Raw genomic sequence first — 144,179 nt, forward strand, 5'->3', positions numbered from 1 at the left:
CACAGCAGCAAGAGTGGTAGGAATATCCCAGACATCTTTTTCTGCTTTCTTGCCCACTGTCATCGACGCCATCATTGGCCTCACACCCCAGTACCTCCGCATCCCCAAGACCCGCCAACAACAGCTGGAGATTAAGCAAGGCTTCTATGCCATTGCAGGGTTTCCACATGTCTTGGGTGCTATGGATTGCACACATATGCAATTGGTTCCCCCAGCAGAAACAGCACACCCGTTCCGGAATAGAAAACATACATACTCTATTATCGTCCAGGCCATCGTGGACCATGTGGGGATGTTCACCAATGTGCTGGCCAAGTACCCTGGAAGTGCTCATGATGCCTACATCTTCTGGCACAGTATTATTAGTAATATTAACAAGCACTTCCAGAACAGTCCATATGGAAAGGCATACTTGTTGATAAGTAAATCTGAAGTACGCAACATACCAACAAAAATTATGATTGTTTTTTCTTCATTATATGATTAACTTGTACTAAATTAATAACACAATAATTTTCTTTTAATGTTCTATTGTTTGTGGCGTATTTTTTTTGTGTGTGCTAATGTTTCTAGTACTCAGGCCTTCTCCCCACAGCTTTGTGTTATAGTGTAATATTTAGTCAGGGGGATTGTGACGGGCTGAGCAGTGCCAGCCCGTCCGTAGAGACAGCATGTGCTGACTCTGCCGTAGAGGACCCGGAAATACAGGACGGAGGAGCCAATCCGTGTTACCTTCCGGGATTAAAGGGGGCACGGCCTGGAGTTCTGATGTTGAAAAACGCCAACCAAGGACGGCGTGGAGAAGAAGTGGAGAACGGGGAGGAAGTGGAGAGCGCGGATGACGAGGAGAACATGGAAGACTCCAAATTTTCAGAAGGAGACGACAAACCGAGGAAAAGAGATCTGACGCAGCCCCAAGAGAGAGGTGAAGGCGAGGATGTGACCGGAGCCCTGATAGCGGCGCAGGAGGCACACAGCAAAGACTCCAGCCACGCTTCAGGAGAAGCGTGGCAACGCCAGGGGCGTTCTGGAACGGGTTAAGGGAAAGAGTAGAGATAAAAAGGGGGGGGCTGGGAGGACGAGGGAAACGAATACCAGAAGGGGAGCGGGGAGGACAACTAGGAGGAGTGGGACAAAACAAGAAGGGGAGCAGGAAGAACAGAGAGTGAGAGAGATGGAAGGAGAGCAAATACGAAAGAAACCCATACAAGAGACCAGAGATAACGGGAGAAGGGAAAAGAGAAGCCAAGTAATAGGAAACAGACAGGGAAAAAAGAACGCTACAAGAAAAGGGGCAGAGAGAGAAAGACAGAGAGGGAGAGAGAGAGAGAGAGCAAGAGCGTGAGAGAAGGGCAAGAAACGAAAAGAAGAAAGAGGAAGGAAAACCTCAAAAGAAGGCTGCGAGAAGGAAATAGACCAACAGGAAAAAGAAAACAGGAGGAAAGATAAAACAGGAGGCAAGGACGAATGAGCCTTAAAGAGTGGGTAGTTGATAGAGAAAAGGACAGGAATTGAGAAAACCACAGAGAGGAAAATCATCAGACAACCAAGACAGAACATAGGAAGAAGTAGTAAAACAAAGGATAAGAAAAAAAAAAAGAAAAGGAACTTACTAGTGCTTTATCTTGTTCTTTCCCACATGCGCCTCCTGGGAGCCCTGGAAGAAGGAGACAAAGAAAAGTAGACTTAAAATCCCACGAAGGACAGACAAAGACTGAACAGCATAACTTATGCAAAGGTCATGTCACGTCAGCAAGAACTATATCAATAAAATTCACCTGAACCCATATCTCACTGCATTCGTGTCGTCACTGACCAACTCAGTCACAGGGATATACTGACTTCTGTGGGTGAGATCGCAGGGCCAATTCTCAGTTATCCTATGTCAATACTTAATGCCTACAAACATGTTGAAACATATGACATAATAGCCATCTATGTGTCTGTTGATGGAGCTTCGGGCATATGTAAGAGTGGTGTGCCTCATACTTGCACCATGCATTGTGGTACATGTGTAATGCAAGCTCATAAGTCAGATATTTTAGCACATGCCAAACCACTTTGTGTGGCTTGGAACTATATGCTAAATCTGGAGTCATGCAATATAACGACAAATGCCGTGTTGCATTACTGCACATAAGGGAGGTGTTCCATGGGCATTGTGTGGGAGTATTCATGCAACTCCCATGGTTGATGATGCATGTTATGTATCCCAAAATAGGTAAACCTGGGAATGCGTAAAATAAATATGCCTTCTCAGGTGATGGGTAACAAGGATAAATTACAGAAGTTGTCCAAGTCACTTCCGCTCCCTACATGTGCCTCTAAAGATTGTAAATGTGCCAGAAGGTGCCTCTTCCTGCATTAAACAATCAAGTATGCAACACAGGCACACTTGCCCCATGGTTCAAGAGTGCCTGTGTTTCTGCTAGGCAGACCAGTCTGTGTCACTGCACCGTGAAAGTACAGGAATGTACCACATGGTTAACGTACTGTGCATTCCTCCCCTTTCCCGGTGACAAAGTGCAGCGCAGCAAGGTCACTTGCTGTGCTGCACTGTGCTACTTGTCAAATCTCTGGCCCCTAGTGTCATGTACACTTAGTGGGAACCACGTACAGCAATGTGCAGCCAATGATTTACCATTCTGTCATACCCTCCCTAATCCTGTAATGGCAGTAGCAACAGAACAACTACTTGTAGTATTGTCTCATCTCACTGTCTGAATTGACTGAATCACATCATCTACACTGATGAAGAAATCAAGGTATTATTCATGGGCACACAAGACAACTAACAATAAGTACAAACTGTACACGATGTCTAAGTGCGGGATGAGAGTTACTTCAATAGTGTACCTTGTCTCTGAATCAGTCAAACTTCTAAAAAAATGAATGAGGTTTCAACTAATCCTATATCCATACGTAACTGTGTCACACATAGCTGAAGACTTGTATGTTGACCATAGTTCCTGGAACAACTCTGAAAGAACTAATATTTACCATATTTTCCAGGAACTATGTTGACCATAGTTCCTGGAACAACTCTGAATGAACTAGCTGTAAATTCCATATGTGTCATGCAGTGAATGTGTAGGCAATAGTCATGTGTAAAAGTCAATTTAGTATACCAATGTGAGAGTCAACATGACAAAACACACAAATGTCTCTGCCATGCTGACAGTCTCGGCCCACACACATACATATGTATTAGGTCACACTGACATATGTAACCATTGTGATACATCACCAGTGTATTTTGTAAATAGGCCAAATTCACAGTACATCAAGCCTTCTATGTTCAACATTTCAACTCTAACACAATGCTGTCAAACGTAATACACCAGTAACTAACCCAGAAAGGAACACAACCAGGGCAAGGTATATCAATGTACCCAGGATCCCAATCTCTACCTAAGCCAAATCAATGATGACAGAATTAAGGTATAGAAGTACAGATTCAAATAAATGGTAAAAAATAAAGTAGTGTGCCCTGCTGTGTAGTAGAAACCTACGTGTATCTACATCAGTGTGTCCTACATAATAATGGCCCACACTGTCAGACTTATGAGTCCAACCAAGTTCAGCATTACTTGTCTGACAACAAGCCAAGCATTAGCTAAAAGCTGACAACAAAATGTATAACTAAGCATGTCACATGTTGCAAAATGAAAACATATCTGCAGCTAGTTGCAATGTTCAAGTAAGTGAACAAATCAAAGGTGTGGTGAAAGTCATGTAGGCAAGTGGTGAAAGTCATGTAGCCAAGCAACAGCATTCAGAAATGACAAGAGGACATATGTATGTATGAGTGTTAAACAGGTTGCCACTGTCCAAACCCACATAGTGCTGAATATATGATACAAAATTGGACAACTACTTTGTCTCTGTGCACAGGTAGTGAGTGCACAGACCATAAAGTTGTCCACAACATTCGAAATAGCAATCACAGTAATCTACTGCCTTCACATGAAAGTCAGTGTGTGTAAGACTCCGAAGTAACAGGATATGGACAACATTAGCATTGACAGAACTGGTAGAGATGTGACAAACCATGGGCAACTATATTTATAATCTATGAAGTTATATACTGTAAAAAAAATCTATGAGTTTGTCAGTAAACATAACTCACATGTACAGGTATGGCTCTGTAACGATGTGCATAATAACTAAAATATTTTTTTCTTGTTACAGCTGACCAAGGTTATGGTCTGCAGCTGTAGGTTATGACCCCATTCTCCCATCCCCAGATGGAGGTGGGAAGAAGCTACAACCTGGCGCTGACCAGGATTTGCAGTGTTGTGGAATCTATGTTCGGCATGTGGAAGTGCTTCGAGATTTCGTTTACAAGTTTTGATTAAGACTTTGGTTTTTTCTGTTGCGAATTTTTATTTTGATTTTGAATTTTGGACAAAGAAAGAGGAGTGGCTTGGTGTGATTCAACACTTTATAGGCTTCCTCCTCTATGGTTGATCACGTGTTATTACTAATATTGGGTGATGTAGTTTTTTACTTTCCATGATGTTCATTGGCTGCTGTTAAAAATAAAGCATGGAAAGAGAAGCATAATCATCGCCTCCGTGTCCTTAATAGAATTGAAAAATTCTTAGCGCGAATGCTAGAATTTTTTTTATTCTCATGTGTCCTTTTGCCATTGTTATATCACCTTTTTTCTTACTGGTCTTTCCTCTTTGGTCACTCATTCAAATATGGCTGCCACACTTTTGATATCCTACCAGGCACATGTGAGTCCTTCATCACTTTCTCTTTACACATGCACGCTTTTCAAACACTCAGCAGCAAGTTGGCTGGTGCAGTCGGGATTCACCGCACAACTGTCTCTGTAAGCTTCAGGCCTGCGCACCTTGGTTTTTACTTGTAATATGGTACGTGGGGGGGTGGGTTCATGTTTCCATGTATATATTTCCACTGTAGGTGGGTTGTGGTTCCCACGCCGTATTCGGGAAGTTCCGATGCTGGTAGTCTGTGACACCAGCAGTTCCAGTGATTTCTCGGTCTTTCACTCGTGTTGAGTAATAACTAGATATGACTATTACCATTTCCTACATTTTGTGAGCCTCTTTGGCAGACTTGACCAGTGCCATTTAATTTACAAATCCTTTTTTCTTTCACAGTTCCCCCATGGTATCTAAATAAGGCTTATCATTTTCCTTGAAGGCCCTCATTCGTCATATCTATTTACCTACGGAGAATTTGCTCCATGTTGAGTGGCATGTAGGTGGGATACTTTGGTTGCTTGCTTTATATTGTATTTCAGACTACCGTGTATACATGCACTGTATTTGATGAATGAGCATTGTTTGGCCTGGACACAGAGATCATAGCATGGAGATCTCTCTGCACGTTTCACTAGTTGGAAGCATTTATCACTTTTTCTTTATTTTCCTCATCTGTCAAAAGCCCAAACACAGTGGAAGCAAACCAGCAACAGGCACCCCAGCCCCCAATACCACCGGCTACACCTGCAGCAACCCAGCCAGCAACCACATGGGCCAGGAGGCTCAGAAGACATCAAGATTCTATCTTCAAGCACTTTATATTCAAAGAAATGAGGAAGATTAATGTGAAACTGGACGGCATTAAGAGGGAGCAGGCCAGCCTGTGGCAGCGAGTAGACAATAAGGAGGAGGCCCTGGTGCAGGTCTCCCAACTCATATGAACATTTCAATGGACAATGTTTTAGACTTACATTTATAGTTTGATATTTTAATAGTAGATATAGAAGGGGCAGATTTACAAAGCCCTAGCGCCTCATTGCGCCACATTAGCGTCATTTTTTTTTTAATGCTAACGTGGCTTAAGGAGGCATTTTTTACCGCGCCATATTTACAAAGTGGTGCAATGCATGCATTACACAACTTTTCGACCCCTTGCGCCACATTATGCCTACGTCAGGCATAATGTATGCAAGGGAGGTGGTCTGCTGTTAGGAGGCCCGCAAAAAATGGCACAGTGAAATCTACAAGATTTCACTTCCCTATTTTTGGTGTCAGTTTTAACACCTGATCAGAGCAGGAATTAAAATGATGCACCCATTGAAATCAATGGGCCTCCTTGCACTTTGCTACACTAGCGTCTCAATTTTTGACAGTAGTGTAGCAAAGCGCCACAATAGCGTAAAAAATGTTGATGCTATTGTTCCAACAACCGACATGATGCACCGTATTATAAATATGGCACACACATGGTCTCATTAGGTGGGGCAAGGGTGACGCAATAAAAGTGGTGCATCAGTTTTCTTGTAAATCTGGTCCACAGTTAGTTAGTGATTAGGATAGGTTTGGTTTTAGCTTTTCATAGTTTTTATAGGCAAATATTTTATAACCTTTTCTGTGGGTGGGGGTTGATGTTTAGGATTTGTATAAAAAAAAATATAAAAAATAAATACCAAAAAAGATATATTTGTTTAGGTTTACATATGTAATTAGTATATGTTTAGGTGTAGTTGATGTTTATATTGTGCCAATCTATGTGTGTTCAGGAGGGTGAGGGCGTTGATGTTTAACGTGTTTTTTGCATTTAGTGTTTAATATAGGGTAGGATAAGTTAGTGTAAGATAGTGTTAAGGTTAGTTAGTTTAGAATAGGTAGACGTACATAGTTTAGGTTAGGTTTAGATAGAATAAGGTAGTGTTTAGGTTAGTTAGTGTAGAATAGGTAGTTGTAGTTTTCTTAAATAGATTTGCTATTAGTAAGACTTTTGATATTTTCACAACATCAAAATCATTGTGAGTTTCTAACATTGAGCATGTTGTGTTGAGTACATGATGCAGCTATTGCCCTGCAGTCTTTAAAGGTATATGTTATTTTGAGAGGCCTATGGTTAACAGTTGCCACATTTGAGTCACTTTATTTATGTACGAATGTGGGTTGGTCTGCATGAGCATTTTTACATTATTTGAGGCAACAGCACCAAAATTGATAGTGAGCAAAGAGTGTCTACACAGAGTACACTTGGGAAACATGTCATGTGACATGTAGCGGTGTTGAGAATTTCAGTGAGGAGATAAAAATTGCCAATAGGGAAGGTAGACCACTTCATAAGTCCACGGGTGGATAAGATCAACAGATGCACAAACAAAAAGTGGCAGTTCTGGGTAACAAAAGAGGTGGCATTATGATAGACACAGGACCACTGGGGAACTGTCCAGGGGGCACAGACAAAAGTAACTGGCAGTTACCAATGGGAATTGGAAAAGTCTACCTCTTCCTCCTCAGATGGGTGATGTGCCTCACCTGCAACTGGTGGTGTTTGTGTGTGAGGATCTGAGGCAAACACACATCAGGGATAGAAGGTATAGATAACCTGTCCCTTGCTGCGTTTGTCTGCACCAGCAAGGAAGGCAGCACAGCACTGACAAGGGTCTGATGGCTTCTCAGCAATGCAACAACGTTTTTATATAGGTCACCCGTTGATGATATGTAGAAGTCCAGCTTGCGCTCCATAGATGCCATGATCTAAATTATGGTTTCCAGCTTGGTTACAACCTCATTGGTGTCAGATATTGACGCCTGTTGTTCTTGACTCTTCCTCAGTACACCAGCAATGACAGCTCTGGCACTCATCCATACTATGGAGGCAATTGTAGGTGTCTTTTATTACCTCAGATGTATCCTTTTTGGGGCTGAGGCACCTATGGGCTTCTTCTAGGGTGCCCGCTATGGTCTCCATCCCCTCCCACACCTCATCAACCGTTTGCTGCTGGACTCCTTCCACTCACCATTGGAAGACCACTTGGGGTCCTTGAAGTGCACAGCTGGACTTGGACTGGCAGAGGGGGCATTTTCAGTGGGTGGCAGTTCATCTAGAGACCCTGTCATCCTTTACCATGTCCAGAGAAGGAGATTCTATGGCAGTAGTCTTCAAACTAGGGGGCGGACACCCTCTAGGGTAGCCTCAAGTGATCCCAGGGGGGGGCGCCAGGCTCTGGCCAAAATAAGGATTATGCAGATAATAGTGTTTGTTTTAAAAAAAATGTTTATTGCATTTTTTTAAAGGTTACAGACCTTAACTGCAATGTTTAAATAAGTCTAGACATATTTCAACATTGCCAACTTAATAGAATAATTATGATTTATTTTTCCCACGGGGGGAACGGTATAAAAAAGTTTGAAAACCACTGTTCTATGGAATCCAGTGGTTGCTGGTAGGTGTCATTGTCTATGGGGGGCAGGAGGTCCTCACCAATGAGTTGGTCATCCGGGACAAGCTGCTGGACATGAAGTGTTGTTTATCCATCTGCAATGAAAAAATATTTTATTTTTATTATGATTTATGATAGATATTGCCAAAAGTGCTTTCCAAATGAGAATTGCTCTACGTTATTCACACAACCACTCTGTGGCAAGGGGGCATTTTTGTGTCATTGCATACATTGCAAGGCAGTTACACAGCTTGCATCCCTGACATGGCTAAAAGGGTGAGTGCATGTAATGACCCCATTTAGCATGTCACTGTAATTATTTTCATATCATGGCTATATTGATGTAAGATTTGCCTATTGACACCCCTTTTGAGCATTGCACCATGTCAGCAGGGTGCCTGCATTCCCTCTAGCCATTACTTTGCCCACAGCTCCTGACAAAGTGATGTTAGTTTGGTCATCTATTAGTTTTGGTCTGTCACTGCCTTTCACACAGGACATCACGCCAAACTGCTTTGCAGTGCTGTATTGCATGCAATTTGTGGATTCATGTGGACACGGGCTCATACGTGACTCACAACTCCACGCAGCTAAGGGCATGTCCATGGTTTACTTGTGTGTACTCCTGTGATTTCCTAGTATGCACAGTATTCTGCAGAATCCAGACCAATAAGAACTGTGAACTGTCTCTGAAGGGGATAAGCACGGTCACACTTGTAAAACTACAACAGCTAAAGATCATCACATTTGGTCATTACCCAAGTTGGCCCTCTATAGAGCATCCAGATCTCTTCAGTCAGCCCTGCTCACTTGTACCTGTACATGACTCTGTCAATCATCAATTGGGCGGAGGGCCAGGGCTTACTCTCAGGCATTGATGACACCCAGATTATACATTGACTCTCAGGAGACACAGACATAACCTAAATTAGTTACAATATGCAATTGCCCAAAATGCATAGCTGTATGTCAGAACTATTGCTCATGTTGAACCTCATAAGAGAGTAGTGATGATAATTTATAACGTGTACCTACACTCATGGACCTCTGGTGTGCATCTCTTTCATTCACCCCCAGTATTCATTTGTACAAGACAGGAGGTATTGTTACCTCTAAAATGGCAGACAACACTAGTGAGATCTGACCAGCACATCAGGACAGCTGCATGTATTATGGTTTCATGCTAGTGACTGTACACATGGCTCTTCACATGATTTACCTTGGAGATACGCAACATACTGAAGCCCTGGCCCCCTCTCAGGTGTATTGGTTGACATGTTACACATGTCTGCCCTTTCCATTGCACAGAGCGCTGCGCAGCACAGAAAAGTGTGCTGCTGCATTGCACCACATGAAATGTTTAACCACATTGTTCACTAATGAGACTTTCCCTGTAGATCATCCTGGTCCTCAACCACAGCACTGCCCTGTTTAGCAACTCCTGCCACCAACTCAGTTGGGATAAGTGACACCACCTGCTCCTCCCATGGGTCCAACTCCTACTGGTCATCCTCCGGTCTGCATGTCTGACCTTAGGTTCTTGGCCAGTATCTCCTTGGTCCTGCGCTTAATATCATGGCACACTTTTTCCAGCTTAGACTCTGTCCTTTTAGCTTGGCCAACACTGTTGATCGTATCCACTATGGAATGTCAATTGCCTTCCTTCTTCCCTAATGGCAACTGGGAGATGAGAAAGAGAAGGTGTTCAATTTTTCACCTCAGCTATTAATATTTGGTTCTCCTCCTCAATGAAATTGCTCTTTTTCTTCCTCCTTCCAAGGCCTGCTGTCTGGGTCCTGGGTTAATTCTGCACTGGATTCAAGCTTGCCTGGCTGATATGGGGTTATAACTCAAAACCTGTCCCAGGATGCTTGTTTGGGTTCCAGGGGAGACCTAGCCTGGCAGTTTGGGTTGGACTGGTCCCATGGGGAAGCAGGGTCAAGACCTATTTGCATATGGCTGGGTCCAAAGTGGACAAAGTGGACAAAAACACAATGGATTGGGATGCTGGGATGCAGCCCTGAGTGGTTGAGATTAATTCAAGCATTCCATCTTGTTTTTGTAACAATTACTAGCAGCACATCAACAAGTATTACATTCTCAACACTCTCATATTGTTACTTAGTAAATGAGGTTCCCCACCTTTCATCCAGCACCATGTAAAGAAGCCTAATTTTATTTTAAAAAAAGTTTTGAAGTAAATAAACTGTTTTGTCTGCTTCTTCAAGTAAGCCTGACTGATTCAGGCTTAGAGATTCAGTATTTGGAAGCTCGTAGGAATGTCATGTAAGGGTTGCCCGGCACCTTGAATAAAGTCCAGGTTTTTCTCCCTGTCTCCCTGGTAGGTAGGGCTACAGTACAGGCTGTGCTTAGAGCTGGTGGTCTGGTTGAGGGGAATTTATAAACTTCTATTTGCCAAAACCAGTACTTAGGGGAGGCTGGACCTCTTCTCCTTTGTTTTAGGCCTTACCTGAGATAGTGCATCCACTGCTTCTTGCAAGATATTTTGTTAACTTAGGAGGCTTAAAGCCCACCCATTGCTTACGATTTGCTGGCTTCATCATCACTTTAATTTCCTTGCTTCTCTTTGGTCATCACGTGACGGCTTCACTTCCTCTAAGTGTGTTTGTACCTCCCCTGAAGTACGGACCAAGTACTACTTCATTGCCCAGTGTCCTTTCACTGCTCCCATTTTTGGATTTACTTTATTAATTTAGTTGTAGCACACAATAAGAGTGCATGTGCTTACTGCATTGTTTCTTCCTTTCATCCTCCCTGCCTTGTTTTGTTTTGCCCCCACCTTCCCTTCCTGCCATCTGTGTTGCTTTGCCCCACATTCTCTGCCAGCTGTCCTTGTTGTTTTCTTACCACTCGTCCACGTTGCGCCCAGCACCCACCATAAAGCAAGAGCTACGACAGACACCACTGGTGATGTCATAGTGCTTTTATCTCCCCTACCCACCCTCTGTGTTGCTTCCCTGCCCACCCTCTCAGTTACCTGCCACCCAAATCATCAGTCGTATGAGGTTTGCTTAAAAAATGTAAACATGCATGTAATAGAAAACAAGAAGGCTGGAGATTATGATGGAGACATTCAAATTCTGAAATATAACAAACGCAGCACAAGCAACAAATATTTTTCAGCAGAAAGATACTTCTTGGAGAAAAAAATCACAATCTTACAGCGAAGAATGCAAAAAGGAAGATCCAAAATGTAGTAACAATAAAAAAGAAGTAGAGGGTAGCGAGTGTAAAAACAACCTGTCTCATCTAAGCAAGACCTATTGTCTTTGTCAATGTTTTGTAGCAAGGTTGTATGGCAGGGTCCTGGTGCTGGCTGAGTCACAGCAATTTGTTTTACATAGGCTTGACCCATTGGCTTTGCCAATGCTTGTTTTCTTGGGCAGAGTTTCAAAGTAACCCAGGTTTACTTTGGAAAGCTGAAGGTTGTGCCTTTGGTTTTCTTCTACAATATATAGTACTTATCTAATTCTTTGCATTGTAAACCTGCAACTCCACAGCTGAAGAGTTAAGTATGACACGTAAGCCTGTGTTCAGCTGAGCTAGAGACCATTGTTTTTAAAAGGACGGTGAGAAAGAAAGTTGTTCCCCTCTTCAAAGTGAAGCACGTCTCTGGGCTTTGAGGTGGTAGAGCGAAGGCCGTGGTAAAAACAGAGGAAATGCTTTTATTGGTCTGGCTGTCGCTAGACAATTATTTGAGAATCACCGAGAGAGGAGCTTTGGCTCTGCTTATTTGTTGGGAGCCAGGAATACAGGTTTTCATTGGACAGAAGTTGTGCACTTCCACAGAAAAGTGCTTGACCTCCCTACAGCTATGATCATGTTTATTTATCCAGCTGTCTGAGCCTGAACTTTCAGGGCACACACACATGACAATGTAAGGCTACTAAATGCTAGTGTAGAGAGCTACATAATTTATGGTGTCGTCTCTGACAGCAGCCCAGATGTTAGGAGGGCAGTCATTAACCTACATGGATGTCTCAGTGTAGGTTGACAGCGTAACTGTCACTTGCCCTTTTAACCTACACTCACATTCTACAGTTCTTTGCTTCCATTCAAATACATATCCATTCCCATGCTATTAACTTTAAATGCGTCACAATACCATACAACATTCCTTTACAGCCAGACCTATTGGCAGTGACCGTGCTTGTTTAAAGCTTTCTCAGTCTTTGCCTTGCATTAGTCCTGAAGGCCAGAGGGAAATGTATCTGTGACTCAGGCTATTTTTAGTAAGTTTGCTCTCCATCAAAAAGTAAACAGAGACCATTTGATTATTTTAGTAAATGAAACATTGTTGCAACTCACATTCATGTGTACTTAAATGATAATAAAATGCACTGAACAGTCCTGGGTTTAGAGCAGGAGTGCTTAACCTTCTGCCTTTCATGAAACCCTAGTAAATCTCTACTGGAAGCTAGAAACCACCAACTAAGCAATTTCTATGATTTGAACCTCAAGCAAATGCACTAAAATACAGATGCAAGAATAGATCAAACAAATACACAAACTGTGGTATATTTTACTTTTTTTAAATTAATTAAATTCTCTTTATCCGGTTTATATTGCAAAATCATAAAAGAAAACACACAAGAGTCATTAAACAATAAATGATATGAGACATTGCAAATACTAAAAATAAAATATAGTAGTTATAAAACATGATTAATTATTCTGAGAGCTCTGTTTTCCAACTATGACTTTTAAAAAGCAAACAACATTAATTTAAATGAACTCATCTTTCAGCATCTGTAAATATAAAAGAGCAGGGTGAACTTGTGAGAAGCCTCTCCCTTTCAGTAAAGAAGTAATAAAAAGTACTTCTAGGTACATTGTAAAATTCACAAAACATTATAAAATACAGGGTATTCTGTGGAGACCGTTTGTTGCAGCTCCAGGGTCACGGAGAATTAAAATTGTAACACCCTCAGGGGGTAGGGGCTAAAATCAGGTGCAAATGGTTAAATCTGAACCTCACAAGCAAAAATCTGTCCCTGTTGTTTTTCACAAGGGTTAAATATGGTCCCATTTCCAGTGTGGTAGTTACCATGACATATTTCCTAACTGAGGGTATCAACAACTCTGTCTCTTCCTTCTGATGTAGGAAGAATAGGAATACATCACATACAAACAAACATAAGTTCCCAAATCCCAATACAAACATTTTAGGCTAGATAGTTGTATACCAATGTAAGTAGTGAAAGGCTTAATACATGACATGTTAAAAAAAGACAGACTGTGGGTTCAATAGAAAAGGCAGGTCATATTTAGGACAAACAAACACTTATTACTTAGGAAACTTATACACATGCTGCATTGTTAAGTTAGCTGTGCTGAAACACACAAGAGGCCCAAGCCACATTAGAATGAGAGTTTTTCTTTCAAGCTGCACCAACTGTTGCTTTCAAAATGTTCACTTAGCACGAACTGGGTGGAACAAAAGGGTGTATCCTTCCTTAGCACAGGGGTCCTAAAAACCACTAGTCATTCATATCGTGGTAAGGGGAACTGTGTAAGGGTCAGATAAGTATTTGCAAGGCAGGGCTACCATGAGCAGCACGCAACATATAATCTCTTGTTGTGCAGAAAGATAGATATGGTGAATGACGTCAGTGTAACTTACCCACCCATGAGGCCAACAAGTACATGTGCTTCTTTCCAGAGGCACCTCATTATCTTATCTGTACTGCTTGTAGTTGCTTGCCTCAATGGTGAACTCTTGACCACAGTTTTTTGTGGTTTTTACAGTATAAATGCTACTGGTGTTTGAACCAGAACTTTGAACTTCAGGCATGGCCTCTATGTTAAGACTGCCTGTTGTTCCCAGCTGAAAATCCATTAAACCTATATTATTGTGTCAAATTGATCTGTCTTATTTTATTAACATATTTCCCTCTAACATATTGGCCAGCTAAGCCAGGAGCTCTACTTTGATCTCACCAACTGCCGGACTGGGGGCCCTGCCTGAGGTGATTTACGCACCACGAGGTGATTTACGTACTTTTTAATGAGGCAAAGGAGATTCCAAAATGTATGTAAAAATCTCTGATTTTGTGGGGGACAGATGGGTCTCAATGGAAGGTAGTTGAGTGGACAAAGTACGAGGTCTGTTCTTTTTATTTTATAAAGACATTTATAATTTTGACACTGTAATGTATGTAATTTTTGTGTTTGCATGCAAGATTGTGTATGAAATGAGATAATATTAAGGGATCCCGGTGGTAAGTCCGGTAGATACAGGGAGCTTGACTAAGTAAGTCAAAAGTGGTCAGGAGTAGTGGTGGACGTGGGGCTGAGCAATCAGTGTATGTTCTAAAGAACACTCATGTCCAACTAATCCAGACCTTAAGTCCGGAAGTCACAATTTACAGTTGCAAATAGTGAAAAGTTGCCCCCTCTATGAATCCAGAGGGAAGTGACCAGTAGTATTTTGTTTGACCTAGTATGAAATTGAGAATTACTGTGTATGTATATGCATGTATAGATAGAAATGTGGCCATATAATAATGTCAATATATAAGTTTATGTTATTTAGTGTATAATTTAGGAATAAGTATCAGACCTCCTATTCTTATGAAGTTTAAGTTATAACAGTATACTCAAAAGTGAAGTAATGTCCCAAAAAAGTCAACTAATTAATTCCACATCCCTGAATTAATTATTCATTTTTATAACGGTCAGGCTGTCACCCTCTGCAACAGAACTGACCTTAGTAGATCAGCAATATCAATGCCATAGAATCATTTTTTAAGTCAGAAGTTTATGAATGCCTATGTATTTATAGTATATCACCCCTAGGCCTAAAAACAACCTACATTCACATAAGATAAATGCCTGTTAGACAATTATAAAAAAATATTCAAATAACTAATACAAGGACATTATCCTCCAAGTTAAAAGTAGTGTAGTAGCCCCATGAACCCCATAACAAATATTGACACTACTATTATCCCCATTATGAAACTATAGAGCCTCAAGATTGGAGGCTAGATTAATTATCAAATAGTATAGACTGGGACATACACACATATATTGAAGGTATACAATTAGAAGGAGAATTATCAGCTACTATACATACAAATATATTTAACTACCTTTCAGATAGATGTGAGCAGGATCTTCGCATAATTAGAATAAAAGAGTTTATTTTGAAATCTACAAAACCTGTTGCAGTTGTCTTTCCAACAGTAAAGTATCCCTTTGAAGGCCAATACATTTTTTTTTTTTAATGAAAATTCTCATGTGTGACATTGGTGCCACCTTGTGGCAGGAAAGTGAATATATTGAAGTCACTGCAATTTTTCAGTGGAACCATGGGAAACAGTTACGTGAATTCCCTGCAATAATAACAGACTCATATTTAGTATTAGACCTCCTACTGTATGCATTTATTAGGGACCTCCCAGTGTGGAATTTAGGATATGAGTAATTTATAAACATGTATATATCACAATAACATTATTGTTTGTTGTGTCAGGCAAACAAACCACTTAGGCCACACATAAATGCACCTACCCAATATATATATAAATGAACAAAGTCTTTCAGACATTAGGGATATATATATATATATATATATATATATATATATATATATATATATATATATATATATATATATCTGATGTTCACTTTCACAGCCTATTAATAGTTTATGTGAAGTCTGGAAATACCCTAGGAAGTAAATAGAAGTCCACTTAGAGTGTAAAACATATAGTACAAAAGATTAAGTTCACTAAACAGACATGGGGTCTCCTTTAGAACACATGGTTAAAGTTTTTCTAAGGAGACAAGGACAGGATAGGAAAATACTGTAAGGAATGGCACGAAGCAACATTAAAACTTGCACATGCATGGCCCAAAGAGGGCACATTTGATAATATAATAATAGAACACATGGCCACCTTCGTACAGAGTAAATACAAGGGAAATAAACTAGAGAAAAGGAAGATCACACTAGACCAATGGAGAGTCTTTTGCGAAACAAATATGAATGAGTCAGATACAAAGCCTCAAATCCTCCCTTCGGTTCCTCCACCCCCCCTATCAAGATGTGCAATTAAGGTTAGGCAGTGCAAAGGTACAGGGCATGTATACATTGCAACCTGGTGCCCCACACTCATTACCCACCTCTTCACATCCCCCTGCTTTGGTATATACAGACCCAGAATATACCCCACCATTAGAATCTTTTTCTAAACATAGAGAATATGTTCACCCATCTCCATGTCCTCAAATGGCCAGTACACCACGGGAAATGTCAGGTGGGGACAGTACTAAAAACATAGGGACAGTAGATGACACATTTACACTTCATTTAGAGGACGAGATGTCCTCCACTAGGAAGAACGAAGGTATACCTAATGAGGGATCAAGAGAGGTACAGAGAATGGAGGGGGCTAGAAAAAAGGAAGGTGTTTTGAAAAAACCAAGTACCAATATTAAAAATGAGACAAGAAGGTTAGCTTTCACACCAGAAAGTCCTCCCACAGAGTGCTGGAGGTTCATGCACTCAGGAGCAGAAGAACATAGGGTAGGCAAGTGGGTCACAGAGCAGGAAGATGGACGGGTAGACCAAAGAGCAACTTGGGAAAAGGAGGAAGGGCCCCTGAGGCAGTCAATAGCCCTCACTAGACCACAAATAATTGAACAAGAAGGACTAGATGACACAGTCTCCACATATAGTAGCTTAGGTGAAGAAGATATGGGTTTAGAAAAATCCTACAAAGGATCAGATAGGGCATTAGAGGACATCACTGAACATGTTAAAAAAAATTCCCTTTTTGAGGACCATAACAATGAACAGTCACAATATGCCTGTGACGAAGAAGAAAACAGTAAGACAGGACAGACTTTACAAAAGAAGCCAAGAGAATTACAGAGATTAGTATTTGATTGGGCGCATGCACGCCAATATGAGAGAAAGGGAACATTTGATATGGGAGGAAAAATGACACTGAGGAAATACATGGCACATGCATTCCCTGTATGTCCTGGCAATAATTTGACGCCCAATGAAATAGTAGCTCAGTATGAAAATAGTTGGTATAATGTTATCCCGTTTACTGACAACCCAGCAGGTTGGACAGAAGGATTGGCATCACAGATGACACCATGGCCGCAAGAGGGTCCTTTGAACCCTGAGACATGGCTAATGCAGAAATGTGCATTTTCCAGGGTGCAGGGGATCCTTACTGGGATCATCCCTATATGCAGAAAAGTTTAAGGGTGTGGCAGAGATATGCTTGTAAGTATGACTCACGTCACCCTACTGGCAATCGGACTACAGTCCTGTCACAACTGCCCTTGATATTCAAGGGCCCAGGGGCGCCTCAATATATACCATGGCCCCAGATGGACAATGAAAATCTTAAAAAACAATTGCCACAACTTGCTGAGGGTGCTGGGAAATGGATAGCAGCTCTGGAAAAACATACTGCAGGGATTACTCTTGCAATAGGGGACATTAAGAGTTTACTATGTTCCCTTATGGGAAATGAGACAGACACACTATTCACAAAGGCAGGAGTAAAGGATGTGACATTGACTAACCCAAAATGTGATGGGGCACCCTTTAATAGAGTAAGGGGAATTGTTTGGAAACAACTGAGGAAAATGTAGCCAGACAGGGCAGACATTGGGTCCCTTATGGCACAAACAATGCAGCCATATGAGGACCCAGACCAATTCCTTAGCAGAATGAAGGAAAAATGGACACAGGAAGTGGGGGAGAGTTGGGATGTAACTGGACAGAATGCAATTCTATTTTTCAATATAGTGAAAAAGGGTCTGCCAGTTGAAGTGCAGGATTAATTATATAATATAGTGGCCTTGGAGGCCAAACCATGGACAGAGATACAATCACACATAATACATTTTTGTAAGAAGAGATAAGAAAAGGAAAAGAGTGAGAAAGATAAAATAGAGAAAGCAGCAGCTAAATTGGTCCAGCAGAAACTAGCCAAGAAAACAGAGGAAGGAATTGCCACTGCCACCACCCAGTTAGCTGCAGTGTCCCTGGGAATGCCTCCTTCAGGCACCCCAATGCAACCCTACCAGTATGTCCAGAGAAGCAATAACAGGAATAATGGAAGAGGAGGGCGAGGAAGGTTTGGGGGAAATAGAGTAAACACATTCCAGAGTGGACAGACATGCCACTATTGCAAAATGACAGGACATTTCATTAGAGACTGTAGGTTTAAAATGGAAGATGAACTTAGCAACCAGACAAGGGCAAATTATGGCCAACAAATGGTACCGCCTGGTGGCATTGTAGCACAACCTGCCACGAGTCCCCAAGTGATATATCTCCCACATCCCCAAATACAACTGCAGCCTCAACAGTTACAGCAATCAGTGCCCCAAATACAGTATGGGCCACAGCAGACAGTGCAGCCCACCTTGCAGCACCAGAACTTACAAGGAGGGGTAACTGTCAGGGGAGGGAACCCATTCCAGCAAAACTACATGGGAGGATATGCCCAATGAAGGTGCCCAAGGAGAAGTCACATGTGTCCAGTCTTATCGGTAACCCACAGGCCAGATGAGGAACCCACTGTGATGGTAGCCGTAAATGACGAGGAGTACACCTTTCTCATCAACACTGTGGCCACTAGGTCCTGTATCCGTGAGAAGGGACTGCCATTGTCAAATTTATCAATGGACACACAGAGGTTCTCCGGGGCTGTAATGAGGGTTCCATTCACTAAACCTGTGGAGATGGAAATAGGTGGGAGGTATGTTGATGGATGTTTCTTATTCTCCCCAAATGCACCAGCTAATCTGCTAGGATGTGATCTCATGGCAAAATTAAATATGACTATTCACTTTGAAGAGGATGGGACTATGATCTGTTCAACACCTGGAGTATCTAGTACACGCATCATGACAATGCTTACACACTCCCCAGATGGTAACCAAGTTAGAGTCAGACATGTAGACATTTTAGCCTTTACTAGAGCAGTGTACACCATCATAGCAGAAACACCAGAACTGACAGGGAAACTAGTTGAATTACCCCAAACCTTTCTCTTTAGACGACAGGGCCCCTATTTTGAAACATTAGACAAAAACCTCATTCTGGAAATAGAGGCTCTAGAAGTGTCCCCCACCTATGGGACACTGATGGCAAGTGACCACACTGGTACGATGTGGGCATGTGTCATCTTTTATGATCCCAACATACAGGTGGGCGACATATCAGATGACCAGTTGTTTGCTGATGACTTTAGAAGGACAGAGATTGTTTTTCAAAACAGTGTACCTTTACGCACCACACTGGAGACAAGGCCAGTGATACCAATAAATGTCTCCAGTCCTATCAAAGATAATGACCTTGCGCAGGTACCCGCTAACTTATGGACAAAAGGCCCTTATGATGTAAGCCTCATCCGCACAGCAGTACCATTCAGAATAACTTTGAAGGAAGGAGCAATACTGCCAAGAGTGAGACAATATCCTCTATCCAAAGAAGCAGAGGAGGGCATTGCACCTGTTATACAGGCATTGGTGGAGCAGGGAGTCATATACCCAGGTGTATCCCCCTGCAACACCCCAATTTACCCTATAAAGAAGGCCAAGGGAAATTTGTGGCGCATGATTCAAGACCTGCGCCCCCTTAATGACATAGTGATACCAGAATTCCCTGTAGTACCTGATCCTTCCATCATCCTAACCAACATACCCCAAGATGCTAGATACTTTACAGTCATAGACTTGAAGAATGCATTTTTCAGCATTCCCTGCACCAAGACAGTCATTATTTGACTGCATTTTCCTATCGTGGTTCACAGTACCTGTATTCCAGATTACCTCAAGGGTACTGTGAGTCCCCTAGTGTCTTTAACAGGACGGTCAAGGATGACCTCACCATTTTTCAATGTGACAGCACAGTGTTGCAGTATGTTGATGACCTACTGGTCTGTAGTCCAACAGAAGAGCAGTGTAGAAAGGACACTGTGTCCCTGTTGTGAACCCTTGCTCAAAGAGGTTACAAGGTAGACAGGGACAAATTGCAGTACTGCCAGGAAGAAGTTCAATACTTGGGGCAACTACTGTCAGCATCAGGCCGCCGAGTTATGCCCAAGAGAACAGAATCCATTCAGCAGATGACAGAACCTGAGACTGTGAAAGGAATGCAGAAGTTCCTAGGCTTATGTAATTATGTCAGACAATGGGTTTTTGACTACAGTACTTTAATATCCCCACTGCTTGCATCTATCAAACAGGCGAAAACACAGAAAGACAGGATAACATGGACTACGGAGATGAAACAAACCTTCAGTAAGATAAAAACAGAGATAATAAATGCACCAGTGTTAGGAACACCAGACTATAACAAAGAGTTTTTTTCTTTTTTTGCCACTGTAATGGCCAGGTGATGACGGCTGTCCTCACCCAAAAGTATCCTTTAGGCCACAAACCAATTGCATATTTTAGAGGCCTACTTGATTCTGTCATGAAAAGTCATTACCCTTGAGAACTAGCACTAGCCACATCAGCCTTTGCAGTAGAGAAAAGTGTTCCTTTTGTCATGGGTGCACCCTTGACACTGTATACTGAATATGTTTGCTGAATGTGTTTGCAATAATTCAGAAAGCTAAAACAACACTAACAACACAGAGAGTATCAGGCTACGAGATAATATTATCATTACCATCCTTAAAGGTGGTTAAATGCCACACAGTCTATCCTGCTACCTTCTTTGCACACCCCATTTCAGACACTGACAATGATGCCCATGATTGTGCCACATATACTCCAGATGAGTGTAGCCAAGCAACAGAAGACCCCATTCCAGGTAGTGTTGTATATTTTGTGGATGGATCTTCCACAATCGATCAGGACACAGGGGTAAGACATACAGGTACTGCAGTGGTCAGAGCGATGCAGCACAACTCTTCAGACACACTGCAGATAACTGAACAGATAACTTTGCCATCTCAATATTCAGCCCAGGCTGCTGAATTGGTAGCTTTAATGGCAGCCCTCAAACAAGGGGAAGGAGAAATAATAACAGTATACTCTCATTCAGCCTATGTCACTACAACAGTGCATTCCAGCATTATGCGGTGGAATAGACAGGGATTTCTCAAGTCTGATGGAAGCCCTGTCATGCACCGCCCCCTTTTAGAGGACTTGATACAAGCTTTAACACTGCCACATGCAGTTGCAGTAGTGAAATGCGCAGCCCACACTAATGCTCAGGATTTTGTGTCCCGTGGAAATGCCGTGGCTGATTGGGCTGCCAAAGATGCAGCAACACGCCCTCTTAGTGATACACATACCACAGTTTTGTTAGCTAGTGAAACATTGACATCTTCAGACCCTTTGAATGCATCCAGACATTACACAGAGACAGCTCACCTGCATATGAGAGAGATACAAGAAAATGCACCAGAGCATGAGAAACAGTTGTGGGAAGCCAGAGGGTAAACACAGACAGGAACAGATTTAATATGCATACAAATATCAACAGGGAAGCCTGTCATGCCCCAAGCATTGCTACTGATAGCTCTAAACCAGCTACATCTTCCTTCACATACTGCTAGAGACAATATGTCCCTCCAAGTACATCAGGATTGGTTTGTCCCTAACTTACATGAGATGATTACAATGTACATACACAGCTGCACAGTGTGCCAGCAGTATTCACCAAATCCCACCTTTAAGGTAATAGCTTCCACAAAACCTCGCCCACAAGGCCCCTTTAAGGAACTGCACATTGACTACATTGATATGATTGACAGATACAATCATTATCGCTATCTTATAGTTGTAGTCTGCCCATTCTCAAGGTGGATTGAAGCAGGAACCTTGTGTTCACTGTGATGCCAAATCTGCTGCTAATTTTTTGATCCGTGAGGTAATACCGCGGTGGGGTGTCCCTGAGGGGATCAGATCTGACAGTGGCACCCATTTTGTCAATAATATCTTTCCTCACCTCACCACCTTGTTAGGAACAACACACAAATTGTCCTCAGCTTATCTTCCGCAAAGCAATGGAATTGTAGAGCGCCTTAATGGCCTCCTCAAGAACAGAATAAGTAAACTATGTGTGACATTGAAAAAAAAGGGTTCTACTGTCTCCCACTAGCCCTCTTTGCTTTGAGAAATACCCCAGGATCAGATCATCATTTAACTCCCCATCAAATAGTGACAGGTAGAACAATGAGCATATTTGTGCCATCAACTAGACATACATTGTAGACTGAGAGTGCACCTGAAGTTGTACAAACTGAAATGAATGAATACATGTCTGAGCTAACCAAAGTTGCAAAATTCTTCTCTAAACAGGTTACACGTGCAGCCAAGAAGCGCGCCAACGCATCTCCTGTAAAGGATCAACAAACACCTTTACCTTTGGGAACTTTAGTATATATTCGCAATTTTGTCAGAAAGTGGAAGGACTGCAAATTCAATGGACCCTTCCCAGTGACAGAAAGCACGACTACAGCAGTGAAAGTCCAAGGCCACAAACCATGGTACCATCTCCAGGACATCCGCCTGGCCCCAACCATGCCATCCATCCCTTTGGACACTGAGCAGGAAAAAGAGGAGGGAGAACAGGAGAAGCAACCAGAGTAAAGCCTCCCTCTAAAGCTTCGATCTTAGACAATTCTTCTTTTAAGTTATGTATTTTATGTTTGTTTTTCCTCCTCGTTGCACTGATAATGCGGCTTTTAGCTCTTGGATATTTTAATTTTTTTGATTCTATATCAATTATTACACACATGCGTAGAACTGTTGATAATGATACTGACCATCACCCTCTCCATATTGCTTTATTTGACGTTTGGTATCAGCACATGCACAGTATAGGCACATCCACATCCAACACCAGTTGTTATGTATGCTCTCTCATCCCCCATGCTGCTGGAGTAGATAAATTGCATCTCCCTAAAGAGGTATCCCCAAACATTACACATTGTCCCCTGCACCTATTTCTATGCAGAATGAGAGCACAGCTACAGCCAACTCACGTTAGTCCTGCTACTGCATGAGTTAACACAACTAGATTTGACACCACCCCAGAAGTCCTACAAGTCCTGACAGAAAAACAAGAGATAATGGAAGAGATATCAAGAATGAAGGAAGCAGGGCAAACAATTTTTCGCCCAGATTGGGAAAAATTGATTTACGTCGAGGTATTTTTGGAAGGTCTTAGCCATCATCTGAATGTAGTAACTATTTAGCTAAACCCCTGCCCGCTGATTGCGCAGGCAGGCCAGTTCTTAGTATCACAGGATCAGTATTTGCCCATGATAAATTGCATACCGAGGCCAAGTTCTCATGTAGAGCAATATCATTATGGAATGGTACCAAGACACAAGGTCCACTAAGCTTTAATAAGATAATAGGCCAGTGTCAGGAAATATGGGATGCGAACATACAGAGATATACATGGACAGGGACTACCATACACCCTAGAATAGCAATGAAATTAACACAGTTTTCTCTTTGTTTCAGAGGGAAAGGGACAGTGAAGGTGGGGAGTAACCTCAACTGCAACATCACCACCTACAACTCAGATATGCAGGGCGGCACCTCCAGCCTGATGGATCACTACTGGATGTGTGGGGCCCGGCTCCACATGCAACTACCCCGACCTGGATTGGCCTCTGCTCCCTAGTGACTTTGCACACCCCCTCCCTGGTAATACCAGGTGTGGACATCTCTCAGTTACATGACCATCCCATGAGCCGTCCAACAACCTTGCTTCACCATTACCGGACAAAACGAGCTGCTGAGTTTCTTGGTACTGAAGTTTGGAAAGACGTTCCACAGGAACATAGACTATTTAATGATGCCCAAATATTTTTTGGAAGCATCCTACCATTCATTTAGGCGAAGGCAATTGCACGCTGGCTGCAGATCACGCGCTTTGAATTGATGAAGACCATAAATGCAACTGAAGATGGGTTCAATGCTATCAAGGAAGAACTTCGAGCCCTTACGCTGATGGTAATGCAACACAGATATGTACTTGATTTAATGACGACCATGGAAGGAGGGGTGTGTAAGAAGATTGGATCGGCCTATTGTACTTATGTGCCGGCCAATGATGCGGACAATGGGACATTAACTCAGGCCATTCAGACATTGCATGATCTACAAAAGAAAATGATCAATGAGGGGGGTGCCCCTGATGGGTGGTTTGAGGGCTGGTTCGAATGGGTGCCGTCTTGGATGTCCGCATTGTTCAAGGCCTTGTTGCCTTTGATTGCGTTGTTGCTTTTGATGTGTCTTATTTTTCAGGTAATAATAGCATGTTGCAAAAGGATGACAGCTAAATTGGGAGGGACAGAGTAGTGGGTATGTGGTGATTCCCCTAGTTTCATTAGTAGATGGGAAGGTAGGAAAAGTAGTTGAATAATCAACTAGAGGGGGGAATGATGTACGAAGAATAGGAATACATCACATACAAACAAACATAAGTTCCCAAATCCCAATACAAACATTTTAGGCTAGATAGTTGTAAACCAATGTAAGTAGTGAAAGGCTTAATACATGACAAGTTAAAAAAAGACAGACTGTGGGTTCAATAGAAAAAGCAGGTCATATTTAGGACAAACAAACACTTATTACTTAGGAAACTTATACACATGCTGCATTGTTAAGTTAGCTGTGCTGAAACACACAAGAGGTCCAAGCCTCATTAGAATGAGAGTTTTTCTTTAAAGCTGCACCAAATGTTGCTTTCAAAATGTTCACTTAGCACGAACAGGGTGGAACAAAAGGGTGTATCCTTCCTTAGCACAGGGGTCCTAAAAACCACAAGTCATTCATATCGTGGTAATTGGAACTGTGTAAGGGTCAGATAAGTATTTGCAAGGCAGGGCTACCATGAGCAGCATGCAACATATAGGTGGTCATTACAACCTCGGTGGTCTTGCAAGAAGACCGCCGAGGCTGCGGGAGACAGAATACCGCCATTGACGGCGGTATTCCTGGCTCCCTATTATGACATTCCCGCTGGGCCAGCAGACGGTAACAGTGTTACCGTCCGCTGGCCCAGCGGAAATGTCACATCAACATTGCTGCCGGCTCGTAATAGAGCCGGCGGCAATGCTGATGTGCAGCGGGTGCAGTAGCACCCATCGCGCATTTCACTGCCCGAAATTCGGGCAGTGAAATACGCGACGGGGCTATGCCTGGGGGCCCCTGCACTGCCCATGCCAAGTGCATGGGCAGTGCAGGGGCCCCCTGGGGCACCCCAAGTCCCCTTACCGCCAGCCTTTCCATGGCGGTGTGTACCGCCATGGACAGGCTGGCGGTCGGGGACCCATAATCCCCAGGGCAGCGGTGCTTGCACTGCTGCCCTGAGGATTATGACCGCCAGGCGGAAACCTGGCAGTAATTTGGAGGGGCCGGCGGTATGGCTGTGGCTTTTGCGCCACGGTCATAATTGCTGGCGGAACACCGCCAGCCTGTTGGCGGTTTTACCGCCACCTTACCGCCGGCCGCCAGGGTCGTAATGACCCCCATAATCTCTTGTTGTGCAGAAAGATAGATATGGTGAATGACGTCAGTGTAACTAACCCACCCATGAGGCCAACAAGTGCATGTGCTTCTTTCCAGAGGCACCTCATTATCTTATCTGTACTGCTTGTAGTTGCTTATGTCAATGGTGAACTCTTGACCACAGTTTTTTGTGTTTTTTACAGTATAAATGTTACTGGTGTTTGAACCAGAACTTTGAACTTCAGTCATGGCCTCTATGTTGAGACTGCTTGTTGTTCCCAGTTGAAAATCAATTAAACCTATATTATTGTGTCAAATTGATCTGTCTTATATTATTAACAGATTTCCCTCTAACACTTCAACAGCATCGCCCTATCAGACAAACACTGCTTGACCCATTTGTGGTCCCCTCTGCAGATGCTTTCTGGGTTGAAAAATAACTCAGCCCTCCCAAGTTTAAAAACAACATCCCATATGTATCTGAGCCAGGATATTTTACAAGCACCATCAAGTGACAAACAATCCCTCACTATTAAACAGTTAAAAGGCGAAGCTCCTTCCAGGACCAAATCCTGATCCAACTCAATATTGGGTGGAGAACTACCTGGTCACTGAGGTACTTGATTTATGACCACAAAATGTTGTACTTTGGGGAACACAGGGAATAGGTCTGAGAAAATGGTTTTCTTTGGTCTGTAACTCATTAGTAGCCTGAAAACCCTAGATGTTGCTTCCATACAATACTTTTGAGACACACTGGCCTTGGTAAACCTTCACTAGGGGCTGAAGTGGTCTTCTGCCCAACCTACAAGCAAATTTAAAAATGGCACCTTCCTAAGCTCCTACCTCTTTACCACTACCAATGGGATCCAACTCAGTTTGGTATCACACAGCACCCCCAGGTATGGAAAACTCCTGACTTTTGCCAAGGAATGGGCTTGCATGGTAAAGGTCTTAGTTCTAGTTGACTTGGGCCCCACAACCATAACATATGAGTTTGTAAAATTGACGGATAAGTCTACTTTCCCCTTGAAGGAGTAAAAAGAATTCAGAAGGCTTTGCAGACCATGAGCAGTCCTTAGGACCGCGTCGTCCGCATAAAGGAGAACGGGTAGGGAGCATAAACCTATAAGGGGACAATCAGCATTGATGGCAATTAAAGCTTGTTCTAACCCCTTAATATAAAGAGGGTCCAAAAATGGGGTGAGGATGCACCCTTGACGGACCCCTAGACTCATGCTAAAGCTTTTGAATATGCATAGTCATTTGAATACCTTTCCAACGCAGTGGTGTTTATGTGGAGGTCTTGTAAAAAAATAAACTATATTGGGGTCCAGCCCCAAAATGATCTTCCACAGCTCATCACAATTAATGGGATCAAATGTAGCCTTAAGGTCCATGAAGGCCAGTGAACTGATTCAGAATGGGCAAAGGTGTATTTGTTAAGCACCATAAACAGATTCATACATTGATCAATGGTGGATTTGCCCGACTGGAAACCATATTGGGAGTGCGAACTGATGATAATCTGTTCCGCTCAATCTGTCTAGTGTCAATCACCCTAGGACCTTAACAACTGAGATTATCAGCAATATGGGCCTATAGCACTGTGGATTATATGTATTACCCTTTTTAAAAATGGGCACAATAACTGCTGATCACCAAGAAGGAGGGGGTCCCTCCCTCACTGTCACATTCAGAGTCAAAGTCAGCAGCGGACCCAGAACTAAATGTTACTTGCATATAAGTCAGGCGGGATGCCATCAGGTCCCAAAGCCTTATGCTTTGTGAGACTCCTAATGCCCTCTGTTGTCTCTTCCAAAGTGAAAACAAGGTCATTTCTCCCCACAACAGTGCCTCCCTGCGCCCTCCCCAACTGTGGGAACCATGGTATCATAAATGCCCTTAAAATGGGTAACCCAATCATGTGCCACTATATGGAGACACAAAGTAGAGGCATTTTCTAGGCAAAACAGGACTGATTAATAATGCTCCAGAAGGCTGAGCTATTTCTCTTGGAGCAGGCTTGTACCAGATGATGTAACCAAATGCCAATAGAGGCAAGTGATTTGGGGAAGCAAGGTCAAGGCAGGTTGTTATTTCAGCTGCACAGCTGCGAAATAAAGTATACATAAAATGCTTAGATTCAACCATAACCCATCTTAAACGTCTCCCCTGACAATGTGGCTTAGGTGCAGCATGGGTCCTGAAGGTTCTCCCCGGGTGCTTACATGACCCTTTCAGCACTAAGGTCAGAGGACTGTGGTCACTAAATGCTTTTATTGACATGCTAAAATTAGAAATCTAGCCGGGCCAAGTCAAAGACAAAATCGGTGATAGAAACACTACCCCTACACGTATATGTTGGTGTCACACCAACCGCTGATGGTATTACCAATTTATCCATGGTGAAGACAAGATTAAAATTGTTTAATAAGGTAGTCAATGTGGTCCCACCTTTTCTGTGATCCACGTGTAAACCTTAGGACAGCAGACACCTGTGAGTATTATTCAATACTACAATAGCACTTTCACAAAGATGGATATTGAAGTCCCCTGCTATGATGAGGTTCACCTGCCCTTTCCTACACCTAACCAGCTGTTGAATGTAAGAGCCCAGATGTAACGCGAGGCCATGTTTTCACATTATATAAGTTCAGCAAATAGAAAGAGAGCGACAGGGTGTGGCCTGGCTACCGACCAAGACGCCAGCGCGGCACTGAAGCGCCAAGAGATCTTACCATCCAAACACTGCTTCTCACCCCCACCCTGCCCCTCCGGTCACTCTGATGCTGCCTTGAATCCTGCAGTGACGGGGGGCAATGGCTCAACCCTACTAACGATCCTCAACCATCTCGCCTCCAGCTGTGGCCTGATGTGGCCCTCGGAGGCCCCGCGATGACAAGGGCCACAGGCAAGGCTGAGGATGGGGCCACGGCAAGCGTGGCCTAGACGGGAGTACTTAGACCGGTGAAGACTGTCGGATACTGCCAGCACTCACCCTCACCACCTCCTCACTACTTGCAGCTCTGGAGTGATGAGCCATGTCTCTCACTGCCTGGGGCCTATTTCATCCTCAGAAGAGTGACGAGCCACCTTTGCATCGCTGAGCAATTGGCGATTTTACATGCGCAGCACCATACACACGGACTGTAGCATGGTTGTAGGAACTGGCCAGGGGCACGTGCGCCAGGCCTTTTTTATTGGCAGGATCACCTGGCCGGTGACACCTGTGTTGGATGGGTGTGGGGTGTGTGTGTGTGAAGCCAGCCCTCAGCCAAGTGGCTGGTAGAACACTAGAACGTGTCCAGGAGGACACTACATCACCCACAGTGTGATCTTCTACAGACTGCTCTGCGTACCTGCCTTAACAGCTGTTACATTAGCTGGCCCCGTAGGCTCTCTCCACATACAGTAAGCTGTTCAAAATCCTAGCCCATGAACATAGGTACAGCGCAGCCACTGGCAACAGTGATTTCACCCAGTGCCTCATCCGCCTATCCGGTTACTACACGCCTTTGTCACCCTGCATGACTACATGATCTCCTAATCCCCACACTATCAATGTTTCCTGTGTCACGTGGAACATAAAAGGACTTAACAATACCAGGAAAAGGAAACACGTATTTTCTTACCTGCACAGACACAATATTAAGCTAGCCTTTATACAAGAAACACATTTAGCGCCCTGTGCAAACGGCACTTTTGCGACGTAATGGGGCACAAATAGTTTTTTCTCACACTACAGTACATACTCCCGTGAGGTCAGGGTCTCTACACTCATTCATAAAAGCATTTCTTTTGTCTGGTACAACACGCTCTCTGACACCGATGGCCGCTATTTACTAGTACAAGGTCGCCTGACAAGTGTAACCCTCCTCTTGGTCAATATCTATGCATCAAACGTAGATATGCCAGAATTGTTCCATAATCTTTTAACCCATAAAGACAAGTTCCAGACCGAATACATCCTTTTTGGGGGAGACCTCAACCTCACACACTGCCCGCAACTATACACTACTGGCACCACTGGAATTACCAAACAACAATCACTATGGGCCTTCTCAACCCTTCTGGATGCTCTTCACCTTTTGGACATGTGCCGCCCCTTCATTCCAGGCTACACCTTCTACTCCAGCCCACACAACGTCTGGTCCCACATTGATCACTGGTACATGTCCCCTATTCTACCTCTTGGGCTCTCAGACATAACATATCACCCACGCACTCTATCAGACCACTTCCCCGTGGTGATCTCACTTCAAATCCCATGTCAGGCCCCCCCACTAAGCATATGGCGATTTCTCGCTAATGCATTACATGACACTGTTTTCTGCACTGAAGTCCGAGATGCCATTGCGGAATATTTCACTCTGAACATGGCAGAACACCACACAATGCTGTGGGAAGCCTTCAAGGCATGCATCAGGGGAATATGCATTGCTAAACATTCTGTTGTCCTAAGCTCCATAAGAGGTGAGCTTGTACTAATAGAAAAAAGCTTTCTGACATAGAATGTCGATCCATATTACTAACAAGCCACCTTCTCCTTCCAGCACACACTGCCATATTGCAAGAACTTTGAGAAACGGCTGCCTGTGAAGTAGCCTTTCTCTGTAAATAAGCACACCTGCGGTGCTATGATGAAGAGGAAAGACCTGGCTGTACCCTGGCTGGGCTGCTCTGATCTTCATATATCACTACACTAAAACAAGATGATAGTAAGATGGCCATGGACACTAACGCCGTACTGGAAACCTTTGTTGCATACTATAAGTCCCTTTACACTTTGCGTGCCAGTGATGCCACTGATGCCATCACTGAATATCTGGCAGAGATTTCAATGGTACAGCTGGACAACAGTTGTTTTCGCCCATCACCTGCAATGAAATCTCTCCAGCCACAGATGCCTTGAGTGGTTCTAAAGCTCCCGGACCTGACAGTTTTAACAGTGATTTCTATAAAGCTTATAAAGAACTCCTAGTTCCTCATCTCTCAGACGTCTATGCTGAATCCCTAGAGAGCGGAATCCTCCCCACTACACTACACAAAGCCATAATCTAGCTACTCCTTAAACCCGGCAAGCCACCACATCTACGCACCTCATATCAACCTCTTTCACTCTTGAACCACGATAATAAGATAATGGCGAAAGTGCTTGTCACACGACTATCTTTACTGACAGACAGTATAATTGCTCCCATGCAATCTGGGTTTGTCCCACATTGCTCTACATCAATTAGTCTCTGTGCAATATTTGCAGTCTTCAAACACATCTCTTCCTCCTGCTGCGGAGTTACTTGGTGTTGAGAAGGCGTTTGATTCCTTAGAATGGTCTTTTTTGCATGTTGTATTGACAAAACTCAGTATCCCTACCAGTTCCAGGGACTTAATTAAGCTATTGTACACCAACCCCCTAGAGCAGGTATGAGTCAATGGGACCCTATCCGAACCACTCACCCTTTCCCCCTTATTATTCATTATTTGCATGGACCCACTGGTACGTCACCTTCAGGAACGCCACATGCACTGAGCTATCCGTTTCTCCCAGGGACCACTACTAGTCTCACTTTACGCAGATGATATCTTACTCTTTGTTCGGGACCCGGGGGCTAACCTTGAGGTTATCTGCTGTGGCTTATTATCAGGCCTGTCCATCAACTGAAACAAATTTGAGATTTTTCCACTCACCGCAGCCACTGCACCCTGTGCCCTCGACTATCCTGTGATTTGGTGTGAAGAATCCACCAAATATCTCGGCATACATTTATACAGGGACAGTGCTGAAGTGATGCAACGCAATTATGGACAGACAATGGATAAATTATCAACCAAAATTGAACAATGGATCTGTCTGCTTTTATCCTTCGCCGGCCAATTGGCAATCGTTGAGATGGTGGGCCGTCCGAATTTCATATATTTATTCTTGAACATTCCAATCGCACTAACTAAAAACTTTTTAACACACTAAGGCGGTCATTCCGACCCTGGCGGTGACCGCGGGAGCACCGCCAACAGGCTGGCGGTGCTCCCAAGGGCATTCTGACCGCGGCGGTACAGCTGCGGTCAGAAACGGAAAACCGGCGGTGTACCGCCGGTTTTCCGCTGCCCTGGGGAATCCTCCGCCGCCATGGGGATTCCGACCCCCATACCGCCATCCTGTTCCTGGCGGTTTTGGCCGCCAGGAACAGGATGGCGGTATGGGGTGTCGTGGGGCCCCTGGGGGCCCCTGCAGTGCCCATGCCAATGGCATGGGCACTGCAGGGGCCCCCGTAACAGGGCCCCACCAAGAATTTCAGTGTCTGCCATGCAGACACTGAAAATCGTGACGGGTGCAACTGCACCCGTCGCACCCCTTCCACTCCGCCGGCTCCATTCGGAGGCGGCATCCTTGTGGAAGGGTGTTTCCCGCTGGGCTGGCGGGCGGCCTTCTGGCGGTCGCCCGCCAGCCCAGCGGGAAACCCAGAATACCCGCGGCGGTCTTATGACCGCGCAGCGGTATTCTGGCAGCTCCCGCCGGCCCTGCGGTTACCGCGGCCGGCGGGAGTCAGAATGACCCCCTAAGTAGCCTGCTCACACTCTTGATATGGGCGGGATGCCGACCTGCCATAAGCTGAAACCCATTGACACTCCCATTCGAACGAGGCAGTTTTGGGGTTCCAGATCTTTACCTCTTCTATCTAGTCACCCAGGTCCACTACACGTACTTCTGGTACCACCTAGATGCCAGAATTCAATACCGCAAATCGGAACGCTTGCTAATGTCTCCCACCCCACTCCATGCCGTGCTGCCACAGGGACTCCCTAGGAACCCAAGAGAGGTCCAGATTCTTCCCACTACATGTTGGGCCTGGACCAAGTTGCTATGTCACTTGGGCTACAACACACTTTACTCCCCGTATATTCCTCTCCCCAACAATCCATGGCTACCCCTGACCTGTGAACGTTTAACTCAGCGAACCCTTGCGACCCGTATGCTTCACACCATTGGAGACATGTTCTCCAATTCCACGGTACGAACAGTGACTGATCTGATGACTGAGTGATCTATGTTTCACATGGGCCAGTTTCTGTTACACCGTCTCCATAGCACTCTATGTGCCACCTTGTCCACCTATCCTACCGAGCCTAAAGATCCCCCCATGGGCCCCTCATTTGCTAACAACTGCCTAGGATAATCCCCATCTCATCTCCCAACTGTACCGCTGTTCACATCAAATAGGCCCCAGCAGAGTGGAACACTCAAGGGCTGCCTGTGAAAAAGACCAGGGCTACCCCCTCTCTGATCAGACGAGGTATTACTGCTGTGCACAAACTAAGCGGATTTCCAATAACTATTGCCATAAACTCCTCCATTACAAATATTTGCACTGCCCCTACACTACCCCTCATGCCCTCGCTAAACTTGACCCAACAAGATCACATTGCTGCCCATAGTGCGCATCAGAGCAAGCATATCTCACACACCTATCCTGGAATTGCACAGACATAACCCCCTTTTGAACAAATATTTTCTCTATATTATCCCGTATGGTAGAGCAGGAACTCACCCCGGTTCCTCTTACAGTCTTGCTAGGGTATGTTAAGCTCCTAGCGCCCAGCATATGCTGCATTGCCACTATGGCGCTGTTATTGGCCAATCAACAGATCACTGTACTCTGGGGCAGCAGCACTCGCCCCACAGCAGCTTCCTGGTTGTGAGACCTCACATACTGCGACACTACCAGTGAGCTTTACGCTTCTCCACAACCCCCATCCTCTAGACCCAGAGACATATGGCAACCACTTTGCACCTATCTCCTCTCCCAATCTCCTGCACCTCCCTCAAGCGCACAACATTCTTTCCTTCCACATGGATACAGGAGACCCAGTCACGTGATATACATGCAGGTTTCTTCAGGGTATCATTTAGTCCTTATATCAACCTCCTCTACTTCCCCTTCCGTGAATTTTTTTAAATGCTTCTCTTTCCTTGTACCTGATGCACACTATTGTTCCTGTTTTTTGGATTATATTGATGGCTGCACTATGTACCTCTATTGAGGGCAAACTCATGTCATCCACTGTTACTTTGTTTATGTTGTTGTTCTTCTTATGAGTGTTACCCTGTTTTTTTTAAAAGCTCTCAAATAAATTAATTAAAAAAAAAGAAAGAGAGCGAACCGTGAAGTATTATCTTAAGAACTTGTAATGTTGGGTCCCCTGAATGTAATTCAGAAACTCACCCAAAACCCTCCAATGATAGAAAGATTATCATGTCACCTTTTGCCCTACCTGAAGATGAACAAATAGCTGGAATAAAATAAATGTTTTGTATCCCTCTAAAAAAAGTGTTAGTGGTCTCCCAAGTTTCTTGTAAGCAAATCAGCTGGAAACCCTTAAAAATCTCTAACCAGAGTGGGTCAGTAAACTTCGAGGAAAAGCCTGACACGTTCCAGCTCATCACCTGCAGATTGCCACAAAAAAGAGTTAATAGGTCACTGTGCAGCTGAGCTACGTGGGCAACAGGACTACAAGGAGCTGAGGCTAGGGCACGTGAAGACACTATTACTTCCTGTCAGTCACATGAGTCCAATTGACTCAAGGGAGCAAATCTGGTAGAGGTCACCAAAAGCAGGGGGAGGGGTAATTTGCTTGGTCGAACAGCCGGGCCTTTGGGTGCTCACCAAAGTCCAAGGTCTGAGACAAACTCTTTCTGGTTTGTTTAAAAAGCCCAAAGGGAGTACCTGGATGGAGGATGGAGGAGCTGGTCTTTAGGAGCATCCTACTGCTAGTGCGTACTCTGCTGCTTTGGGTCATTTTAAATTATTTGTGACACAATCCCCCCTATAGACTTTGTATCCATTCCTAGCCAGCTCACTCTCCTAACCATATTGATATGATCATATATATCTTGTCCCAACTTCAAATTTGTACCCATCCAATGAGTCCCTTTATTTTTCAACTGCATAAATTACTCCTAAGTGTGGTCTCTTAGGGGCGGTACATTACAGAGAACCACCACATAAGGAGTTGCTTTAGGATGGAAGAATGACGGTAGAACCGGGAGATAATCTATGGTGCCCTCCCCTTGCATCCATCTTGGGAATAGCACTAGGGACCGAATGTCCTGCCATCATTAACTCTCCCATAGACTCACTGTTGCTAGAGGGCACCCTCACTAACCAATGCAGACTCTTTCCTGGCGAGTGGGCCGGCCATAACATCAAAACAAATTTTAGGGTCATTATCAGCTGTATAAGGCGCATCCCTTCTAATCGCCTCTACTGGGGTACCATCACCAACTAAATCCAGTGGTAAAGGGGTAGTTACCTGCACCAAACCCTTCCTAAGTCCCACAATAGCTTGTTCAATGTTCTCACAATGCTTCTCCAAAACCTTAGTTAAGTGCTCTACTTTTGTGTATGATGTATCTATACAATTTTGAAATTTGATATTAATAAAAACCACAGGGCTCAGGGTAGAACTCTCGGCTTGTATTGTTTGTCCACAAAGTCATTTTGGAGCTATACCATCCCCCTTCTTATGTTTGCAAGACAGTGGGAAGGAGTCTCCTACATGTTTTGAACCACTACTCTGTGGTGAATGATCCTAAGCGAATTGGAGTGGCCGGACACTGAACGGGTGCCTGTGAGAGAGCGTAGCTTTATAATATATATATTAACATGAAATGTTTATGAATCAATGTTTGATAATACTGCATAGAAACTATAATAATAGTAATTTTGCTTAGACGTGCACCTGAAATGTGACCACGGGGAGTGGCCGCCTATGTATACGTAGGCTAATAATACTGACTAAAATGTTTATATTATGTTTAAATATGTTTGTACTAATGATTGTGTTATTGAATCTGTGCTGAAATCCTCATAGGCCTTAAGTTAGCATCAGCCGAGGCTTAGCTGCTTGGATCTCATATTAAATGCATTTTTCTATTTTTCAATATGCTGACTCACAAAGGGACACGACACTGCATGTTCTTTTTCTTCAAATTAGAAGATGAATGTAACCATGTTAGATCCGTTCTCAAGCATTCTCCACTCTGTACGGAGTAAATGTTAAAAGCAAATTGAAACAGTGTAGATTAATGTAATGTACAAGGTCATTCAAACCAGTGAAGACAATGAAACTGCTGACCAGAAGATGTGCAAAGAATTACAGAAAGATGAAATCATACCGGGCGTGCCACCTCGGAAGACGTCAATTATGAAGACGAATCAAAGACTTGTAAAATAATATGGGGTGAAGAGTTGGGTTACCTAATGTACTCTCTGATAGGTTAAAGATAGTGGGGTATAACAAGTGTCCAATAACATTTTGGGGGAATGTACAACAGAAAAGGGATAAAAACCCATGTCACTGGGAGTCACTTAGAATTAGGTAGCGAATGCCATTGATTTTATCCAGAAGCTCTGTCACTCTGTTTGGTGACTTGTTGGTTTACTTAAACCATCCTCGCCTTAGAATTGTTCATTTTACACTTTACCTCCTTATGAGGGAAGTGCCCTTTTTGCCCCGGAGCTGAGTTTTGACTGATGGCGAATTGACTGATGTCCTGAAGACGAGTCTGAACCTGTGCGCTGACCTAAACTTTGGAGGGTAATTATGACAATGCAATTGTGATTTGTCTGTTTTGCTTTTCCTTTCTAGGTACCAACTGCTTATTTTTGACAGAGACCTTTGATAGATGTTTTCCAAATTAGTGTTCTAAATTGTTTTGCATGAAGCCCAACATGCGAATGCTAATCGGATGTTAGGACAGGTGTTCACCAAAATTGACGCAAATAGACAAACAACCGAGATTATGCTTTGTTGAACTGACGCGTTATTGACACTCTGCTAAACTTGATCTATGTTCACGCCGTTTTATGTTCTAATGTTTGTGATTCTCGCTTTAATGAAATCTTATCAAAGTTGCCATATCGTGACTATGCTATTATGTTTCTTGGTGTTGAGATTAACGTATCTGCTTATAGACTAATTAATAGGGAATAAAACTCATAAAATTCTACTAATCAAGGTGTGGTTATTCATGGCTGAAAGGTCATGGTAGTGTCTTTGAATTGATTAATGACTTTGACTAAAGTAAAATGCATTGTCGTGTTAAATATTGATGACATGATTGATGTATTGATTGATATATTGATTAGCTATCTCGTCCTAAGGTGTCTCACAACTGGGTCAAAAGATTCATTGGCCTAAAACGAGTCCTGATGTGTAATAAAATATCATAAAGGGACGCGTTAACAGTTCTGGTAGCAGAGCGAGGGTTTGGCCCTTTGGAGCCCTAGGACGGAGAATCATTGTTTAGACTGTTTTTCTGAGAGAATGCAAATTGGAGGTATGATGTGTTTCTAAATTCACCATGACTTTCCCGGGATCTCAGAGCCTGCCTAAGTGAGTTGGGAATGTTTTCGGCGTCATAGTATGTGTGGTATAGGGTTTGCGCTTGCTTAACTTATGCATTTTTTGCATGTGATTTGTGAAGTTTGTGTGTATTTAGGTCAGGTAAACATTGTTTTAGTAGGAGTGGGCGTACTCCGCAGTATACTACTCTCATACTGCAGAGAACGCCCACTCCTACTAAAACAACATTTTTTTTGGCGTGCTTCATATGAGTGTGGCGCTTTGTGCTCAAAATTATCCACGTGGTTGGTTGTTCATGTACGGACCGGTCGTGGTCTAAGACTCCGGAGTATATTGACAAGTGTAGGAGACACTTGGGTTTATGTTGTAATTTGTGCGGTTTAATTAGGTCAATCAGGCGTGGTTGACAAGTCGAGATTGGGTAAAAATTGTATGTGTGAAACCTTCAATGGAGATTTGGCAAGTTCTAAAGTGCACTAGAACGAACCATTGACAAGTCGAGAGTAGGATTTGCGGGTCGAATTCTGCTTGCGGGTGCGGGAAATGAGAAGGAGAGAGTAGCGGCCGAGGCTTCAAGTGAAATCTCTGTAAAGTTCTGAAGCAAATGTGTACCCTTCCTGCAGTAAACCGGCAAATTTGTGTTGTTGTTGTTAAAGGTGCTCGCAGTAATTTTGCATTAGTTTGGTGTGAATCCAGTGAGGGACGGATGAGCCGCAAGACTTTGTCAGCCGCAGTGTGTGAGTGTGACGTCAGTGGTGCTGCGCTGAGATAGGCCAGTTGTCGAGAGGGGTCGCGCACAGATTGGCTGCCGTCCCTGAGACGCAATAGGTTGAGAAAGGTGGGTGAAGAGTGTCCTGGGAATTAAAGCCACTTTCTGATTAAATACAACAAAAGAAAAGACGTAAAGATGAACTTTGTCAAAGCTTTTAAGAGTGCTCTGAAAGGAGACACATACATTATGGCGAGTGAAGGGGAGCCTACACCGCCTGAGGGAACTCCAGCTTACTTAGTCATGGAAAAAGGTGTCACGCCTTGTTTATGGATGAAACCGTGGCGCAAATTGACAGAAAAGGAGGGATGTTTGGCGTTCCCAGAACACAGGACATTCAACACGAGAGTTCTAGAGAATTTAAAGTGGATGTTAAGTGTACAGAAACCACCTCCGAGGCCAGCTCAGTATGAGGCTTTAGCGATTTGGGATTTAATGGCTCTTGAACAGAGACAAGAAAAATTCCAAAGAAGAATAAAAAGGGCAGAAAAGACTTATGCGGAAGCTAGGTGGGATAATGAAAGCAAAATGTGGAGACGGGGAATAGTTGATGGATTAAAACTGTTCCCAGCAATAACACAGGGAGACGAGACACAGGGAAAGAAAGCTGCATGTAAAACAGACAAGGACTCTAGTAAGCCTAAAGAGACTAAAAGAGCTTGGGAAGAAGAAGAAGATTCAGATAACAAAGAATTTCTGGATCGGATATTACATGATTGCCCGCCACCTTATGCAGTAAGCGACAATGTTCCGAGCACTAGCGCAGGTCCTGGGAACCAGACGCAGGAGAAGGGCGTTACTGATACAGTACAGACTAGTGATACGGGTTTGATACAGAATAGTGTCAGTGTACCCACTGCGCCAGACATGCAGATACAGTTGCAACCTCCGCCGCAGATACAGAGAATCTATCCAGACGTCCCAGTACTAGAGACTACTACAAATCTGATAGTGCCGCCAGACCCGATATATACAAAATCGAGGTTAGTGCAGATTGAGTCAACTCCGCAATTGCTGCCCCAGCCGCAGCCGCAACTGATACTAGGGTATCATCCAGCAGCAGGTCCTCCATTAATACCTGCCCCAGCTTAAAAAAATCAGACCTTTGGAGTTGCTGCTCCACGAGGTTTGGGACCAGGTCAGACACCAGCTGCAATATCATTGCCAATTACTGTTGGTCCACCAGTGGCATTGTATGCACAGGGTAAACCTGGTGTATGTGATCAGGGAGTAATGACCCAAGATGTAATAAGAGGAGGGTTCATAGGAACCCCTCAGTTAATGGCCCCAGGAGAGCAAGCGGTTGAAAAACCAAGGTCTCTGATAGACCTTAGCCCAGTTGAAGCACCGTTGGAAGCAATGAGACAGGCAGGGCTAGGGGTGTTAACCCCACAAACAATAAGTACGAATGCTTCACAGTCGCCGATGATGCATGCAGGGAACATTTCCTTACAAGGTTTTATGGTACAACAGTTGAATGAGTGGTTAGAGAAGACCTTTACTACACAAAAGACTACAGTAACTGCAGTGGAACCGGAAAGGTTGGGGAAAGATGAGTACCTGAACTTTGTGAGACTGGGCGTGGAAGCTGCTGATTTAGTGGACGGAACAATGGGGGTAAAAAGATTAGAGTCATACACAGAAGCAGAATTGAGATATCTGTGCCCCAAGATTACTAAAGAAGTAGGCAAGGTACATCAGAAATTAGCGAACCTGGCAGACAAATACAATATTGACATTGAGAATACTAAACACTTGAAAAGAAGTTACAGATTAGACTTTGATTCAAAAGACTTTGACCACATGAGGTCTGCCGGAATGAAAGCGCATTTAAAAGAAATATTACAAAGTGCGCAAATCTGGGGAGCATTAGAAAAGTGGGATGGCAGATCGGCTAAGAAAAGAGACAAGGAGAAAGGTTACAGCCCAGGATCAAGTAAAGCTAAAACTACACCAGATACGGAATCGGTAAAAATGCTACCAATGAGAGAGACAGCTGGTGGGGTTTTAATTCATGTACCGTGGTCCAGAGGAGACATTCTATCTTTTACAAATGATTATCCCAGAAACCGATCGAGTGGTACCAACAAACAGATAGGTTTGTGAAGCTTGTGAAGTGTCTCTGGGAAGACTTGAATACCTTGTTTGAAATCATTGTTCCGCCCGATTTATGGCTTGAGTGCAAGAGAGGGGTAGACTGGCCGACACAGGAGCTGGCAAGGGATAAGGTGACCGGAGCACCCTCTGAGGAGGTGATGAAGCACTATCATAAAGTGATTGAGTTTTTGAAGCAGAAAGTGTCGCCGAAAGTGACTGATTGGCAGAAAATCGACCGGACCTCGCAGGAGGTTAAGGAATCAATACATGCTTACTATGAGAGGTGGTTGAAGGCATTCAAACATTACAGTGGTACTGAGACCATTGAACCGAAAGACATGAACCATCTCGTGTTCAGATTTGTTGAAGGGTTGAGACCAGAGGTTAGCCAGATGATTAAGAATCATTTGATCTGTTGGCAAGCAAAGCCGATTGACGAGGTGTTACAGTATGCAAAATACTGTAGTGATGAGATTGAGCTGAAGCAGAAAAAGTTGAAGGAGAAAGTGATGGTGATGCAGATAAGGGCTGCACAGGCAGGAATGCAGGGAAATGGGATTCAGCAGATGATACAGCAACAACTGCAAGGGAATGGTGTGTTTCAGGCACAACCAAGAGGTCGAGGTCGAGGTTTTGTGAATCGCGGTCCAGACTTGAATACTGTTGTGGTTCAAAATTATGTACAAGGGATGAAAAAGATGTCACCATGTCACCCGTGCGGGTGCGGGGGTGTGGGGCATTGGAAGCGGGAATGCCCAAATGTGGTGCAGGATGGTGTCGTTCAACAAAGCACTAATGTCGGTACATTGCAAAATATAAGAGGTCCAAAATTGAGAAATCAAAACCCGAATTTTCAAAATAACATTGTACAGATGCAGGGGTTACAGCCCATGCAGCAAATGCAAATGCCGCGTGTTCAACCAGCGCAAATACACCAAGTACAACAGCGGGTTCCCATGGTACCTAGACAGCAAATGCAAAAGCCAATGGCTCCAATGGGACAACAACAGGTGATGCTTCCTCAGCAGGTCACAGGTCAGGTGATGAGCCAAAAAAAAATACAGTTCAGCAATTCCCATTGCGTGGTGAAGATGGAATGAATGAGGAATGGTCAGATGATAGTTCAGATAGTGAAGAGTGCAGGCTTTCAGCGTCCCTAGAAGTAGATCAGAGGGGACCCTATGTAGAGGGAAAGGTAATGGGTCACAAAGTTTCATTCTTGGTTGATACCGGAGCTACATGCTCCACAGTCAGGAGTGCAGAGGTTCTGAAATTGCCACTTTCGGGGCGTACCATAAGACTGGTCGGAGTAGCTAACCAGTACTTGACGAATCCAATTACAGATCCAGTGCAAGTTGAGATTGGCAATTTCCAGGGACTACATAAGTTTGTAGTCTGCGATTCAAGTTCGGTAACCCATACTGGGAAGAGACTTACTGTGCAAAACGAAATGTTCGATTACATGTTCCAATGATGGGATTGAGGTGCAGACAAACAGTGATGATGAAGGGGATGATGGTCAGTTCTCAGAGTCGGAAGCAGAAACCGCAAATGAAGATTACCCTTTGATAACATTATTCCCAATGCTTACAGCGACTGACTTACCGGCTGAATTACAGGGAACAGTGACAAAGAAAGTGTGGGATTTGATAGGAAAAGAAGTGGGACTGATAAAAGGAGTGGAACCAGTTAAAGTTCAAGTGAAACCAAATACAGTATTCCCCCAGGTGCCGCAGTACCATATGGCAAAAGATGTCCTTATTGAGGTGTCGCAAATAATTGCAGACTTTGCGAAACAGGGAGTCTTGAAGGAGGTATTGAGCACTCCATGTAATTCACCAATAATGGGTCTGAAAAAGCCTTGTGGGAAGGTTCGAATTGTGCAGGATTTGAGAAAAATAAATGAGATTGTGGTGAAGTGTTGCCCCATAGTGCCAAATCCAGCAGTGATTATGTTTCAGGTTCCGTGCGATGCTGAATGGTTCACTGTTGTAGATTTGTCACAAGCCTTCTTTTCGGTGCCTCTTCATGAGGACAGCTAGTTTTTATTCAGTTTTAAATTCCTGGACAAGGTGTACAGTTGGTGCAGAATTCCACAAGGGTTCTCTGAGTCACCATCCATCTTCAATCAGATATTGAAAAAGGACTTAGAATCCTTAGTACTGGCTATTAACTCAACTTTAGTGCAGTACATTGATGACTTGCTGATTGCATCCAGGACAAAAGATGACTGTAAATATGACACAATTGCCTTACTGAATCATTTGGGAAAGAACGGACATAAAGTGTCATCCAAGAAGCTGCAGTACTGCCAGAAAAAGGTGAAGTACTTAGGACATTTGATTGAGAGAGGGTCCAGGAGAATATCGAAGGAAAGGGTGACTGCTATTTTGCAAATGAACCCCCCGACAACAAAGAGAGATGTCAGGATGTTCTTGGGAATGGTGGGTTACTGTTGCCAGTGAATACCCAACTTCTCAATTATCTCAAAACCATTGATAAAGCTAACAGGTAAAGAGATTAAGGATGAACCGTACACCATAACCTTATCCAAAGAAGAGCTTGAGTCATTCATGGAATTGAGAGAGTGCATGTGCATGGCACCAGCTTTGGGTATGCCTGATTACACGAAACCTTTTCTATTGTTTTGTCATGAACGTGATGCTTGTTCTTTGTCTGTCTTAACACAGGTCCAGGGAGGTGCAAACCGCCCGTAGCATATTTTTCAGCTACCCTGGACCCCGTTGCAGCAGCCTTACCGGGTTGTTTGTGCGCAGTTGCTCAAAGCCTCTCGCAGTGTGAAGGCATAGTGATGGGACATCCCTTGACAGTAATGGTTCCTCATTCAGTTGAAATTTTGTTGACTCGAACCAAAACTCAGCTCATGACAAATGTCCGACTTACCAGATATGAGACAATTATTTTGGGGTCACCTAATGTTTCACTAAAGCGATGTACTGAATTAAACCCGGCAACTCTACTTCCTGTTGAAAGTACCAAGATTAATAATGAAGAAGAAGTGGAGCATGACTGTCTTGAGGTAACAGAACTACGTACCAAGCCCCGACCTGATATTCAAGATATGCAGTTAAAGGAAAATTACTGCATTATGTTTGTTGATGGATCCTGTTTGAGAGATTCACTTGGAATGCTGAAAGCCGGTTACGCTGTATGTACCATAGCTGGTATCATTGAAGCTTCCTGGCTCGAGAGAGTGTATTCCGCACAAGTGGCAGAATTAATTGCCCTTACTAAGGCATGCCACGCAGCTGAAAATCTATACTGACAGCAGATACGGATTTGGAATTGTACATGATTTTGGCCAATTGTGGTCACAGAGAGGTTTCATGACCTCTTCTGGTTCTCTTGTGAAAAATGGTGAACAAATTAGGGATTTGTTACATGCAATTCAGTTACCTCTTGAAATTGCCGTGGTGAAATGCAATGCTCATGTTAAGTCACAAGACTTTGGGGGTCATTCTGACCCTGGCGGCAAAAGGCTCTTACCGCCGGTCAGAAGACCGCCATCATACCGCCGCGGCCGCGGTAAACCGCCACGGTCATTCTGACCCACAACTGCCAAACCGCCAAAAACCCGACATCCACTGAAGCCCGCCTCATCAGCGGTCAGCGATAAACTGGAGATGACCAAACCTCCACCGTCACGCCAACACAAACACGCCCATGCCATTACGACCCACGAATCCACGCGGCGGTCTTTCAACCGCGGTATCCCATTGGCGGTACACACCGCCGCGCTCAAAATACACACACATTTACAAAACACAGCCACATTTAACAATTCGAAATACACACACCTGATACACATACACACACCACACCCACACACCCATCACCATATAAAACACACACCCACTTCACCCACAAACCCCCACAAATCGAAATTCAGAGACAAGGCGCAATACACAGAGAGAGAGCACAGGGAACGCAAACCACAACACACACAGGAACCCAACATCATCACCCACACCACATCTACACACAAAACACCACACACCACCACACTCATCACCACAAACACCACCCCACACCTCATCCACACCACCCCATGGCACCCCAAAGACACCCCAGGTTCACGGACCAAGAACTCAGGGTCATGGTGGAGGAAATAATCAGGGTAGAGCCCCAGCTCTTCGGCACACAGGTGCAGCACACCACAATAGCCAGGAAGGCGGAGCTATGGCAAAGGATCGTCAACAGGGTCAACGCCGTGGGACAGCATCCCAGAAATCGGGAAGACATCCGAAAGCGCTGGAACGACCTACGGGGGAAGGTGCGGTCGATGGTGTCAAGATACAACATCGCTGTGCAGAAGACTGGCGGCGGACCCCCACCCACTCCACCCGAATTCACAGCATGGGAGCAAGAGTTCTTGAACATCCTGCATCCTGAGGGCCTCGCTGGAGTAGGCGGAGGACTGGACTCTGGTAAGTCTAATCTCAACTACTTCACCCCCCCAACCACCAGCATGCCAACCCACACCCCCACCCTCACCCCTAACCCCCCAGCACACATAGTCCCTGTTAATGTCTCACCAGCACAACCCACCCAACCCAACCCAAACCCCTGAATGCCAACACAAACCATGGACACCCATCACCTAAGCATGACCACTGCACATACCCATCCCCCGCCACAAACCACCCTCACAACTCCTCCCACATGGGACTGCCAGCACTGGGGGACAAGGGCACCCACAATTCGCACGCCACGGCACACACAAAATCAATAACCATATTCTTTTACCCCTGCAGGGCCCGAACGCCAACACATCGGCCAGGAGGGTCCAGATTTGTCCATCACACCCCCAGAACAGGCCCCCAGTGATGACAGCAGCTCTGTCGACCTAGAACCTGATGACCAGCCCGGACCATCGGGGACCTCTGGACAGTCGGTTACCCTCAGTCAGCCCCAGGCCACAGCAGACCTACCCCCCTCAGGAAACACCAGCACAGCACCCACCCAGCGGGCCCATGCTTCTGTCTCCAGGACAGGTCAAGCAGCGGTGTGTCTACCAGTACAGGGCACCCAGGGTAACCCACAACCCCAACAACAACAGGGACCTGGGGGCACTGGTAGTGGGCACACCGTCCAGGGGACAGAGGCCCAGGAACAAAGAGGAACTGGGAGGGCTGCTGTGCGACAGAGGGACGACAGGCCTAGGGAACCCACTGTCCAAGAGGCCCTCACCACCATCATGGGAGCGTACCACCACTCCCAAGAGACGATGGCGACGGTCCTGGCCAGGTTCCAGGAGATCCAGGCCATGCAGGAGGGCCAGTACATGGGGTTCCGGGAAGAACTGCGCAGCATCAGTTCCGCAATGGGCACAATCGTGGTGGCACTCAACCAGATTGTCACCACATTGCGGGACCATGTGGCCCCCCAAAGGGCCCCTGCCACTAGCATGGAGGAAGAACAGCCCACCACCTCCGCCGGCGCTAGTGGTCAGGAGGCCCCGACACAACAGCAACGGCCCTCCCGGACCCCACCCCCTGCAGAACAAGAACCACCCCGCAAGAAAGGCCTGAGATCGAGGAAGAAGACAGAGTAGGATGTCAAGACCCCCGCCATGCACGGAAACCCCCGGATGTCATCCCACTGTCCCACTTGTTTACCCTGTCCAACCTTGAACTGCCCCTGCTCCACCTTCCACAGGCATATGGACAATGGACCTGTAGGAACGACAGTCTGGACACTGCCATGGACATGCCTCCACCATCACCCTGTTTGAACTATACACCTATTTTAAAACTTCAATAAACACAATTATTGCACATTAACCAACTGGATTCTGCTATCTATTTATTTAAACCAAATGTATTTGATATAACCAACAAAACATTTCTAGTTACATTGTGATAACAACATACCAGTGTCACACAGCGGTAGTCCATGGGGAAAAAAACCAGAGGGCACTCCGTGGGAATCAGATCACTGAAATAGGAAGTGATATACACAACTAAGTTACCATACATTGGGGTGAAAGGTCAGACAGTAGAGAGCCACTACAGTTACAGATATAATACAATGCAGGAGTAGATTATTACCTGTGTGTCACTGGAAATACTGCAGTATCACTCTGTCCCTGTTGTCTGTGTCGTCCTCTTCGTCTTCCTCCTCTTCACTCTCCGCAGGCTCCACAGCGGCCACAACACCACCATCTGGACCATCCTCCTGCAGGAAAGGCACCTGGCGTCGCAAAGCCAGGTTGTGAAGCATGCAGCAGGCCACGATGATATGACACACCTTCCTTGGTGAGTACATTAGGGATCCACCAGTCATATGCAGGCACCTAAACCTGGCCTTCAGGAGGCCGAAGGTCCGCTCAATCACCCTCCTAGTCCGCCCATGGGCCTCATTGTACCGTTCCTCTGCCCTGGTCCTGGGATTCCTCACTGGGGTCAATAGCCAAGGCAGGTTTGGGTAACCAGAGTCACCAATTAACCACACACGGTGTCTCTGTAGCAGTTCCATCACATAAGGGATGCTGCTATTTCGCATGATGTACGCGTCATGCACTGACCCTGGGAACTTGGCATTTAAATGGGAGATGTACTGGTCAGCCAAACAGACCACCTGGACATTCATCGAATGATAATTTTTACGGTTCCTGTACACCTGCTCATCGTCTTTTGGGGGAACCAAAGCCACATGGGTACCATCAATGGCACCAATGATATTGGGAATGTGTCCAAGGGCATAGAAATCACCCTTCACTGTAGGCAAGTCACCCACCTCAGGGAAAATGATGTAGCTCCGCATGTATTTCATCAGGGCAGACAACACTCTGGACAACACCTTTGAAAACATAGGCTGAGACATCCCAGATGAAATGGCCACGGTAGTTTGAAATGATCCACTTGCCAAAAAATGCAGTACTGACAGCACCTGCACTAGAGGCGGAATCCCTGTGGGTTGGCGGATGGGTGACATCAGGTCTGGCTCAAGCTGGGCACACAGTTCCTGTATAGTGGCACGGTTGAGTCTGTACACGGGAAGATTCCTCCGTCTCCTCGCAAGTCCCAGCGGACGATGCCTAGGAAGGACAACATGGAGCACAGAGTCAAGCAACCCACAGGTAAGTGCCCACAGCATGCCCAGTACACGAATCTCTCGGGATTGAATGGCTAGTATGAATGTCGGTGCAAGGCCTAGCCATGTGTGACGCAGTAGGAATGAAGCCATGTGGGCCCTTGAAATGGCGGCTGCCTGACCTGTGAAGTGTGACAATGTGAAGTGAGGTCATTGCGCAAGCGTGGCACACCGTGGCGGTAGGCGGTCGCAGTCCGCGGCGCAAAGCCGCATTGGACAACATTGAACCCTATGGGTTTCAGGAGCCAATGGCGGTGAGCGCCGGCGGTCGCGGTACGCACCGCCGCGGTATGCACCGCCGCGGCACGCACCGCCGCGGCCGTAACCGCCATTTTCTCTCGGCTTGATCACACGAGACCTGAGCATCCACAGGAGAGGACCTATACTGCAAGTGCTGCTGTGACCTCGGTCTGGAAGTGACAATGGCTGCTGCGACTGGGGAAAGGGCCCCCGCCTTCAGTTCCGAGGAGTTGGAAAAGCTCGTGGACGGGGTCCTCCCCCAGTATGCGCTACTCTACGGGCCTCCAGACCAACAGGTGAGTACACGGGGGGGAATGCATAGTGCCCAATGCCTGGGCTGAGTGGGGAGGATGTACGATGGAGGGGAGGGCAGCGAATGACGAATGCATGGCACAACAGATGAAAGCATGTGCCACATGGCAAGGTTGGGGAGGGGGGGGCCACTCACATCGAGCATGCAGAAAAGTGATGATGTTTCTCTTCCCCCCCTGTACATGTCACATAGGTCAGCGACCATCAGAAGATTGACATTTGGCGTGCCATCGCCAAGGACGTCCGGGCCCTGGGGGTCCACACCAGAAGGGGCACCCACTGCCGCAAGAGGTGGGAGGACATCCGCCGCGGGAGCAGGAAGACCACGGAGGCTCTGCTGGGGATGGCCTCCCAACCTAGGAGGGGTGCCAGTCGTACCTTGACCCCCCTGATGTCCCGGATCCTGGCGGTGGCCTACCCCGATTTAGATTGGCACTTGAGGACATCACAGCAGACACAAGGGGGTGAGTACCAGCACATTCAGCTATTTTGCGCGCAGTGGAGGTGCCTGGGTGGGGGAGGAGGGCTGTGGGTATCCCTAGGCCAAGGCGATTTCTGTAGGATAGGCCCGTCCGTGAAGTATGGTCCTGTGCCCCCGCCCCCCACCTCTGTAGGGTGCCTAGTAACGCGATTCATGGACCAGTGTATACTGTGTGGGCAGTTGTCGCCCATAGGCTTGTAGGGCATGTCCCAGTGAATGAGTAGTGTACCCCAAGTGCGCAGCGTAGTGCAGGGGGCTTCTGTGTCTGTCCTCTCCGCCAACGGTGTCCCCAATGCATGCACTCAACTTGTCTTTATGTTTTCCACCCCCCCCATTTTCTTTGTTTTACTGTGAATGTGTGCATTAGCATCATCAGGCGGAGGAGAAGTGGCATCGGCGCAAGAGGGAGCTGCATCTCACATGGCCCCGGAGGGCCATGCAACGGACTCCGACATGACCAGTGAGACGGAGGGCGAGGGGGGCTCCACCACGGGGACCCGTGGAGACGGCAGCGACACCGACACGTCCTCGGAAGGGAGCTCCCTTGCGGTGGCGGCAACATCCGTGCCCACCGATCCTACAGGTACAGCCGCCACCCAGCGCACCAGCTCCGCCCTCCCAGCAGCCCCTCAGCCTTCGGCCCGTGCCTGCAAGGCCAGGAAGCCGGCCATCTCCTTCGCCCCAGGCACCTCAGGCCCTGCCCCAGTCACCCCTGCTGCCCTCAGTGAGGAGGTCATTGACCTCCTGAGGACCATCATTGTTGGGCAGTCTACCCTTTTGAATGCCATCCAGGGTGTGGAGAGGGAGGTGCATCAAAGCAATGCATACCTGGAGGGCCTTCATTCGGGTCAGGCTGCCCATCAACGATCGTTCAACGCTCTGGCCTCAGCACTGACGGCAGCGATTGTCCCTGTCTCCAGCCTCCCTCTTCTGACTCCCTCCACCCAGTCCCACTCCCCTGTTCCTCTGCCTATCCCATCCACACCTACAGACCAGCCTGCACACACCTCAACACCCAAGGGCAGCTCATCCAGACATAAGCACCACAGGACACACAAGCATTCACCCAAGCAACATCCAGATGCAGACATGCCAACAGCCATTACCTCCTCTGTGTCCTCCACCTCCTCGTCTCCCTCCTCCCTCCCTGTGACGTCTCCACACACACCTGCAAGCACACCACCATCAGCCATTGCACCCATGACCAGCACACCCTCCACACCAGTCCGCACACGTGCAGTCACCACCCCCACTGCCATGTACACGTCCCCTGTGTCCTCTCCCAGTGTGTCTGTCACCCCCGCTTCCCAACCACCCAAACGCAGGCAGACACCCAAACAACAGCCATCCACCTCACGTCAGCCTCCTGCCCAAGTACCTGCACCCAAAGACAGCACAATTGACTCTCCTACAACCACATCCTCTTCCTCCACTCCCATACCCACTCCAGCCACCCTTCCCATGGCTCCATGAAAATTTTCCTCTCTAAAGTGGACCTCTTTTCCTCACCTGACCCACCCCCTCCATCCCGTAAGAGTTCCACAAACACCTCAGCCACCACCAGCCCAGCAACTCCAAAGAACGTCGTGCCTGGTTTTTGGAGTCCGCCCTTTCCTTGGGCTGGGACATCGTCCAGCAGCAAAGGCACAGCCATCCCCCCCCCCCCTGGGAACAGGAGCAAAAAACTGAAGGGCAGGCGCGACAGGCCTGATACGCCTGCCCCCAAGGAGGGTAGCCTTGCACCGTCACCTGCCACATCGGGTAAGGGAGCCAAGGGCCACGGACAGTCTGCCAAGGAGGGCAAGGGCAGCAAGGAGCAAAAGGCAGGGAGCAGCCGACCTGGCCATGAGGGCCCCACCAGCCCCATTCCGGGGGTATCGAAGGAGAGCCAGGGCCCCAGGACTCCATCACAGGAGGGCCCCGCAACGGAAAGGTCCGATGCAGACTGAGCGGCAAGTATTGGCCAGGTGTGGTTCACTGGAAACACAAGACAGGCACCGCTGAACAGGGCCCCGCCGTGAGGAGCACCGCTGAACAGGGCCCCGCCGTGAGAAGCACCGCTGAACAGGGCCCCGCCGTGACCAGAACCGCTGAACAGGGCCCCGCCGTGAGGAGCACCGCTGAACAGGGCCCCGCCGTGACCAGAACCGCTGAACAGGGCCCCGCCGTGAGAAGCACCACTGAACAGGGCCCCGCCGTGACCAGAACCGCTGAACAGGGCCCCGCCGTGACCAGAACCGCTGAACAGGGCCCCGCTGTGAGGAGCACCGCTGAACAGGGCCCCACCGTGACCAGAACCGCTTAACAGGGCCCCGCCGTGACCAGAACCGCTGAACAGGGCCCCGCCGTGAAGAGCACCGCTGAACAGGGCCCCGCCGTGAGAAGCACCGCTGAACAGGGCCCTTCCTGTCAAGCACCGCTCCGCTGGGCCCTTCATCTCAAACACCGCTCCGCTGGGCACCGCCGTCTCTGAACTGCTCCGCTGGGCCCTTCCTGTCTAGCACTGCTCCGCTGGGCCCTTCCTGTCTAGCACTGCTCCGCTGGGCCCTTCCTGTCAAGCACCGCTCCGCTGGGCCCTTCATCTCAAGCACCGCTCTGCTGGGCACCGCCGTCTCTGAACTGCTCCGCTGGGCCCTTCCTGTCAAGCACTGCTCCGCTGGGCCCTTCCTGTCAAGCACCGCTCCGCTGGGCCCTTCCTGTCAAGCACCGCTCCGCTGGGCCCTTCCTGTCAAGCACCGCTCCGCTGGGCCGTTCATCTCAAGCACCGCTCCGCTGGGCCCTTCCTGTCAAGCACGGCTCCGCTGGGCCCTTCATCTCAAGCACCGCTCCGCTGGGCACCGCCGTGTCTGAACTGCTCCGCTGGGCCCTTCCTGTCAAGCACCGCTCCGCTGGGCCCTTCCTGTCAAGCACCGCTCCGCTGGGCCCTTCCTGTCAAGCACCGCTCCGCTGGGCCCTTCATCTCAAGCACCGCTCCGCTGGGCACCGCCGTCTCTGAACTGCTCCGCTGGGCCCTTCCTGTCAAGCACCGCTCCGCTGGGCCCTTCCTGTCAAGCACTGCTCCGCTGGGCCCTTCCTGTCAAGCACCGCTCCGCTGGGACCTTCCTGTCAAGCACCGCTCCGCTGGGCCCTTCATCTCAAGCACCGCTCCGCTGGGCCCTTCCTGTCAAGCACCGCTCCGCTGGGCCCTTCATCTCAAGCACCGCTCCGCTGGGCACCGCCGTCTCTGAACTGCTCCGCTGGGCCCTTCCTGTCAAGCACCGCTCCGCTGGGCCCTTCCTGTCAAGCACCGCTCTGCTGGGCCCTTCCTGTCAAGCACCGCTCCGCTGGGCCCTTCATCTCAAGCACCGCTCCGCTGGGCCCTTCCTGTCAAGCACCGCTCCGCTGGGCCCTTCATCTCAAGCACCGCTCCGCTGGGCCCTTCCTGTCAAGCACCGCTGGCCCATTGGCAGTCCCAGTTCTGTGTCGGGCAGGCCTTCACGACGCACTCTGCCCACCATGCCTCCTCCATGACCAGTGGTCTCTGTAATCCACCTGATGGACTGTGGCTTTGCACTCCCCAGGATGCCACAGTGGGCAATCCACCCACTGTAGAGACTTGTGAGACTGTGGCTTTGCACTCCCCAGGATGCCACAGTGGGCAATCCACCCACTGTAGAGACTTGTGAGACTGTGGCTTTGCACTCCCCAGGATGGCACAGTGGGCAATCCTCCCACTGTAGAGACTTGTGAGACTGTGGCTTTGCACTCCCCAGGATGGCACAGTGGGCATGGAGGCCCTTCATGGATCTGGCGTCGTGGACTCATGTGGCTGAGGTGCCCCCCCTTCCCTTCCCCCTGAGGTGCCTGTCTTTTTATTTTAGTGATGCCCCAGCAGTGTTCTCTCCAATGGACTTGATCTCGTGTGTGGGCTTTGCCCATGTGTTGCTGCACATTGGCCCACGGACATTTGGACTTTGAATGACTGGGCCGGACTTTTGCTACTGGTATGGATGGAGTTCTAGATGTGTATTCATTCTTCATATATTGCTAAGGTCGCTATACTTTATTGTTGCAATAATATGGTTCTACTTTTACATTCATTGCCTTTTGTCTTTGTTTTTTTTGGGGGGGGGTTGGAGGTGTCACTCTGACTTTTTTATCTGCATAGGTGTGTAGGTATTTCGGTGGGGGTGAGGCATATGGACAATGGACCTGTAGGAACGACAGTCTGGACACTGCCATGGACATGCCTCCACCATCACCCTGTTTGAACTATACACCTATTTTAAAACTTCAATAAACACAATTATTGCACATTAACCAACTGGATTCTGCTATCTATTTATTTAAACCAAATGTATTCGATATAACCAACAAAACATTTCTAGTTACATTGTGATAACAACATACCAGTGTCACACAGCGGTAGTCCATGGGGAAAAAAAACAGAGGGCACTCCACTGAAATAGGAAGTGATATACACAACTAAGTTACCATACATTGGGGTGAAAGGTCAGACAGTAGAAAGCCACTACAGTTACAGATATAATACAATGCAGGAGTAGATTATTACCTGTGTGTCACTGGAAATACTGCAGTATCACTCTGTCCCTGTTGTCTGTGTCGTCCTCTTCGTCTTCCTCCTCTTCACTCTCCGCAGGCTCCACAGCGGCCACAACACCACCATCTGGACCATCCTCCTGCAGGAAAGGCACCTGGCGTCGCAAAGCCAGGTTGTGAAGCATGCAGCAGGCCACGATGATATGACACACCTTCCTTGGTGAGTACATTAGGGATCCACCAGTCATATGCAGGCACCTAAACCTGGTCTTCAGGAGGCCGAAGGTCCGCTCAATCACCCTCCTAGTCCGCCCATGGGCCTCATTGTACCGTTCCTCTGCCCTGGTCCTGGGATTCCTCACTGGGGTCAATAGCCAAGGCAGGTTTGGGTAACCAGAGTCACCAATTAACCACACACGGTGTCTCTGTAGCAGTTCCATCACATAAGGGATGCTGCTATTTCGCATGATGTACGCGTCATGCACTGACCCTGGGAACTTGGCATTTAAATGGGAGATGTACTGGTCAGCCAAACAGACCACCTGGACATTCATCGAATGATAATTTTTACGGTTCCTGTACACCTGCTCATCGTCTTTTGGGGGAACCAAAGCCACATGGGTACCATCAATGGCACCAATGATATTGGGAATGTGTCCAAGGGCATAGAAATCACCCTTCACTGTAGGCAAGTCACCCACCTCAGGGAAAATGATGTAGCTCCGCATGTATTTCATCAGGGCAGACAACACTCTGGACAACACCTTTGAAAACATAGGCTGAGACATCCCAGATGAAATGGCCACGGTAGTTTGAAATGATCCACTTGCCAAAAAATGCAGTACTGACAGCACCTGCACTAGAGGCGGAATCCCTGTGGGTTGGCGGATGGGTGACATCAGGTCTGGCTCAAGCTGGGCACACAGTTCCTGTATAGTGGCACGGTTGAGTCTGTACACGGGAAGATTCCTCCGTCTCCTCGCAAGTACCAGCGGACGATGCCTAGGAAGGACAACATGGAGCACAGAGTCAAGCAACCCACAGGTAAGTGCCCACAGCATGCCCAGTACACGAATCTCTCGGGATTGAATGGCTAGTATGAATGTCGGTGCAAGGCCTAGCCATGTGTGACGCAGTAGGAATGAAGCCATGTGGGCCCTTGAAATGGCGGCTGCCTGACCTGTGAAGTGTGACAATGTGAAGTGAGGTCATTGCGCAAGCGTGGCACACCGTGGCGGTAGGCGGTCGCAGTCCGCGGCGCAAAGCCGCATTGGACAACATTGAACCCTATGGGTTTCAGGAGCCAATGGCGGTGAGCGCCGGCGGTCGCGGTACGCACCGCCGCGGTATGCACCGCCGCGGCACGCACCGCCGCGGCCGTAACCGCCATTTTCTCTCGCTTGATCACACGAGACCTGAGCATCCACAGGAGAGGACCTATACTGCAAGTGCTGCTGTGACCTCGGTCTGGAAGTGACAATGGCTGCTGCGACTGGGGAAAGGGCCCCCGCCTTCAGTTCCGAGGAGTTGGAAAAGCTCGTGGACGGGGTCCTCCCCCAGTATGCGCTACTCTACGGGCCTCCAGACCAACAGGTGAGTACACGGGGGGGAATGCATAGTGCCCAATGCCTGGGCTGAGTGGGGAGGATGTACGATGGAGGGGAGGGCAGCGAATGACGAATGCATGGCACAACAGATGAAAGCATGTGCCACATGGCAAGGTTGGGGAGGGGGGGCCACTCACATCGAGCATGCAGAAAAGTGATGATGTTTCTCTTCCCCCCCTGTACATGTCACATAGGTCAGCGCCCATCAGAAGATTGACATTTGGCGTGCCATCGCCAAGGACGTCCGGGCCCTGGGGGTCCACACCAGAAGGGGCACCCACTGCCGCAAGAGGTGGGAGGACATCCGCCGCGGGAGCAGGAAGACCACGGAGGCTCTGCTGGGGATGGCCTCCCAACCTAGGAGGGGTGCCAGTCGTACCTTGACCCCCCTGATGTCCCGGATCCTGGCGGTGGCCTACCCCGATTTAGATGGGCGCTTGAGGACATCACAGCAGACACAAGGGGGTGAGTACCAGCACATTCAGCTATTTTGCGCGCAGTGGAGGTGCCTGGGTGGGGGAGGAGGGCTGTGGGTATCCCTAGGCCAAGGCGATTTCTGTAGGATAGGCCCGTCCGTGAAGTATGGTCCTGTGCCCCCGCCCCCCACCTCTGTAGGGTGCCTAGTAACGCGATTCATGGACCAGTGTATACTGTGTGGGCAGTTGTCGCCCATAGGCTTGTAGGGCATGTCCCAGTGAATGAGTAGTGTACCCCAAGTGCGCAGCGTAGTGCAGGGGGCTTCTGTGTCTGTCCTCTCCGCCAACGGTGTCCCCAATGCATGCACTCAACTTGTCTTTATGTTTTCCACCCCCCCCATTTTCTTTGTTTTACTGTGAATGTGTGCATTAGCATCATCAGGCGGAGGAGAAGTGGCATCGGCGCAAGAGGGAGCTGCATCTCACATGGCCCCGGAGGGCCATGCAACGGACTCCGACATGACCAGTGAGACGGAGGGCGAGGGGGGCTCCACCACGGGGACCCGTGGAGACGGCAGCGACACCGACACGTCCTCGGAAGGGAGCTCCCTTGCGGTGGCGGCAACATCCGTGCCCACCGATCCTACAGGTACAGCCGCCACCCAGCGCACCAGCTCCGCCCTCCCAGCAGCCCCTCAGCCTTCGGCCCGTGCCTGCAAGGCCAGGAAGCCGGCCATCTCCTTCGCCCCAGGCACCTCAGGCCCTGCCCCAGTCACCCCTGCTGCCCTCAGTGAGGAGGTCATTGACCTCCTGAGGACCATCATTGTTGGGCAGTCTACCCTTTTGAATGCCATCCAGGGTGTGGAGAGGGAGGTGCATCAAAGCAATGCATACCTGGAGGGCCTTCATTCGGGTCAGGCTGCCCATCAACGATCGTTCAACGCTCTGGCCTCAACACTGACGGCAGCGATTGTCCCTGTCTCCAGCCTCCCTCTTCTGACTCCCTCCACCCAGTCCCACTCCCCTGTTCCTCTGCCTATCCCATCCACACCTACAGACCAGCCTGCACACACCTCAACACCCAAGGGCAGCTCATCCAGACATAAGCACCACAGGACACACAAGCATTCACCCAAGCAACATCCAGATGCAGACATGCCAACAGCCATTACCTCCTCTGTGTCCTCCACCTCCTCGTCTCCCTCCTCCCTCCCTGTGACGTCTCCACACACACCTGCAAGCACACCACCATCAGCCATTGCACCCATGACCAGCACACCCTCCACACCAGTCCGCACACGTGCAGTCACCACCCCCACTGCCATGTACACGTCCCCTGTGTCCTCTCCCAGTGTGTCTGTCACCCCCGCTTCCCAACCACACAAACGCAGGCAGGCACCCAAACAACAGCCATCCACCTCACGTCAGCCTCCTGCCCAAGTACCTGCACCCAAAGACAGCACAATTGACTCTCCTACAACCACATCCTCTTCCTCCACTCCCATACCCACTCCAGCCACCCTTCCCATGGCTCCATGAAAATTTTCCTCTCTAAAGTGGACCTCTTTTCCTCACCTGACCCACCCCCTCCATCCCGTAAGAGTTCCACAAACACCTCAGCCACCACCAGCCCAGCAACTCCAAAGAACGTCGTGCCTGGTTTTTGGAGTCCGCCCTTTCCTTGGGCTGGGACATCGTCCAGCAGCAAAGGCACAGCCAGCCCCCCCCCCCTGGGAAGAGGAGCAAAAAACTGAAGGGCAGGCACGACAGGCCTGATACGCCTGCCCCCAAGGAGGGTAGCCTTGCACCGTCACCTGCCACATCGGGTAAGGGAGCCAAGGGCCACGGACAGTCTGCCAAGGAGGGCAAGGGCAGCAAGGAGCAAAAGGCAGGGAGCAGCCGACCTGGCCATGAGGGCCCCACCAGCCCCATTCCGGGGGTATCGAAGGAGAGCCAGGGCCCCAGGACTCCATCACAGGAGGGCCCCGCAACGGAAAGGTCCGATGCAGACTGAGCGGCAAGTATTGGCCAGGTGTGGTTCACTGGAAACACAAGACAGGCACCGCTGAACAGGGCCCCGCCGTGAGGAGCACCGCTGAACAGGGCCCCGCCGTGAGAAGCACCGCTGAACAGGGCCCCGCCGTGAGAAGCACCGCTGAACAGGGCCCCGCCGTGAGGAGCACCGCTGAACAGGGCCCCGCCGTGACCAGAACCGCTGAACAGGGCCCCGCCGTGAGAAGCACCACTGAACAGGGCCCCGCCGTGACCAGAACCGCTGAACAGGGCCCTGCCGTGACCAGAACCGCTGAACAGGGCCCCGCTGTGAGGAGCACCGCTGAACAGGGCCCCACCGTGACCAGAACCGCTGAACAGGGCCCCGCCGTGACCAGAACCGCTGAACAGGGCCCCGCCGTGAAGAGCACCGCTGAACAGGGCCCCGCCGTGAGAAGCACCGCTGAACAGGGCCCTTCCTGTCAAGCACCGCTCCGCTGGGCCCTTCATCTCAAGCACCGCTCCGCTGGGCACCGCCGTCTCTGAACTGCTCCGCTGGGCCCTTCCTGTCTAGCACTGCTCCGCTGGGCCCTTCCTGTCTAGCACTGCTCCGCTGGGCCCTTCCTGTCAAGCACCGCTCCGCTGGGCCCTTCATCTCAAGCACCGCTCTGCTGGGCACCGCCGTCTCTGAACTGCTCCGCTGGGCCCTTCCTGTCAAGCACTGCTCCGCTGGGCCCTTCCTGTCAAGCACCGCTCCGCTGGGCCCTTCCTGTCAAGCACCGCTCCGCTGGGCCCTTCCTGTCAAGCACCGCTCCGCTGGGCCCTTCATCTCAAGCACCGTTCCGCTGGGCCCTTCCTGTCAAGCACGGCTCCGCTGGGCCCTTCATCTCAAGCACCGCTCCGCTGGGCACCGCCGTGTCTGAACTGCTCCGCTGGGCCCTTCCTGTCAAGCACCGCTCCGCTGGGCCCTTCCTGTCAAGCACCGCTCCGCTGGGCCCTTCATCTCAAGCACCGCTCCGCTGGGCACCGCCGTCTCTGAACTGCTCCGCTGGGCCCTTCCTGTCAAGCACCGCTCCGCTGGGCCCTTCCTGTCAAGCACTGCTCCGCTGGGCCCTTCCTGTCAAGCACCGCTCCGCTGGGCCCTTCCTGTCAAGCACCGCTCCGCTGGGCCCTTCATCTCAAGCACCGCTCCGCTGGGCCCTTCCTGTCAAGCACCGCTCCGCTGGGCCCTTCATCTCAAGCACCGCTCCGCTGGGCACCGCCGTCTCTGAACTGCTCTGCTGGGCCCTTCCTGTCAAGCACCGCTCCGCTGGGCCCTTCCTGTCAAGCACCGCTCTGCTGGGCCCTTCCTGTCAAGCACCGCTCCGCTGGGCCCTTCATCTCAAGCACCGCTCCGCTGGGCCCTTCCTGTCAAGCACCGCTCCGCTGGGCCCTTCATCTCAAGCACCGCTCCGCTGGGCCCTTCCTGTCAAGCACCGCTGGCCCATTGGCAGTCCCGGTTCTGTGTCGGGCAGGCCTTCACGACGCACTCTGCCCACCATGCCTCCTCCATGACCAGTGGTCTCTGTAATCCACCTGATGGACTGTGGCTTTGCACTCCCCAGGATGCCACAGTGGGCAATCCACCCACTGTAGAGACTTGTGAGACTGTGGCTTTGCACTCCCCAGGATGCCACAGTGGGCAATCCACCCACTGTAGAGACTTGTGAGACTGTGGCTTTGCACTCCCCAGGATGGCACAGTGGGCAATCCACCCACTGTAGAGACTTGTGAGACTGTGGCTTTGCACTCCCCAGGATGGCACAGTGGGCATGGAGGCCCTTCGTGGATCTGGCGTCGTGGACTCATGTGGCTGAGGTGCCCCCCCTTCCCTTCCCCCTGAGGTGCCTGTCTTTTTATTTTAGTGATGCCCCAGCAGTGTTCTCTCCAATGGACTTGATCTCGTGTGTGGGCTTTGCCCATGTGTTGCTGCACATTGGCCCACGGACATTTGGACTTTGAATGACTGGGCCGGACTTTTGCTACTGGTATGGATGGAGTTCTAGATGTGTATTCATTCTTCATATATTGCTAAGGTCGCTATACTTTATTGTTGCAATAATATGGTTCTACTTTTACATTCATTGCCTTTTGTCTTTGTTTTTTTTGGGGGGGGGGTTGGAGGTGTCACTCTGACTTTTTTATCTGCATAGGTGTGTAGGTATTTCGGTGGGGGTGAGCGTGGGGGTGGGTGTGTGGCGTATTTGTGTGCCCGTAACCTTTCCTCCTCCCCCCTCCCCTGTGTCGTAGGTGCAGTACTCACCGTTGTCGTCTGCGGCGAGGTTCGTGATCCTGGAAGAAGAGCAGGAAGGCAATGGCTGGGAGGATGTGGAGTTCGGGTTCCATGCTGTTCCGATTCCGCGTGGAGTGTGTCGAGGTAAGCGTTTTCCATTGGAGATGTCTGTTTCCGCCGTCTTTTTATCGGCGGGGCTCCCGCCCCGGAAAAGGTGGCGGATTGGTGGGTCGTGATAGGGTGGGCGGTACATTGTCTGCCGCCTGCCTGTTGGCGGTGACCGCCGCGCTGTTTGTTTGTACCGCCGTGGCGGTCGGAGTGTTAAAGCGGCGGCCTGTGTTGGCGGTTCCCGCCAGGGTCAGAATTCATATTTTTAGGCCGCCAGCCTGTTGGCGGGTTGGCCGCCGCTTTAACACTGACCGCCAGGGTCAGAATGACCCCCTTTGTGTCCATGGGAAACGGCTATACAGATCAAGTCGCAAGGTTTTGCGCATTGAACTGTATATCGTTCAAGGATCAGTCGGAATTGTTACCGCAAACCGAAAATGACACATGTTTGAACCTTGCATTAAGAGTGGTTGCTACATTAGACGAGCTAAAGTAGCTAGCAAGGAGGAAAAACGCTCCTGGCAGAGAATGCAATGTGTACAAAGAGCTGATGACTTATGGGTCTCAGAGGAGGGGAAAGTGGTTTTGCCAAACAGTCTTTTGTCACAATTTGCGAGGCTCTACCATGGACAGTCACATCTTGGGAGAGATGCAATGATCAGGTCAATCAAGATTGACTGGTTTAACCCAAAATTCAGACATGCTGCAGAGGTTACCTGTCACAGGTGCATCATCTGTCAACAGATGAATGCCGGAAAAGGGACTGTGGTAACATTGAGCCACATAGGGAGAGCTGGTGGTCCATTTGGCAAGATGCAAATGGATTTCATTGAAATGCCTGTTTGTGGAGGATTGAAGTACGTGTTAGTGATTGTGTGTGTTTTCAGCCACTGGATTGAAGCTTACCCCACACGTAGAAACGACAGTCTCACAGTTGCAAAGCTGCTGCTTAGGGAACTAATACCCAGGTTCGGGTTTCCGGTCTCTATAGAATCAGATAGGGGCAGACACTTCGACAATGAGGTGATTAAGCTCTTGTGTGCCGTATTAGACATTGAACAGAAGCTGCATTGTAGCTACCACCCTGAAGCATCATGACTAGTAGAACAAATGAATGGTACCTTAAAATCGAGAATGGCGAAGATGTGCGCAGCTACCAATATGAAATGGCCAGATGCATTGCCCTTAGTGCTGATGTCGATGAGGAACACCCCTGATAAGAAGACAGGACTATCACCCCATGAGATCCTTATGGGTAGAGCTATGAGGCTGCCCGCAGTACCTGCAAATGCTCTTGTGAATATCACGGATGGAATGGTGTTGGACTACTGCAATGGTTTGGCTGATGTGGTTCACTCTTTTTCTCACCAGGTGGAAGCTAACACATTGCCACCGATCAGTGATCCAGGTCACACCCTGCAAGCCGGTGACTGGGTGGTTGTCAAGAAGAACGTGAGAAAGTCATGTTTGGAGCCGCACTGGAAGGGGCCATATCAAGTAATATTGACAACAACCACTGCTGTGAAATGTGCAGGCGTTCCAAACTGGATACATGCCAGCCACACAAAGAAGGTAACGTGTCCAATTGATGAGGAACTTGAAGTTTCCGACTCAACAGTTCCAGAGAGGGAAGTCTCAGGGCCTGAAAATAGCCAAGAGAGAACTGAGACTGCAGGAGAGCCCACTGAGAACAGCCTTGTCCCTCAAACAGTAAACGAGTTTGAGAGAGGTGACAGTGTGCCTATCTCAGTAGAGGCAGCAGAAGTAAATCAAGGAGAGGTTCTCCCAGAAGCAGACGGATACGGGTTAGAGCTTGAACCCGTTACAGATCCAGAAAAAGAAGAAGAAGAAGGGGAAATAGTAGAAAGAGATCAAAGTACACCGGCATCCCCTGAGCCAGTTGCAGATCATCAAGAGAAAACACCATAGAACAAGAGGAGGGTGCTGTTCAGCATCCTGAAAGGACAAGCAGGAAGAAGACGAATAAGGGAGATAACTGGCCAGAGAAGCAGGCTGCAAAAGAAAAGGTCGTACCAGGTGAAACAATAACAGAAGAAACCGATACCACAAGGACAGAAGATCTAAGTGAAGGAGAATTGCAAGGCGAACGTAGATTGAAAAGAAAGAGAACCGCAAATAGAAGGTACGCAGGTCCTGAATGGGCATATGCAACAACATCTGAATGGCAACAAGAATTCTTAGCATTCTGTTTTGATCGATAAGTACCAGGTCAATACTACGGTACCTGAAATCAATTAAAAGAGAGAGACTTTGTCAAAATTGAAATTGAGAAGCTTATAAATTACCGAATGTAACACTGATAACCTGAAATGACTTTGAAAATCTGATTATGACAAGCTGCTAAACTGATTTGGCAAAAGGGTCCTGGAGTGAGTAAAACGCTGTAAATAGACGCAGAGAGAAAGAGACTTTTTGCATTAAGAAAATCAAAAAGAGTTTTATATCATCCTCAATTGATTCTTGTTCTGCTATCTGTTTCTTTACAGACATGGCTTATAATAGAGGTAGTAACAAAAAGGGTAAAGTGCGTGGTTAGTTGAGTCTTATATTAGATATCGTGTGTGCGATAATAATTGTAGGTGTAATTGTGGGAATGCCACGGTTGGATAAGAAAGTGACTAACAATGCTTCAAAACCTGAGACTGCAACACTAACACCGTGGGAAAAGTTTGAGCAGGATGCAAGACACTTGCATGAGGGAACTAACTCAAAAGGGGAACTTTCTACTAATGTTTTCTATCGCTTGTTGAATGAGTACGTTGAGACCATGGATGCGAAAAACTGTTATGTGTGCACAAAGATTCCTTCATCAGTGCAAGAAGGGGTCACCTATCATAGTCTTCCATTAACCTACGGGATAAGCTGTAGCTTACTATTAACAAGATTCTATAATCAGGAGCATGTGCAATATTTGTATTCAAATCTGGATGTCGTGTTTTCTTTTGTGCCTGTGATTAAGTTTCTGAACAAGCTAGCTAAGGAGCATAGTATAAAATTAGCCAGAGGTTTCTTTGAACCAACACTTACATTTGGGACAGCTTATGCACACCACAATAATCTGACTTGCTTATTGACACTTGTAGAGAAAAGCTTCTTAGATCACACTGATGATAGACGCAAAGCATTAAAAGAAAGATTAGAAAAGGGGCTAGAAAAACGCACACATATGCAAATGATTATGCTTACACTGCAATAAAGACACAAGGCAAACTAGCTATAGATGCATTACATGTAGGAAGGCTTTGTATATATAGGCCAAATTCTGGACATGACACTTTATTTGTGGGAACGAGTGAATGCAGGCATGTGTTTTTGTTTCAGAGTAAATGGACATTCATGTTAAATGGACAGGACCCAGCAATCCCTGGGATCTATTATATCTGTGGACTTAATGCCTATTACCGTCTCCCTAAGGGATAGTATGGGACATGTTATTTGGAGATAGTTTTCCCAAAGATTTACCAGATTGATGACTTAAAGCAAATACCTATAATGTCTGAATTACAACATGCTAGACAGAAATGAGAGACAGCGGCTGCTGTCATTGGTGACATATTTGGAGCCATAATTCCTTCGGTAGGGGTTATTTTAAACTCCATGAAGATTCAAAAGTTGTCTACTATTGTGGATAACATGCTGACAAATTTTACAGGGGCTATACTCCTGATGGATACTGAACTTGCTGCGGAAAGAGCTATGACTCTTCAAAATCGACTTGCTTTAGACATTCTTTTAGTGGTGGAGTCTGCAAGATGCTCAACAAGCATCATTGTTGCTCATATATACCAGACAATAGTAAGAAGATAAGAGGTACAGATCTGAAAGATTTGAAAGAACCTGGAGTGTGGGTGAAATTAGGAAAATGAATTGCCAGAGTAGGGAGCTGGTTTAGCAACATTTGGAATGGGGTACTTGCAAAAATATTAGGGGGTCTATTAATTGTTTTGGCCTGTCTATTAGGATTATGGGGAGCATGCAAAATTAATGATAAAATTAAAAGAAATTTGACAAAGAGAAACAAGAGAAATGAGGAAAGTGAAAGAGAAACATTTTTTTATGAAATTTGGGAAAGTTCACACAAGGAACAAGATGTCGAAATGCGCATTATGCGTAAAGTGAAAAATTAAAGTGAAAGGTCAAAGGGAAAGGTTTGTGTGATGACGAACGGCATCAGAGGAGGGACTGAGAGAGCGTAGCTTATATAATATATATATTAACATGAAATGTTTATGAATCAATGTGTGATAATATTGCATAGAAACTATAATAATAGCAATTTTGCTTAGACGTGCACCTGAAATGTGACCACGGGGAGTGGCTGCCAATGTATACGTTGACTAATAATACTGAGTAAAATGTTTCTATTATGTTTAAATATGTTTGTACTAATGATTGCGTTATTGAATCTGTGCTGAAATACTCATAGGCCTTAAGTTAGCATGAGCCGAGGCTTAGCAGCTTGGCTCTCATATTAAATGCATTTTTCTATGTTTCAGTATGCTGACTTACAAAGGGACACGACCCTGCGTGTTCTTTTTCTTCAAATTAGAAGACGAATGTAACCATGCTATATCCGTTCTCAAGCATTCTTCACTGTGTGCAGAGTAAATGTTAAAAGCAAATTGAAACAGTGTAGATTAATGTAATGTACAAGGTCATTCAAACCAGTGAAGACAATGAAACTGCTGACCAGAAGATGTGCAAAGAATTACAGAAAGATTAAATCATACCGGACGTGCCACCTCGGAAGATGTCAATTATGAAGACCAATCAAAGACTTGTAAAATAATATGGGGTGAAGAGTTGGGTTACCTAATGTACTTTCTGATATGTTAAAGATAGTGGGGTATAACAAGTGTCCAATAAAATTTTGGGGGAATGTACAACAGAAAAGGGATAAAAACCCATGTCACGGGGAGTCACTTAGAATTAGGTAGGGAATGCTATTGATTTTATCCAGAAACTCTGTCACTCTGTTTGGTGACTTGTTGGTTTACTTAAAACCATCCTCGCCCTTAGAATTGTCCATTTTACACTTTACCTCCTTATGAGGGAAGTGCCCTTTTTGCCCCAGAGCTGAGTTTTGATTGATGGCGAATTGACTGATGTCCTGAAGACGAAGACTGAACCTGTGCACTGACCTAAACTTTGGAGGGTAATTATGACAATGCAATTGTGATTTGTCTGTTTTGCTTTTCCTTTCTAGGTACCAACTGCTTATTTTTGACAGAGACCTTAGATAGATGTTTTCCAAATTAGTGTTCTAAATTGTTTTGCATGAAGCCCAACATGCGAATGCTAATCGGAGGTTAGGACAGGTGTTCACCAAAACTGACTCAAATAGACAAACGACCGAGATTATGCTTTGTTGAACTGACGCGTTATTGACACTCTTCTAAACTTGATCTATGTTCACGCCGTGTTATGTTCTGATGTTTGTGATTCTCGCTTTAATGAAATCTTATCAAAGTTGACATATTGTGACTATGCTATTATGTTTCTTGGTGTTGAGATTAACGTATCTGCTTATAGACTGTAATTAATAGGGAATAAAACTCATGAAATTCTACTAATCAAGGTGTGGTTATTCATGGCTGAAAGGTCATGGTAGTGTCTTTGAATTGATTAATGACTTTGACTAAAGTAAAATGCATTGTCGTGTTAAATATTGATGACATAATTGATGTATTGATTGATATATTGATTAGCTATCTCGTCCTAAGGTGTCTCACAACTGGGTCAAAAGATTCATTGGCATAAAACGAGTCCTTATGTGTGATAAAATATCATAAAGGGACGCGTTAACACCTGCGTGATATAAATAATCGCATTAGGAAGAGCGGCCACCAGCGCAGGGCCCTCATTAATACTGTCCACTACATCTCCCCCTCCGCAATGTGCCAGCTTGGCTTCAACAGTAGTAATTTCCTTCTCTAGAGCTCCTACCACTGAAGACAAGAAGGATAAAATGCCTGTTGAGCTTATATTTACCCATCTGAATTACATAACTTCACAAGTACCAAGTGGTACAGCAAGAGGCCAAACCCCAAGAAAACGGTGGTGCGGTGACAATCTTCCTCACAGCGTAAGCAAAACAGATTCAGGAAGTACTTAACTGCAGGAGCAGCAGCAAGAAAGGAGGCTGAGGATTGTAGGTTCTCCGGGTTTATAGTGTTGAAGATTCTAATGTTCTATGTTCTGATATTATTTTAAAGTGCTACTGTGAGTAATAGCAATAAAGAAATATGCATAATGTTAGCCTCTGGGTCTTGCCATAAAATTCAAGTTAGGAACAACAGTTGCCTTCGCCCACACTGCTTAGGTAGCTTAAACATCCAGAGGTGGGCCTGTAGACTGTCACATGTATTAAAGATGCACCTCAGTGTACCCAAAGCAGATTGCAGCCTTACCGCCTAGCCGCCATGGTCCTTTGTTCTTAATTTAACATGTTGGAGAGATGTGCAGGGCCTAGTGGTGGCCCGGCCCTGCGTCTTCCTGGCGCTGATGGACATAGGATGTCCAGCTCTTGGCCAAGGCTTCAGCCGGGCTAAACCGTGCGTATCCCATTGAGCAGGCCAAGATAAAGCACTCTATAGTGCTGTGCAGGTGCAGTTGGTTGCCTGGGGCCCAAGGGGTGCTGGTAGAGGTATTCCCTTCAGGTGCTGCTGCCAATACTTTCCCGTGCAGCAGGACGTGACGAAGCGTTTTATAGCGCTGTGAAGGTGCAGATGGTTGCCTGGGGCCAAAAGGATGCTGGTAGCGGTAGTCCCTTCGGGTGCTGCTGCCAATACTTCCCAGCATGGCGGGATACAACGAAGTGCTTCATAGCACTGTGCAGGTTCAGATGGCTCCCTGGGGCAGCTTCCTTGGACCCAAGGGATGCTGGTAGTGGTAGTCCCTTCAGGTGCTGCTGCCAATACTTTAGTTAATTCACAAACAAAAATATGCAAACATCAAAAAAAAAAATTATGGGAAACTTCGATATTTTCAAAATGTGGTTTTATTTCTCAAAGACGAAGTGCTATGCCACGTTACTGTCTTTTTTTTTGCTGGAAATGCTGGAAATGCATGCTCTATTTTTTGTTGGCGCATTCTTGTGCCGCTTCGAGTGAGGCCTCCAAAAGTCTATACTAGACTCTGTTTGCTATCCTCACAAATTAAGATATGATACCAACTTATTTTTTTTGCTTTCAGTTTCAAGTTTCTTCATGTTGACAGAGCATTTCAAAGTTCCGAACTTTTTAAATGTATTTATGTATATATAGCTTATTATTTCTGTTTAATTTTATTATTTAATTTTATAAACAGGAACCCCTATGTAGGAGTCACGGGTCCGAGCGTGCCACTAATTACATGTCAAGAAACCAGGGACAGTTCCTCCATAAGTTTTTTTCGATCTTCCTTTAAAAAAATAAATATATATATATTTACTGTAACTAAATTAAAATAAAAAAAGACTGTTTTTTCATGCCTGACTGCTGGACGATCACTCAGTTACGGTCGCACACTATCAGGAGCCTCGCTGCACGTTGGGCGCGTTCCTGGCGTTGTACTGCAGCATCAATAGGGCCTAAACTCAGCCCTTGATTTTCATCTCAGAGCGGGTGTCGCCTTCTCCTTGGCCCCTCCTTCTCCAAGAGGCACTGATGGAAAATAGCCCCGGGCGTTTTAATCTCCAGCACAGGATTTGCGTGTTTCCGGATTGCAAAAAATGGACGTGTCGACGTAGTGGCACTCATAGGGGCATATTTATACTCCGTTTGCGCTGAATTTGCGTCGTTTTTTTCGACGCAAATTCGGCGCAAAACTAACGCCATATTTATACTTTGGCGTTAGACGCGTCTAGCGCCAAAGTATGAGGAAAGAGCGTCATTTTTTTGCGTGAACGCCTTCCTTGCGTTAATGAGATGCAAGGTAGGCGTTCCCGTCTAAAAAAATGACTGCGACGCAAATGCGTCGTATTTATACTCCCGGGCAAAAATCACGCCCGGGAGTGGGAGGGGCAAAAAACCCCGCATTTGCGCCGGATTTTAGCGCCTGGGTCAGGGCAGGCGTTAAGGGACCTGTGGGCTCAAAATGAGCCCACAGCTGCCCTCCCATGCCCCCAGGGACCCCCCCTGCCACCCTTGCCCACCCCAGGAGGACACCCAAGGATGGAGGGACCCATCCCAGGGACATTCAGGTAAGTTCAGGTAAGTCTAATTTTTTTTTTTAATTTTTTTTTTTTTTGGGCATAGGGGGGCCTGATTTGTGCCCCCCTACATGCCTCAATGCCCAATGACCATGCCCAGGGGACATAAGTCCCCTGGGCATGGCCATTGGGCAAGGGGGCATGACTCCTGTCTTTACTAAGACAGGAGTCATGTAAATGGCGTCTGGGCGTCGTTAAAAATGGCGCAAATCAGGTGGAGCCGATTTTTTGGCGTCAACCTGACTTGCACCATTTTAAGACGCCCTAACGCCATTTTCCCCAACGCCGGCGCTGCCTGGTGTACGTGTTTTTTTTCCACGCACACCAGGCAGCGCCGGTCTGCTAGCGCCGGCTAACGCCATTCAATAAATACGGCGCCCGCATGGCGCTTCAGAATGGCGTTAGCCGGCGCAAAACTTTTTGACGCTAAACTGCGTTAGCGCAGTTTAGCATCAAAAAGTATAAATACGGGCCTAAATGTGGATAGAAAGACCGCATGGTGCAGTTTGGAAGTGCAAAGGCAGGACATTTTATCAGAAGGTAGGAGACTGCATTTGTTCACAGTCTTGAAGTGGTGTGAAGAACACGTAGGAGGGAGAAATCAATACACGTTAGGGTCTGTGACAATTTATTTCTAAAATAAGAATTTTCATATTTGCTTGTTTACTCTGTGAATTCGATAGAAAAAAGTAATGGAGCACGTTTTAGGACAAAGGTATTACCTATTTAAAGTAATTGAAAACATTCACGGTGGAGACCCTCTCATGCTGTCACTGGATTGACATGATGTTTTCCCCCCACATAGTGTCTATGACGTGGCAGCCCAGTGAGCAGTGCCCACTAGGTTGCAATGCTGTAGATAGAACTTCAGATGATGGTGTGGTAGGTGGGGCCTAGAGGCTTCTTGTCCTACCTGAATGTGTGACGCATTATTTCTAAAGACCTCTCTTTAAGTGTTGAGATGGGATGTTTCCGTACTGCGCTGACATTGTAGGCGTGGTATGAAGGTGATACTTGTGAAGTCCCATCACTTCTGAAACTGTTGACTTTACTGCCTACGGCATTGTTGTTGCATTTACTTAAAGTTACTTTTACTTTTTTTCTTCTGTACACCATGGTACTACTACATGACCCAGAATGCATACTACATGACCCAGAATGCATCCTATCTTTCTTTTTCTATAGCAGCTTGCATACTCGTTGCATATGGTTTCTTAGCATCCACTGCAGGATATGTGCTTTTATAGCTATACATGTGGCCATTCGGACTGTAATTCCATGTACGAATGTTTATGCACACTTACCATGCAGATGAATTTTCATTCAAAAGGGATCACTTTAAAACATTCCTAAACTTGATTGTCTTGTACATGTTGTTGGTGCTAATTACCCTGTATTGATACCAAGAGGTGCTCTTAAATGCATTACACAAATCTGCTGACTTTTGACATATGCACTAGCAGATTGGCAAGTGGAGGTCACTTGACTAGAAAAACAGACACCTATAAGTGTCTATTGAAAGTACCCCTTAAGAATTGCCTTTTGAAAATATGGCCTCCGAATAAGTGTCTTAGGTAAATTGTGGCACCGACCTTAGTAGGAATGGGCTGTGGTTGTTTCATTTTCAGGCATGTGCTTATGACCCCACCACTTTGAAATTTCACCAACAGCCACTGCAAGAAACACTGGTTTAGAGGCCTGTTTAAACAGGACTCATTCTCAAGGTACGTGGTTCAAATTCTGGTGTCTTTCCCCTAAAATTACAAGAAGGATAGCCATGATCCCACTTCCCTTCCCTCTTCTCCTGCTCCATCATTTTCTGCTGGAAGAACTGCTGCTGATATCTTATCAGAGGCGATCAGAGGATCAAGAGAGGCATAAGGAATCCTTATTTCCTGTCTTTACCCATAACCACCCTGCATATCAATAAATAAGATGATTAAAGATTTGTTATAGTGGGAGTGGAACGATCCTAAGAACTGAGACCTTCTTAAGTTTTTGACAAGACTGAGGGCAGTTGTACTAAACACTGGTGGCAACATACTGGCCGCATTTTTTAGGATTAGTATTCAATGGGACTGTGACTGGATTTCGGTCACCAAACATTAATGCATGCCATTCCAAATCGTTATTTGAAAGGGATGCCCCAAATACAACCCTTCCAAATACAAATGCAGTATGTATTCGCATGCCAAAATTGTGAATTCGTAACTCGTTACCGAATCACAATTTGGGTTTAGTACATACAGAAAGGACACTTTGTGGTCTCAAATGGTTGATTTTGTGAATCGAATCCTTCTCAATGCAAAAAGTCTTAGTACATTTTGCCCTATATCCCTTAGCAAAAAAAGTCAAGACAGACCCAATGCTGGTTAAGCTAGCAGCGCATCACATAGCATATTATGGGTCAGTGACAGATGTGGTGGAACGCAAGGTGCAGACATTAAAGTGTTTGGAGGGTCAGCAGCTCACATTAAAAGCAATTATATATTCAATGCATGCCTCTCAAGCACTGGTTAAGTATTTCCAGGTTACAAAGATAGTTATTCAGATGTGTGAGAGTTGTTCTGAAATACTTGCAAGAAAGAAATGCAAGCAAATTCCCTGCCTGATATTTCTTGTGACATTTAGAAAGCCTCTGCGTTTTCCACAGTCTCTAAAGTTGCTGCTCATCGTCATGTCTATTGCAGAGATTCGACATTGGAGGGGACACAGACTTCTGGGATATTGCATATGCCTTTTCCTGATAATGGCTTGTTTGATGATCAACTAGATGAAATACTGTGCAGGGTATTTAAAAGTCAAAAACATGCCTAGCTCTTAGACTAAAACAGCGTATCACGGGAGTAGATAACTGCTTTAGATCTTCAGGATGCTTACCTCCACATTCTTATATTCCCTACCCATCTGTAATTTGTGACTGTTTGTCGAGGGACATCATTGGTAGGTTTGAGTGTTCTCCTTTGGCTTAACATCCTTGTCATGGGTGTTCATGAACGTCCTTGCTCTGCCAATGGCCACCCTTCATTACAAGGAAATCACATTGCATTTTTTACCTGACAATTGGCTTATCCCCAGCCAAGAACTGTCAAATTGCACCAACCTCTATCTGACTGGTGGAGCCAGAGAGCTGTTTCAATGAAGGAATGGCTCAGGATACAAGGACACATGGTAAGCCTTAGCTAAGGAGAATGAGGTGTTTTGCTGGAAAATGTTTTATGTAACTTCATAACATTTTCTATTGCCTAATTATGCTTTCTTGCAGGCATGTCAAAGTTTTGGAACTCCTCAAGTACATCTGCTTGCCAGTACAAAGAATTTGCTTCTCCTAAATGTTTTGTCCAGCTAGCCAGAGGAAGAGTGTTGCAGGGTAGACATGGTGACCTTGCCATTGCCTCCTTTGTGCCTTTATCCTTTCCTCAATTACTACTAATAATCAAGATTATGGCTTGTCATCAAAAGGAGAAGTTGGTTTTGGCACTGTGTCATCTCTGTGGGTGAGGATGAGTTGGTTTCCATTGCTCAGGATGAGTTGGTTTCCATTGCTCAGGATATTAGACAAGGACCAGTGTAGGTCTCCTCATGGACAATCTCTGGACTCCCCTCCTTCCTCTGGTCACATACCAACAGATGCATCTAGAGACATGGCTATTGAAAGGAGGGGGTAAGAAATGTAGGGATTCCCACCCCAGTAGATTTATCAATGCAAGGATTTGAGTCATTTATCTACAAGGCAATCTTATGATCATCTTTGCACTTCAATTTCTAGAAGGTGCTCAGGGAAGTCCCTAAACCTGTTAGATTGTGAATCAAAATGGCTTCTTTAATGTCTCCAGTTCTCAGGAGGCATTTGAAAAATGCATTTCAGTTGCTACTTTAGGAGTCAAATTGGCAGGAATAAGAGCTGTTTGATCTCATTGGTGTGTTGAGGAAATGGAAATGATTGTTAGGCTGTTGAAGGGTTTTTCTCTAATTAGACACTTAGTAAAATCAATAGCCTCTTCATGGAACCTTCCCCTGGTTCCGAGGGCACTACAATCTCTGCCCCCTGAAACTCTTTTCTGATGTGAATGTTAAACATATGATACTTGAAGTGTTGTTTCTAGTGATCATAACTACAGCTTTGGACTCACACAGTGTATTCTGAGGAGTTCAGAGGAGTCACCTCTGTCTATTCAAGTCAGCTTATTATGTGCTTCTGGGAAGCATTTCATACCTTTTTACACAACTAGTCAAGGCTAATCACTGGCTGAGCTACTGCTAGAGAGGTAATGTAAGTTAGCCTCCAGGAACTTTAGGAAGGAAAAAGATAACTTCTAAAAGGTACTTTTCCTTCATAATTGTTAAAAATCAAACTGCATCATTGCATTGGATTTTTAATACTATTAAAAATAGCGGTTTAATTATTTTTCTAGCGTGTCCCATTCCCAAGATACAGTATTAGGATTTAATATTCCTTCCCAGTGTTCCTCTTTGGGGCAGACAGCCTTTCTACAGTAAAAATAGCTTTTGGGTCTAGAAGCAGCAAGGACATGTTAACTTTAAATGTACACATTTCCTAATTTTTAAGTACCATGCACCTTGCCTTGTGGGCTACAAAGCCTACATAGGGGTGACATTAGTATTTAAAAGGACAGTTTTACCTGTCAAAACAGTTTATTTTGACATGTCACAGTGCTTGTCTTGCACTGTTATTGTCAGGCTAAAATGGTAGGCTGAAGCCATGTTTGCACTGCCGCTATAGTAGATAACACAATAGGTGTTGCAGACCTCTAGTGGCATTTAACTTCCAGGTCCCGGGTACATCTTGTAGCATAAATTAGCGAATTATACACATGTTAAAGATAGCAATTAGGGGTGTCCCAATTCAACTTTGTTTAAAGGGGAAGCACAGGCACATTACCATTGGTTAGTAGAGATAAAAGGCACAGAGTTCTAAAGCCAGAAAAATACAGGGTCCAGTAATAGCTAAAAAAGTGCTGGGGCTAGGGGTACCACGTAGAAAATGCAAGTTTCTTGCAATTTTCATCAATAAAATTAAACAATACGTGTTGCAATGTTTTCATTTGTGATTTAACAGGGCAAAATATGCGAAATCACAGTCCTCAATAACACCAAATTACCCTAATCCTATATTTGAAGCAACAAGGAAGAACCCATTTGTTTTTGTTACTCTGAATTTTTAAACGAGAGCCCCTGAAGAGGAACTGGTACAAGACAAACTAGTAGTAACGTTTACAAATTGTGAGAAAACAGGGCTGATTGCAGAGGCCCCCTAACATTTTGCCCCCATTTTCCACTTTATGCTGGTGTTTTCCTGACTCTGATGGTGCCGTGGGTACTGCTAACCAGTCACAGGGCCTGTGCTCTGTGTAAAATGGATATGCAAATTAGGCTAATTATAATTGGCTAAGTTAACCTACCTATAAGTCCCTAGTACATGGTAGGGCACCTAGGTTTATGGACCACAGCATAGGTAGTGCACCCATAGGTGCACTGCTGAGGTGCCCAGTGTCATTTTAATGGCAGGCCTGCCTTGCTGGCTGCTTTTAAATTAAAGTTATATGCAAATTCGACTTTGGAATTAAAAGTAGTTCCAAAGTCTTAAACTACCTTATTTTTACATATAAGTCACCCCTAAGGTGTGCCCTATGTGCCCCTAGGGCTGGATGCCATGTAACTATAAGCATGGACTTTATAAAAATAGTTTTATAAGCCCTGGCGAGGTAAAAACAGCCAAATTCGTTTTTCCCTCATTGTAGTAAATGGCATCCATAGGCTAGAATGGGGAGACTTTATTTTATTTTTAAAGTCTCCTTAAATGATGCATACCAAGAATTTGGTATCAAATGAATTGTTGTAATAAATCCCACAACTTCCAGCTGTTGGATTTAATATAACTTATTCAGGTAAAGAGTTTTAAACTTTACCTGAAAAGTTGCCAATTTCAGCCCTGCATTGTTTTTGCTGCTGTGCTCTGATTGGCCAGCCTATAGCAGCTTGGCCAAGCTGCCTTGATGAGGTGTGAAGTGGCCTGGCTTCACACAAAGGAATGTGCCTGTGGGAAGGAATCTCCCCTCAGCAGATGGTGAGGCAGGAAGGGGGAGGGCTGCCAAACTGGTCTTCAAAGGCAGAGAAGGACATTTGGAGCAACCAGCAACACCCCCACATCCTTCAACCCCAGACAACTAGGTGCCCCTTGATTAGGAGAGGGCAGGAGAGGGGTGTGTTTATGATTTTTAGCCACACCAGTGGGTGGGCTCAGCCAGTTGTAACCTCCAAAAATCAGATTCAGCAATGATGGATTTTTAGAGAATGTTGCCTCCTGGGATTGATTTTTGCCACACTTCCCAGGAAGTGGTCATCACAGGGGGAAGGACCCTGCACCTGATTGGAGAACCGCGACCCCCCTGCTTTTCACCCAGGAGCAAGGATAAAACTGGCAGACCTGCACCCACACATCAGTTCCCTACCACATCCAACAAGGAGGAACAACAGAAGAAGAAGGACTGCCCTGCTGGACCCCTGGCCTGCACCTGGAACCTGCACTCAGAAGGACTGCACCAGCTGCACACTTGGGCTTCACCACAATAAGGACTTTGCCTGGCTTCAGCTGGTTCAAGGAGGGACTCCCTGTTTGCTACAGGTGAACAATTGCTATCCAGAGTCCCCTGCACCAACTCCTGAAGAAAGCGACCAGCTGACCACTGTCCAGTGGCCAAAAAGGAGTTTGCGCCAGGTGCATTCTGGGAGTTGTAGTCCGCACCCCCCAAGGACCATCTCAGAACTTCTGGACCCTTGGGGTGAGCTGTGGACCCCAAAAGAACCTTAAAAGGACATCTGGGAGAAGCCCCAGAAGTTTGGAGAAGTTTGGACAACTTTTGTAAAAAAGCTCCATAGAGGGACCGACCCGCCGCGGCAACTCTAGCCGGCTTGCCTCAACCGATACCCGGCCTGATTTGCTGGTTCGTCCCGGTAAAGAAAATCTCAGAAAAAGAGTCTAAGTCCGAAGGTAAAAAGTTGACAGGGACCTCCCAGCCAGCATATCCGGGGAGGGCTCCATGGACGTCGGATCAAGATCCAGGTTTACCCCGGTCGAAGGATTTTCACCTCGAAAAAACGACTAAGTCCGAAGGTATACAATTCCACCGAAGATTCCAGCATCGCGTATCCGGAGAAGGGCTCCAGGAGGTCAGATTGGACTGGCAGGTTTGTTCCGCTGAAGAAAATCTTCAAAAAAAAGACTAAGTGTGAAGGTAAACTTTTAACCAAGGCCTTCCGCGGCCTGTAGCCGAGCCGGGCTCCATCGGGGTCAGCCTTAAACTTTGACTTTGCCCCTGTCGAGGTGCAACCAGATGACCCGATTGGCGCTTTTTGTTTCTAGGCGCTAAAAAAATTATAATTCTTTAAAAATTCATATCTCTGGTTCCCATTATCTGATTTTATTCGTTTTGGTGTCATTTTAAAGATAAAAATATAATCTATTTTTTATAAATTGGTTTTGGATTTTTATGTTTCCTGTGTTTTATTTAAATACTGTTTTGTGATATTTGAATCCTTTACACTCTGTCTCCTAAGTTAAGCCTTGACGCTCGTTGCCAAGCTACCAAGGGTTGAACTGGGTTTAATTTACTGAGACCTAACTGGACCTTAGTGGAGGTTAGTGGCCTATTGCTAAGTGTAGGTACCTACCTGCCCTTACCACTAACCCATTTTCCAACATTTTTGGTGAGCAGTGGTGGGATCCTGTACTTGTGTTCAGTATCACGTTACAGTTATAAGTAAAACAAATTAAAACTCCTTTAAATTGTCCTAGTGCAAAAATAGTTTTTAATTTTTAATTTGGATTAATTTCAATTATTGAATTTTTGTGATTTTTCTAAATTCTTGTTTCCAATTTTTGCAAAAAGTTTTTGTTGACACAATACTAGGGAACCATGGAGCTTGATCTGGCTAGCCTACCCACACTGACAGTAGCCTGAAAGAGGGTTGCCTGCAACCACAGACCTCAGGAAGCATGTCCTGATCAAATCCCTGACAGCATGGCCTGAGGCCCAAGAGGTAGACCCAGAGGAAGCTCCAGAGGAGGGAGAAGTAGGGGCAGATGCTAGCTCTAACCACTCAGGGGAGGGAGGGTGTAGGAAGTTGGCTCTGTATGCACTATTTCAAAGTAAGGAATAGTATGCACAGAGTCCAAGGGTTCCCCTTAGAGGTAAGATAGTGGCAAAAAGAGATAGTACTAATGCTCTATTTTGTGGTAGTGTGGTCGAGCAGTAGGCTTATCAAAGGAGTAGTGTTAAGCATTTGTTGTACACACACAGGCAATAGATGAGGAACACACACTCAAAGACAATTACAGGCCAATAGGTTTTTGTATAGAAAAATATCTTTTCTTAGTTTATTTTAAGAACCACAGGTTCAAGATTTACATGTAATACTTTAAATGAAAGGTATTGCAGGTAGGTACTTTAGGAACTTTGACTAATCAAAATAGAATACACAGTTTTCAAATAAATCACATATAGCTATTTTAAAACTAGACACTTAGTGCAATTTTCAACAGTTCCTGAGGGGAGTAAGAGTTAGTTAGTTTTTGCAGGTAAGTAAACCACCTACGGGGTTCAAGTTTGGGTCCAAGGTAGCCCACCGTTGGGGGTTCAGAGCAACCCCAAAGTTACCACACCAGCAGCTCAGGGCCGGTCAGGTGCAGAGGTCAAAGTGGTGCCCAAAACTCATAGGCTTCAATGGAGAAGGGGGTGCCCCGGTTCAAGTCTGCCAGCAGGTAAGTACCCGCGTCTTCGGAGGGCCGACCAGGGGGGGTTTTGTAGGGCACCGGGGGGGACACAAGTCAGCACAGAAAGTACACCCTCAGCAGCACGGGGGCAGGCGGGTGCAGTGTGCAAAACGCATCGGGTTTCCAATAGGAATCAATGGGAGACCAAGGGGTCTCTTCAGCGATGCAGGCAGGCAAGGGGGGGGGGGGCTCCTCGGGGTAGCCACCACCTGGGCAAGGGAGAGGGCCTCCTGGGGGTCACTCCTGCACTGGAGTTCCGATCTTTCAGGTCCTGGGGGCTGCTTGTGCAGAGTCTTTACCAGGCGTTGGGATCTGGGAAGCAGGCAGTCGCGGTCAGGGGGAGCCTCGGGATTCCCTCTGCAGGCGTCGCTGTGGGGGTTCAGGGGGGGCAACTCTGGCTACTCACGGTCTCGCAGTCGCTGGGGGGTCCTCCCTGAAGTGTTGTTTCTCCACAAGTCGAGCCGGGGGCGTCGGGTGCAGAGTAGCAAGTCTCACACTTCCTGCGGGAAATGCAAGTTGTTTTAAAGTTGCTCCTTTGAAACAAAGTTGCAGTCTTTGGTGAACAGAGCCGCTGTCCTCAGGAGTTTCTTGGTCCTTCTAGTGCAGGGCAGTCCTCTGAGGATTCAGAGGTCGCTGGTCCCTGGAGCAGTGTCTTCAGAAGGGGGGAGACAGGCCGGTAGAGCTGGGGCCAAAGCAGTTGGTGTCTCCGTCTTCTCTGCAGGGTTTTTCAGCTTAGCAGTCCTCTTCTTCTTAGGTTGCAGGAATCTGAGTTCCTAGGTTCTGGGGAGCCCCTAAATACAGAATTTAGGGGTGTGTTTAGGTCTGGGAGGGCAGTAGCCAATGGCCACTAGCCCTGAGGGTAGCTACACCCTCTTTGTGCCTCCTCCCAAGGGGAGGGGGTCACATTCCTATCCCTATTGGGGGAATCCTCAATTTGCAAGATGGAGGATTTCTAAAAGTCAGAGTCACCTCAGCTCAGGTTGCTTTAGGGGCTGTCCTGACTGGCCAGCGACTCCTCCTCGTTTTTCTCATTATCTCCTCCGGCCTTGCTGCCAAAAGTGGGCCGTGGCCAAAGGGGGCGGGCAACTCCACTAGCTGGAATGCCCTGGGGTGCTGTAACAAAGGGGGTGAGCCTTTGAGGCTCACCGCCAGGTGTTACAGTTCCTGCAAGGGTGAGGTGATAAGCATCTCCACCCAGTACAGGCTTTGTTACTAGCCACAGAGTGACAAAGGCACGCTCCCCATGTGGCCAGCAACATGTCTCGAGTGTGGCAGGCTGTTAAAACCAGTCAGCCTACACGGGTAGTTGGTTAAGGTTTCAGGGGGCACCTCTAAGGTGCCCTCTGGGGTGTATGTTACAATAAAATGTACACTGGCATCAGTGTGCATTTATTGTGCTGAGAAGTTTGATACCAAACTTCCCAGTTTTCAGTGTAGCCATTATGGTGCTGTGGAGTTCGTGTTTGACAGACTCCCAGACCATATACTCTTATGGCTACCCTGCACTTACAATGTCTAAGGTTTTGCTTAGACACTGTAGGGGCACAGTGCTCATGCACTGGTGCCCTCACCTATGGTATAGTGCACCCTGCCTTAGGGCTGTAAGGCCTGCTAGAGGGGTGACTTATCTATACTGCATAGGCAGTGTGAGTTTGGCATGGCACCCTGAGGGGAGTGCCATGTCAACTTACTCGTTTTGTCCTCACCAGCACACACAAGCTGGCAAGCAGTGTGTCTGTGCTGAGTGAGGGGTCCCCAGGGTGGCATAAGACATGCTGCATCCCTTAGAGACCTTCCCTGGCATCAGGGCCCTTGGTACCAGGGGTACCAGTTACAAATGACTTACCTGGATGCCAGGGTGTGCCAATTGTGAAAACAAAAGTACAGGTTAGGGAAAGAACACTGGTGCTGGGGCCTGGTTAGCAGGCCTCAGCACACTTTCAAATCAAAACTTAGCATCAGCAAAGGCAAAAAGTCAGGGCGTAACCATGCCAAGGAGGCATTTCCTTACACAACCCCCAGCCCCCCCAAAAGAAAGAGGATGAGACTAACCTTTCCCAAGAGAGTCTTCATTTTCTAAGTGGAAGAACCTGGAAAGGCCATCTGCATAGGCATGGACAGTCCCAGGTCTGTGTTCCACTATAAAGTCCATTCCCTGTAGGGAGATGGACCACCTCAACAGTTTTGGATTTTCACCTTTAATTTGCATCAGCCATCTGAGAGGTCTGTGGTCGGTTTGAACTACAAAGTGAGTACCAAAGAGGTATGGTTTCAGCTTCTTCAGGGACCAAACCACAGCAAAGGCCTCCCTCTCAATGGCACTCCAACGCTGCTCCCTGGGGAGTAACCTCCTGCTAATGAAAGCAACAGGCTGGTCAAGGCCATCATCATTTGTTTAGGACAAAACTGCCCCTATCCCATGTTCAGAGGCATCTGTCTGCACAATTAACTGCTTGGAGTAATCTGGAGCTTTCAGAACTGGTGCTGTGCACATTGCTTGTTTCAGGGTGTCAAAGGCCTGTTGGCATTCTACAGTCCAGTTTACTTTCTTGGACATTTTCTTGGAGGTGAGTTCTGTGATGGCTGTCACTATGGATCCATATCCCTTCACAAACCTCCTGTAATACCCAGTCAAGCCAAGGAATGCCCTGACTTGAGTCTGGGTTTTTGGAGCTGCCCAGTCCAGAATAGTCTGGATCTTAGGCTGGAGTGGCTGAACTTGGCCTCCACCTACAAGGTGTCCCAAGTAGACCACAGTTCCCTGCCCTATCTGGCATTTGGATGCCTTGATAGAGAGGCCTGCTGATTGCAGGGCCTTCAAAACCTTCTTCAGGTGGACCTGGTGATCCTGCCAGCTGGAGCTAAAGACAGCAATATCGTCAAGATAAGCTGCACTAAAGGACTCCAAGCCAGCAAGGACTTGATTCACCAACCTTTCGAAGGTGGCAGGGGCATTCTTTAAACCAAAGGGCTTAACAGTAAACTGATAATGCCCCTTAGGTGTGGAGAATGCTGTCTTCTCTTTTGCTCCTGGTGCCATTTTGATTTGCCAGTACCCTGCTGTTAAGTCAAAGGTACTTAAGAATTTGGCAGCACCTAATTTATCAATCAGTTCATCAGCCCTTGGAATGGGATGGGCATCTGTCTTGGTGACAGAATTAAGTCCTCTGTAGTCCACACAAAACCTCATCTCTCTCTTTCCATCTTTGGTGTGAGGTTTGGGGACTAAGACCACTGGGCTAGCCCAGGGGCTGTCAGAGTGCTCAATGACTTCCAATTCCAGCATCTTGTGAACTTCCACCTTGATGCTTTCCTTAACTTGGTCAGACTGTCTGAATATTTTGTTTTTGACAGGCATGCTGTCTCCTGTGTCCACATCATGGGTACACAGGGGAGTCTGACCAGGGGTTAGGGAAAAGAGCTCAGCAAACTGTTGCAGTACCTTCCTACAATCAAATTGCTGTTGGCTAGAGAGGGTGTTTGAGTAGATCACTCCATCAACTGAGCCATCTTTAGGGTTTGTGGAGAGGAGATCAGGGAGAGGTTCACTCTCAGCTTCCTGGTCCTCATCTGTTACCATCAACAGATTCACATCAGCCCGATCATGGAAGAGCTTGAGGCGGTTCACATGGATCACCCTCTTGGGGCTCCTGCTAGTGCCTAGGTCCACCAGGTAGGTGACCTGACTCTTCTTTTCTAGCACTGGGTAAGGGCCACTCCATTTGTCCTGAAGTGCTCTGGGAGCCACAGGCTCCAGAACCCAGACTTTCTGCCCTGGTTGAAATTCAACCATTGCAGCCTTTTGGTCATACCAAAACTTCTGGAGCTGTTGGCTGGCCTCAAGGTTTTTACTTGCCTTTTCCATGTACTCTGCCATCCTTGAACGTAGGCCAAGTACATAGTCCACTATATCTTGTTTAGGCTCATGAAGAGGTCTCTCCCAGCCTTCTTTAACAAGAGCTAGTGGTCCCTTTACAGGCTGGCCAAACAGAAGTTCAAAGGGTGAGAATCCTACTCCCTTCTGAGGCACCTCTCTGTAAGCGAAAAGCAGACATGGCAAGAGGACATCCCATCTCCTTTTGAGTTTTTCAGGGAGCCCCATGATCATGCCTTTTAATGTCTTGTTGAATCTGTGGATGGTATGATGTAGTGAATTTATAAGTCACTCCACACTCATTCCACATGTGTTTCAGGTATGCTGACATGAAGTTGGTACCTCTGTCAGACAGCACCTCCTTAGGAAAACCCACTCTGGTAAAAATACCAATGAGGGCCTTGGCTACTGCAGGGGCAGTAGTCGACCTAAGGGGAATTGCTACAGGGTATCTAGTAGCATGATCCACTACTACTGGTATGTACATGTTCCCTGAGGCTGTGGGAGTTCAAGTGGACCCACTATGTCCACACCCACTCTTTCAAAGGGGACCCCCACCACTGGAAGTGGAATGAGGGGGGCCTTTGGGTGTCCACCTGTCTTACCACTGGCTTGACAGGTGGTACAGGAGACACAAAACTCCTTGACCTTCTGGGACATGTTGGGCCAATAGAAGTGGTTGACTAGTCTCTCCCACGTCTTGGTTTGTCCCAAATGCCCAGCAAGAGGAATATCATGGGCTAAGGTCAGTATGAACTCCCTAAACTCCTGAGGCACTACCACTCTCCTAGTGGCACCAGGTTTGGGATCTCTTGCCTCAGTGTAAAGGAGTCCATCTTCCCAATAGACCCTATGTGTTCCAGTTTTCTTGCCATTGGACTCTTCAGCAGCTTGCTGCCTAAGGCCTTCAAGAGAGGAACAGGTTTCTTGCCCCTTACACAACTGCTCCTTGAGGGTCCCCCTGGGCCTAGGAGCTCAACCTGATAAGGTTCTAACTCCAGAGGCTCAGTTCCCTCAGAGGGCAGAACTTCTTCCTGAGAAGAGAGGTTCTCTTTTTGTTGTTGTGTTGCAGCTGGTTTCCCAGTTGTCTTTCCTTTCCTCTTGGTAGGCTGGGCCCTTTTTCCAGGCTCCAGCTCTACTTTTTCACCCTGAGCCTTGCACTGTGCCCTTGTCTTGACACACACCAGTTCAGGGATACCCAGCATGGCTGCATGGGTTTTCAGTTCTACCTCAGCCCATGCTGAGGACTCCAGATAATTTCCAAGCAAACAGTCTACAGGGATATTTGAGGAGACCACCACCTGTTTCAGGCCATTGACCCCTCCCCACTCTAAAGTTACCATAGCCATGGGATGTACTTTAGTCTGATTGTCAGCGTTGGTGACTGGATAAGTTTGTCCAGCCAGGTATTGACCAGGGGAAACCAGTTTCTCTGCCACCATGGTGACACTGGCACCTGTATCCCTCAGGCCTTCTACACTTGTCCCATTAATTAAGAGTTGCTGCCTGTATTTTTGCATGTTAGGAGGCCAGGCAGCCAGTGTGGCTAAATCCATCCCACCCTCAGAGACTAATGTAGCTTCAGTGTGACACCTGATTTGCTCTGGGCACACTGTTGATCCCACTTGGAGACTAGCCATTCCATTGTTAGCTGGAGTGGAGTTAGAAGTGGTACTTTTCTTGGGACAGGCCTTGTCTCCAGTTTGGTGCCCAGGCTGATTACAGCTACGACACCAGGCCTTTTTGGGATCAAAGTTTTTACCCTTGTACCCAAAATTGTTTTGTGAAGAGGCTCTGGGCCCACCCTCCTGTGCAGGTTTTTGGGGGCCTGTAGAAGACTCTTTACTATTTTTGTTTTTGGATGTCTCAACACTCTTCCCCTGGGGAGGCTTTGTGACCCCTTTCTTTTGGTCACCCCCTGTGGAAGTCTTGGTCACCCTAGTCTTGACCCAATGGTCCGCCTTCTTTCCCAATTCTTGGGGAGAAATTGGTCCTAGGTCTACCAGATGCTGATGCAGTTTATCATTTGAACAATTACTCAATAGGTGTCCTTTCACAAATAAATTGTTCAGCCCATCATAATCATTTACACCACTGCCTTGTATCCAACCATCCAGTGTTTTCACTGAGTAGTCCACAAAATCAACCCAGGTCTGGCTCGAGGAGTTTTGAGCCCCCCTGAATCTAATTCTATACTCCTCAGTGGAGAATCCAAAGCCCTCAATCAGGGTACCCTTCATGAGGTCATAAGATTCTGCATCTTTTCCAGAGAGTGTGAGGAGTATATCCCTACACTTTCCAGTGAACATTTCCCAAAGGAGAGCACCCCAGTGAGATCTGTTTACTTTTCTGGTTGCACAAGCCCTCTCAAAAGCTGTGAACCCTTTGGTGATGTCATCACCATCTTCATATTTAGTTACAATCCCTTTTGGGATTTTCAACATGTCAGGAGAATCTCTGACCCTATTTATGTTGCTGCCACCATGGATGGGACCAAAACCCATCTCTTGTCTTTCCCTTTCTATGGCTAGGAGCTGTCTCTCCAAAGCCAATCTTTTGGCCATCCTGGCTAGCAGGAGGTCATCTTCACTGAGGCTATCCTCAGTGATTGCAGAGGTGCTGGCTCCTCCTATGAGGGAAGCAGCATCTCTGACTATCACAGTTGGAGTCCGGGATTGAGGGTCCCTGATCTCCCTAATTAGGACTGGAAGGGGGGAATTCTCCTCCAAGTCACTAACATCATCCTCTGGGAGGTCATCCTCAGAGGGGTTGGCTTTTTCAAACTCTGCCAAAAGCTCCTGGAGCTGTTGTTTGGAGGGTCTTAATCCAACTGGGATTTTCTTTATTTTGCAGAGAGACCTTAGCTCCCTCATCTTAAGATGGAGGTAAGGTGTGAGGTCGAGTTCCATCACATTCTCTTCTGCACCAGACATTGGGGGTCATTCCAACCCTGGCGGTCGGTGTTAAAGCAGCGGTCAAACCGCCAACAGGCTGCCGGTAAAAAAAATGCAAATCCGACCCTGGCGGAAACCGCCAACAGAGACCGCCACTTTAACACACCGCCCGCCACGGCGGGATAAACAAACAGCGCGGCGGTCACCGCCAACAGACAGGCGGGAGACAATGTACCGCCCACCCTATCACAACCCACCAATCCGCCACCTTTTCCGGGGCGGTTGCCCCGCCGATAAAAACACGGCGGAAACAGACATTTCAAACGGAAAACACTCACCTCCATACACCCTACGAGGAATCTGGACAGCATGGAACCCGAACTACACATCCTACCAGCCATTGTCTTCCTGTTCCTCTACCAGGAGCACGAACGCCGCCGCAGAAGACAACGGTGAGTACTGCACCTACGACACAGGGGAGGGGGAGGCAAAAAATTACGGGGACACACATATGCGACACACCCACCCTCACCCTCAACCACTACAACACACACATCAATGCATAGCAACACATCACAGTTACACCCCCAAACCCCCCGGAAGAATGCAAAGGCAAAAGGAAATTATTATAAATATAGAATTATATTGTAAGACTGAGTATAAAATATATCACACATCTATAACTTTATATACAGAAATTGTCCAGTCCGATATGTCTATCAGCCATTGTTCGTGGGCCACTGGGCCAAAACACATGGGCAAAGCCCACACAGGATACCTGCCTCCAACGGAGAGAACACTGCAGGGGCATCAGATAGGAAAACTACAGGCACCTCAGGGGGAAGGGAAGGGGGAGCACTTCAGCCAGATGAGTCCACGACGCCAGATCCACGAGGGGCCTCCGTGGCCACTGTGCCATCCTGGAGAGTGCAAAGCCACAGTCTCACAAGTCTCTACAGTGGGTGGGTTGCCCATTGTGCCATCCTGGGGAGTGCAAAGCCACAGTCTCTCAAGTCTCTACAGTGGGTGGCTTGCCCACTGCCATATCCTGGGGAGTGCAAAGCCACAGTCTCTCAAGTCTCTACACTGGGTGGTTTGCCCACTGTTCAATCCTGGGGAGTGCAAAGCCACAGTCTCTCAAGTGGATAACAGTCTCCACTGGTACTGGAGGGGGACTAGTGCCCAGAGTGCTTCGTGCAGGCCTGCCCGACACAGATGCGGGCCTGCCCCTTCCGCCAATGGGCCAGCGGTGCTTGAGATGAAGGGCTCAGTTCAGCGGTTCTTGAGACGGCGGTGCCCAGCGGAGGGGTGCTTGAGATGAAGGGCCCAGTTCAGCGGTTCTTGAGACGGCGGTGCCCAGCGGAGCGGTGCTTGAGATGAAGGGCCCAGTTCAGCGGTGCTTGAGATGAAGGGCCCAGTTCAGCGGTGCTTGAGATGAAGGGCCCAGTTCAGCGATGCTTGAGATGGCGGTGCCCAGCGGAGCGGTGCTTGAGATGAAGGGCCCAGTTCAGCGGTGCTTGAGATGAAGGGCCCAGTTCAGCGGTGCTTCAGACGGCGGTTCCCAGCGGAGCGGTGCTTGAGATGAAGGGCCCAGTTCAGCGGTGCTTGAGACGGCGGTGCCCAGCGGAGCGGTGCTTGAGATGAAGGGCCCAGTTCAGCGGTGCTTGAGACGGCGGTGCCCAGCGGAGCGGTGCTTGAGATGAAGGGCCCAGTTCAGCGGTGCTTGAGATGAAGGGCCCAGTTCAGCGGTGCTTGAGATGAAGTGCCCAGTTCAGCGGTGCTTGAGACGGCGGTGCCCAGCGGAGCGGTGCTTGAGATGAAGGGCCCAGTTCAGCGGTGCTTGAGATGAAGGGCCCAGTTCAGCGGTGCTTGAGACGGCGGTGCCCAGCGGAGCGGTGCTTGAGATGAAGGGCCCAGTTCAGCGGTGCTTGAGACGGCGGTGCCCAGTTCAGCGGTGCTTGAGACGGCGTGCCCAGCGGAGCAGTGCTTGAGATGAAGGGCCCAGTTCAGTGGTGCTTGAGACGGCGGTGCCCAGCGGAGCGGTGCTTGAGATGAAGGGCCCAGTTCAGCGGTGCTTGAGACGGCGGTGCCCAGCGGAGCGGTGCTTGAGATGAAGGGCCCAGTTCAGCGGTGCTTGAGATGAAGGGCCCAGTTCAGCGGTGCTTGAGACGGTGGTGCACAGCAGAGCGGTGCTTGAGATGAAGGGCCCAGTTCAGCGGTGCTTGAGACGGCGGTGCCCAGCGGAGCAGTGCTTGAGATGAAGGGCCCAGTTCAGCAGTGTTTGAGACGGCGGTGCCCAGCGGAGCGGTGCTTGAGATGAAGGGTCCAGTTCAGCGGTGCTTGAGATGAAGGGCCCAGTTCAGCGGTGCTTGAGACGGCGGTGCCCAGCGGAGCGGTGCTTGAGATGAGTGTCCTGGTCAGCGGATCTGGCCCAGGCATGGATGTCACTCGCCACCTGACCTGTGGCTTGCGGGGCCTTCCTGCCCATCTGTCTGGTGGCTTGCGGGGCCCTCCTGGGCTGCAGTTCCGGGCCTGTGGGTGTCCTCCTGCCCACCTGGGACGTGGCTTGCGGGGCCCTCCTGGGCTGCAGTACCGGGCCTGTGTTTGTCCTCCTGCACACCTGGGATGGGGCTGGTGGGGCCCTCCTGGCCAGCTGGCCTGCTGCCGGACTTGTCGGGCGTGCTGCAATCCCACCCTTCCCTGCATGCTTGTGGCCCTTTCCCACCTTTGGCGGTGTGCCAGGTGGCACCCCACTTCCTGACGGAGCCAATGTAGGGATTTTGGTCCCTGGGGTCTTTGGTCGCTCGCACCGGGCACTGGCAATCTTAGGATGCTTTTCCGGTGGTGGGCTGGCCGTGCCTTGGCTCCTAGCTGAACTGGATGCCCTTGAGGGTGGGGGACTCCACAGTCCATGGACAACAGTCTTCACAGGTCCCGGTTTTGTGGTGGCTGAGGTGCTGATTGGAGTCTTATGAGATGGAGGGGGTGGGGGAGTTGTTGGAAAGAGGTTAAGGTTGGCAAGGAAAAGCAATTTGGAAAGAGAGGGACGGGTAGGTGTAGTGGGTATGGGAGTGGAGGAAGAGGATGTGGTTGTAGGAGTGTGTAGTCTGGTGTCTTTGGGTGCAGGTGCTTGGGCTGGAGGCTGTTGTGAGGTGGATGGCTGTTGGGTGGGTGGCTGACTGCGTTTGTGTAGTTTGGAGGAGGGGGTGACAGACACACTGGGGAGGACACAGGTGACGTGTAAATGGTAGTGGGGGTGGTGACTGCACGTGTGCGGAGTGTTCTGGTGGGTGTGCTGGTGATGGACGTAGTGGCTGAAGATGTTGTGCATGCAAGTGTGAGTGGAGACGTCACAGGGAGGGAGGAGGGAGACGAGGAGGAGGGGGACACAGTGGAGGCAGTAGGTGTTGGTATGTCTGCATGTGGATGTTGCTTGTGTGAATGCTTGTGTGATGTGTGGTGCTTATGTCTGGATGAGCTTCCCTTGGGTGTTGAGGTGTGTGCAGGCTGGTCTGTAGGTGTGTGTGTCTGGGATAGGCAGAGGTACAGGGGATTGGGTCTGGGTGGAGGAAGTTGGAGGGGGGAGGCTAGAGACAGGGACAATTGCTGCCGTCAGTGCTGAGGCCAGAGCGTTGAACGATCGCTGATGGGCAGCCTGACCCGAATGAATGCCCTCCAGGTATGCATTACTCTGGTGCACCTCTCTTTGTACACCCTGAATGGCATTCAAAAGGGTAGACTGCCCAACAATGATGGTCCTTAGGAGGTCAATGACCTCCTCACTGAGGGCAGCAGGGGTGACAGGGGCAGGGCCTGAGGTGCCTGGGGTGAAGGAGATGCCCACCTTCCTGAGTGAGCGGGCAGGGGGCAAACGCTGAGGGGCTGCTGGGAGGGCGGTGCTGGTGCGCTGGGTGGCGGCTGTACCTGTTGTTGCGGGGGGCACGGATGTTGCCGCCACCACAAGGGAGCTCCCTTCAGAGGACGAGTCGCTGTCACTGACATCAGCACAAGTCCCCGCTGTGGAGCTCCCCTCGCCCTCCGTCTCACTGGTGAAATCCGAGTCAGTTGCATGGCCCGCCATGGCCATGTGAGATGCAGCTCCCTCGTGCTCCGATGCCACTTCTCCTCCGCCTGATGATGCTAATGCACACATGAACAGGAAGACCACAAAAAAGGGGGAGAGGAGAAATAAAGACATGTTGAGTGCATGGATTACCGCTACCATTGGCGGACAAGACAGACACAGAAGCCCCCTGCACTACGCCGCGCACTTGGGGTCCACTGCGCAATCCGTGGGACATGGCCTACAAGCCTATGGACGACAAATGCACACATAGATGACACAGGGCCATGGATACCTGTACTTGGCACCCTACAGAGGTGGGGGGCGGGGGCACAGGGCCATGCCTTACGGAGGGGCCTAGCCTACAGAAATCTCCCTGGCCTAGGGATACCCACAGCCCTCCTCCCCCACCCAGACACCTCCACTGCGCGCAAAGTCAGCAGAATGTATTTGTACTCACCCCCTTGTGTCTGCTGTGATGTCCTCACGCGCCCATCCAAATCGGGGTAGGCCACCGCCAGGACCCGGGACATCAGGGGGGTCAATTGACGACTGGCACCCCTCCTACGTTGGGAGGCCATCCCCAGCAGAGCCTCCGCCGTCTTCCTGCTCCCGCGTCGGATGTCCTCCCACCTCTTCCGGCAGTGGGTGCCCCGTCTGTTGTGGACCCCCAGGGTCCGGACGTCCTTGGCGATGGCACGCCAAATCGCTACTTTCTGGTTGGCGCTGACCTATGTGACATGTACAGGGAGAGAAAAATTGTCATCACCTTCTGCATGCTCGATGTGAGTGGCCCCCCATCCCCACCCTTGCCATGTGGCACATGCTCTCATCTGTCGTTTGATGCATGCCTCAATCGCTCCCCTCCCCACCATCTTTCATCCACCCGACTCAACCCAGGCATTGCCCACTAAGCATGGTCCCAGTGTACTTACCTGTTGGTCTGGAGGACCGTAGAGTAGCGCATACTGGGGGAGGACCCCATCCACAAGTTTCTCCAACTCCTCCCCAGTGAAGGCAGGGGCCCTTTTCCCAGTCGCATGAGCCATTGTCTCTTCCAGACCGAGGTCACAGCAGCACTTGCAGTGTAGGTCCTCTCCTGTCGAAGATCAGGTATCGAGTGATTAAGCAGATAGAAAATGGCGGTCTTTGACCGCCTACCGCCGCGGTGTGCCACGCCAGCGCATTGACCTCACATCCCACTGTCGCACTTCACAGGTCAGGCAGCCGCCATTTCAAGGGCCCACATGGCCTAATTACCAACTGCGTCACACATACCTAGGCCGTGCACCAACACTCATACAAGCCATTCAATGCATTGGGAATCGTGCTATGTGCAAGCTGTGGTTACGTACCTGTGGGTTGCTTGACTCTGTGCTCGCTGTTGTCCTTCATAGGCACCGTCCGCTGGGACATGCGAGGAGATGGAGGAATCTTCCCGTGTACAGACCGCTTGTGGACCTGTCGACAATGGAGGAACGACATGTCATACTGACATACAGGCTTGACCGAGCCACTATACAGGAACTGTGTGCCCAGCTGGAGCCAGACCTGATGTCACCCATCCGCCAACCCACAGGGATCCCCCCTCTAGTGCAGGTGCTGTCAGTACTCCATTTCTTAGCAAGTGGGTCATTTCAAACAACAGTGGCCATATCATCAGGGATGTCCCAGCCTATGTTTTCCAAGGTGTTGTCCAGAGTGTTGTCTGCCCTGCTGAAACACATGCGGAGCTACATCGTTTTCCCTGAGGTGGGGGATTTGCCTACAGTGAAGGGTGATTTCTATGCCCTTGGACATATCCCCAACATCATAGGTGCCATTGATGGGACACGTGTTGCTTTGGTCCCCCCCAGCAGGAGTGAACAGGTGTACAGGAACCGGAAGAGTTATCATTCCATGAATGTACAGATGGTGTGTTTGGCTGACCAGTACATCTCCCATGTTAATGCCAAGTTCCCTGGGTCAGTGCATGACGCCTACATCCTGCGGAATAGCAGCATCCCGTATGTGATGGGTCAACTCCAGAGGCACCGGGTGTGGCTATTAGGGGACTCTGGTTACCCCAACCTGTCCTGGCTACTGACCCCAGTGAGGAATCCCAGGACAAGGGCAGAGGAACGGTACAATGAGGCCCATGGGTGGACTAGGAGGGTGATCGAGCGAATCTTTGGCCTCCTGAAGGCCAGGTTCAGGTGCCTCCATATGACAGGTGGATCCCTAATGTACTCACCAAAGAAGGTGTGCCAGATCATCGTGGCCTGCTGTATGCTTCACAACCTGGCTTTGCGCCGCCAGGTGCCTTTTCTGCAGGAGGATGGTCCAGATGGTGGTGTTGTAGCAGCTGTGGAGCCTGTGGAGAGTGAAGAGGAGGAAGCCGAAGAGGACGACATAGAGAACAGGAACTCAGTAATACAGCAGTATTTTCAGTGACACACAGGTAAGAGTAGACACCGGCATACTACATTTACTTAAAGACTCCTACCTCTCTACTGTCTGACTTTTTCCCCCAGTGTATGCTAACTGTGTTGTGACTTTCCCTTCCGTTTTCAGAGCTGTGGGCCCCACTGCGTGACATCTGCTTTGTTTCCCCATGGGCTACAGCTGTGTGACAGCGGTTTGTTACCATCACAATGTGAATGAACATTTTGGCACAGTCATGTCTAATACATTTGTTCTAAATCACAGCCAGACTCCAGATTGTTTTGTGCAATAAGTGTTTTTATTCAAGTGCTCTAAATTGGATGGGTGGTTGCAAATCGGTGAGGGGTGATGGTGGAGGATTGTCCATGGCAGAGTTCAGACTATCAGTTTCACAGGTGCATTGTCCAAATGCCTGTGGGAAGTGGAGCAGGGGCAGTTTAAGGTTGGACAGGGTGACAATGTGGGACAGTGGGTTGACAATCAGGGCGGTATCCTTTGCTGGCGGGGGTCTTGACATCTTACTCTGTCTTCTTCCTGGATCTCAGGGCCCGCTTGCGGGGTGGTTCTCCTTCTGCAGGGGGTGGGGTTCTGGTGGCCTGTTGGTCTTGTGTCGGGGCCTCCTGTCCACTAGCGCCGGCGGAGGTGGTAGGCAGTTCTTGGTGCATGCTAGTGTCAGGGGCCCTTTGAGGTGCCACAGTGTCCCGCAATGTCGTGACTACCTCATTCAGGGCCTCTACGATGGTACCCATGGCGGACCTGATATTTCTTAGTTCCTCCCTGAACCCCATATACTGTTCCTCCTGCAGAAGCTGGATCTCCTGAAACCTGGCCAGGACCGTCGCCATCGTCTCCTGGGAGCGGTGGTATGCTCCCATGATGGAGGAGAGGGCCTCGTGGAGAGTGGGTTCCCTGGGCCTGTCCCCCCCCTGTCGCACAGCAGCCCTCCCAGTTCCCCTGTTTCCCTGGGCCTCTGTCCCCTGGACTGTGTGCCCACTACCACTGCCCCCAGGTCCCTGTTGTTGTTGGGGTGGTGGGTTAGCCTGGGTTCCCTGTAGTGGTGGACACACCGCTGATTGACGTGTCCTGGGGACAGAGGTATGGGCCCGCTGGGTGGGTGCTGTGCTGGTGTTCCCAGAGGGGGGAAGGTCTACTGTGGCCTGTGGCTGTGTGAGGGGAACCGACTGTCCCGAGGTCCCCGATGGACCGGGCTGGTCATCTAGATCCAGGGAGACAGAGCTGCTGTCCCCACTGTGGGCCTCTTCTGGGGGTGGAGGGGACATTTGTGGACCCTCCTGCGCGGTGACGTGGTGTTCGGGTCCTGCAGGGGTATAAAAGCATGGTTATTGCTTCTGTGTGTGTCATAGCGTGCAATGGGTGGGTGCCCGTGTACCCCAGTGCTGGCATTCCTTTGTGGGGGCTGTTGTGACGGTGGTTGGGGGGGGGTTTGTATGTATATGTGCAGTGGGCATGCTTAGGTGATGGGTGTCCATGCTTTGTGGACGCATGCAGGGCTAGGTGTTGGGATGGGTGGGTTGTGATGGTGAGACAGTTGCAAGGAGTAGGATGTGATGGGGGTGAGGGTGAGGGTGAGGGTGGGGGTATGAGTTGGCATGCAGGTGGGGTGGGGGGGAGAAGTAGTTAAGATTTGCCTTACCAGAGTCCATTCCTCTGCCTACTCCTGCGAGGCCCTCAGGATGCAGGATGTTCAAGACTTGCTCCTCCCATGTTGTAAATTCTGGGGGAGGAGGTGTGGGTCCGCCGCCAGTCTTCTGCACCGCAATGTTGTGCCTGGATACCATAGAACGCACCTTCCCCCGTAGGTCGTTCCACCTCTTCCTGATGTCGTCCCGATTTCTTGGGTGCTGTCCCACAGCGTTGACCCTGTCGACTATTCTGCTCCATAGCTCCATCTTCCTGGCAATGGTGGTGTGCTGCACCTGTGCCCCGAACAGCTGTGGCTCTACTCGTACAATTTCCTCCACCATGACCCTGAGTTCATCATCAGAGAACCTGGGGTGTCTTTGCGGTGCCATGGGGTGGTGTGGGTGATGTGTAGGGTGGATTGTGTGGTGCTAAGTGTGGTGATGTGTATTGTTGTGTTGTGTGAAGTGCGTGCAAATATTTCTGGGTGACAGTGAATTGGGCGTCTGGGTGCTCGGATGTCTTTTCTCGGTGCGTGTTCACGAATCTCTAGGAGTAGAGGTTTGTGGGTGTGTGTTTTATATTTAATTGGGTGTGTGGGAGTGGTGTGTGTATGTGTCTCAGGTGTGTGTATTTTGAATTGTCCAATGTGGTTGTATTTTGTAAGTGTGTGTGTATTTTGAGCCCGGCGGTGTGTACCGCCAATGGAATACCGCGGTTGAAAGACCGCCGCGTGGATTCGTGTGTCGTGATAGTGTGGGCGTATTTCTGTTGGCGTGACGGTGGAGGTTTGGTCATCGCCAGTTTCTCGCTGCCCTTTGGTGTGGCGGACTTTTGTGGATGTCTGTATTTTGGCGGTTTGCCTGTTGTGGGTCAGAATGACCGTGGTGGTTTACCGCAGCGGTGTTATGGCGGTCTTCTGAACGGCGGTAAGCGCCTTTTACCGCCGAGGTTGGAATGACCCCCATTATGTTTCTAAAAGTTGGAATACTTTTTAAGAATCTAAAACTATCTCTAGAACTTAATTCAAACTTTCACAAAACTTTTAAACTCTAAAAGAGATGCTAACAGGGACTAACACAAGGCCCTAGCAGGACTTTAAAAAATTTAGAAAAATAGCTCAAATTGCAAAAATCAGTTTCTAATGACAATTTGGGGAATTTGTCGTGTGATCAGGTATTGGCTGAGTAGTCCAGCAAATGCAAAGTTTTGTACACCACCGCTGATCCACCAATGTAGGAAGTTGGCTCTGTATGTACTATTACAAAGTAAGGAATAGTATGCACAGAGTCCAAGGGTTCCCCTTAGAGGTAAGATAGTGGCAAAAAGAGATAATACTAATGCTCTATTTTGTGGTAGTGTGGTCGAGCAGTAGGCTTATCAAAGGAGTAGTGTTAAGCATTTGCTGTACACACACAGGCAATAGATGAGGAACACACACTCAAAGACAATTCCAGGCCAATAGGTTTTTGTATAGAAAAATATATTTTCTTAGTTTATTTTAAGAACCACAGGTTCAAGATTTACATATTAATACTTTAAATGAAAGGTATTGCAGGTAGGTACTTTAGGAACTTTGAATAATCAAAATAGCATACACAGTTTTCAAATAAATCACATATAGCTATAACTAGACAGTGCAATTTTCAACAGTTCCTGGGGGGAGTAAGAGTTAGTTAGTTTTTGCAGGTAAGTAAACCACCTACGGGGTTCAAGTTTGGGTCCAAGGTAGCCCACCATTGGGGATTCAGAGCAACCCCAAAGTTACCACACCAGCAGCTCAGGGCCGGTCAGGTGCAGAGGTCAAAGTGGTGCCCAAAACGCATAGGCATCAATGGAGAAGGGGGTGCCCCGGTTCCAGTCTGCCAGCAGGTAAGTACCCGCGTCTTCGGAGGGCCGACCAGGGGGGGTTTTGTAGGGCACCGGGGGGGACACAAGTCAGCACAGAAAGTACACCCTCAGCAGCACGGGGGCGGACGGGTGCAGTGTGCAAACACGCGTCGGGTTTCCAATAGGAATCAATGGGAGACCAAGGGGTCTCTTCAGCGATGCAGGCAGGCAAGGGGGGGGCTCCTCGGGGTAGCCACCCCCTGGGCAAGGGAGAGGGCCTCCTGGGGGTCACTCCTGCACTGGAGTTCCGATCTTTCAGGTCCTGGGGGCTGCGGGTGCAGAGTCTTTACCAGGCGTCGGGATCTGGGAAGCAGGCAGTCGCGGTCAGGGGGAGCCTTGGGATTCCCTCTGCAGGCGTCGCTGTGGGGGATCAGGGGGGGCAACTCTGGCTACTCACGGTCTCGCAGTCGCCGGGGAGTCCTCCCTGAAGTGTTGTTTCTCCACAAGTTGAGCCGGGGGCGTCGGGTGCAGAGTAGCAAGTCTCACGCTTCCGGCGGGAAACGCAAGTTGTTTTAAAGTTGCTCCTTTGAAACAAAGTTGCAGTCTTGGGTGAACAGAGCCGCTGTCCTCAGGAGTTTCTTGGTCCTTCTAGAGCAGGGCAGTCCTCTGAGGATTCAGAGGTCGCTGGTCCCTGGAGCAGTGTCTTCAGAAGGGGGGAGACAGGCCGGTAGAGCTGGGGCCAAAGCAGTTGGTGTCTCCGTCTTCTCTGCAGGGTTTTTCAGCTTAGCAGTCCTCTTCTTCTTAGGTTGCAGGAATCTGAGTTCCTAGGTTCTGGGGAGCCCCTAAATACAGAATTTAGGGGTGTGTTTAGGTCTGGGAGGGCAGTAGCCAATGGCCACTAGCCCTGAGGGTAGCTACACCCTCTTTGTGCCTCCTCCCAAGGGGAGGGGGTCACATTCCTATCCCTATTGGGGGAATCCTCCATTTGCAAGATGGAGGATTTCTAAAAGTCAGAGTCACCTCAGCTCAGGTTGCTTTAGGGGCTGTCCTGACTGGCCAGCGACTCCTCCTCGTTTTTCTCATTATCTCCTCCGGCCTTGCTGCCAAAAGTGGGCCGTGGCCAAAGGGGGCGGGCAACTCCACTAGCTGGAATGCCCTGGGGTGCTGTAACAAAGGGGGTGAGCCTTTGAGGCTCACCGCCAGGTGTTACAGTTCCTGCAAGGGTGAGGTGATAAGCATCTCCACCCAGTACAGGCTTTGTTACTAGCCACAGAGTGACAAAGGCACGCTCCCCATGTGGCCAGCAACATGTCTCGAGTGTGGCAGGCTGTTAAAACCAGTCAGCCTACACGGGTAGTTGGTTAAGGTTTCAGGGGGCACCTCTAAGGTGCCCTCTGGGGTGTATGTTACAATAAAATGTACACTGGCATCAGTGTGCATTTATTGTGCTGAGAAGTTTGATACCAAACTTCCCAGTTTTCAGTGTAGCCATTATGGTGCTGTGGAGTTCGTGTTTGACAGACTCCCAGACCATATACTCTTATGGCTACCCTGCACTTACAATGTCTAAGGTTTTGCTTAGACACTGTAGGGGCACAGTGCTCATGCACTGGTGCCCTCACCTATGGTATAGTGCACCCTGCCTTAGGGCTGTAAGGCCTGCTAGAGGGGTGACTTATCTATACTGCATAGGCAGTGTGAGTTTGGCATGGCACCCTGAGGGGAGTGCCATGTCAACTTACTCGTTTTGTCCTCACCAGCACACACAAGCTGGCAAGCAGTGTGTCTGTGCTGAGTGAGGGGTCCCCAGGGTGGCATAAGACATGCTGCATCCCTTAGAGACCTTCCCTGGCATCAGGGCCCTTGGTACCAGGGGTACCAGTTACAAATGACTTACCTGGATGCCAGGGTGTGCCAATTGTGAAAACAAAAGTACAGGTTAGGGAAAGAACACTGGTGCTGGGGCCTGGTTAGCAGGCCTCAGCACACTTTCAAATCAAAACTTAGCATCAGCAAAGGCAAAAAGTCAGGGCGTAACCATGCCAAGGAGGCATTTCCTTACACAACCCCCAGCCCCCCCAAAAGAAAGAGGATGAGACTAACCTTTCCCAAGAGAGTCTTCATTTTCTAAGTGGAAGAACCTGGAAAGGCCATCTGCATAGGCATGGACAGTCCCAGGTCTGTGTTCCACTATAAAGTCCATTCCCTGTAGGGAGATGGACCACCTCAACAGTTTTGGATTTTCACCTTTAATTTGCATCAGCCATCTGAGAGGTCTGTGGTCGGTTTGAACTACAAAGTGAGTACCAAAGAGGTATGGTTTCAGCTTCTTCAGGGACCAAACCACAGCAAAGGCCTCCCTCTCAATGGCACTCCAACGCTGCTCCCTGGGGAGTAACCTCCTGCTAATGAAAGCAACAGGCTGGTCAAGGCCATCATCATTTGTTTAGGACAAAACTGCCCCTATCCCATGTTCAGAGGCATCTGTCTGCACAATTAACTGCTTGGAGTAATCTGGAGCTTTCAGAACTGGTGCTGTGCACATTGCTTGTTTCAGGGTGTCAAAGGCCTGTTGGCATTCTACAGTCCAGTTTACTTTCTTGGACATTTTCTTGGAGGTGAGTTCTGTGATGGCTGTCACTATGGATCCATATCCCTTCACAAACCTCCTGTAATACCCAGTCAAGCCAAGGAATGCCCTGACTTGAGTCTGGGTTTTTGGAGCTGCCCAGTCCAGAATAGTCTGGATCTTAGGCTGGAGTGGCTGAACTTGGCCTCCACCTACAAGGTGTCCCAAGTAGACCACAGTTCCCTGCCCTATCTGGCATTTGGATGCCTTGATAGAGAGGCCTGCTGATTGCAGGGCCTTCAAAACCTTCTTCAGGTGGACCTGGTGATCCTGCCAGCTGGAGCTAAAGACAGCAATATCGTCAAGATAAGCTGCACTAAAGGACTCCAAGCCAGCAAGGACTTGATTCACCAACCTTTCGAAGGTGGCAGGGGCATTCTTTAAACCAAAGGGCTTAACAGTAAACTGATAATGCCCCTTAGGTGTGGAGAATGCTGTCTTCTCTTTTGCTCCTGGTGCCATTTTGATTTGCCAGTACCCTGCTGTTAAGTCAAAGGTACTTAAGAATTTGGCAGCACCTAATTTATCAATCAGTTCATCAGCCCTTGGAATGGGATGGGCATCTGTCTTGGTGACAGAATTAAGTCCTCTGTAGTCCACACAAAACCTCATCTCTCTCTTTCCATCTTTGGTGTGAGGTTTGGGGACTAAGACCACTGGGCTAGCCCAGGGGCTGTCAGAGTGCTCAATGACTTCCAATTCCAGCATCTTGTGAACTTCCACCTTGATGCTTTCCTTAACTTGGTCAGACTGTCTGAATATTTTGTTTTTGACAGGCATGCTGTCTCCTGTGTCCACATCATGGGTACACAGGGGAGTCTGACCAGGGGTTAGGGAAAAGAGCTCAGCAAACTGTTGCAGTACCTTCCTACAATCAAATTGCTGTTGGCTAGAGAGGGTGTTTGAGTAGATCACTCCATCAACTGAGCCATCTTTAGGGTTTGTGGAGAGGAGATCAGGGAGAGGTTCACTCTCAGCTTCCTGGTCCTCATCTGTTACCATCAACAGATTCACATCAGCCCGATCATGGAAGAGCTTGAGGCGGTTCACATGGATCACCCTCTTGGGGCTCCTGCTAGTGCCTAGGTCCACCAGGTAGGTGACCTGACTCTTCTTTTCTAGCACTGGGTAAGGGCCACTCCATTTGTCCTGAAGTGCTCTGGGAGCCACAGGCTCCAGAACCCAGACTTTCTGCCCTGGTTGAAATTCAACCATTGCAGCCTTTTGGTCATACCAAAACTTCTGGAGCTGTTGGCTGGCCTCAAGGTTTTTACTTGCCTTTTCCATGTACTCTGCCATCCTTGAACGTAGGCCAAGTACATAGTCCACTATATCTTGTTTAGGCTCATGAAGAGGTCTCTCCCAGCCTTCTTTAACAAGAGCTAGTGGTCCCTTTACAGGCTGGCCAAACAGAAGTTCAAAGGGTGAGAATCCTACTCCCTTCTGAGGCACCTCTCTGTAAGCGAAAAGCAGACATGGCAAGAGGACATCCCATCTCCTTTTGAGTTTTTCAGGGAGCCCCATGATCATGCCTTTTAATGTCTTGTTGAATCTGTGGATGGTATGATGTAGTGAATTTATAAGTCACTCCACACTCATTCCACATGTGTTTCAGGTATGCTGACATGAAGTTGGTACCTCTGTCAGACAGCACCTCCTTAGGAAAACCCACTCTGGTAAAAATACCAATGAGGGCCTTGGCTACTGCAGGGGCAGTAGTCGACCTAAGGGGAATTGCTACAGGGTATCTAGTAGCATGATCCACTACTACTGGTATGTACATGTTCCCTGAGGCTGTGGGAGTTCAAGTGGACCCACTATGTCCACACCCACTCTTTCAAAGGGGACCCCCACCACTGGAAGTGGAATGAGGGGGGCCTTTGGGTGTCCACCTGTCTTACCACTGGCTTGACAGGTGGTACAGGAGACACAAAACTCCTTGACCTTCTGGGACATGTTGGGCCAATAGAAGTGGTTGACTAGTCTCTCCCACGTCTTGGTTTGTCCCAAATGCCCAGCAAGAGGAATATCATGGGCTAAGGTCAGTATGAACTCCCTAAACTCCTGAGGCACTACCACTCTCCTAGTGGCACCAGGTTTGGGATCTCTTGCCTCAGTGTAAAGGAGTCCATCTTCCCAATAGACCCTATGTGTTCCAGTTTTCTTGCCATTGGACTCTTCAGCAGCTTGCTGCCTAAGGCCTTCAAGAGAGGAACAGGTTTCTTGCCCCTTACACAACTGCTCCTTGAGGGTCCCCCTGGGCCTAGGAGCTCAACCTGATAAGGTTCTAACTCCAGAGGCTCAGTTCCCTCAGAGGGCAGAACTTCTTCCTGAGAAGAGAGGTTCTCTTTTTGTTGTTGTGTTGCAGCTGGTTTCCCAGTTGTCTTTCCTTTCCTCTTGGTAGGCTGGGCCCTTTTTCCAGGCTCCAGCTCTACTTTTTCACCCTGAGCCTTGCACTGTGCCCTTGTCTTGACACACACCAGTTCAGGGATACCCAGCATGGCTGCATGGGTTTTCAGTTCTACCTCAGCCCATGCTGAGGACTCCAGATAATTTCCAAGCAAACAGTCTACAGGGATATTTGAGGAGACCACCACCTGTTTCAGGCCATTGACCCCTCCCCACTCTAAAGTTACCATAGCCATGGGATGTACTTTAGTCTGATTGTCAGCGTTGGTGACTGGATAAGTTTGTCCAGCCAGGTATTGACCAGGGGAAACCAGTTTCTCTGCCACCATGGTGACACTGGCACCTGTATCCCTCAGGCCTTCTACACTTGTCCCATTAATTAAGAGTTGCTGCCTGTATTTTTGCATGTTAGGAGGCCAGGCAGCCAGTGTGGCTAAATCCATCCCACCCTCAGAGACTAATGTAGCTTCAGTGTGACACCTGATTTGCTCTGGGCACACTGTTGATCCCACTTGGAGACTAGCCATTCCATTGTTAGCTGGAGTGGAGTTAGAAGTGGTACTTTTCTTGGGACAGGCCTTGTCTCCAGTTTGGTGCCCAGGCTGATTACAGCTACGACACCAGGCCTTTTTGGGATCAAAGTTTTTACCCTTGTACCCAAAATTGTTTTGTGAAGAGGCTCTGGGCCCACCCTCCTGTGCAGGTTTTTGGGGGCCTGTAGAAGACTCTTTACTATTTTTGTTTTTGGATGTCTCAACACTCTTCCCCTGGGGAGGCTTTGTGACCCCTTTCTTTTGGTCACCCCCTGTGGAAGTCTTGGTCACCCTAGTCTTGACCCAATGGTCCGCCTTCTTTCCCAATTCTTGGGGAGAAATTGGTCCTAGGTCTACCAGATGCTGATGCAGTTTATCATTTGAACAATTACTCAATAGGTGTCCTTTCACAAATAAATTGTTCAGCCCATCATAATCATTTACACCACTGCCTTGTATCCAACCATCCAGTGTTTTCACTGAGTAGTCCACAAAATCAACCCAGGTCTGGCTCGAGGAGTTTTGAGCCCCCCTGAATCTAATTCTATACTCCTCAGTGGAGAATCCAAAGCCCTCAATCAGGGTACCCTTCATGAGGTCATAAGATTCTGCATCTTTTCCAGAGAGTGTGAGGAGTATATCCCTACACTTTCCAGTGAACATTTCCCAAAGGAGAGCACCCCAGTGAGATCTGTTTACTTTTCTGGTTGCACAAGCCCTCTCAAAAGCTGTGAACCCTTTGGTGATGTCATCACCATCTTCATATTTAGTTACAATCCCTTTTGGGATTTTCAACATGTCAGGAGAATCTCTGACCCTATTTATGTTGCTGCCACCATGGATGGGACCAAAACCCATCTCTTGTCTTTCCCTTTCTATGGCTAGGAGCTGTCTCTCCAAAGCCAATCTTTTGGCCATCCTGGCTAGCAGGAGGTCATCTTCACTGAGGCTATCCTCAGTGATTGCAGAGGTGCTGGCTCCTCCTATGAGGGAAGCAGCATCTCTGACTATCACAGTTGGAGTCCGGGATTGAGGGTCCCTGATCTCCCTAATTAGGACTGGAAGGGGGGAATTCTCCTCCAAGTCACTAACATCATCCTCTGGGAGGTCATCCTCAGAGGGGTTGGCTTTTTCAAACTCTGCCAAAAGCTCCTGGAGCTGTTGTTTGGAGGGTCTTAATCCAACTGGGATTTTCTTTATTTTGCAGAGAGACCTTAGCTCCCTCATCTTAAGATGGAGGTAAGGTGTGAGGTCGAGTTCCATCACATTCTCTTCTGCACCAGACATTGGGGGTCATTCCAACCCTGGCGGTCGGTGTTAAAGCAGCGGTCAAACCGCCAACAGGCTGCCGGTAAAAAAAATGCAAATCCGACCCTGGCGGAAACCGCCAACAGAGACCGCCACTTTAACACACCGCCCGCCACGGCGGGATAAACAAACAGCGCGGCGGTCACCGCCAACAGACAGGCGGGAGACAATGTACCGCCCACCCTATCACAACCCACCAATCCGCCACCTTTTCCGGGGCGGTTGCCCCGCCGATAAAAACACGGCGGAAACAGACATTTCAAACGGAAAACACTCACCTCCATACACCCTACGAGGAATCTGGACAGCATGGAACCCGAACTACACATCCTACCAGCCATTGTCTTCCTGTTCCTCTACCAGGAGCACGAACGCCGCCGCAGAAGACAACGGTGAGTACTGCACCTACGACACAGGGGAGGGGGAGGCAAAAAATTACGGGGACACACATATGCGACACACCCACCCTCACCCTCAACCACTACAACACACACATCAATGCATAGCAACACATCACAGTTACACCCCCAAACCCCCCGGAAGAATGCAAAGGCAAAAGGAAATTATTATAAATATAGAATTATATTGTAAGACTGAGTATAAAATATATCACACATCTATAACTTTATATACAGAAATTGTCCAGTCCGATATGTCTATCAGCCATTGTTCGTGGGCCACTGGGCCAAAACACATGGGCAAAGCCCACACAGGATACCTGCCTCCAACGGAGAGAACACTGCAGGGGCATCAGATAGGAAAACTACAGGCACCTCAGGGGGAAGGGAAGGGGGAGCACTTCAGCCAGATGAGTCCACGACGCCAGATCCACGAGGGGCCTCCGTGGCCACTGTGCCATCCTGGAGAGTGCAAAGCCACAGTCTCACAAGTCTCTACAGTGGGTGGGTTGCCCATTGTGCCATCCTGGGGAGTGCAAAGCCACAGTCTCTCAAGTCTCTACAGTGGGTGGCTTGCCCACTGCCATATCCTGGGGAGTGCAAAGCCACAGTCTCTCAAGTCTCTACAGTGGGTGGGTTGCCCACTGTGCCATCCTGGGGAGTGCAAAGCCACAGTCTCTCAAGTCTCTACACTGGGTGGTTTGCCCACTGTTCAATCCTGGGGAGTGCAAAGCCACAGTCTCTCAAGTGGATAACAGTCTCCACTGGTACTGGAGGGGGACTAGTGCCCAGAGTGCTTCGTGCAGGCCTGCCCGACACAGATGCGGGCCTGCCCCTTCCGCCAATGGGCCAGCGGTGCTTGAGATGAAGGGCTCAGTTCAGCGGTTCTTGAGACGGCGGTGCCCAGCGGAGGGGTGCTTGAGATGAAGGGCCCAGTTCAGCGGTTCTTGAGACGGCGGTGCCCAGCGGAGCGGTGCTTGAGATGAAGGGCCCAGTTCAGCGGTGCTTGAGATGAAGGGCCCAGTTCAGCGGTGCTTGAGATGAAGGGCCCAGTTCAGCGATGCTTGAGATGGCGGTGCCCAGCGGAGCGGTGCTTGAGATGAAGGGCCCAGTTCAGCGGTGCTTGAGATGAAGGGCCCAGTTCAGCGGTGCTTCAGACGGCGGTTCCCAGCGGAGCGGTGCTTGAGATGAAGGGCCCAGTTCAGCGGTGCTTGAGACGGCGGTGCCCAGCGGAGCGGTGCTTGAGATGAAGGGCCCAGTTCAGCGGTGCTTGAGACGGCGGTGCCCAGCGGAGCGGTGCTTGAGATGAAGGGCCCAGTTCAGCGGTGCTTGAGATGAAGGGCCCAGTTCAGCGGTGCTTGAGATGAAGTGCCCAGTTCAGCGGTGCTTGAGACGGCGGTGCCCAGCGGAGCGGTGCTTGAGATGAAGGGCCCAGTTCAGCGGTGCTTGAGATGAAGGGCCCAGTTCAGCGGTGCTTGAGACGGCGGTGCCCAGCGGAGCGGTGCTTGAGATGAAGGGCCCAGTTCAGCGGTGCTTGAGACGGCGGTGCCCAGTTCAGCGGTGCTTGAGACGGCGTGCCCAGCGGAGCAGTGCTTGAGATGAAGGGCCCAGTTCAGTGGTGCTTGAGACGGCGGTGCCCAGCGGAGCGGTGCTTGAGATGAAGGGCCCAGTTCAGCGGTGCTTGAGACGGCGGTGCCCAGCGGAGCGGTGCTTGAGATGAAGGGCCCAGTTCAGCGGTGCTTGAGATGAAGGGCCCAGTTCAGCGGTGCTTGAGACGGTGGTGCACAGCAGAGCGGTGCTTGAGATGAAGGGCCCAGTTCAGCGGTGCTTGAGACGGCGGTGCCCAGCGGAGCAGTGCTTGAGATGAAGGGCCCAGTTCAGCAGTGTTTGAGACGGCGGTGCCCAGCGGAGCGGTGCTTGAGATGAAGGGTCCAGTTCAGCGGTGCTTGAGATGAAGGGCCCAGTTCAGCGGTGCTTGAGACGGCGGTGCCCAGCGGAGCGGTGCTTGAGATGAGTGTCCTGGTCAGCGGATCTGGCCCAGGCATGGATGTCACTCGCCACCTGACCTGTGGCTTGCGGGGCCTTCCTGCCCATCTGTCTGGTGGCTTGCGGGGCCCTCCTGGGCTGCAGTTCCGGGCCTGTGGGTGTCCTCCTGCCCACCTGGGACGTGGCTTGCGGGGCCCTCCTGGGCTGCAGTACCGGGCCTGTGTTTGTCCTCCTGCACACCTGGGATGGGGCTGGTGGGGCCCTCCTGGCCAGCTGGCCTGCTGCCGGACTTGTCGGGCGTGCTGCAATCCCACCCTTCCCTGCATGCTTGTGGCCCTTTCCCACCTTTGGCGGTGTGCCAGGTGGCACCCCACTTCCTGACGGAGCCAATGTAGGGATTTTGGTCCCTGGGGTCTTTGGTCGCTCGCACCGGGCACTGGCAATCTTAGGATGCTTTTCCGGTGGTGGGCTGGCCGTGCCTTGGCTCCTAGCTGAACTGGATGCCCTTGAGGGTGGGGGACTCCACAGTCCATGGACAACAGTCTTCACAGGTCCCGGTTTTGTGGTGGCTGAGGTGCTGATTGGAGTCTTATGAGATGGAGGGGGTGGGGGAGTTGTTGGAAAGAGGTTAAGGTTGGCAAGGAAAAGCAATTTGGAAAGAGAGGGACGGGTAGGTGTAGTGGGTATGGGAGTGGAGGAAGAGGATGTGGTTGTAGGAGTGTGTAGTCTGGTGTCTTTGGGTGCAGGTGCTTGGGCTGGAGGCTGTTGTGAGGTGGATGGCTGTTGGGTGGGTGGCTGACTGCGTTTGTGTAGTTTGGAGGAGGGGGTGACAGACACACTGGGGAGGACACAGGTGACGTGTAAATGGTAGTGGGGGTGGTGACTGCACGTGTGCGGAGTGTTCTGGTGGGTGTGCTGGTGATGGACGTAGTGGCTGAAGATGTTGTGCATGCAAGTGTGAGTGGAGACGTCACAGGGAGGGAGGAGGGAGACGAGGAGGAGGGGGACACAGTGGAGGCAGTAGGTGTTGGTATGTCTGCATGTGGATGTTGCTTGTGTGAATGCTTGTGTGATGTGTGGTGCTTATGTCTGGATGAGCTTCCCTTGGGTGTTGAGGTGTGTGCAGGCTGGTCTGTAGGTGTGTGTGTCTGGGATAGGCAGAGGTACAGGGGATTGGGTCTGGGTGGAGGAAGTTGGAGGGGGGAGGCTAGAGACAGGGACAATTGCTGCCGTCAGTGCTGAGGCCAGAGCGTTGAACGATCGCTGATGGGCAGCCTGACCCGAATGAATGCCCTCCAGGTATGCATTACTCTGGTGCACCTCTCTTTGTACACCCTGAATGGCATTCAAAAGGGTAGACTGCCCAACAATGATGGTCCTTAGGAGGTCAATGACCTCCTCACTGAGGGCAGCAGGGGTGACAGGGGCAGGGCCTGAGGTGCCTGGGGTGAAGGAGATGCCCACCTTCCTGAGTGAGCGGGCAGGGGGCAAACGCTGAGGGGCTGCTGGGAGGGCGGTGCTGGTGCGCTGGGTGGCGGCTGTACCTGTTGTTGCGGGGGGCACGGATGTTGCCGCCACCACAAGGGAGCTCCCTTCAGAGGACGAGTCGCTGTCACTGACATCAGCACAAGTCCCCGCTGTGGAGCTCCCCTCGCCCTCCGTCTCACTGGTGAAATCCGAGTCAGTTGCATGGCCCGCCATGGCCATGTGAGATGCAGCTCCCTCGTGCTCCGATGCCACTTCTCCTCCGCCTGATGATGCTAATGCACACATGAACAGGAAGACCACAAAAAAGGGGGAGAGGAGAAATAAAGACATGTTGAGTGCATGGATTACCGCTACCATTGGCGGACAAGACAGACACAGAAGCCCCCTGCACTACGCCGCGCACTTGGGGTCCACTGCGCAATCCGTGGGACATGGCCTACAAGCCTATGGACGACAAATGCACACATAGATGACACAGGGCCATGGATACCTGTACTTGGCACCCTACAGAGGTGGGGGGCGGGGGCACAGGGCCATGCCTTACGGAGGGGCCTAGCCTACAGAAATCTCCCTGGCCTAGGGATACCCACAGCCCTCCTCCCCCACCCAGACACCTCCACTGCGCGCAAAGTCAGCAGAATGTATTTGTACTCACCCCCTTGTGTCTGCTGTGATGTCCTCACGCGCCCATCCAAATCGGGGTAGGCCACCGCCAGGACCCGGGACATCAGGGGGGTCAATTGACGACTGGCACCCCTCCTACGTTGGGAGGCCATCCCCAGCAGAGCCTCCGCCGTCTTCCTGCTCCCGCGTCGGATGTCCTCCCACCTCTTCCGGCAGTGGGTGCCCCGTCTGTTGTGGACCCCCAGGGTCCGGACGTCCTTGGCGATGGCACGCCAAATCGCTACTTTCTGGTTGGCGCTGACCTATGTGACATGTACAGGGAGAGAAAAATTGTCATCACCTTCTGCATGCTCGATGTGAGTGGCCCCCCATCCCCACCCTTGCCATGTGGCACATGCTCTCATCTGTCGTTTGATGCATGCCTCAATCGCTCCCCTCCCCACCATCTTTCATCCACCCGACTCAACCCAGGCATTGCCCACTAAGCATGGTCCCAGTGTACTTACCTGTTGGTCTGGAGGACCGTAGAGTAGCGCATACTGGGGGAGGACCCCATCCACAAGTTTCTCCAACTCCTCCCCAGTGAAGGCAGGGGCCCTTTTCCCAGTCGCATGAGCCATTGTCTCTTCCAGACCGAGGTCACAGCAGCACTTGCAGTGTAGGTCCTCTCCTGTCGAAGATCAGGTATCGAGTGATTAAGCAGATAGAAAATGGCGGTCTTTGACCGCCTACCGCCGCGGTGTGCCACGCCAGCGCATTGACCTCACATCCCACTGTCGCACTTCACAGGTCAGGCAGCCGCCATTTCAAGGGCCCACATGGCCTAATTACCAACTGCGTCACACATACCTAGGCCGTGCACCAACACTCATACAAGCCATTCAATGCATTGGGAATCGTGCTATGTGCAAGCTGTGGTTACGTACCTGTGGGTTGCTTGACTCTGTGCTCGCTGTTGTCCTTCATAGGCACCGTCCGCTGGGACATGCGAGGAGATGGAGGAATCTTCCCGTGTACAGACCGCTTGTGGACCTGTCGACAATGGAGGAACGACATGTCATACTGACATACAGGCTTGACCGAGCCACTATACAGGAACTGTGTGCCCAGCTGGAGCCAGACCTGATGTCACCCATCCGCCAACCCACAGGGATCCCCCCTCTAGTGCAGGTGCTGTCAGTACTCCATTTCTTAGCAAGTGGGTCATTTCAAACAACAGTGGCCATATCATCAGGGATGTCCCAGCCTATGTTTTCCAAGGTGTTGTCCAGAGTGTTGTCTGCCCTGCTGAAACACATGCGGAGCTACATCGTTTTCCCTGAGGTGGGGGATTTGCCTACAGTGAAGGGTGATTTCTATGCCCTTGGACATATCCCCAACATCATAGGTGCCATTGATGGGACACGTGTTGCTTTGGTCCCCCCCAGCAGGAGTGAACAGGTGTACAGGAACCGGAAGAGTTATCATTCCATGAATGTACAGATGGTGTGTTTGGCTGACCAGTACATCTCCCATGTTAATGCCAAGTTCCCTGGGTCAGTGCATGACGCCTACATCCTGCGGAATAGCAGCATCCCGTATGTGATGGGTCAACTCCAGAGGCACCGGGTGTGGCTATTAGGGGACTCTGGTTACCCCAACCTGTCCTGGCTACTGACCCCAGTGAGGAATCCCAGGACAAGGGCAGAGGAACGGTACAATGAGGCCCATGGGTGGACTAGGAGGGTGATCGAGCGAATCTTTGGCCTCCTGAAGGCCAGGTTCAGGTGCCTCCATATGACAGGTGGATCCCTAATGTACTCACCAAAGAAGGTGTGCCAGATCATCGTGGCCTGCTGTATGCTTCACAACCTGGCTTTGCGCCGCCAGGTGCCTTTTCTGCAGGAGGATGGTCCAGATGGTGGTGTTGTAGCAGCTGTGGAGCCTGTGGAGAGTGAAGAGGAGGAAGGCGAAGAGGACGACATAGAGAACAGGAACTCAGTAATACAGCAGTATTTTCAGTGACACACAGGTAAGAGTAGACACCGGCATACTACATTTACTTAAAGACTCCTACCTCTCTACTGTCTGACTTTTTCCCCTAGTGTATGCTAACTGTGTTGTGACTTTCCCTTCCGTTTTCAGAGCTGTGGGCCCCACTGCGTGACATCTGCTTTGTTTCCCCATGGGCTACAGCTGTGTGACAGCGGTTTGTTACCATCACAATGTGAATGAACATTTTGGCACAGTCATGTCTAATACATTTGTTCTAAATCACAGCCAGACTCCAGATTGTTTTGTGCAATAAGTGTTTTTATTCAAGTGCTCTAAATTGGATGGGTGGTTGCAAATCGGTGAGGGGTGATGGTGGAGGATTGTCCATGGCAGAGTTCAGACTATCAGTTTCACAGGTGCATTGTCCAAATGCCTGTGGGAAGTGGAGCAGGGGCAGTTTAAGGTTGGACAGGGTGACAATGTGGGACAGTGGGTTGACAATCAGGGCGGTATCCTTTGCTGGCGGGGGTCTTGACATCTTACTCTGTCTTCTTCCTGGATCTCAGGGCCCGCTTGCGGGGTGGTTCTCCTTCTGCAGGGGGTGGGGTTCTGGTGGCCTGTTGGTCTTGTGTCGGGGCCTCCTGTCCACTAGCGCCGGCGGAGGTGGTAGGCAGTTCTTGGTGCATGCTAGTGTCAGGGGCCCTTTGAGGTGCCACAGTGTCCCGCAATGTCGTGACTACCTCATTCAGGGCCTCTACGATGGTACCCATGGCGGACCTGATATTTCTTAGTTCCTCCCTGAACCCCATATACTGTTCCTCCTGCAGAAGCTGGATCTCCTGAAACCTGGCCAGGACCGTCGCCATCGTCTCCTGGGAGCGGTGGTATGCTCCCATGATGGAGGAGAGGGCCTCGTGGAGAGTGGGTTCCCTGGGCCTGTCCCCCCCCTGTCGCACAGCAGCCCTCCCAGTTCCCCTGTTTCCCTGGGCCTCTGTCCCCTGGACTGTGTGCCCACTACCACTGCCCCCAGGTCCCTGTTGTTGTTGGGGTGGTGGGTTAGCCTGGGTTCCCTGTAGTGGTGGACACACCGCTGATTGACGTGTCCTGGGGACAGAGGTATGGGCCCGCTGGGTGGGTGCTGTGCTGGTGTTCCCGGAGGGGGGAAGGTCTACTGTGGCCTGTGGCTGTGTGAGGGGAACCGACTGTCCCGAGGTCCCCGATGGACCGGGCTGGTCATCTAGATCCAGGGAGACAGAGCTGCTGTCCCCACTGTGGGCCTCTTCTGGGGGTGGAGGGGACATTTGTGGACCCTCCTGCGCGGTGACGTGGTGTTCGGGTCCTGCAGGGGTATAAAAGCATGGTTATTGCTTCTGTGTGTGTCATAGCGTGCAATGGGTGGGTGCCCGTGTACCCCAGTGCTGGCATTCCTTTGTGGGGGCTGTTGTGACGGTGGTTGGGGGGGGGTTTGTATGTATATGTGCAGTGGGCATGCTTAGGTGATGGGTGTCCATGCTTTGTGGACGCATGCAGGGCTAGGTGTTGGGATGGGTGGGTTGTGATGGTGAGACAGTTGCAAGGAGTAGGATGTGATGGGGGTGAGGGTGAGGGTGAGGGTGGGGGTATGAGTTGGCATGCAGGTGGGGTGGGGGGGAGAAGTAGTTAAGATTTGCCTTACCAGAGTCCATTCCTCTGCCTACTCCTGCGAGGCCCTCAGGATGCAGGATGTTCAAGACTTGCTCCTCCCATGTTGTAAATTCTGGGGGAGGAGGTGTGGGTCCGCCGCCAGTCTTCTGCACCGCAATGTTGTGCCTGGATACCATAGAACGCACCTTCCCCCGTACGTCGTTCCACCTCTTCCTGATGTCGTCCCGATTTCTTGGGTGCTGTCCCACAGCGTTGACCCTGTCGACTATTCTGCTCCATAGCTCCATCTTCCTGGCAATGGTGGTGTGCTGCACCTGTGCCCCGAACAGCTGTGGCTCTACTCGTACAATTTCCTCCACCATGACCCTGAGTTCATCATCAGAGAACCTGGGGTGTCTTTGCGGTGCCATGGGGTGGTGTGGGTGATGTGTAGGGTGGATTGTGTGGTGCTAAGTGTGGTGATGTGTATTGTTGTGTTGTGTGAAGTGCGTGCAAATATTTCTGGGTGACAGTGAATTGGGCGTCTGGGTGCTCGGATGTCTTTTCTCGGTGCGTGTTCACGAATCTCTAGGAGTAGAGGTTTGTGGGTGTGTGTTTTATATTTAATTGGGTGTGTGGGAGTGGTGTGTGTATGTGTCTCAGGTGTGTGTATTTTGAATTGTCCAATGTGGTTGTATTTTGTAAGTGTGTGTGTATTTTGAGCCCGGCGGTGTGTACCGCCAATGGAATACCGCGGTTGAAAGACCGCCGCGTGGATTCGTGTGTCGTGATAGTGTGGGCGTATTTCTGTTGGCGTGACGGTGGAGGTTTGGTCATCGCCAGTTTCTCGCTGCCCTTTGGTGTGGCGGACTTTTGTGGATGTCTGTATTTTGGCGGTTTGCCTGTTGTGGGTCAGAATGACCGTGGTGGTTTACCGCAGCGGTGTTATGGCGGTCTTCTGAACGGCGGTAAGCGCCTTTTACCGCCGAGGTTGGAATGACCCCCATTATGTTTCTAAAAGTTGGAATACTTTTTAAGAATCTAAAACTATCTCTAGAACTTAATTCAAACTTTCACAAAACTTTTAAACTCTAAAAGAGATGCTAACAGGGACTAACACAAGGCCCTAGCAGGACTTTAAAAAATTTTGAAAAATAGCTCAAATTGCAAAAATCAGTTTCTAATGACAATTTGGGGAATTTGTCGTGTGATCAGGTATTGGCTGAGTAGTCCAGCAAATGCAAAGTTTTGTACACCACCGCTGATCCACCAATGTAGGAAGTTGGCTCTGTATGTACTATTACAAAGTAAGGAATAGTATGCACAGAGTCCAAGGGTTCCCCTTAGAGGTAAGATAGTGGCAAAAAGAGATAATACTAATGCTCTATTTTGTGGTAGTGTGGTCGAGCAGTAGGCTTATCAAAGGAGTAGTGTTAAGCATTTGCTGTACACACACAGGCAATAGATGAGGAACACACACTCAAAGACAATTCCAGGCCAATAGGTTTTTGTATAGAAAAATATATTTTCTTAGTTTATTTTAAGAACCACAGGTTCAAGATTTACATATTAATACTTTAAATGAAAGGTATTGCAGGTAGGTACTTTAGGAACTTTGAATAATCAAAATAGCATACACAGTTTTCAAATAAATCACATATAGCTATAACTAGACAGTGCAATTTTCAACAGTTCCTGGGGGGAGTAAGAGTTAGTTAGTTTTTGCAGGTAAGTAAACCACCTACGGGGTTCAAGTTTGGGTCCAAGGTAGCCCACCATTGGGGATTCAGAGCAACCCCAAAGTTACCACACCAGCAGCTCAGGGCCGGTCAGGTGCAGAGGTCAAAGTGGTGCCCAAAACGCATAGGCATCAATGGAGAAGGGGGTGCCCCGGTTCCAGTCTGCCAGCAGGTAAGTACCCGCGTCTTCGGAGGGCCGACCAGGGGGGGTTTTGTAGGGCACCGGGGGGGACACAAGTCAGCACAGAAAGTACACCCTCAGCAGCACGGGGCGGACGGGTGCAGTGTGCAAACACGCGTCGGGTTTCCAATAGGAATCAATGGGAGACCAAGGGGTCTCTTCAGCGATGCAGGCAGGCAAGGGGGGGGCTCCTCGGGGTAGCCACCCCCTGGGCAAGGGAGAGGGCCTCCTGGGGGTCACTCCTGCACTGGAGTTCCGATCTTTCAGGTCCTGGGGGCTGCGGGTGCAGAGTCTTTACCAGGCGTCGGGATCTGGGAAGCAGGCAGTCACGGTCAGGGGGAGCCTTGGGATTCCCTCTGCAGGCGTCGCTGTGGGGGATCAGGGGGGGCAACTCTGGCTACTCACGGTCTCGCAGTCGCCGGGGAGTCCTCCCTGAAGTGTTGTTTCTCCACAAGTTGAGCCGGGGGCGTCGGGTGCAGAGTAGCAAGTCTCACGCTTCCGGCGGGAAACGCAAGTTGTTTTAAAGTTGCTCCTTTGAAACAAAGTTGCAGTCTTGGGTGAACAGAGCCGCTGTCCTCAGGAGTTTCTTGGTCCTTCTAGAGCAGGGCAGTCCTCTGAGGATTCAGAGGTTGCTGGTCCCTGGAGCAGTGTCTTCAGAAGGGGGGAGACAGGCCGGTAGAGCTGGGGCCAAAGCAGTTGGTGTCTCCGTCTTCTCTGCAGGGTTTTTCAGCTTAGCAGTCCTCTTCTTCTTAGGTTGCAGGAATCTGAGTTCCTAGGTTCTGAGGAGCCCCTAAATACTGAATTTAGGGGTGTGTTTAGGTCTGGGAGGGCAGTAGCCAATGGCCACTAGCCCTGAGGGTGGCTACACCCTCTTTGTGCCTCCTCCCAAGGGGAGGGGGTCACATTCCTATCCCTATTGGGGGAATACTCCATCTGCAAGATGGAGGATTTCTAAAAGTCAGAGTCACCTCAGCTCAGGTTGCCTTAGGGGCTGTCCTGACTGGCCAGTGACTCCTCCTTGTTTTTCTCATTATCTCCTCCGGCCTTGCCACCAAAAGTGGGGCCGTGGCCGGAGGGGGCGGGCAACTCCACTAGCTGGAATGCCCTGGGGTGCTGTAACAAAGGGGGTGAGCCTTTGAGGCTCACCGCCAGGTGTTACAGTTCCTGCAAGGGGGAGGTGATAAGCATCTCCACCCAGTACAGGCTTTGTTACTAGCCACAGAGTGACAAAGGCACTCTCCCCATGTGGACAGCAACATGTCTCGAGTGTGGCAGGCTGTTAAAACCAGTCAGCCTACACGGGTAGTTGGTTAAGGTTTCAGGGGGCACCTCTAAGGTGCCCACTGGGGTGTATGTTACAATAAAATGTACACTGGCATCAGTGTGCATTTATTGTGCTGAGAAGTTTGATACCAAACTTCCCAGTTTTCAGTGTAGCCATTATGGTGCTGTGGAGTTCGTGTTTGACAGACTCCCAGACCATATACTCTTATGGCTACCCTGCACTTACAATGTCTAAGGTTTTGCTTAGACACTGTAGGGGCACAGTGCTCATGCACTTGTGCCCTCACCTATGGTATAGTGCACCCTGCCTTAGGGCTGTAAGGCCTGCTAGAGGGGTGACTTATCTATACTGCATAGGCAGTGTGAGGTTGGCATGGCACCCTGAGGGGAGTGCCATGTTGACTTACTCGTTTTGTCCTCACCAGCACACACAAGCTGGCAATGACCCCCATTATGTTTCTAAAAGTTGGAATACTTTTTAAGAATCTAAAACTATCTCTAGAACTTAATTCAAACTTTCACAAAACTTTTAAACTCTAAAAGAGATGCTAACAGGGACTAACACAAGGCCCTAGCAGGACTTTAAAAAATTTAGAAAAATAGCTCAAATTGCAAAAATCAGTTTCTAATGACAATTTGGGGAATTTGTCGTGTGATCAGGTATTGGCTGAGTAGTCCAGCAAATGCAAAGTTATGTACACCACCGCTGATCCACCAATGTAGGAAGTTGGCTCTGTGTGCACTATTACAAAGTAAGGAATAGTATGCACAGAGTCCAAGGGTTCCCCTTAGAGGTAAGATAGTGGCAAAAAGAGATAATACTAATGCTCTATTTTGTGGTAGTGTGGTCGAGCAGTAGGCTTATCAAAGGAGTAGTGTTAAGCATTTGCTGTACACACACAGGCAATAGATGAGGAAAGCACACTCAAAGACAATTCCAGGCCAATAGGTTTTTGTATAGAAAAATATATTTTCTTAGTTTATTTTAAGAACCACAGGTTCAAGATTTACATATTAATACTTTAAATGAAAGGTATTGCAGGTAGGTACTTTAGGAACTTTGAATAATCAAAATAGCATACACAGTTTTCAAATAAATCACATATAGCTATTTTAAAACTAGGCAGTGCAATTTTCAACAGTTCCTGGGGGGAGTAAGAGTTAGTTAGTTTTTGCAGGTAAGTAAACCACCTACGGGGTTCAAGTTTGGGTCCAAGGTAGCCCACCATTGGGGATTCAGAGCAACCCCAAAGTTACCACACCAGCAGCTCAGGGCCGGTCAGGTGCAGAGGTCAAAGTGGTGCCCAAAACGCATAGGCATCAATGGAGAAGGGGGTGCCCCGGTTCCAGTCTGCCAGCAGGTAAGTACCCGCGTCTTCGGAGGGCCGACCAGGGGGGGTTTTGTAGGGCACCGGGGGGGACACAAGTCAGCACAGAAAGTACACCCTCAGCAGCACGGGGCGGACGGGTACAGTGTGCAAACACGCGTCGGGTTTCCAATAGGAATCAATGGGAGACCAAGGGGTCTCTTCAGCGATGCAGGCAGGCAAGGGGGGGGCTCCTCGGGGTAGCCACCACCTGGGCAAGGGAGAGGGCCTCCTGGGGGTCACTCCTGCACTGGAGTTCCGATCTTTCAGGTCCTGGGGGCTGCGGGTGCAGAGTCTTTACCAGGCGTCGGGATCTGGGAAGCAGGCAGTCGCGGTCAGGGGGAGCCTTGGGATTCCCTCTGCAGGCGTCGCTGTGGGGGATCAGGGGGGGTAACTCTGGCTACTCACGGTCTCGCAGTCGCCGGGGAGTCCTCCCTGAAGTGTTGTTTCTCCACAAGTTGAGCCGGGGGCGTCGGGTGCAGAGTAGCAAGTCTCACGCTTCCGGCGGGAAACGCAAGTTGTTTTAAAGTTGCTCCTTTGAAACAAAGTTGCAGTCTTGGGTGAACAGAGCCGCTGTCCTCTGGAGTTTCTTGGTCCTTCTAGAGCAGGGCAGTCCTCTGAGGATTCAGAGGTCGCTGGTCCCTGGAGCAGTGTCTTCAGAAGGGAGGAGACAGGCCGGTAGAGCTGGGGCCAAAGCAGTTGGTGTCTCCGTCTTCTCTGCAGGGTTTTTCAGCTTAGCAGTCCTCTTCTTCTTAGGTTGCAGGAATCTGAGTTCCTAGGTTCTGGGGAGCCCCTAAATACTGAATTTAGGGGTGTGTTTAGGTCTGGGAGGGCAGTAGCCAATGGCCACTAGCCCTGAGGGTGGCTACACCCTCTTTGTGCCTCCTCCCAAGGGGAGGGGGTCACATTCCTATCCCTATTGGGGGAATCCTCCATCTGCAAGATGGAGGATTTCTAAAAGTCAGAGTCACCTCAGCTCAGGTTGCCTTAGGGGCTGTCCTGACTGGCCAGTGACTCCTCCTTGTTTTTCTCATTATCTCCTCCGGCCTTGCCACCAAAAGTGGGGCCGTGGCCGGAGGGGGCGGGCAACTCCACTAGCTGGAATGCCCTGGGGTGCTGTAACAAAGGGGGTGAGCCTTTGAGGCTCACCGCCAGGTGTTACAGTTCCTGCAAGGGGGAGGTGATAAGCATCTCCACCCAGTACAGGCTTTGTTACTAGCCACAGAGTGACAAAGGCACTCTCCCCATGTGGACAGCAACATGTCTCGAGTGTGGCAGGCTGTTAAAACCAGTCAGCCTACACGGGTAGTTGGTTAAGGTTTCAAGGGGCACCTCTAAGGTGCCCTCTGGGGTGTATGTTACAATAAAATGTACACTGGCATCAGTGTGCATTTATTGTGCTGAGAAGTTTGATACCAAACTTCCCAGTTTTCAGTGTAGCCATTATGGTGCTGTGGAGTTCGTGTTTGACAGACTCCCAGACCATATACTCTTATGGCTACCCTGCACTTACAATGTCTAAGGTTTTGCTTAGAGACTGTAGGGGCACAGTGCTCATGCACTTGTGCCCTCACCTATGGTATAGTGCACCCTGCCTTAGGGCTGTAAGGCCTGCTAGAGGGGTGACTTATCTATACTGCATAGGCAGTGTGAGGTTGGCATGGCACCCTGAGGGGAGTGCCATGTTGACTTACTCGTTTTGTCCTCACCAGCACACACAAGCTGGCAAGCAGTGTGTCTGTGCTGAGTGAGGGGTCCCCAGGGTGGCATAAGACATGCTGCATCCCTTAGAGACCTTCCCTGGCATCAGGGCCCTTGGTACCAGGGGGTACCAGTTACAAGGGACTTACCTGGATGCCAGGGTGTGCCAATTGTGAAAACAAAAGTACAGGTTAGGGAAAGAACACTGGTGCTGGGGCCTGGTTAACAGGCCTCAGCACACTTTCAAATCTAAACTTAGCATCAGCAAAGGCAAAAAGTCAGGGGGTAACCATGCCAAGGAGGCATTTCCTTACAGAGGGCATCTGAGCCTAAGTGAGAATGAGGAAGACCGGTCCTCATTACCTACAGTCACTAGGGGCAGTCCCAAAGCTAGTTGGGGGAAGGGGGTCCCTTCAGGAGGAGAGAACCTGTCCCTCAGAGAAAGAGAGCTGGAGGCCCAGCTAGCATTCATAGCTTTGGAGGCAGAGAAGCCGACCCTAGAAAAGAAAAAGTGGGCAAAGAGAGAGAAAAGAGATGGTGGCAGCGACAGAGAAGTTGAGGTGTCCCTGGGTGTTTTTTTTCCCCCCAGATTACCCAAAGGGGTGGTTCCTGTTTATGTAGAGGGGGATGACATAGACAAGTGGTTGGAGGCCTTTGAGAGGGCACTCCAAATGAGAAGGGTTAGGCCTCAATACTGGGGTTCCCTTTTGTGGAACCCCAGTTTCCCCAACTCAGGGAGGGATAGGCTTCTGACCTTAAGGGGGGAGGAGGCAGATTCATACCCTAGTATGAAGAGGTGCTTAGCCAAGAAGTTTGGTCTGACCCCAGAGCAGTATAGAATGAAGTTCAGGGACACCCAGAAGGTCAGTACCCAATCTTGGGTTGAGTTTGTAGACACCTCACTTAAGGCACTAGAGGGCTGGATTATTGGTAACAAAGTAAATACTTATGAGGGGTTATACAATCTGATCATGAGAGAGCACATCTTGACCAGTTGTACCCAAGAAAGGTTACGCCAGCATCTAGTGGACTCTAAGCTGACCAACCCTAGAGAGTTAGGGGAGGCAGCTGATGAGTGGTTGAGAACCAGGGTGGTTGTCAAGTCCCAGGGGGGAGACTCCAAGAAGGGGGGGTCAGGTCCCCAAAAACCTAAGGAGGGAGGTGGTAAGCCCACCACAGAGACTCCCTCTGTACCCCAGAACCCTAAGAAGGAGGAGAGTAAATCCCAGTCCCACTCTGACAAGCAGAGACAGGGAGACCCAGGGTTAAAAAAGCTCTTGGACAGTGAGGGTTGCTTTGACTGTCAGCAGACAGGTCACTTCAGAGGAGATGCAGCCTGTCCAAAGAAGGTGGTTAGCACTGGGCTGTCCAGTGTAGCCATGGAGGAGGACTCCTCAGATGATGAAGTCCTCCTAGCATTGAGCTGGGAGACAGGACCAGGTGGTAAGCTGGTGATCCCTGAGGGTGGCAGTAGGCACTTCCACCCCATTCAGGTGAATGGGCGCCCTACCACTGGCCTGAGAGACACCTGTGCCACTCACACTATGGTGAGTGACCGGTTAGTGACCCTGACATGTATGTACCAGGAGAGACCAGGAAAGTCAGGATAGCCACAGGGGAGGTCACCTCCAAACCTGTAGCCATAGTGCCCCTAAAGAGAGAGGGTATCCTTGACTGGTTTAGGGTGGTTGTCGGTGCTGACCTCCCCCTATATTGTATCCTGGGCAATGACCTCCCAGAGGTGGGTCTGGTCCCAGGTGAGGCGGTCACCCAGGGCGCCACCCCAACCAAAAGTCCTGGGGAGTCAGTCCCTACAGTTAAGAGACAGGGGTCCCCAAGAAAAGGAAAGAAGAAAAGGAAGGGTAGGCCACTCATAAAGAGAGTTCCAGGGAGCCAAAGGCCCTCTGCCCCAGAAGGGGGGGAGCCCAGAGTTGGCACTGGTGAGGCCTCACCTGACCCCAAGGAAGTCCTGAGTATTCAGGCAGCTGTTTAGATGCAGGGTGTTGCCCTACACTGACAGAAGGGAGAGTGGAAGGAGGATGTCTGCCACAGGAGGTGGTAGCCCCCCACTCTAGACGGCAAGAGAGGTGCCAGGACCCCACAGTTGCTCCTAAAGCAGCTCAGCCACTTGTCAGTGGAGAGCTCAGGGTGTGGTTCTGGGTACCGACAGCTGTCAGTAGCCTCTGCTGGGTGCTAGCCTTCCTGGCAGCACTGTACTTGGCCTGGGAGGCAGACCCCATGGCCAAAAGCAAAGTAGGCCCCCTGGTCATGGTGGGGTTGCTCAAGTGTTGGGTGACCTCTTTGGGTAAGCTAGGTGTTGCCCTGGTAAAGTTAGGAGTAGGGGAGGTGGGCACCTCACTACCCAAGTTGGCAGAGAGAGAGGAGGAAGACCCCTAGAGGGAAGTTTCAGTTTGAGATGGGTCCTTTCACTGTTGGGGTGGGTTCACTACCCAGAAGGAGTGACCAGGACAGGAGGATGTAAGGCAGAGTAGGCCCTGCAAAGGGACAGCCAGTTTTCTTCACTGTCTTCCTCGCCTAACAAGACAGGAAGACTCTCCCAGGGTTGGGCTGAGTCGCCTGGGCGTATGGGCTGGTGGGGAGGGGCTTGTGTGAGAAAACAGGGCTGATTGCAGAGGCCCCCTAACTTTTTGCCCCCATTTTCCACTTTTTGCTGGTGTTTTCCTGACTCTGATGGTGCCCTGGGTACTGCTAACCAGTCCCAGGGCCTGTGCTCTGTGTAAAATGGATATGCAAATTAGGCTAATTATAATTGGCTAAGTTAACCTACCTATAAGTCCCTAGTACATGGTAGGGCACGTAGGTTTAGGGACCACTGCATAGGTGGTGCACTGCTGAGGTGCCCAGTGTCATTTTAAAGGCAGGCCTGCCTTTCTGGCTGCTTTTAAATTAAAGTTATATGCAAATTCGACTTTGGAATTAAAAGTATTTCCAAAGTCTTAAACTACCTTATTTTTACATATAAGTCACCCCTAAGGTGTGCCCTATGTGCCCCTAGGGCTGGTTGCCATGTAACTATAAGCAGGGACTTTATAAAAATAGTTTTATAAGCCCTGGTGAGGTAAAAACAACCAAATGTGTGTTTCCCTCATTGTAGTAAATGGCCTTTATAGGCTACAAGAGGGGATGAAGGACGTCGCAGATTGGATGAGGCTCAGCCGCCTAAAGCTGAACTCTGACAAAACGGAAGGCCTCATCCTCGGCAACACCCCGTCCGCCTGGGACGACTCCTGGTAGCCCACGGCCCTCGGCACCGCACCGACCCCCACAGACCACGCCTGCAACCTCGGCTTCATCTTGGACCCCCTTCTCACCATGACCAAGCAAGTCAACGCCGTGTCCTCCGCCTGCTTCCTCACCCTCCGCATGCTCCGCAAGATCTTCCGCTGGATCCCCGCCGACACTAGAAAAACCGTGACCCACGCCCTCGTCATGAGCCGCCTGGACTACGGCAACACCCTCTACACTGGGACCACCGCCAAACTCCAAAATCGCCTGCAACGCATTCAAAACGCCTCGGCCCGCCTCATCCTCGACGTACCCCGCAACAGCCACATCTCTGCACACCTGAGCCACCTGCATTGGCTCCCAGTTAGCAAAAGGATCACCTTTCGACTTCTCACCCACGCACACAAAGCCCTCCACAACAAGGGACCGGAATACCTCAACCGACGCCTCAGCTTCTACGTCCCCACCCGCCTCCTCCGTTCCTCTGGCCTCGCGCTCGCTGCCGTCCCTCGCATCCGCAGCTCCACGGCGGGTGGGAGGTCTTTCTCCTTCCTGGCAGCCAAGACCTGGAACTCCCTCCCCACCAGCCTCAGGACCACCCAGGACCACTCCGCATTCCGGAGACTCCTAAAAACCTGGCTTTTCGAGCAGCAGTAACCCCCCCCCCTATCCCCTAGCGCCTTGAGACCCGCACGGGTGAGTAGCGCGCTTTATAAATGTTAATGATTTATGATTTATGATTTAGAATGGGGAGACTTTATTTTAATTTTTAAAGTCTCCTTAAATGATGCATACCAAGAATTTGGTATCAAATTAATTGTTGTAATAAATCCCACAACTTCCAGTTGTGGGATTTAATATAATTTATTCAGGTAAAGAGTTTTAAACTTTACCTGAAAAGTTGCCAATTTCAGCCCTGCATTGTTTTTGCTGCTGTGCTCTGATTGGCCAGCCTCTAGCAGCTTGGCCAAGCTGCCTTGATGAGGTGTGAAGTGGCCTGGCTTCACACAAAGGAATGTGCCTGTGGGAAGGAATCTCCCCTCCGCAGATGGTGAGACAGGAAGGGGGAGGGCTGCCAAACTGGTCTTCAAAGGCAGAGAAGGACATTTAGAGCAACCAGCAACACCCCCACATCCTGCAACCCCAGACAACTAGGTGCCCCATGATTAGATTAGGAGAGGGCAGGAGAGGGGTGTGTTTATGATTTTTAGCCACACCAGTGGGTGGGCTCAGCCAGATGTAACCTCCAAAAATCAGATTCAGCCATGATGGATTTTTAGAGAATGTTGCCTCCTGGGATTGATTTTTGCCACACTTCCCAGGAAGTGGTCGTCACAGGGGGAAGGACCCTGCACCTGATTGGAGAACCAGGACCCCCCTACTTTTCACTCAGGAGCAAGGATAAAACTGGCAGACCTGCACCCACAAATCAGTTCCCTACCACATCCAACAAGGAAGAACAACAGAAGAAGAAGGACTGCCCTGCTGGACCCCTGGCCTGCACCTGGAACCTGCACTCAGAAGGACTGCACCAGCTGCACACTTGGGCTTTTCCACAAGAAGGACTTTGCCTGGCTTCAACTGGTTCAAGGAGGGACTCCCTGTTTGCTACAGGTGAAAAATTGCTATCCAGAGTCCCCTGCACCAACTCCTGAAGAAAGCGACCAGCTGACCACTGTCCAGTGGCCAAAAAGGAGTTTGCGCCAGGTGCATTCTGGGAGTTGTAGTCCGCACCCCCCAAGTACCATCTCAGCACTTCTGGACCCTTGGGCTGAGCTGTGGACCTCAAAAGAACATTAAAAGGACATCTGGGAGAAGCCCCAGAAGTTTGGAGAAGTTTGGACAACTTTTGTAAAAAAGCTACATAGAGGGACCGACCCGCCGCGGCAACTCTAGCTGCGACCGGCCTGATTTGCTGGTTCGTCCCGGTAAAGAAAATCTCTGAAAAATAGACTAAGTCCGAAGGTAAAAAGTTGACCGGGACCTCCCAGCCAACGTATCCGAGGAGGGCTCCAGGGACGTCGGATCAAGATCCAGGTTTACCCCGGTCGAAGGATTTTCACCTCGAAAAAACAACTAAGTCCAAAGGTAAACATCTCCACTGAGGATTCCAGCATCGCGTATCCGGAGAAGGGCTCCAGGAGGTCGGATTGGACTGGCAGGTCCGTCCCGCTGAAGAAAATCTTCGAAAATAAGACTAAGATTGGCGCTTTTTGTTTCTAGGCGCTAAAAAAAACATAATTCTTTACAAATTCATATCTCCGGTTCCCCTTATCTGATTTTATTTGTTTTGGTGTCATTGTAAAGATAAAAATATAATCTATTTTGATAAATTGGTTTTGGATTTTTAAACTGTTTCCTGTGTTTTACTTCAATACTGTTTTGTGATATTTGAATCCTTTACAGTCTGTCTCCTAAGTTAAGCCTTCACCGCTCGTTGCCAAGCTACCAAGGGTTGAGCTGGGTTTAATTTACTGAGACCTAACTGGACCTTAGTGGAGGTTAGTGGCCTATTGCTAAGTGTAGGTACCTACCTGCCCTTACCAATAACCCATTTTCCAACACAAATCACGTAATTCATTTTAGGTGCAAGTTATATTGTTATAAACAGTATTCAACAGTGGATGCTCCAAGGTACAATGTAAATGTTTCAGCAAACGTGCCAAATAATGGCAACCTATCTACTCCAGGACAAATGAGATGAACGATACTCTATTGGTGTGCACAAGAATGCCATGCATCAGTCAGTCAAAAAGAATGACCTGAATTTAGTTTTCAGTTATATTGACCAATACGGTGACAAGAAATACATTCCAGATAAAGACCCAATACCATGGACAAAGTAACAGAGGAATTAGGAAGTGGAATATACAATAAAGAATTCACTTTTATGCAATCCTGTATGTGGAATTGAATTTCAATATCCCTATATCATTGCGTCATGGGCAAACATCTAGCCATAATGATGGTGATGCAGCTCCTGCGATAAACTGTCAATGGACAAGTGACAGTGGTGGTCATTCTGACCTCGGCGGTAAAAGGCGCCTACCACCGGTCAGAAATCCTCCATAATCCCGCCGCGGTCGCGGAAACCCGCCACGGTCATTCTGACCCGCAGAAGGCAAACCTCCGAAAATCCGACAGCCACAACAGACCGCCAGACCAGCGGTCGGCGGAAAAGTGGAGGTGACAAAACCTCCACCGTCACGCCAACAGAAATACGCCCATGCCATTACGACCCACGAATCCACGCGGCGGTCTTTCAAACGCGGTATTCCATTGGCGGGACACACCGCCGCGGTCAGAATACACACAAACGAACAAAACTCAGCCACATTGGCCGATTTGAATTCCACACACCTGATACACATACACACACCACTCCCACACACACAATACAATATAAAACACACACCCACATCACCCACAAAACCCCTACGACCAAAAATTCTGAAAGAAGGCCAGAGCGAGACACCACCATCCACAAACTAGCAGCCACAGCCACTCAACACCATCACCCACACACTATCCACACACAATACAACACACACCACCACACTCAACACACTTAACTACACATACTCCACCCCACACATCATACACACCACCCCATGGCACCCCAAAGACACCCCCGCTTCTCAGACGAAGAACTCAGGGTCATGGTGGAGGAAATCGTTCGGGTAGAGCCCCAGCTGTTCGGCACACAGATCCAATACACCAGCATTGCCCGGAGGACGGAGCTATGGCAGAGGATTGTCGACAGGGTCAACGCTGTGGGACAGCACCCCAGAAATCGGGAAGACATCAGGAAGCGATGGAACGACCTACGGGGGAAGGTGCGTTCCATGGTATCCAGGCACAACATCGCCGTGCAGAAGACTGGCGGAGGACCCCCACCTCAACCCCCACAATTTACAACATGGGAGGAGGAAGTCTTGAACATCCTGCATCCTGACGGCCTCGCAGGAGTCGGCGGAGGAATGGATACTGGTAAGTTGAAGCTTCAATACTGTTTCCCCCCCACCTGCATGCCAAATCATACCCCAACCCTCACCCCCATCCTCGAACCCCACCCTCACCCCCACCCCCATCCTCACCCCCACCCTCACCCCCACCACCATCCTCACCCCCACCACCATCCTCAACCCCACCCCCAGCACACCTATTCCCTGCCAATGTCTCACCATCACAACCCACACATCCAAAAACCTAGGCCTGCATGCGTCCACTAAGCATGGACACCCATCACCAAAGCATGCCCAATGCATATACACATCCCCCCACAAGCCACCCTCACCAAAGCCCCCACACACGAATGCCAGCACTTGGGGACACGGGAACCCACAGATACACCCATATGCCACACATTGAAACTATAACCATACCTCTATACCCCTGCAGGACCCGACCGTCAACACACCGCCGCGGAGGGCCCAGAATTCTCCACACCCCCCACCCAAGAGGCCGTCAGCGATGACAGCAGCTCTGTCGACCTGGACACCGATGACCAGCCCGGACCATCGGGGACCTCTGGACAGTCGGTTCCCCTCACACAGGCCCAGGCCACTACAGACCCAAACCCCTCTGGGAACACCAGCACAGCTCCCACCCAGCGGGCCCATGCCTCTGTCTCCAGGGCGCGTCAATCTGCGGTGTGTCTACCACTACAGGGCACCCAGGATAACCCACCACCCCAACAACAACAGGGACCTGGGGGCAGTGGTAGTGGGCACACCGGCCAGGGGGCAGAGGCCCAGGGAAACAGGGCAACTCGGAGGGCAGCTGTGCGACAGGGGGGGGACGGGCCCAGGGAACCCACTCTCCACGAGGCCCTCACCACCATCATGGGAGCATACAACCGCTCCCAGGAGACGATGGCGACGGTACTGGCCCGGTTCCAGGAGATCCAGGTACTGCAGGAGGAACACTATCGGGGGTACAGGGAGGACATCAGAGCCCTCACCTCCACCCTGGTTACCATGGTAGGGCTGCTGCAGGACCTCATCAACACCAGGACGGACACTCAACAACACCAAAGGGCCCCTGCCACTAGCCTGGACCAAGAACAGCCAACCACCTCCGCCGGCGCTAGTGGACAGGAGGCCCCCGCACAGCAGCAGCCCACCAGACCCCCACCTCCTGCAGGAGAAGAACCACCCCGCAAGAGGGCCCTGAGATCTCGCAAGAAGACAGAGTAGGATGTCAAGACCCCCGCCAGCAAAGGATACCACCTGATGTCATCCCACTGTCCCACATTGTCACCCTGTCCATCCTTGAACTGCCCATGCTCCATCTCTCCACAGGCCTCTGGACAATGCACCTGTGTGACTGTTACTCTGGACTCTGCCATGGACATTCCTTCACCATAGCCCCCACCCACTTGAAACCACCCATCCCATTTTGAGCACTTAAATAAACACCTATTTTGCACAAAACTATCTGGAGTCTGGCTGTGATTTCAAAATATTGTAATTGACATGACAGTGCAAATATGTCCTTGTACATAGTGAAGTCAACAAACAGCTGCCACAAAGCTGTAGTCCATGGGGAAACGAAGCACAGGACTCGTAGTGGGGACCCCAGATCTGAAATAGGGAGGGAAAAGCCACAACTCAGTCATCATACACTGGGGCAAATAGACAGGCAGCAGAGATGCAGGAGAGTAGTTCACATTTACTAAATTATCTTTGAATTGTTACCTGTGTCCTATTGGAAGTACTGTTCAATGATTCTGTCCCTGTTGTCTGTTTCAGCCCCGTCGTCTTCCTCCTCGTCACTCTCCTCAGGTTCCACCGCTGCCACAACACCACCGTCTCGACCATCCTCCTGCAGGAAAGGCACCTGGCGGCGCAAAGCCAGGTTGTGAAGCATGCAGCAGGCCACGATGATGTGACACACCTTCTTAGGTGAGTACATTAGGGATCCACCTGTCATATGCAGGCACCGAAACCTGGCCTTTAGGAGGCCAAAGGTGCGTTCGATCACCCTCCTAGTACGCCCATGGGCCTCATTGTACCGTTCCTCTGCCCTGGTCCAGGGATTCCTTACTGGGGTCAGTAGCCACGACAGGTTGGGGTACCCAGAGTCCCCCAATAGCCATACACGGTGTCTCTCTAGCTGTTCCATCACGTAAGGGATGCTGCTATTCCTCAGGATGTAGGCGTCATGCACTGACCCTGGGAATTTGGCATTTACATGCGAGATGTACTGGTCAGCCAAACACACCACCTGGATGTTCATTGAATGGTAACTTTTTCTGTTCCTGTACACCTGCTCCCTGTCTCTTGGGGGAACCAAAGCCACATGGGTCCCATCAATGGCACCAATGACGTTGGGAATATGTCCAAGGGCATAGAAATCACCTTTCACTGCAGCCAATTCGCCCACCTCAGGGAAAAGGATGTAGCTCCTCACGTATTTCATCAGGGCAGACAACACTCTGGATAACACCTTCGAAAACATGGGCTGAGACATCCCAGAAGCAATTCCCACTGTTGTCTGAAATGACCCACTTGCCAAGAAATGGAGTACTGACAGGACCTGCACCAGAGGGGGAATCCCTGTGGGTTGGCGGATGGGGGACATCAGGTCGGGCTCCAGCTGGGCACACAGTTCATGTATAGTGGCACGGTTAAGACGGTAGGTCAGGATAATGTGGCATTCTTCCATTGTCGACAGGTCCACCAGCGGTCGGTACACGGGAGGATTCATCCGTCTCCTCGCCAAACCCAGCGGACGGTGCCTAGGAAGGACAACATGGAGCACACAGTCAAGCAACCCACAGGTACGTACTCACAGCTAGCACAGTAAACGATTCTCTATGCAGTGAATGGCGTGCCTGAGTGGCTATGCAAGGCCTAGGCCTGTGTGACGCAGTTGAAATTGAGCCATGTGGACCCTCGAAATGGCGGCTGCCTGACCTGTGAAGTGTGACAATGGGATGTGAGGTCAATGCGCTGGCGTGGCACACCGCGGCGGGCGGCGGGCGAAGACCGCGGCGCGAAGCCGCATTGGTTAACATTGAAGCCTATGGGTTTCAGGAGCCAATGGCGAAGGGCGCCGGCGGTGGCGGTACGCACCGCCGCGGTACGCACCGCCGCAGACGTGACCGCCATTTTCTATCTACTTATCCACTTGCGACTTGAACTTTCACAGGAGAGGACCTATACTGCAAGTGTTGCTGTGACCTCGGTCTGGAAGGGACAATGGCTGCTGCGCCTGGGGAAAGGGCCCCTGCCTTCACTGGAGAGGAGTTGGAGAAACTTGTGGATGGGGTCCTCCCCCAGTATGCGCTACTCTACGGTCCTCCAGACCAACAAGTGAGTTTAATTCAATCTGGATTTGGGGCCACTGGCTGGCTTGGGGGCCTGGCGGGGGGCCTGGCGGGGATGGGGGGGCATGTTGGGGCTGGCGGGGGGCCTGGCGGGGATGGGGGGCATGTTGGGCCTGGTGGGGGGCATGGCGGGGGGCCTGGCGGGGATGGGGGGCATGTTGGGGCTGGCGGGGGGCCTGGCGGGGATGGGGGGCATGTTGGGGCTGGCGGGGGGCCTGGCGGGGATGGGGGGCATGTTGGGGCTGGCGGGGGCATGGCGGGGGGCCTGGCGGGGATGGGGGGCATGTTGGGGCTGGCGGGAGGGGCCTGGCGGGGGGCCTGGCGGGGATGGGGGGCATGTTGGGGCTGGCGGGGGGCATGGCGGGGGGCCTGGCGGGGATGGGGGGCATGTTGGGGCTGGCGGGGGGCCTGGCGGGGGGCCTGGCGGGGATGGGGGGCATGTTGGGGCTGGCGGGGGGCCTGGCGGGGATGGGGGGCATGTTGGGGCTGGCGGGGGCATGGCGGGGGGCCTGGCGGGGATGGGGGGCGTTGGGCCACTGGCAACGAAAATGCAGACAAACTTGAACGTGGTATTTCTCCCTCCCTGTACGTGTCACATAGGTCCGCGCCCATGAGAAGATCGGGATTTGGCGTGCCATCGCCAAGGAAGTCCGGACCCTGGGGGTCCACCATCGACGGGGCACCCACTGCCGCAAGAGGTGGGAGGACATCCGCCGCGGGACCAAGAAGACCGCCGAGTCTCTGCTGGGGATGGCCTCCCAACGTAGGCGGGGTGCCTGCCGTCAACTGACCCCCCTGATGTTCCGGATCCTGGCGGTGGCCTACCCTGATTTGGATGGGCGCGTGAGGGCAGCACAGCAGACACAAGGGGGTGAGTCCAAGCATTATCTACTCTGTTGTCGCGCAGTGGAGGTGTCTGGGTGGGGGAGGAGGGCTGTGGGTCCCCCTAGGCCAGGGCGATATCTGTAGGCTGGGCACCCCCGTAAGACCCTGTGTCCCCAGCCACCACCCTCAGTAGTTTGTCAGTACAGCCATCCCTGGGCCGTGTCATCCATGGGTGCAGTTGTCAACTCTAGGCGTGTAGGGCATGTTCCACGGAATGCGTAGCGGACCCCAAGTGCGCAACTTAGTGCAGGGGGCATCTGTGTCTGTTATGTCCGCTAACTGTACCGGAGATCCATGTACTCAATATTCCTTTATTTCTCTCTCCCCCCCCCTTTTTGTTTGTCTTTCTGTGCTTGTGTGCATCAGCATCATCAGGCGGAGGAGAAGTGGCATCGGGGCAGGAGGGAGCTGCATCTCACATGGCCCAGGAGGGCCATGCCACAGAGTCTGACTGGACCAGTGAGACGGAGGGCGAGGGGAGCTCCACAACGGGGACGACTGGACCCTGCAGCGACACGGACACGTCCTCGGAAGGGAGCTCCCTTGCGGGGGTGGCACCATCCGTGCCCCCCGCCATTACAGGTACAGCCGCCACCCAGCGCACCATCTCCGCCCTCCCAGCAGCCCCTCAGCGTTCGCCCCGTGCCCGCTCTGCCAGGAAGCCGGGCATCTCCTTCGCCCCAGGCACCTCAGGCCCTGCCCCTGTTACCCCCGCTGCCCTCAGTGAGGAGGTCATTGACCTCCTCCGAACGCTCATTGTTGGGCAGACTACCCTTTTGAATGCCATCCAGGGGGTGGAGAGGGAGGTTCATCGCAGCAATGCGTACCTGGAGGGCATTCATTCGGGTCAGGCTGCCCATCAGCGATCGTTCCAGGCTCTGGCCTCAGCACTGACGGCAGCCATTGTCCCTGTCTCCTGCCTCCCTCTACTAACTCCCTCCTCCCAGTCTCCTGTTCCTCTGCCTGTCCCACCCACACCATCAGACCAGCCTGCACACACCTCAACACCCAAGAGAAGCTCATCCAAACATAAGCACCACAGATCACGCAGACATTCACACACGCAACATTCCGATGCAGACATGCCAACAGTCACTACCACCTCTGTGACCCCCACCTCCTCGTCTCCCTCCTCCCTCCCTGTGACGTCTACACTCACACCTCCATTCACCTCACCATCAGCCAGTGTTTCCATCACCAGCACACCCTCCACTCCAGTCCGCACACGTGCAGTCACCACCCCCACTGCCATTTACACGTCCCCTGTGTCCTCTCCCACTGTGTCTGTCACCCCCTCTTCCACACCACACAAACGCAGCCACCCACCCACCCAACAGACATCCACCTCACGACAGCCTATCCCTCCTGCACCTGCACCCAAAGACAGCAAATGTGACTCACCTACAACCACATCCTCTCCCTCCACTCCCATTCCCACTGTACCTACCACTCTCCATTGTCCCAAGAAACTCTTCCTCGCCACTGCTAACTTCTTTCCTGACCCTGAGCCCCCCCCTCCTTCTCGTCGGGGTAAGAAGAGCACCTCAGCCACCACCAGCCCTGCAGCCCCCTTGACAAGGGTGCAGGGGTATTGGAGCCCACCAGCCCGCATGTCTGGATCTTCGCCCAGCAGCAAGGGGACAGCCAGCCCACCCCCTGGGAAGAGGAGCAGAAGGCGGAAGGGGCGGCGCAGGAGCCCGGCTTCTACATCCCCCCCGGACACCACCCAGACACAGTCACCAGCCACAGCTCCAAAGGGAGGAAAGGGCCACAGACTCCCGACTAAGGAGGGCAAGGGCAGCAAGTCAGAGAGGTCAGGCTGCAGGCCTGCTGCCCAGGAGGAGCCCACCACCCCCATAGCCGCTGCCCAGGGAGGACCCAGCCCAGCTGGCCAGGAGGGCCCCACCACCCACAGCCCAGGTGGGCATTGAAGGAGCACCATCCCCGCTGCCCAGGAGGGCACCACCAGGCAATGAGCAGTTGGCCATAGACCGGCCGCCGTCTCAAGCACCGCTGAACTGGGCCCCGCCGTCTCCAGCACCGCTCCGCTGGGGACCGCCGTCTCAAGAACCGCTGAACTGGGCCCCGCCGTCTCAAGAACCGCTGAACTGGGCCCCGCCGTCTCCAGCAGCGCTGAACTGGGCCCGCCGTCTCAAGCACCGCTGAACTGGGCCCCGCCGTCTCCAGCACCGCTCCGCTGGGGACCGCCGTCTCCAGCACCGCTGAACTGGGCCCCGCCGTCTCAAGCACCGCTGAACTGGGCCCGCCGTCTCCAGCACCGCTCCGCTGGGGACCGCCGTCTCAAGAACCGCTGAACTGGGCCCCGCCGTCTCCAGCACCGCTCCGCTGGGGACCGCCGTCTCAAGAACCGCTGAACTGGGCCCCGCCGTCTCAAGCACCGCTGAACTGGGCCCCGCCGTCTCCAGCACCGCTCCGCTGGGGACCGCCGTCTCAAGAACCGCTGAACTGGGCCCCGCCGTCTCAAGAACCGCTGAACTGGGCCCCGCCGTCTCAAGCACCGCTGAACTGGGCCCCGCCGTCTCCAGCACCGCTCCGCTGGGGACCGCCGTCTCCAGCACCGCTGAACTGGGCCCCGCCGTCTCAAGCACCGCTGAACTGGGCCCCGCCGTCTCCAGCACCGCTCCGCTGGGGACCGCCGTCTCAAGAACCGCTGAACTGGGCCCCGCCGTCTCCAGCACCGCTCCGCTGGGGACCGCCGTCTCAAGAACCGCTGAACTGGGCCCCGCCGTCTCCAGCACCGCTGAACTGGGCCCCGCCGTCTCAAGCACCACTGAACTGGGCCCCGCCGTCTCCAGCACCGCTCCGCTGGGGACCGCCGTCTCAAGAACCGCTGAACTGGGCCCCGCCGTCTCAAGCACCGCTGAACTGGGCCCCGCCGTCTCAAGCACCGCTGAACTGGGCCCCGCCGTCTCCAGCACCGCTCCGCTGGGGACCGCCGTCTCAAGCACCGCTGAACTGGGCCCTTCAAGGCAAGACCCCCTGAACTGGGCCCTTCAAGGCAAGAAGCGCTGAACTGGGCCCTTCAAGGCAAGAAGCGCTGAACTGGGCCCTTCCAGGCAAGAACCGCTGGCCCTTTGGCAGACGTGGCAGGGCAGGATCTGTCTCGGGCAGGGCTGCAGGATGTCCTCTGGCCAACATGCCTCCTCCAGTGGCAGTGGAGTCTGTTATGGACTGTTTGGACTGTGGCTTTGCTCTCCCCAGGATGGCCCAGTGGGCAGGCCACCCACTGTATGGACTGTATGGACTGTGGCTTTGCACTCCCCAGGATGGCCCAGTGGGCAGGCCACCCACTGTATGGACTGTATGGACTGTGGCTTTGCACTCCCCAGGATGGCCCAGTGGGCAGGCCACCCACTGTATGGACTGTATGGACTGTGGCTTTGCACTCCCCAGGATGGCCCAGTGGGCAGGCCACCCACTGTATGGACTGTATGGACTGTGGCTTTGCACTCCCCAGGATGGCCCAGTGGGCAGGCCACCCACTGTATGGACTGTATGGACTGTGGCTTTGCACTCCCCAGGATGGCCCAGTGGGCAGGCCACCCACTGTATGGACTGTATGGACTGTGGCTTTGCACTCCCCAGGATGGCCCAGTGGGCAGGCCACCCACTGTATGGACTGTATGGACTGTGGCTTTGCTCTCCCCAGGATGGGCCAGTGGTCATGGAGTCCCCTCGTGGATCTGGCGTCGTGTACTCAAGTGGCTGAGGTGCCCCCCCTTCCCTTCCCCCTGAGGTGCCTGTCCTATTTTCTTTCTGATGCCCCTGCAGTGTTCTCTCCGTGGAGTTCTTGTCGTGGGACTGGGCCTTGCCCCTTTGCACAGGACCCCTGTGGTCCACGGACAGTGGTTGGACTACATTTAGTAGCTGTATATATTTTGTACATAGTTTATTTATTTATTGGGATTACTGGTGTCCATATTTCAATATATCTGCCTGTTTATGATCTCTTCTTTTGGTCTTTGCATTATTTCGGAGGGGGGGGTTTGTGGGTTGTGACAGTGATCTGTGGGAATGCATTGATGTGTGTGTTGTAGTGGGTATGGGTGGGTGGGTGTGTGCCGGTAATCTTTTCCCTCCCCTGTGTCGTAGGTGCAGTACTCACCGATGTCTTCCGCGCCGCCGGGCGTGCTCCTGGTACAGGAGCAGGTATAGGAGTGCGGGGATGACCTGCAACTCGGGTTCCATACTGCCGGAATCTCGCGTGGAGTGCGTAGAGGTGAGCGTTTTCCCGTTCGTAGTCTGTTTCCGCCGTGTTTTTATCGGCGGTGCTCCCGCCCCGGAAAAGGTGGCGGATTGGTGGGTCGTGATAGGGTGGGCGGTACATTGTCTGCCGCCTGGCTGTTGGCGGGGACCGCCGCGCTGTTTGTTTGTTCCGCCGTGGCAGGCGGAGTGTTAATGCGGCGGGCTGTGTTGGCGGTTCCCGCCAGGGTCAGAATTGCATATTTTGGACCGCCGGCCTGTTGGCGGCTTGGCCGCCGCATTATCACCGACCGCCAGGGTCAGAATGAGGGCCAATATGCCATAGTAACCTGTGGCTGCATTATGGAGGTTATTCAGTACGTTTTTGTGCAGGTTCTCGTGTAGTGCAAAGCATTATGCGGATTTTCTTAACAATATAAAGGCCCTTGGTTTGAATGAACAATACTGGTGCCCTTCCACATCTAATACTAAAATCCAGTTTCAGGTAGGCACTGTACCCACAACAAACCCAGAGAAAGATTCTGCTAGGACAAATGTTGAGTCCTTCAGCAACCATACTGTGGGTGCACAAGAGTTATCGTGGCATCCTGTTCTCTCTCTTTCAAGTATGCCCCAGTTGTTACATGTTGCTCAAAAGACCGTCAATCAGATTTCGAAACTGCAGTGTCAAAAATGATGCCCACAGACCCCACCCTGCATATTCTGTGGAGTTCAGTACACAAGCACTGGTGGAACCCTTCATTCATGTTCATGAATACTTTCACTTAAAGGGGCGGGGGCTTCTATGCTTATAGTGAGGAAATGGTCTAGGGGTGTGGGTGTGCTTCCTGATTTGTGTAGTAAATATAGGATAGTCCAACATCTACCACATTCATTTTATATCTGTCTCTCTCCAGCTTTGATCAGGCGGTTGGTTACTAGAGAAAGGTTGCACTAGATGTCATTTCTCTGCAACATTCAATTGCCTCCAGTGTCCATAAGTAATGCACCCTAGTTTAAATACGGGATGAAATGTGATTTTGGAATAAACAAGGGGCTTTGCAATCTCTTTGCTAATAACATGAATTGATGTATAATGGGGCAATAGCAGGCAATCTTTGCTACATCAACATTGATCTTTCATACACTGAAGTTCAACTTCAGCCAACAGCGGATTTTTTATCAATCTCCTAAAATTTCTTTCCAGGGAAAAAAACGACCTGAAATGTTTTTCCAATGTCTCAGTTGTTAAACAGGAGTAACAATGTATAATTCTTTTACACTATCCAAGAGCAAGCCGAGTATTTCTAGGGAGTCAGAGGCTGATATCAAAGCAATAGCATTAGCGAGAGCCCAGAATGTAAGGGCGAGCAGCATTGGAAGCGCCAGCCCACTAACCTTAAGAATATAATTGATTCAATACTGTTTAAAAAAAATATTCTATCAATGGCGCCACTAAGCCAATTGTTAGCATTTACACGGCCTGTGCAAATTGACTCGAATTGCTGAAGCCAAATATTGCATTAGTTTCCATTAGTGAATTAAAGATGTGCATCCTTGTAATTTCTGGAGCAATCATTGTACTTTCCTTACCAAACACAAATAGCTAATTAACAGTGCTTATAAAACCAACATCTGACTTATAATGTAACACTTTATGACAATCTCGAATAGTGAAACAAATCAAGCAAAAACAAATAGTTCATATTGGGGACGCTATTACTGAAATACGGGTATACATCCTTTCCGTTTCTGGTCCAAAGTATTACACATTCCTTCTCATAAGCACATTAAATGAAAAAATATTTCTTCTAATTGGCCTAGACCAGTGTTTTTCAACCTTTTTTGGACAAAGGCACACTTGTTTCATGAAAAAAATCACGAGGCACACCACCATTAGAAAATGTTAAAAAATTTAACTCTGTGCCTATATTGACTATATATAAAGTAATTCTCTTGAATAGGAATCAAATAAACACAAAGAAAGTATTTTATAATTACTTTATTATGAAATAGTAAGTAAACAGAAATATGAAAAATTATAAAATACTTTATTCAGTGCGCAACTTGGGCCTGTTTGGCTGAACACAAAGCTGATATTCTGGCTGGAATCGAACAAAGACACACACGTAGCTCTTCGTCAACAGCTCTCAGTCTCTCTCTGTATTTAGTTTTTATAGCAATCTTGCTTGAAAAGCTCATCTCACACAGATATGTAGTGGAAAATGGGAGCAATGTCAAAATAGCTTTGTTTGCCAGAAGGGGGAACTCCTTGGCAGTATCCAACCAAAAACTGTCCAAAGGTAGATCAGCAAATCTTAGCTTGAAACCACGATTTTGTCTCAGTTCAGTTAGTTCCTCCTGCTCCTGTAAAGTCATGCCCTTTCCACCAACTGATGCTGAGCTATAAGTGTCCCTAACCCAGTCAAGGCATTCAGTGGAGACTGAAGAGAAATAAAATGACAACTTCTCCTCGAGAGGTTTTAAATGTTTAACTATTATCTCACACAGTGCAGCAGTGTGAACACCTTGCCATTGCTTGGTGAGTGTGAACATTTCAAGATTGCCACTTTCCACGTGTTGATGCCAGAGTTGCACCTTTGAACGGAATCCATTTATTTTATCTGTACTTGTAAGCAGGTTTTCATTTCGGCCTTGCATTTGTGTGTTCAGTTCATTCAAGATTAAATATATCTGCCAGGTATGCCAGCCTTGCACACCACTCATCACTTGCAAGCAGCTTTGCGTAATCTGACCTCTCATTTGTCAGAAACACTTTAAGTTCCTCCCGCAGCTCATACACACGAACCAAGACCTTGCCACGCGACAACCACCGGACCTCCGTATGAAACAACAAGGTTTTATGCTTCGCTCCCATCTCCTCACACAAAGCTGCAAATATGCGAGTTTTCACGGGTCGTGACTTTACAAAGTTTACCATGCGCACAACATCATCCAACACATGAACTAGGTCTGCTGGTAAAGTCTTGGCTACGAGGGCCTCACGGTGTAAAAAACAATGCGTAACAATCACATCTGGATTTCTTTCCTTCACTCTGCTTACAAAGCCTTTGGTGCGCCCGACCATGGCTGCAGCTCCATCGGTGCAGACACTTGTGCAGTTTTCCCACTTAAGTCCTCCTTGTTCAAGGTATTCTGATGTGACCCGAAAAATTTCTTCTCCTGTTGTTTTTTCTGGCAATGCCTTGCAAAAAAAGAAGTTTTCTCTAATTGCATCACCATCAACAAAACACACATTGGCCAAGAGTTGAGTATGTCCACTGATATCAGTAGACTCGTCAAGTTGCAATGCAAATTTCTCACTGATACGGATCTTTTCCAAAACCACTTTCGATGTCTGCAGACATGTCATTAATACGTCTGGAAATTGTGTTATCTGAGAGAGGGACTTTGGCTATTTCCTTAGCTGCTTCAGGTCCGAGCATCTCCTCTACAATAGCTTTGCAGGCGGGAAGTATTAATGTCTCTGCCACAGTGTGCGACTTTTTTGACTTGGCTATAAGTTCAGCAACTTGATAGCTAGCTTTAAGAGCTCTTTCATTTACCTTTGTGGTTTTTCTCATGAAAGTTGCCTGTTTCTCACGCAGGCGAACAAAATAGTCTGCATTCTTGTTTTGAAGCGAAGGGTGTTTCGTTTGGAGATGGCGTTTAAGTTTGCTTGGGACCATAGCACTGTTAGCTAGCTTTTCACCACACACCACGCACAGTGGAGTTGGTTTGTTTGCATCTCCGGTGAAAGTAAATCCAAATGAAATATAGCTTTCGCTATATTGCCTTGTGCCAGAGAATTTGCTTGAGCTAACCATCTGTGCTTTCTTTTGATCCCCACTCATACTTGGGCTCTCATCTGGCTCCAAATTTTGTTCAGAGTCCAGTTCTTTCCTTTTCAAAAACTTGTCCATCACTGCAGTATCTCACTGTCACTCAGTACTTACTGCACTTGTCTCCTCCAGATAGCCGCTGTCCGTCACACTCAGCACTCTTCTGCGCATGTCTCCATCCAGATCCATCAGTCAGCGCTCTTCTGCTCTTCTGCTCATGTTTCCTCCAATTCCAGATCCATTGGCGCTCTTCTGCTCATCGGTGATCTACTGCGATGTCTCCTCCTGTCCTCCTCCTGTTAGTGTAACAGTGACACCGGAGCTATTTAAAGTCCTTAACATCAGTGGTGGGATTAAAAAATTTTAGTAACCAGTTCCGACATTCAAGCATGGTTTAATATTTTTTTCTTTAATGGCAAACAAAAACGTTGCGGACCGTTCTCTGCTCAGCGGGGATCGATCCGCTGATCCCCGCTGAGCCGGCGGATGACAGCTCCGTCTCCGCACTGTGTGCGGAGAGGGAGATGTCAGAGCCCCGCTGCTCTCTATGGGGAATCGGATGAGAGCGGACCGCCTGTCCGCTCTCATCCGATCCCATCCGATCTGATCCCCACCCAGGACGGATGGAAAATAGGGTTTCCATCCGTCCGGATTTCACGGACAGGATCGGATGCGGATGGCAGCGGGTGTCAGCAGACATGTCACCGCTGACGCTGACATCCGCTGCTCCATAGGGCTGAATAGGGCATCCAATCAGATCTGACAGGCGGATCTGATCGGAACGCCCGTGTGCAAGAGGCGAGCCCTTACTTTTATTCGATGAATAATAAGTACTGAATAATAAACTTTCCAAACTACTGTATAATAAAAATCATAGTAATAGTCAGAAAAAATCACAATGGTTTGTAAAGTGTTATTGCTATTTTGAATTTTTTCTTTTTTTTTTCATCTTAAATTGTCTCACAATATTATATGAATGAATGCGTGGTGGTGGGGACAAGGTGCCTTCCAAGGGGGAGGCTGCGCAGAGAGCATGGGGTGGCAGCATACCCCCTCCTTCTGAATCATACCCAGGCCACATCCCTTTTAACACTGCGAGGGTACCTTTCAAAATGAAGCCCCCCCCCCTCTTTGTAAGGCAACTTGTTCCCAGGTTGAGGAGGCAAAGATTTAATTTCTACATCTTGCTCCCAGAACGGATCATGTGACTCACGGGCATGTGCCGGGGGCCTATTAGAGTGGAAGCCCCTTTATAGTAATAGGCATTGCACAGGTGATGGTACAGGCATGGCACAGGTGATGGTATAGGCATGGCACAGATGGTACAGGTATGGCACAGGTGATGGTATAGGCATGGCACAGATGGTATAGGCATGGCACAGGTGATGGAATAGGCATGGCACAGATGATGGTATAGGCATGGCACAAGTGATGGAACAGGCATGGCACAGGTGATGGAACAGGCATGGCACAGGTGATGGTACAGGCATGGCACAGGTGATGGTACAGGCATGCCACAAGTGATGGAATAGGCAGGGCACAGGTGATGGTACAGGCATGGCACAGGTGATGGTACAGGCATGGCACAAGTGATGGAATAGGCATGGCACAGGTGATGGTATAGGCATGGCACAGATGGTACAGGCATGACACAGGTGATGGTATAGGCATGGCACAGATGGTATAGGCATGGCACAGGTGATGGAATAGGCATGGCACAGATGATGGAATAGGCATGGCACAGATGATGGTATAGGCATGGCACAGGTGATGGAATAGGCATGGCACAGATGGTATAGGCATGGCACAGATGGTATAGGCATGGCACAGGTGATAGAATAGGCATGGCACAGATGGTATAGGCATGGCACAGATGGTATAGGCATGGCACAGATGGTATAGGCATGAGGAGGAGGAGGACTGACAGGAGGACTCATTTACCGGGCTGCTGCTGCTGCACAGGGCTGGACTCACTCGTCTCTCTTCCGAGACCCGACCGTGACCGACTGGTTCCAGATGACCTCCTCACCTCACGCTGCACCTGCGGCCTGGTCTGGATCCGGATGCCGTCTCTCTGCAGTGTGGACTCCCGCCGAGTCCTGGTCTCCGTCCGTCTCCTCCTGCTCCGGTCCTCCTGGTGACTTGAGTCGCGACGTCTTCTTCTCTCCGCTGCTGCGCACACTGTGCTCGGGCGGGAAGGAAGTCGGAAGATGATGTCCTACTGTGATAGGTCCAGGCTGGAGTCTGGACCAATCACAGCCCGGACATCAGAAAAGTGGAGGGTGTCCCCCTGAGGAGCGCCAATCTGTGCCCCTGCTGGCCGAGGGTGGGGTCAAAAACCCCACCCCCCCCCTATACCCAGGACACAGTCCGGCGCCCACCTCGTGGTGCGAAAATTTGACTTTTTTTTTTTTTTTTTTTAAATCTTTCGAATTTTTCAATTTTTCCCACGGCACACCAGGCAACATCTCGCGGCACACTAGTGTGCCGCGGAACAGTGGTTGAAAAACACTGGCCCAGACAGTGCACATGCATTCCATTTCAGGACCAAAACAAGTCCCATTGTGTTCCGTTACTGAATGGAAGCCTGCAGGTTCTTTTTCATTGTTGAGCGAAAGAACATGCATTTTATGTTATTCCGATAGAAATTCCTTTTCACGGTCCTTTCATAATCTTTTCAGTGACTACGATAAAGAGTGCACATTGCTTTTCAGAGAGAGGAGGAGAGAGCAGACATAATCCTGACCTTTAGAACCAGGAACACATGGCTTTTCATTGTCAAATGGAAGGGTGGCCAGTGCTTTCCATTAGAGCATGGACAGTGTGCATCCGGTCTTCATAGAGAAAAGATAATGCACTATGCTCACCGGGGGCGTATCTTAGCCAGTAAGATTAGGGAGAGGGGGAGCTTCAGATTTTCCGACAATCAGGCTAACATATAGGGGGTCATTCCGAGTTCCGCCCGCCAAACTTCCCCCATCGAAAGACCGATCCGCGGTCAAAAGACCGCGGGGCCATTTCGACTTTCCCGCTGGGCCGGCGGGCAACCGCCAAAAGAGCGCCCGCCGGCCCAGCGGGAAAGGCCCTGCAACATTGAAGCCGGCTCCGAATGGAGCCGGTGGTGTTGCAGGGGTGCGACGGGTGCAGTTGCACCCGTCGCGATTTTCACTGTCTGCAAAGCAGACAGTGAAAATCCTGCTGGGGCCCTGTTAGGGGGCCCCTGCACTGCCCATGCCAGTGGCATAGGCAGTGCAGGGGCCCCCAGGGGCCCCACGACACCCGTTCGACAAACCGCCAGAAACAGACTGGCGGGAAGGGGGTCGGAATCCCCATGGCGGCGCTGATGGAGGATTCTCCCAGCCGGGGGAAATCCGGCGGGAAACCGCCGGACCCGGCTGGGCGACCGCGGCTTTACAGCCGCAGTCGGAATAGCAAAGGAAGCACCGCCAGCCTGTTGGCGGTGCTTCCGTGGTCGTCAGAATGACCCCCATAATGTTTAAATAAATATATTATACCACAAGCAGGGTGCGGGGGAGGACCCTAAGGGGCAGTGGAAAATGGAGAGGAATGCAGATTGGTAGGGCTACATGTACGCATATTGTGTTTTGTGACTCACAAATTGCGAATCTTAGCGACTTGCAAATTGCGACTCGCAAAACCTGATGTACAACAGTGTCAATGACACTGTTTGCAATTCCCAATGGGGTCGCAAAAGACCTACCTGATAAATATTCATGAGGTAGGTTGCAATTTGCGACCCCATTGGGAATGGCCGCCCTCACAGGGATGGTGGCCTGTTGGGGACAGCAGACCACCATGTCTGTGACTGCTTTTAAATAAAGCAGTTATTTTTTTAAATGCAGCCCATTTTCCTTAAAGGAAAACGGGCTGCATTTCAAAAACAAAAATGAAAAGTTTTCTTTCATTTTTTCAGAGCAACGAAAAAGTATTTTCACAAGAATTCACAAAGGGAAAGGGGGACCCCTTCCCATTTGCGAATGGGTTAGCACCAATTTGAAACTGGTGCTCACTGCAATTGTTTTGTGACCGCATTCAGGGTCACAAAACAATTCTACATCGCATTGCAACTCGCAATTGCGAACGCCCCTTCCTAATTGCGACTCGCAAACGTATTTTGCAATTCGGTAAATAGGTTATCTAATCGCAAAATAGGGTCTGAACATACCAAAATGCTTTTTTTCTTGTCGCAAACGGCCAATTCTGTGAATCAGCCTAATTGCAACAAGAAAAACGGTACGTACATCTGGCCCTAAGTGAGGGAAAACACAATATTATGTAAAAATTAACAATCTTTTTGACGATTTTAAAAACTGAGAGGGAGAGAGTGGCTGTGTGTTTTTGTGAATGTATGTAAACATTTCTGATGAAACCCAGCAGACATCTCACCATGCCTAACTGAAAAATTCTGTACCCAACTGTTTATCAGAAAATTCATTTATTTGGGGGGGTGTAGCACCTCACACCTGCCCCCCGAAGCTACGCCCCTGATGCTCATGCATTGTGATCAGTGCCCACGCGTCGGTGTAAGAAAAAACTGCAGCGTTATGATTTACAGTTTGTTGTAGGTTGTGCCTCATTGCTGTATTTTGCACAATGTTTGCAAATGACTGATAACATTTTTTTAAACGACTTCAGTAGGTGGCGGCTGAAGTCCTGCGAATGCTTTGTCCCCTAAAGATGGTGCCAGAGGCTGGCTCGGTAGAGTGGCGCAGGGCATCAAGCCAGGGATGAACTAATACACAAACTACTTCACCAGCACAATAACTGTCCAGTGCAGTGCAAGCACAGCACAATCAAATGTGCCTACAATGCTCGAGAAACCAGTCTTAGAGAGAAACTGGCAGTTAATTGTGCCATCTCACGTGTATTGGGATAGACACATGCAAGACAAATGTGATGATCAATTTCAAAATCAATTTTCACTGGACATTGTGGCGTCAAATTACTAACAGTCTGCGCCAGGTTTGTGTCATGAAACTGTTGTGATTCACTTTCCAGCCCAAAACTTGTACTTGTTCTGGATAGTATCCTCAAAGTAACACAAAGAAGTGCTATCTGCTACTCTCTGCTGCTTTACATCAAGAGTGTGTACAGTGGGTAGAACATGGCACTCCCATGCAGCCACCTATAGTTTGGGACACAAATCATGATCTGCTAGCATTGGTAATCAGGGATTTGCATCATGTTTAATTGAGGCAAGCATAACTTTAGAGAAAAAGTATTTTCTCCAAACATTTCCGACTTTGCAGATGTGCTGTACTGTACAGCTGACGTGCAAAGTGGGAAAAGTGTTAAACGTCAAAGCATAGCATTTTGTGCTGGAAGGTTACCAAAGGTAGTGTGCATTCTCAGAAGGCAGCCGGAAGGAGATCAGCGCTTGGGGAGAGAGCAGCAGTGCCACATCTTAATAGATATGGCACTATTCTGCTCTCTCCTTTTCACACAACGCTGTACAGCAACTCTGTTTGCTGGACTGCATTCCATGAAAACATAGTAAATCTTCCCCTCAGTTTAGAAATCAGAAACAAATCTTGGCCATACTACATGGGTAACATTAGTACAATGCAACTTTGCACAAACACTATCAACCACAAACACAGTTGGCCATCTAACCCACATCAACACCTTGGAGTCTCCAATGGAATTAATTGGCAATGCCCTTCACTGGTTCTCCTTCTACTCTTCTGATCGACACCTGGTTTGTGCACCTCCAGGTCCAAAAAGAGTCCTACCACCTGCTGAGTTCCCCAGGTTCCATAATACCTCCATTCATCTTCAACCAATAAATGAATCCCTTTGGGGCTTTACTCACAGATAACAGCATCAAGATCTACCAATCTACTGAAGATACACAACTCTACCTGAAAGCCTCTTCCACTCCAAACATTCACTGCTTCAAACAATGCCTACACTCCACAGACTTGGATGTCTGGCAGCTTCCTGCAGCTCAACCTATCCAAGACATAGGTCCCGATTTACATTTTGGATAGCCCAGTAGATATTTCTAGCATTGACAGAAACTGCTGTCACACCGATTCCTACCACTGCATTGTATGTTTTATGAACAGTTCCGGCAGCATGACAGAGCTGTACAGTAAACTTACATTTTTTTTAATTTTCAAAAATGAAAACCCAAAGCAAGATTTTCTTTTTGAAAATAAAACAAATGCCCCCTTGCCATAGGAGTTTCCTCTAATCGCGAGGGAGTCACTGAGCACTTTTCAATGCCCCTTACCTTCAGGTTTTTCTTGGCAGTGGCGGGCATTGAAAATTAGCTTTATGTCCACCCATCTAAATGAGGTTGATGAACATACAGCCCAACCTCCGACAGCCCTTACTCCATTGGACCCTCAAAGGGGTTTGGCCATGCCGGAGACGAAGTAGATTCTGCCGTCCTCGAACCTATGGTTAGCACAAATCGAAACCAAGTGGGTGGACATACTGTTTGCAGGAAGGGAACTCCTTCACCACTGCGGTGGAATTCCCTCTCTGCCATCATATAAATCAGGCCCATGATTACAGCCATGTGCCAAGAATAACACACAAGCAATTTGGCTTAATGGCATGAACCTTGATGGCTACCAACCCCAATTTTCGTTGAATTAAAGTCACTTGGATTAAACCTGGACTCTAACCAAATCCTCAAAGAACATGTTGATTAAAAATATAAAGACAGCCTGATACCAACCCTCTCTTCTAAAGAAAATGAAACTGTTTCTTTGAGAAATTGACTTCAAAATTGCTTTTTGGACAGTCATACTCTTGTATCTAGATGCTGGTAACTTTCTGCCCAATTGGCCTCCCAGGCTCTGCACTTCACTTCTTAATGCCATCCTACACACAATAGCACGTCTCATCAAAGCCAGAAGAAATATTATCATATCACCCCTAGCCTGATGGAACTCTGTTGGCTCCCCTTGCAGGCTGGCACCATCTTCAAAATCAGCTGCAACATTTACAAAGCCATCACAATCGGCACCTCTGCTTATGTTGCAGACAAGCTCAACATCTCTGGTGGTTCTAAGCACACCCACAGCCAGACAACCATACAAATAAAGACTAAGGGGGTCATTACAACCCTAGCGGACGGTGTTAAAGCTGCGGAAATACTGCAAACAGGCCGGCGGACAAAAAAACAGAATTATGACCCTGGCAGTAACCGCCAACAAAGACAGCCACTTTAACACTTCGCCCGCCACGGCGGTACTGACAAACAGCGCGGCAGTCACCGCCAACAGACAGGCGGAAGACAATGTACCGCCCACAGTATCACAACACACCAATCCGCCACCTTTTCCGGGGCGGATTCTCCGTGGATAAAAACACGGCAGAAACAGCTTTTGCTATGGGAAAACGCTCACCTGAACACACTCCACGAGGAACGACGACTCCATGGAGCCGGAACTCCAAATCCTACCTGCCCTTGTCTTTCTGCTCCTTTACGAACAACAGCGACGTAGGCGCAGAACATACCGGTGAGTACTGCATCTACGACACAGGGGAGGGAGGAGGCAAAAGTTAGGGGGACATCCACCAAACACCCCCACCCCCAACCCTCGCATATCTCAACATATACACCAATGCAGTCAAAAATATCACATTTACAACCCACAATTCAACCGGAAGAATGCAAAGACAAAGCGAATTGCGGTCAAACATTGTAATGTGCCAATATACATGTCATACAAAAATATACTGATTTATATCTCGAAATCTGTCATAATTATATATACAGTACAAGAAGTAGTGCAGATATGTACACAACAATGTCCGTGCACCAACAGTCCAAAAATGCATGGGCGAGGCCCACAACAGATACCTGACCAAAATCCGAGAGAACACTGCCGGGGCATCAGATTGAAACACTACAGGCACCTCAGGGGGAAGGGAAGGGGGGGCACCTCAGCCAGATGACTGCAAAGCCAGATCCACGACGGGGCTCCAAGCCCATTGATGTATCCTGAGGAGTGCAAAGCCACAGTCTCACAAGTCTTTACAGTGGGTGGTTTGCCCACTGCTTTATCCTGGGGAGTGCAAAGCCACAGTCTCACAAGTCTCTACAGTGGGTGGGTTGCCCACTGTGCCATCCTGGGGAGTGCAAAGCCACAGTCTCACAAGTCTCTACAGTGGGTGGGTTGCTCACTGTACCATCCTGGGGAGTGCAAAGCCACAGTCTCACAAGTCCCAACAGTGGGTGGGTTGCCCACTGTGCCATCCTGGGGAGTGCAAAGCCACAGTCTCACAAGTCTCTACAGCGGGTGGGTTGCCCACTGTACCATCCTGGGGAGTGCAAAGCCACAGTCTCTCAAGTCTTTACAGTGGGTGGGTTGCCCACTGTACCATCCTGGGGAGTGCAAAGCCACAGTCTCACAAGTCTCTACAGTGGGTGGGTTGCCCACTGTACCATCCTGGGGAGTGCAAAGCTACAGTCTCACAAGTCTCTACAGTGGGTGGTTTGCCCACTGTGCCATCCTGGGGAGTGCAAAGCCACAGTCTCACAAGTCTTTACAGTGGGTGGTTTGCCCACTGTGCCATCCTGGGGAGTGCAAAGCCACATTATCGCAAGTAGATGCAGTTCTCAACTGGTACTGGGTGGGACTGGTGCCCAGACTTGATGAGTCTCCCCGTGAAAGTTCCTGTCCTGTCACTGTGCCAGCTGCACATGGGATAAAGATGCCTGATGTGGCGGCCTATTCATACCCACACGGTGTTTGCCCTGTTGAGCGGTCTTCACCATGGCAGTCTTGGCCTTGTTCAGCGGTGCTTTGCCATGGCGGTCTATGGACTGTTCAGCGGTGCTCTGACATGGCGGTCTTTGCCCTGTTCAGCGGTCTTCACCATGGCAGTCTTTGCCCTGTTCAGTGGTCTTCACCATGGCGGTCTTGGCCTTGTTCAGCGGTGCTTTGCCATGGCGGTCTTGGCCTTGTTCAGCGGTGCTTTGCCATGGCGGTCTTGGCCTTGTTCAGCGGTGCTCTGACATGGCGGTTCGGATACTGACATTGGTGTGTGGCATGAGGAACTCCACACTGGACATTGGTGTGTGGCATGAGGAACTCCACACTGGACATTGGTGTGTGGCATGACGAACTCCACACTGGACATTGGTGTGGCATGATGAACTCCACACTGGACATTGGTGTGTGGCTTGACGTTCCATCAACGCCCAGCGGGGATGTGGGATCCTGGTCCCTCCTGGGCACTGACTCCGGCGGTGGTCTCCTGACCAGTAACGATACTTGGGCCCTCCTGGGCTGTGACTCTGGCGGTGGTCTCCTGACCAGTAACGATACTTGGGCCCTCCTGGGCTGTGACTCTGGCGGTGGTCTCTGGACCAGTAACAATACTTGGGCCCTCCTGGGCTGTGACTCTGGCGGTGGTCTCCTGACCAGTAACGATACTTGGGCCCTCCTGGGCTGTGAATGTGGCAGTGGTCTCCTGACCAGTAACGATACTTGGGCCCTCCTGGGCTGTGACTCTGGCGGTGGTCTCCTGACCAGTAACGATACTTGGGCCCTCCTGGGCTGTGACTCTGGCGGTGGTCTCTGGACCAGTAACAATACTTGTGCCCTCCTGGGCACTGACTCCGGCGGTGGTCTCCTGACCAGTAACGATACTTGGGCCCTCCTGGGCTGTGACTCTGGCGGTGGTCTCCCGACCAGTAACAGTACTTGGGCCCTCCTGGGCACTGACTCTGGCGGTGGTCTCTGGACCAGTAACGATGGTGCTGGCGGTTGTGTCTGGACCGCCAGAAATGATGGCGCACTTCTCCGCCGTGACACTCACAACAGGCTGGGCAGACTTCCTCGGGACCTTCCCCACCTTCTTTGGAGTTACAGCTGACTCACCAATCGCCTTCGATCCCATTTCACTTGTTGTCCCACCAGGAGTCTTGACACGGTCCCGTCGTCCACTCTCCAATTTCAGAGCCTTTACAGGGGGTGGGCTGACAGTGCCTTGGCTCCGGGTCCTACTGCCTGCCCTGGTGGACAGTGCACTCCAAAAACCTGGAACACGCACCACTGGTACTGGAGGCTTTTTGGCTGAGGCGCTACGACGGGACTGATGAATTGGAGGGGGGGTGGGGGCAAAAAGGTCAATTTGACAGAGGGACAGTTTCTGACGGACACTGGGATGGGTAGCTGGAGGGGGTCTGGGAGTGGAGGAAGAGGAGGTGGTTGTAGGAGGTGTCACTTTAGGTGTTTTGGGTGCAGGTGCAGGTACTGGAGGCTGTCGTGAGGTGGATGGATGTTGGGTGAGTGATTGCCGGCGTTTGTGTACTTTGGGAGGGGGCATCACAGACACACTGGGAGAGGACGCAGGGGACGTGTAAATGGCAGTGGAGGTGGTGAGTGCAGGTGAGCGGCTTGTGGTGCTGGGTGTCCTGGTGCGAGTCCTAGTGCCTGTAGATGTGGTGCATGCAGGTGTGTGTGTAGACGACACTGGGAGGGAGGAGGGAGAAGAGGAGGAGGGGGACACAGCGGAGGCAGTGGATGTTGCTGTGTCTGTATGGGTGTGATGCTTGTGTGAGTGCCTGTGGTGTGTGTGGTGCCTATGTTTGCTTGAGCTACTTTTGGGTGTTGACTTGTGTGCATGCTGGTCTGTAGGTGTGCTTGGGATGGGCTGGGGTACAGGGGATTGGGTCTGGGTGGAGGAGGTTGGAGGGGGAGGCTGGACACAGGAACAATGGCTGCCATCAGTGCTGAGGCCAGAGA

Source organism: Pleurodeles waltl, unplaced genomic scaffold (genome assembly GCF_031143425.1).
Source record: "Pleurodeles waltl isolate 20211129_DDA unplaced genomic scaffold, aPleWal1.hap1.20221129 scaffold_141, whole genome shotgun sequence".
Lineage (NCBI taxonomy): Eukaryota > Metazoa > Chordata > Amphibia > Caudata > Salamandridae > Pleurodeles > Pleurodeles waltl.